The sequence below is a fragment of the Tauraco erythrolophus genome, chromosome 14, assembly GCF_009769465.1.
Source record: "Tauraco erythrolophus isolate bTauEry1 chromosome 14, bTauEry1.pri, whole genome shotgun sequence".
NCBI lineage: Eukaryota > Metazoa > Chordata > Aves > Musophagiformes > Musophagidae > Tauraco > Tauraco erythrolophus.
In genome coordinates, this window is record NC_141478.1 from 13824122 (window position 1) to 13954846 (window position 130725).

Sequence of the window (130725 nt, forward strand, 5' to 3'; positions counted from 1 at the left end):
TACTGACAAAGTTGAGGTTGTGTTTACTACCGATTTTAGCAACCACACTAACAGCATGTCTACCTCTCAAGTAGAACATAACTGAAATGTTTCAGTCTGCTTAACAGTGTGGGTTTTTTTTCTGTGAGTTTGCAGGCAAACAGATTAGTACCAAATAGTCTAATAGTGTACCTCTAGATTATTTCTCGGTATTTTAAAAGAAATCAACGTTAATGCTAAGTTGCTAATTATTATAATACATAAAAAAAATACTGCACAATGCAATTGAGCAATGTGTGTGGCTTTTTTTTTTACGTGTATATTTGAGCCATACACCACAAACTACCTGTTTTAAAGTTCAGAATCAGAACCTTAAGCAAGGCTTCTGCTCTGATGTTGCACATTGTGAAATGTGAATTCTATATAGCAGATGCAAGATGTGCGAGACAAATTTTTTTTCAGTAAGATGTGCAATATCCAAAATAACTCAGTTTCTCATTATGCCCTCTGGATCTCCAACCACTAAATCAGCATGAATCATAGCCAAATGACAGCATCATAGTCAAAACCTAATTAACGTTCTTGTTAGTCAACCCTGCAAAGAATGAGAGCCTTGGACTACTGCAGAAATTTTCTATTAAAGTTTCTCCTCTCAAATTCCAGTATGAAAGACTGCTTTTTTTCTTAAGTGGCAACAAAACAAAAGAGATTATACTCAAAATACACACTGTCATCTCTGGGGTCTACAAACAAAGAACAACCTTAGACAGACTACAAAATCTAAATAAATACTAATATCAGTCTTGACTTCTGATCATTTGCTTCAAGATTCTGTATTTTTAGCTAACTACTTTTAAAAATAACTAAACATGTAATTTCCAGTATGCTACTTGTGCTTAGTTACCATTTTCCTCTACAGGTGTTATTTGACACCATTTGCAAAAATCCAGTTGGAATAACAGACTGCAGCGGACTGTAAATAAGGTTGACAAGAAAAAATGAAATATCTTATTTTTAGTGCCTAGTATGATACTGTCATACATTTAAAAGAACATAATATGCAGCAGCGATTTAGTATGCTTGGTAAACCACAGTACTAACAAATGAACACCTAAATTATAGCATATAGTGAGCTATAAGACTTATCACTAGAATTTATGTCAAGCTGACATAAATAAGGAAGTGGTTTAAGAAATCATTTTATATATTGCCAGTTTGTGTTTCTCCATTCCAGTTTTTACAAGTTAAATGTAACAGGTTCCCAAGTGACTGTGTGTTCTACTACAAAATACCTTACTTTCAAGTCTTCCATGTTCAGGACTGTGACTGTCCCTGTTGGTCCCTGCCTATGAGAAGATTACATATGGAGTTTAATTTACACTATTTAAATATGTTACTACAGATCTAAAAATGTCTATAGACAGCTGAAGACACAAGTTTTGTCCAAGCCCGATTTCCATATTCTGGAAACGTACAAATCAGTGATGTCCTCACAAATGCAATGACTGAACACAAATGCACATCTTGCTATTAGCCTTCAATCTGTGGTGCTGTTATGTAGTTTTCCAGCTACTTTTACTACAGATCTGGGCATATATAGACTGTTTGTTCAGAAAGTGTGTTTTCAGTGGCTCGCTATGTTTCAATGGGTAAAGATAGCAGGCAACTGATTCTCCATCTAACACTCATGGTACATCCTTGGGATCAGACACGTGATATGAAGCCCAGACCCAAGCTGGCTGGGATCTGAATGGTTTCTAATGCCAGAGAGGATGGATTAAATGGAAAAGTAACAGGAAAGATGTGTTTAGCATCCATGAGCAACTGAGGAGAGTCCTTCCTGTCTCGCAGGCGCATCTGCAAAGATAAGAAAGTGATTACATTAGCATTTAGCCACTTCATTGATAATAATGATCTTGCAAAGATGTAGTATTTCATCTGTGCTGTGTCCAGACACGCACTCTATGCTCACTTGACCAGACACATTTGCAACAATTGTGCCATTAAACTGTAGCTCCTTTCATCATTTTGTTTCTGCATATCTTCCCCTTACAGTGCAATCTGAAGATTATTTAGATTCTCTGCAAAAGGAAGAATTTGCCCACTATCTGGTAACTGCATCTTTTCAGTAAGTGGAATTGCAGTTTCATTGCAGTTCTACCTTCCCAATCTCCCTTATCCTGCTAGTAATGTAATTTGATTTCTAACAGACCAGAAAGTCTGGTTTCTTTTGTTTCTTTTATTTTGCTCTACTGGCTGCTTTTCTTTGGAGTTTTCAAAACATTTCATCAATATATATAAAACTAGAAGGGCTAAATGAAGAACTCTGGAATGAACATAGGCCTCAGTTTTCAAAGCAGTTGGAACTTCTCATACAGACACAGGTCTGACAAAAGTAGATTTGCATATATAAACGTTATCACTTGAAAAGTTGGCATACTAGTGTGTTTACATACATAAAGATGCATAAGCACAAAAACCTCTCACCTTCCAAAAATCTCATACATACTGACAGGGAAACTAACATTTTCATGCAAGTCTGGAGGCAGTAAATTGTGATTTCTTAAAATTTTAAGGCTGACATCACCTTTTCAACATAGCTAAAAAAACGATAACTAAAAAGCCTAGTTTACTTCAGATTCCTGAATGTATTTCAAGACACAAGCTATTTTGGCTTATCAGAGGGTTTCTTAGAAATAGTCAAATAATTTTTGATGGAAAGATATAGCCATACCTGTATTGTACGTATAAACGATACCAAGACTCTCTCTTCAAACTCATTAACTGGAGTATACAAATTCAGAACTTTCACAATCTGTGAAGAACAACCACTGTTGTTAGGTTCATTTTACTGATGAATCAACAGATGCATCCATGGTTACTAATAATGTACTTTTAAAAAAGCTATTTTAAAAAGAAAATTCTTTGCAAGTATTTGTTAATTTTTGCTTTATTGACTCATGCAGAATTCAATCACCTGCTTAATGCTATGTTACATGACTGCCTCCTTCAGAACATGTATTCTTTGGAGGTAAAGTCTCTAAATTTCTACATGTGTGTGGAAAATACCAAACTATGGAAAAATCAGATGATAAGTAACTGATTGTGTTCCTACATCCCCTGAAAACATGCTGTGTTTCTCACCCTAATTTTGACCCTATAATTATGACCTTTTGTAGCTTCCATTCAAGAGAGTCTTCTGACTTCACTTTTTTTCAAGACAGTGAGCTACTTCTCTAAACATAGGCCTAAAATCACCAGAGGAAAGAACTTCATCACAAAGATTTTAAATAATAACATGGGTTAAACTTACTTATTAAAAAAACCTCTTTGGTTTTTTACATTATTGTCTTTTAAGGAAATCACAACACTTTTTAACAAAGTTGAAATACTTGAAGCATGTGAAATTCTAACTTCCTACTTTGTACAAAACTAACATATTTTCCAGCAATGTGAATTAGTAAATCAAAACGGCTGTATCAATGCAACTGCTAGTGCTGACACTCCTGTGAAAGAAATGGAGAAATTTCTTCCTTTTCCTGAACGAAATGTTCAGTAATCATCAAAGATCCTCGGATCCATTTATTACTGTACAAGCTTTATGCAAATGTAACACAGTTAAAAAAAAATAGTGCAACTTATCTGTACAAAATCTAAGCTTTCCTAAACAGCAATGTTCAGCTGCTTACAAGATACACTTGGTTCAGCCTTCTAAGGCTAATGGCTTCAGTAACTTAACACTTTTGTTTGCAGACCTTGAGACAACATCTCTGTGTGAATCGTCCATTAACTTTACTGGATACTAACTGATGGCAGAAAGATCATTTCCTAGTATCCTAGGCAGAGCTGACTGGAATAAAGAGACGTCTTTGAGTGAAGTTTTCTCTAAGGATTTTCACAAACTGAGAGACTATGTGTAGTACTACACACTGCACAATCTATTGAGCTTCCTCTCATTTGTTCAAAACTTATCTTGAACATCAGACCTCAAAAAGGTCTAGTCTTTTTTTTAGCCCTCCAACTTAATCTGTTTTAGTTGTATTAATGCAAAACAAATAAAAAATCTTCACTCCATGTGCAAGAGCAGTGCACGCAGGCATAGTAAACACCAACAGAGCAGAGAACTGCTCAAAAGTGACAGAAGAACAGACAATGAGAGTTTGCTTACCTGGGCAGTAGTCAGTGCGTTGCACATTGAACAAATGGCTTCTGCATCTTCATCCGTTTTCTTTTTCACTTGTAACAACTGTGCAGCCTGGATGAGGGGTTCCAGTGTTTCTTTAGCCCCACTATTCATCAAATTTTTATCACGTAGCCATTCTTCCAGTTGACTCACATTGTATCTGTAGAAAGAGGTAAGAGTCTCAAGACATCAGTGCTTGATTATGGCTAAATTGAAAGCACATGCAGTTTCTCTTTCCCAGTGTTTCTTTGTCCTTAACATGTTTTTCCTTCGCACTTGTCATTTCTTGTAATTTTGTCTTCACACTGTTTCCTTCTGATTAAAGCAGGAAATAGAAATGATGGCCAAAGGCTTCCACTAACTAGCTTTTCCCATTTGCTTCTATTCCTATTAATTGCAGGAATGTGACACGTATAAGAAAAGCAAATGAGATTTTTGTCCATGCAAATATACAGTGAGGCTTTTCAAGGTTACTTGAGGGACTGGAATGCCTTGGCTAAATTTCCTAGCATGTGCCAGTAGAATGCATTGGTCAACTGATGCCAAATGCAGGAATAGAGTAAGATGGCTTTACTGCAGAATGCCGCAAACTACAGTGTGGGTGAACACAGCAGGTATCCACTGTGCCACCAGCATACAAAGAACGCAGCAGGAATGTTTGCTATTCTTCTCTAAAAGCTGAGAAAGCAACTACCAACATTTCATCTACAGTTCTGATTCCTCCTTGATGATGAAATACTTTTGTTTTGCTTCTACCCCATTTCCTTGAAAGCCAGGTAGGATTTGGCCTAAGTTAACCAAGCTCTTTTTAACTGAACCTCACAAAATCAGTTTAACAGCATCTGCAACTGCTTGTGTGCGGAAAAGTAAATATTCAAAATGTATCTGCTATTCCATCAAAATGATGTTCAGCAGTGGCAAGAGTTCACTAAGATTTCCAGCAGCACATTCAAGAAAAGTATAAAATGAGCTCTCTCACCTTATTTGCATTCCTTTGCTCCAGGAGCACATGTCCTTGCGCAGGAGAAGATTATTAAGCGTTACAGCCCCAATGATGTAGAACATCTGCTTGACAACCTGTTTGATCAGCTCTGGATCCATTCCATGCTGACACATCACTGAATGGAAAGAGTTCAGCTGCCGAATAATGGAGTCCAAAGTGTATGTTCCTTCATCAGCAATGCTGGATGTTCTCTTCCGCAGCCCTGTTGGTTTCACCCCTGAGACACCTTGGATAGTCTCATGCTCCAGCATTCCTGAAACTGCATTTGAATGACATCATTATTATAATGACTGAAAATTGCCGATATGTAAGCATATTATGGAAGACAGCAAAACAGTATTTACACAGGAAGAGCAGGGCTGAGCTTTCTGCTAGCCATGCTTTACCATGATTTCCAGTCATTCTGTGTCCCACTGTGTTCTGTAAAATCTAAACTTACAGGGTTTTTACCAAGATACCAACATGTGTGTTTGAAAGGCAGGTCTAACTCTAACTCAGCAAAATACTTTTTTCCTCCAGTGGTCATATGAGCAGCAGAGTCAGTGAACCAAGAGCTAGCCCATGCTTCTAAACGTTGTGATTGGAAAGCACAGTAAACCACAGTAAAAACCACCATTTTTCTCCATATTCATTTTAATTATGAGTTCTCATGTAACTAAAGTCTAATTTTTCCATGGGATATTTCCCAACAGACAGGGCAACAAATGTCATACTGTCCTAACAGTTTCTTCCTCTAAATGCACGATTTATGACAAGCATGAATAAGATAAATTGATTTATGCTGTCACTGCCAAAAGAACTAACCATAGTTTAGTTTTCCCTCTAATCCAACCTGTCTAGTGTAGTCCTTGTCATCTATAAACAACACCACAAGAACTACAAGATATAGTATATTGCCACCATCACAATTTTCCTTTCAGTACTATGGTGTGAAAGATAAGGAACTGAACTTTGCCTTACCAATCATTGGTTGCAGAATGTTTTCCAACACCCGGACAAGCTGTTGGTATATCTGAATAGCCAAGTCACTCAGTACTTGTCTGTATTCAGCTAAATCAAAATTAGTGAGGCAGTGTTCATTTTGACGAGGTGTATTATGCTTCATAAATCCCTGAATTCATAAAATAAAATAAATTAATGCTTCAATGGAATACAAAAATCTTACACAAACCCAGTGTTTATATTTTTCATGCAACTGACAAATAATACTTTCAAAATAATAGTCACAGCCCCTCAAAACTTTAATTTGGAAGTTCTTCTCTTTGAGGTCAATGCTAGGATTTGCTTTTCAATTGTGGTTTGTGCAACATCTGTTTCCTTGACTTGAAGCTTCAAGTATCTGACACAGGAACAAACTCTGCCAACTTTCTGGCAGGTAAGACCCTTCCCTCCCACTCCAGCATGAACATTCTCACCTGGCCATATACAACCAAAAGCCCAGTTCAGTTTGAAGAAGAAATTAGGCAGACCACAGCCTCCAAACATAAACTGGTCTGCCGTACAATGGTTAAAGGGCTTAATACAGCCTTTTCATAGAAAGTTCAGTGAATCATTACTAAACAACACAATGGTAGCAGCCAGATTCTTCTACTTAATCTGAGTTGGCACTTTCAGGAGCACAATGTCATCTATCCTCTAAGGCCCCAGCCTGCAATAAAGGGAAGCTGGTTCAAATCTTATCTCCCTGTGTTTTCCACTGCTGTCATCACCATCGTTCCAAAAACTGTAGCCTTTTTAAGATACTTTGACTAGATTTTGAGATTACAGGAATCTGTTAAACAGTAGTACTCACAATAGTATTGTAGGGGAAAAGAAACCAGAGTAGGAGCACTGCTTACCTCTTCTCCGCTATATTGCTTCAAACAGTGCAAAAATCGGCAGGTGTTAGATAGCCAGAAGGACACTGTTTCAAAGTCATCACCTCTTTTCTGAAGATAAAACCAAACATATTTCAACAAAGACAGGTAGGAGGAATAAAATAATAAAATGTTAGATAAACAACTAAAGGCACAATTGCAGCTACTTTCTTGTAGCTACTCAGAATCTGATGTTTTGCAAAACTTTGTGCATTTCAGTAACATATTAGAAAAGCAAGGTTTTTGACAAAATACCATTAAACACCTTCCCTGTTTTCTCTAATATTTTTCAAGAACGTTCAGAATATGATTTCCTCCACAGATATGATTTCTGTGTTTTACAGACCCATCCTAAATGCTCTGTGCAGAAATGACAGGGCAATATGACTGTATTCCGGAAACACTCATTCTGTGACACAATGACTCTTGTGAAGAGCCCAACAAAAAGGATGGGAATGATGCAGAGTCAGCAGGAGGAGCAAAGAATAATTCAGTTTTGGTGAACGCCACTTACATCATAACCATTTTGGCAGCCTGATATGGAAAGCAAAACAAAACAACAAACTTTCCTCACCAAAGAACACAGAATCTCGTATATGCTGAGTAATTAAAATTTCTAGAGCTCTATAGCATGCATTCCATTCACTTTCATGTCTAAAAGTTTCTATGAATATCTAAGCTCCTGCAGGATTGTTTACTAAACATTTTTTCAAAACAAGTCACTTGATTAAACACTTGCTTTTTGAGTACATCTGTCTTATTTAAAAACGAAAAAAAACTCCATGAAGCATAAAGTGTATTTATGTCCTTATGGTGCCTTTAGGATACCCCTGGCCTAAACTCTCGTAGCCAACTAATTGAAAAAGCTTTAGGCAGTAACATATTATCATCAGTGTAATCTGTAGATGAAGCAAACGAGGAAATCTGTGAACCAAAACATTAGGAAGAAGATTTACAGACTCACTATGGAAACTTTGACTACATCCAAAACTTTATAGGCATAGCTTCAGAGGGGGAAGACTATTCAGAGTAAAAAGAAGGTAGTTCTTTTTCCGCTAATTCAAAGCATCTATAGTATTATATGGATAAAATGCTATCACTGTGATTTGTTGCTTGTTAAGGCAACTTTTTGTGACTTCAGTGGGAGGAGGTTACTGATTAGAAATCCAGAGCCAATTAATTGAAAGCCTTTTCTTCACTTGTCGGACATAAAATCAAAAGGAAATATTAAATTAACATTTTTCTAAACCAAACAGACTAACTAACCTTCAACACTTTTTTGATGCCATTGATAGTGGAAGTCAACAATGACCGCACTTTTTGGTCATCATTAAGGTAATCTGCGTGGCGTACACACATGAACAAAATATATGCTGGTAGTCCTGGAATCAGGTTGACAGCTACCCCACGAGGTTTCAGCTCTTGGGAAAAACAAACACACATTGTTTTGTTAAGTGTAAAGTCATTGGAATATGTTATATGAGGTAATCACAATCTCCTCAGTTAATAGCACATACATATCTGTATATGGCCAGTGAAAACTAAGAACAAAACTAAGAACAGCCATTTTTTTGGTAAAATATTAGAACAGAATTAAAAAAACATAACTGCCTCCTAAAAATATGCAGACACATTAATATGTACTGTATTTATCAGGAAGGACGATTAGATTACAGTAGACATTTAGGAATTGTAGATAAACTGAACACTGGCAAAACCAAAATAAGCTATTCATTTCGTAATGCAAATTCTGTGTTCTTACCATTCATTTTTTCAGAGTGTGCGGCGGCAGTAGAGGAGGCCACAAATGAGAAACTTACCTAAAATAAGGTTCTTGACAAGTTTCTGTTCATCCTCCTTCTTATACTCTAACATGCCTTGGAAGTCCTTTTCTTTCCGTGGAATGTTAACTGGACGAATAGGTTCGTCAATGATTTGTCCAGGTGATATGTTCTCCATCTGGCCCACTTCAGAGGGGAAATGAAAAGAAATTATATAATATTTTCCAGTGAAACCAATGCATACCAGAGGAAACTATGACACTTCTAAGGAAGAACCCCAGCATATCGAACTAAGAAATGTTTTCTTTGGTTCAGCATAACACTTGTCAACAAAACTCCCATTAACAAGAAGACAGATTGTTGATAAATGTATCTTGGGGTGGCAATCTTCCTTTGAAGAAGAGTGGAAGTGTGTGAACAGCATCCAGTAATACAGACTTCCTGCTGATTTCCTGGATTTTATCATATAAAAGCACAAAGACGAAGCGATAGCCATTAATCACTTAATCCCAGATTAATACTGCAAGGGTTGCTGTTAATTGTTCTACAAAATGCCAGTATTTTTCAAGCTGGATGTTTGTTGCCCATTGTGGTAGGTTTACTGCGACCAGCAGTCAAGCACCCACACTGGCTCCAGCAGGACAAGGGAGAGAATATTAAGAGCAAAAGTGAGAAAATTTGTGGGTTGAGATAAAGACAGTTTAATAGGTGAAGGATGGGGCAGGACGGGAAGAAAAGTAAAGGCAATCACTCACGACCTCCCACAGCAGAAACAGTGCCCAGCCAGCCCCCAAACAGCAGCCATCTTGCATGCAAAAAGCCCCTCTTCTGGCTCCTGAGGTTAGGTGATATGGGACATGGACTATCACTTTGGCCAGTTTGAGTCAGCTGTCCCAGCTGTGTGCCCCTGTGCCCTCCCACCCCCCAGCTTACTGAGGCAGCAGAGTGCGAAAAAAGAGAAAACCTTGATGCTGTGCAAGTTCTGTTCAGCAGTAGCCAAAACACCAGTGTGTTACCAACACTGTTTTAGCCACAAATCCAAAACACAACATCATGCAGGCTGCTATGAAGAAAGTTAACTCTATCCCAGTCAGACCTACTGCGCCTTTCTAAGTTAACTAGGTAATAAACACAGATAAAACTATGTTTTCAGAAACACTTTCCCGCTCCTTACTGTGTAGGAGTACCACTGAGATCTTGTCCACAGTAGTAACGAAACAATATTGAAAGACTTTTTAAAAACAAACTTTGTTTGAGTAACCTTCCAAAAGGATGTATGAAATATCCACCTACTTGCATACAGTACTTCACGGTATCACATTCAACACCTACACTCCACCTGACTAGGTTGGATGTTTGGTTTTGAAAAGCAGAATTCAGCTTCATCTCATGAAAGCTACATCCGCTTCTCACAACCCTCTAGCTGCACGCAATTACATGCTATTGCACATCCTGTAAGTGTGGTAAATGTGTGCACCTGTCAAATGGGATAGAAAATGCAGAAATCCAAAGCAGAGCTCAAGGAGAGCTGCTGCTAACTAAAGGTTTAACTTGGTATCATTGTTCTTTTCAAACACTGAAACACTGAAGACTACACAGTCACTGATTTCAATCTTAGCACTCAATAAAATGACTCATTAGGCAGTAAGCTTGTTTCTGGAAAAAGCAGATGACTATGAAAAGCTTCTGAAAGGTTAGGACCAGGATTATTTAAAAACAAATTCATACTTCAACTTTATCACATTATTAATTGCTTTTAGCAATTAAAATGACTTTACTTATGCAGAGACATAATAAGGTCTCAGTCTCACCAGTCCTAAGATCCTAAGAGAACTCACTCTGATGCTCATATAAATAAAATTAGCTTAGTCCATATCTCAGCATTCTCTTATTCAACTTTGACCAGCAGCTCTGAAAGGAAACCTCGAGCAGAGAGAGAGTCTCAGCATTCTTGGCTCCAGTAACATAGAAATACACAAAGAAAAACTGGGTAAATTATTTCTACATAGTTCATATTTAGTATTGCTTTTGTCTTGACAAAAACATACTGTCTTTGAGCACACAAAGAGCCCAGGTAGCATTTCTTTATGTTCAAATGGTCTCTGCCTTCAGAGAAACATCAATCTCCTTTACTCATTACTTCAAAATATGACAAATCTTCTAAAGGGTTATAAAGGAACACACAGAGCTCTGAGCGTACCTCCTGTTCTGGAATCAATTAACAGAGGCTGATGCTACTGAAGACCTCATGCCCTCTCAAGCGCTAATACAGATGGATATGATGTCAATGGGATCACAAAAAGTAAACCAAAATCTTTCTCTTTCTCTGTAAATATGAAAGTACCTTCAAGTTCACCGATCTTCTTAGCAAATACTTTCAACTGTTTCTTTAACTTGCGAACAGTTTTGTCTTGCTTTTCAAGCTGCTCCATTAAATCCTGTAAATTAAAATGAGAGAAAGATTAAGATATGAGAAAAATCCCGTAACGCATGACAGAGACAAAACCAGTGCTGTTAGAATCACAAGGCGGTGAGGAAAGCTGAACAGTGGTGCCATCCTCTGGCTGAGGTTTGCAAGCTGGTACGTTGCCTATAACACAAGCCAAATACCACAAATATTATTAAGTTATGTGCAGCATGACAAGGCAAAGCTCTCAGGCAGGTATATTCTCAGAACTAGGTCAGTTCTTACGACAGAAGACATTTTGCTACGAACACATCTCCCTAATGCTTCCTCCCTGCTCTTCCAAATGCCTCATGGAAATAATTTTCTTTATTATTTAACAGCTAGCCTGTATTTCTGCATCATTTATTCATGTCTTCAGGACTGACTCGTTATTCAGACCTATTCATTTTATAGGATAATAAGAGAGACATCTGCAGAAAGACCATAAATTGCACTTAAATTCACCAAAATCAAACATCCAAACATAAGACATTTCTTGTGATGTTCTGCCATTTCCCTGTTGCTTGCTGTCATCAGATCTCCTTAGACTGAAACTGAGGTCTTACATCTTTTTATTCTGTACCTGAACAACATCTAGCACCTAGAAGTCCTACTCTTGCAATAAAACCTGCATTTTTCTTTCAAAGGAGCACTCCCCAGAAATCTTTGAATAATTCTGTGACCTATGGTGCTGCATTCATAAAATAATCATATAATCAAAAAAGGGGAAGTCTTTCTAAAGGAAGCAAAATCTCAACCTCAAAAAACTTGAAAACCATTCCAGGTTAAGGGTTTGAAAGCAGCTTAAAAGAAAAACGCTCTTTTGTAAGTGTGATTCTTCACGGCACTGGTAAGAACACAAGAGACCATGAGCTCCTTGCACCAAACGCATCATCTGGGAAACTACACCTTTCCTAAAGTTCCGAAAAATATCAGTGCAGCATTGGCAACAACTTAGAATTAGGCACAAAATTACTCTTAATCACGTACTAGAGAGTTTACAACCTAATATAATGTACTTGAGCAGTAAGATAATTAGGCCTGTTGAAAGAACAGAACCAAGGCCATGCTTCACATTCAAAGCGGCGTTCAATTTTACAACAGAAATTCTGTTAATAACACAATATACTTAATGCCAGATATAACAATTTCTCCTGAAATTAATAAAAAACCACATGTAACAGACATTTTGAGTGTATCAGTGAAGGGATACGATTTCTGAACAAATATGTGAGGAGGAATAAAGTTCCTTCTATGGTTCCCCTAAACGAACTGAACAGATTTTGCATCTCATTAAGATCCAGAATCTCATAAATTATATTCTTTCGAGGTTACATATGGTGCTATCACAATTTGTTATTTTTAATTATTATAGAAATATTATTTCCAATTTTATCCTTCATATTTTTCATTTTTGAGAAATATTAAAAGGTTATGTATTTTGAGTCTGATAGATTTATTCATTGCAGATGTCAACATTGTAAAGAGATCTATGAATAAACTCAGGCTAGGACTGGACTGCAGGCATTATTCACCTTGATAAGTATCTCTATTATCAGGCCTCTATTTTGCTGAACTGAATTTAAACGTATCGACGTTTTAAAGCAAAGAGTGGTTCTGAAAATTGAGCATCTTTTGCATTAACGTGCCTCTTTTTCAGGGTTTCAGTATTAAATAGTATTCAAAAAGAAAATGCTTTGCTCACAGTGTAAGACTTCTATTAGTAGCAAAACCGCGCATCAAAAAGAGACACAGATTACACAGAGGACACTGAGACTAACAAAAAAAGCAGTGAGGGAAGTAATTGGCATCGTGAAGCTCTCTGCAGGGGATTTCCTTTGAAAGGGAGAAAAGGGAGGCAGCCTGCTTTTCAATTAGTGCTCCAGAAACAGCAAACGAGACAACAGAGAAACAGGATTCACGTGATCTACATACAATCATCCGTTTGTACAGTGAAATCCGGTACGATTGATACTTCTTGGGATCATCTGCATACAACTCCTCATAAAACTGTAAAAATAGGTACAGGATTGTTTTTCCCCCTCACTTTGAGACACTGATGCTTCAGTAAGCACTATATAAATTAAATCAGATTAAACAAGATCAAGAATCTCTAGCTTTTACGTAGTCTAGTCCTTAGCTGTGGTGTTCACGCCAGCCTCTCCCAGAGAGAAGCTGATGTAGATGAGTTGCAGAACCATCAGATCTTTTAAAAACAGACAGTACTGTCCTGGTTTTGCTGGGATAGAATCATAGAATCATTTTGCTGTTCAGAGAAGCTACATTTCTAAAGTAAGCTGCATTTTTAAGAGGACTGCAGCACCGGAGGGTGAGAACAAAGTTGATAAGACACTTTGTTTTAGTCTGTAGCCAGCCATGGTATGCAGGTATCCACAGTGATCAAGGACTTTATAACTTGTTTTTGCTAACAACCCAGATGTCCAAAAACCTGGGGGGAGCGTGGCCAGGGCAACCAACACCTAAACTGGCAAATAGGTATTCCATAGAAAGTAACGTCATGTTCACTATAAATTGGAAAGTTTGTTGGGGATGGTCTCTTTTTCTGAATGGTTGCTGTCCCTGGAGGAGCTCACCTGTAATTCTGCTCTCAAGGCCTGCTCTCTCCCTTCTAGGACTGTGGGTTTGGAATTTTCCTGCTTTGAGATTGCTAGCTGGGAACTGGTTGGACATTGGTCAAGGAGTGGTGAGCAATTGCACCGTACATCACTTGTCTATATAAATTATTATAATTCATTTCATTTCATTTATTAAAAAGCTCTTAACTCACAGGTCTTCCTTCTTTCTCCTGATTCCCCTTCTCGAGTGGGGAGGGATCACTGGGTAATAGAAGAGTAGGCTGTTGTTTATACCCGAATACAGGCTAAACTGTACTGTGAAAGTCTGGAATATAACTTTTGTGAGAACCTGGACAGGACATTTTCTTATGCTAATCAAGATGGGATTGCAGTGAATACTGCAATTCTAATATCCCATCTGGAAAGCCAGTAAGTTATTTCCGTTCTAGGGCTAGGAGTAGAAAAGCATATACTTGTCTTGGAGTGGACTTGCAATACTCAAACATCAGAAGTGAAATACTAAGGAATGAGTCTATATTTAACAAGTAAAATTACACTCACTGTATTTGAAAATAAAAAGAACTCCTCTGGGATGTAATTACATGACTGTGTGTTGTCTTGGGAACACAGAATGTGATGAGTAGGTCTCTTGGGGGGGGAAAAAGCTAAAAATCACAACGTATGACTAAGCAGCAGGAGGGAGCTGTCAGAGACAGAAACATTCACCATTTACCTTTGCCAGTGGGAGAGAGCTGCTGCTGAGGAAAATTTACAATAGACTTTCAATCAGTTTTCCAACATCCATTAGCTGAATTATCTGATGCTTTCCTCAAAACCTTTGGTACTAAGACAAGAGCCCGACAACGATAACTTCTGTAACATGCATAAGCAGGAAAGACTACACCTTGGCTTGATTAGAGGAAGCAATGACACTCAGAGCTAGGATTTTTCTTCCTGAAGTAGCATGGTTCCCTTTACCAATAAACAGTGATAAGCCAACAATATTCCAACATGAGCCTGTTCGGAAAATTTCCCCAGAAATGAACTAGCCTGCACACGATGAACATACTCCTTTGCAGGGAAAGGTAAGGAATTTCAACCCATCTTTCCTTCATACAAAAACACTGTGAAGTAAACAAGGAAAACCAATTATTAGCTAAGTGACTTCTAACCAAGTTTCTTATTCTGGAACTATTTCTTTCTTCAAAACATACTGAATAGCTGGAGCTCATAACACAGTGGATTATCTGTGTAGCTTCAGGCAGGGAGGAGAGAAATAGGAAGAAAAGTGACATTAAATAATTGAAAAGCTTGAAAATCAGATTTTTTTCAACCAATAATTGAAAATCAGAGTTTTTCAAACAAAAAACCCAAACATATTATACAGGAAAACCACTACTTGGCAGTAATATTTTTTATGAGTTCCCTGGATATCAGTCATTCTATTTAGTGATGATTAAACTCATCAGTTGAAAGCTGGGATCCACGAGCTTTCTCCACGCCACAAACTTTGAACAAATTCCCTGAAACGTTAATTACTTCATCAGCAATCGCAAGTCTCTCTCTCTCCCATTAGCTTACCTCCAAAAAAACCATGGCACTCATGCAATTTTTTGCCATCTGAAAACTGGTAAGAACTTAGTGGCACAGCAAGTCTGTAAGTCCCCTAGTCTGCTCCTGCAGCACCATTTCCCTTACCAAGTTCTCATTAGTGAGCCGGGTGATCTCATGCTGTAGGCTGGCTTCAATGCGGGCTTCTGGAGGCAGCTGCAGATTCTGTGCTAGGAGCTGCTGCTGGCGATTGTTTTCTTCCTTCAGACTTTGGATCTCACCTCGCAGCGATTCCAGTTCATTCTCGTGGCTCTTCTTCTGTGACTGAAGCTGAGACTCCAGCAGCCTAAAGAAGTTGAGCAACAGTTGTGTGAACACACTTACAAAGTTACATCCCCAATTCTCAGAGGGAGTGTAAAGCTTTAGCTGCTGCTCAGGAACAATTAGCCATGGCTTGCAAAGGAAAATGAAAAAGGCAGAGTACTCTTTAAACCCTTCAGTATGCCTTCTAATTAAATTAAGCTTGCATGATCAAAAAGTGGAGAGAAACTAATTGTAACGCTGCTTTGCATTTCCTTTGTGATTGAACACACACTGTGTACGGTGCCACTGAGAACATGTGGCAATAAATGTACTGCTACGTCTTTACAGATCGTCGCTGCTTTTAAAGGGGCTTTAAAGAGGTTTTACTTCTAACCAAATCAAACAGTGTAAGATGAAGACGACACTGTGTTCACTTGAGCTAGAACCCTGCAATATTAACAAAGGAAAAAATTTTTTATAGTTAACTCTGTTCAGTCAGAAACCATTTAATTGCAAATGCACATAAATAATCTTTATTTTTATATTAAAACCAACACTTTGCAGAGGGTTGTCATTAGTGCAGGAAAGGTTAACAACAGAACTAAACTCAGGACTGGGATCCGGGAGCAATATTTTATCCTGACCACTGACTCCCTCTTTCCCCTTGGGCACATCATGTCTCAAATTCTTCTCATGTGAAACGGCGATAACACGTACCCGCCTCCTTCGGAGCAGTGCTGTGGGGATCTACTCCTGCTTGCAAGGCACTGTCCAGGTGCCCTGACTCATCATCTCGTACGTACACACCACAGGAAATGACATTACTAGTGACTACTAGTGTTCAATTAGACAATCTTTCAGGGTTTAAATATGCATAAGGCAGGCACATTTATTAGTAACTAGAGTGATCAAGCACGCAAGGACAAATAGTCATTTACCTGCATTGCTTTGCCATTTAATATAAGGCCTCTTGTCTCTACAGCGCTAGGACAAGAAACAAGAGGCATGGAGCAAACACTCTCACATCCTGCTCTGCAGAACGCTTGCTCTAAGTTAGATCTTCACAGGCTTACAAAACAATGTTAGGTGTAGAATTTGTTAGCACAAGAAAAGGAAAGACTTGAGTTAGTAGCATTCATTACAAAATACCTCCTTCTGTAGTTACTGCTACCAAACGCATATATTGAAGATCAGCACTCCTGATCTATTGAATTAGTTGCCAGTGCAGGACTAGGAACCACGTGGAAGTCTGGAACACATGTATGGATATGGGGCCCAGATGTGCACCCATAGCCAGCACTGCATTTCCTAATGAGGTGAATCTTGCCCCATCATGTGACCAGCACAGTCTTTGCAGAGACGGCAGTGACTGCACTGAGGCTTGAACAGCACCACGATGAACTAAAGATTACTTCTGTTTGATGGCTATTTTGTGTCTTATACTTTGAATCTGGTACAGGGAGATGTGGGAGAAGAAAGTTCAGTTGGCTGAATTTGAGTCTCAACAAGGAGAGTAAGATTTATAACCATTTGAAAGATAAGAGTACCCTGAAGCTACACAAACAATAGTTTTATAATTACTAAAATGACTGTAGTTCTTTAGGCTGAAAAAGTGTAAGGGACATTAATTTTGATACCCAACATAAAGGCAGACAAATAATACACAGCTACAAATCTTTCCCAGTTGTGGAGCTTCTGGTATTTTACTGTCTATTTTTGTGCAAGTGTTCTTAGGAATTACATATTAGCTGTTGCCACCGTTTTTAAATGATAAAACTTGAAAAGTAGAAACGTTTGGTCACTAAGCCTGAGGAAACTCTTTAATTTGTATAATTTGTGATTTTTTTTTTTTCCCCTAACTGTTAAAGCAATGGAAATACTGTAGACAAAGCAAACCCATACCAAGGGGCAAAGTTAGCTAGAAAAGAAGATGCAAATGAAGAAAAAAAAACATTCTGAGAAGTCTGGTAACCTGTTGGCTTGTTTTAACCCTTCATAAACCAGCCAAAGTTCTCCATCCTCATTCAGCATATGATAGTCCTGGGGAGATTGCCTTTCAAGAAAAGTGTTTAAAAAAAATACAAGAGAGATATGTGATGGTGATGAGATGACACGTTAAGGACATTACACACTAAATTACAGTTACTATAAAAGAGAAACAAACATGCTCTAAAACAACTTAGTGAATTACTTCTTTATACTTATTTCTTCTTAATGATGAAATTCAGTTCTTGGTGTTAGCTCAACTAGTTACAGCATTTCATGCTGTTACAATACAGGTATTATAACAGACTATTGTGACAACTACTGGACAAAAGGTAAAAAAAACATCATGGGGAACAGCACCTAGTTTGAGCAATGTAGCAATTAAAGGCTAAGAAGATGTAAATCCAGGAAGCTTGATTTTGCAGTTCCCCATTGTTCCTCATCCTTTCAAATATTGCACAGAGCAATTTTACTAATCAAATCAAATTATAACCCTAACTACAAGTGTTCTCTAAGTACATGGATGCAACTTACTGAATATGATACACACAGTGTGTCACAGCAGACCCCAATTGATCGTAGATTAAGGAAAGAGAACTTGTACCTGTTTGTTTCCTTCAGTCCAATATACGCCTGTGCTATTTCTCCTTTGTCTTTCATCTTTTGTACATCCTCCAAGAGGATTGTAGAGTCTGTCATGGTATTCTGGAAAAAGAATGATGATTTTCAGGGTAAATTTAACAATGTAATTGTTTTTTGAAGCTATGTTTTCGTCACTTTAGCCACGTGGAACACTAATCATTGAGTAGCCACGTTAAAATTAGTGTGGGTACCTGAGCAGGAGGTTGGTCCATAACTTCTATGTCTATTTGGTGTATCTTTTAAAATGAGTGTATACAACATGGTCAAATATCAATCTGTCCAATAAGCAGGTACATATGTTAACCTCTTTTCATTTGTTCATCGTGTAAAAGGAACAAAATGAATTTCATAAAATGATGAATTTGCATTTTATTTCAAAATACCAGGAACAGCTGCTAATACTGAAACTGAAGAAGCATAATTTTGCAAGCTTAATTCTATTAATGTTTCTTAAACATAGCATTATATGTAGTCTTTTAAATCTCATAAATAAGGTCCATTCCTCACTCCATATATTTCAAGTACTCTGGCAAAGCAGAAAATAATTTACAGGGGCTTGATATTTTTTAAATTAGATATCATCATAATTCCATTTTGTTTCAGTTTTGAATGTTTACTATGGCACTTTTGCTTTTTCTTCAGTAAAACTTGAATGCTTAACAGATGTTTACAGTCGTCTTGGCTAGTCTGATCTGAGTCACTGCTATGCATAATTACAGTGGAATCACAGGACTCTAATGAACAAAAGAGATTGAATTCTTACTTTTCTTTTTGATTTTCAAAACAATCAAATGAAATTTTCCTGAGTAAAATTTTGAAAAGTATTTACAACAACAACTTTGTGGCCATAAATTTGGAGTATAGGTCTCTACGCCTAGTATGATATGCGCTATCTAATATGAAAACCAATAAAACATATAAGGTCCTCAAAGAATTATTCCCAACATCCTTATGAGATCTTTGTGATTTTTCTACTATTATTTTATTACACAGTAAAACTGCTGTATCTCACCTGCCAATCTGTCAAGCTTTAGCAATCTATTGCTAAATCTTTCCATCAGCACAAATACTATTTTTGTGCTGATGGAAAGAAATGCTAATTACTCTTATATCTTCAAGAATACCCTACCTGCTGTAGTTGTAATATTTGAATTAACAGCCTTCATTTAGAGTCAGTTCAGTTTCTCATACCCCTAAACACTATGTGTTGAACTACATTGTCTAATCAAACATTCAGCAATTCCTACCTACAGATCACAACATAAGTCCTGAATGTTTCATAGAATCATAGAATGGTTTGGGTTGGAAGGGACCTCAAAGATCACCTAGTTCCAACCCCCCTGCCATGGACAGAAACACTATGAAGTAAGGTAGTTCTTCATACCAGACTCTTTTTTGTGAAATTGATGGATTTTGCAAGTTAGCAGCAATCTGATTCCTGAATCACAGTGCTGCTCTTACTCTTCTAACACACTCAACAAGATACATTGATTAAGCTGACTAGACTAATTTCTGAATCTTTCCTTTCATGTTCAGGTTACCATAAACCAACAGTTCAAAATTCTTAAATCTGCTTGTTTTTAAGTAACTTGTTCCCTTGCATGGAGCAGGAAGATGGGGATGCGGGGGAAACAGGATAATGAGAAAGGTTTTTCAATAACAGCAAAGTGCAAGAACAACTTCAAATACATGTAGGTTACTTATGAGAGGCAGGGAAATGACAGCTCAAGTATTGCTGAGGGTTTTTTTAGCATTTAAGAGTTCTGATTTGTAACTGTAGAAGAAAATGTGTACCTTATCCTCCTGGCAATCAAATTGGTAGGCAAGAAAGAAGAAAAACAAATCATTAAAAAAAAAATCCGTCTGTGCTGCAGCTGTCCAAACTAACAAGCAGAAACTATCTGCAAACTGGCTGTTAGCCATCCCACAGGTCACTTTCATATTTCCCTCATACTCATAACTGCAGTAAAAACCCTACTCATACCTCACCATTGCTGAGAATAAGTTATTCAAGGATTTACTATTCAAGTATTTAGTTACAATGTTCTAAATACTGCAGAAAAGCAAGTTCTGTTTTCTTTATAATTAATCATTTAAAACAAGATATGTATCCCTTCATGCATCACAGAATTTCAATTTATTTAGGACAAATATAAACCTAACTTTGCAGTAGCAAAGGAAAGATGACATATCTGTTCATTCCTTGCTGTAGTTACGAAACACTAGATAGCTCAGTCCAATGAAAACGACTAGTTCCTGGATTTACATGATACCTTTTCAGGTTGAATAACTCTTATTTTCAAAGCTATTACTTCCCTAAGTATCTCATCGGAATTACGGCTTTTTAGAAGACATGCATTCAGTGGTTATAACCTACTCAACAAAACCATATAGCACCTATCAAGCAATAATATGGAATTTATGTATCTTCATAGGTCATCTTTAAGAAATGTTATTTGCGATTATCTATGATCCTGCATAGATTTACAAGAAATTGTTCCTTATACCTCCTACTGAACTATTAAAAAGAATTCCTGAAAACTATTGTAAAGTTTCCAGTCAAACTACATTCTCACTAGAGAAATGATACTGCTCCAAATGAGAATTATTTCTGCATTGTTAACGGAGTCTGAGGAGATCCTGGCCAGACCACTGGTATCTGCCAGCCTGGTGTAATCAGTATAGTATCTTTACATGAACGCTGGTAGACAAATTTGAAATTGGTTTATTAATAGAATCTCCCAATTCAGACTGCTGCAATTTGTGCACTCGCAATGGATCAATGGATTATGCTTAGAAAGGCTTTCAAACTTAGACCATTTTATTCTGCCTTTTCAAGCACGCTGTTAAATTAAACACAGCACGTCAGTAATGCGATGCAACTTTACTACACAGTGCATCTGCTGACTATTATTTACCTTGGGTTGAATAGCCTCTTTCTGGCTAACAAGCTGAGACCTCAGGATGAGGACTTCTTCCTTGCGTACTTCAAGCTCTTCACTTACTGAAGTCAGCTGATCCAGGAGGACTCTATATGCAGGGGCACCAGGAGCAGTTACCTCTGGAGAGCGTGTTTCTGTGAGTGCCTTCTGCAGCTCGTTCAACTCATTCTTCAGTTTTTTATTCTCAGATTCAAGTTCTTGACGCTGCAAGAAATCAGGACAATTCTGTCATCCAGCAGCATTCCAATATGTCTATAAACCACAGGTAAAAAACTGGATAGAAATGGTAAAAAACGAGAACTAACTGCAACAAACCAATCCCTGACCTCTTGACTACAGTGAATAGTGCCTGGGAGGACTTCACTAATAGGGTTAACCTTTCGCCTGAAGTGCAAAATCAGAACACATACATGAATCAAACAGATTTGATGGGGAAAAAATTATCAATCTTTTCTTCCTCTTATTATCCCATTAACAAAAAAAAAAAAATAAAGTTCACAATGAATACTGGTCAGCAGGCTAAGAAGATTCTGCATCATTCAGTGATACTAGGAAATAGTTTGGGTTTTAGTGGTCTAAGGTATGCATTAATTTAAATAATGTGTTTGGAAAAGAGGGCTACATTTATCACCGTATTTTTGCTCAAATTAACTTGCAAGCTGTATTAAGTGTTTCAACAGAGTAAACTCTCTTTTTTCAGAGGATCTTTTTGTACTGCAGCCCCAGCCACACATTCTACACCTCAAAAAGGACAATCCTACAATAAAACGATTGCTGGGGAATTTTTGCTCTAGTTTCTCCAGCTAATATTCTGAAACAGGAGGGCTGATGTCATTTTCTATGCCATCACATTCAATTGGTGGCAATATTCTCACAGAAAGTAACAGAAACATCCTTTTTAGAATTACCTTTAGCGACTCATACTCCAACTCTGCCCCTCTTATTGGAGGCCGTTCCTCCTCCTATGAAAGAATATGGACAAGTGTTAAAAATAAAAATGCAATGCTTTCATTTCTTTAATTTAGTTGAGGCAGGAAAAGGAAAGGGAGCCGAAATTATTTTCCTATAAAACTGGAAAACACTCATTCTGGTACTGCTGATGCTTTACTCTAAATATTGTCATTGTCTCCTTTCATTTACTTATGAATTTGTGAGATATAATTGGTTAATATAAATAAAATCATGTGCAAATCACACTACTGTCACTGGTAACAAAACAGAGCAGGACAAATGTCAGGATGCTCAAGACATTCACCAGTGGAAGAGTAATAAGAAACGACTGCCAAAACTGGTTTCATATTTTTATAAGTACTCAAGGAGACCAAATCAGAGAAGAATTTCTTATAAAATCTGCTAAACATGTCTAATTCCAGCACTTTGGCTCTGCATCTTGGTTAAAACACTTCTTACTCTGTCCTTTTTCTCAAAGGAACAATTACTCATTCTCCACATCATTTAAGTAGAATTTCTATATTACTCTTCCTTAGTAAAAACAGTCTTTCTTCTTCTTTTTTAAGTAAGGTCTCAAGCACTTCTTGTTCATGTTAACTTCCATCTGAGGATCTCAAGGACCTTGAAAAACTAAAGAACCAATCTCTAGTACTAAGCACAATATATAAAACTTGTCGTTAAATAAGGCAAGTACTAAGGGAAGGTAAGGATTTAGTGTAAGCCGGTCAGCACTCACACAGCTACGATTTCACAAGGAGGGATACTGTGGTGTCAGCATTTGATCAGCTAGAAGGAGCCCACCTTAGCTTTGGCACGGAGAGCCTGTTCTTCCTTTCTGTCCAGTTCATCCTGCAGGGATTGCTTTTCTTGCTCCAGCTCCGTAACCCGTTTCTGCAGCTTGAGGAACAGAGACATATCCAATGGTGCCTTTTTCTCACTTGGTTCCTGCTTCAGAAAGAATAGAAGGATGTCAAGAAGTGTTCTCCTTCCACATCACAAGGAAGCACTACAGTGAGTAAAGATGGGAAACAGGCTGGGGAAAGAGAGGAACACAGAATTTGTACTTGATTCTGAGAGTTGACTATTGGTATCTAAAATATTTCATCAGCTGTCAAACGCTATTTTAAAAAAGGATCTACTAGAATAAAATGTATCTAAGCCTAAAGCCTAGAAAAAGAAAGCACTAGAGACTACCTAGCAGACAGGAGGTCTATAATTAAGCATACCTTTTATTCTTACTTGTTTGGAGGGGGAAAGGAGAAAAAAAAAAAGTCTGTGGTTAGGCTCACCTGGAAACAACAGTAAATAGAGGTCTTTTTTGTTTAGTTTTAAATTATTTCTACAGTAAGTTCTTTAGCTACAGAGAAATTTCTCTGCTGACTGTAGCTTTACAGGTTAATTTAGTGGAATGTGACATAAATAGGTACCTAAAGATGTATTTTATGCCATTTTCCTTTTATTACTCTAATTATACAGTCTGTTCTGGGCCTAATCCACCAGCTTTCTCACTATTTTCTGGGCAAGGACCAGCATTTGTAATCTGAAGGTACATCAGAAATTGTCCATCAGCCATTTTGTACTTTATGTAGCAAGAAGATCAAAGCATTTAATATGAAGTGCACCATAAAATTTCGAAGCCTAGAAAAGGAACTAGAAAATTAACATTAATGACTGTAGCAGACAAGCCAGCACAGCCATTTCCACTTCATCTCCTTTTACTGTTGAGGGTAAGAGTCATAAACCACACCAACAGCTCAGGAAAAAGAAAACAAACTTTGAGACTTTTGAGTTTTCTGGCTTCACTGGTTTGCATTGAGATGGATCCTATTTCTTAATGTGGTTTTGTACCATTAATCTATATTTTTAGTCTGGAGTCAAACTGAAGTTTGAAATTGTAAGGGATTAAACAAATACAGATTTAATCTTCTCAGTGCTGCATTTATTCGCTCTTGTGAGAGTTAATTTTTTTTCATTTATATTCTAAAAACCAAAACTGGTTCTAGAACAGCAATTCAGTAAGTCTATTAGCCAAAGGAAAAGATGACATTTGGCTTGTATGTGAAATCAAATCACATGTAAGTTGCACTGTTCCTTTTCCTGATTATCCACCAAGGTAGGAGCATCTTTCTGAAACAATTATGCAAGGTGAAAAATGTAAGTGGGAAGGCAAATTATGAAAGAGCCAGCATAGAATATGTGCCAGCATCAATGTGTCAGGGTATTTGCATCCATAGCAGAAAATAATTTTCTGCTGAGGCTTTCAAAACCAGTAATGACAGCCTGTAAAAAGCAACTAACTTGGAGTGGAGATAACTAGCCTAGACAGAGGGCAAATGGAGTGAGCTGTGTGATGGCTCACAGTTAAGATGATCTTTAGAAAGCACAGAAAAACCTTTGCATCTGCAAACTGCCGAGCACAGTCAGACCACCAACGTGATGGCTCTCTGCTGTGTTAGCAGTCCCACTTCTTTGGGAGGGACCGAAGGGGGAGTTATCTTGGAAAATTCTAAGAATGCCTTGGGGTTGCACCACAAATTATTCCTGATTATTATTCATTAGCTGAATCAAGAGAGTCATATTTCTGAAAATTCTGAATTTTTCTGGATTTGTATCACAGCATACGCAAAGGGACAGTACATTCTCGGAGTTTTATTCATCCCTATGAAACAGAGGAAAAATGAATCAACATGAGGTTCTCACCTCGAACAGGGAACTTGTTCCAAGTAGCTACTAATAATGTGGCTGGCCACCTTGCCACTTCTAATCCTTGAATATACAATATACAGACTTCTCAGGAAGTCTCACTGGTTTTCTGAATTCACATTTTGTACTGAAAAAGTGATTGTGCTTACAAACAGTGGCAAATAAATGTTTTTTAGATGCACATCAATCGGCTGGCCAGATACCTAGTCTATGCTTACTGTAATACAGAAGAATTCGAAGCATACTTTCACAAAGTCTTTTTACATAGGACCACAACTAACTATAGAATGAGCTGCTCTCAAAAAGGAAACAGAAAAAGTTGGATTGAAGCATCAGATATCTTTATATAAGGATATGGTGTTCACAGCACATATGAAAAAAAGAGAGAGGAGTAAGTTCAACCATTGACAATGAAAAGTTGTGGGGTTTTTTTAACATTACCTCCATCCTCACTGGTAAGTCTTCTGCTTCTGTGATCTCAGAGCTAAAAGTATATTCAGATTCATTGCTACTGTGAGTTGAATCCGTTCTTTTGTGTCCAGGCTTGGGGATGTTCTGGAGTGCAAATAAAAACAAATCAATACCACTATACGGTTTTCCCTGAGACTGTCTCTTCACAACCTATAATTTAGCTTGTACTATTTGGTGTTATTTCACAGCTATCAAAATTTACAGTAAAAGATTTTTGATTCTGATCTTTCATGCCATCTAAAGCCTATGAGATGTTCACTATCAAATCTATGGAGACAGGTCAGATCCTACACGATCAAGTATTGCTGCAGGAAGCAGAATCAAGCAACAACGCAGCATTTTGTGGGAAAGAAAAGCTCGGTTTACAGGAAGCACAGGCAGTAATTCTCTAATTTCCCAGACATTGTATTGAGGAGTATTTTTTTCTTCGTGCCACATCAAATATTCCTAGAACTACTTAAAATTTAACACTGGATGAATGTGCTACAAACAACCCTAGCATATTTGAATAACTTCAGGGCAAAATCAGGGCGGATGGCACGTGCAATACCACTAGCAAAGTCACAGTAGAAATTTAGCTTTCTTCACAAATGTGAAAATAAAACCAAAATTTTAAAAATTAACAACAAATTTTAAATTTATTTGTTTTGGCTGAGCTAATCTACTTAATCAATATTTAAAAGGACAAATTCTATTTTCAGGTACAGGTCACCACCACACAGCCGACAGCAGAATCAGTTACTAACTTATACCACTAGATTTGGCCTAAACACATTTGTGAGCAGCTTCTGATTTCTCAGATACTTAGCTACTTACCACCATTAAGTTCATTTCATCCTTGAGATCATCATACCGCTCCTCTAAACGGCTGAACTCATTCAGCAGGTTCTGGTATCGTAAGCGTTCATCATTCAGATCTAGCTCTAGCTGTTTCGTTTCCTCCACTAGCTTCTTTTCCATTGTCTCTGCCATGGAGAACAGGAATCCAAAGTGAGAACTCCAGTTCTACCTACCATGCAGCACATCCATCCTGGAGGTACAGGCATATGTCTGCACCAGGAACACAGATAGTGAAACAGTCTGCTGTCTGAAGCTGGTGTGTGCTCTTTGTGCTTCCGTAGGCAAACATTAAGCCAAATATGTGAAGGACCAAAGCATTATTGTGGTAACCACAGAAGGGTTCACTCAGTCAAGTTAGTTATTCTGCTAATACCTTGTATTAGTCATTCCAGGAGGAAGTAAGAAGGGGCACCAGCCCAAAAGCCGTGTTATGTAGAAAGCAAAATGTGAGATGCTTTATGCCTCAAGCACACTGACCCTCCTCATCGCAGCTGCCTCCATCACAGCCTTCGCATCTAGAGTTACACTCTTCTGGCTTCTGTCTACATAGTCACAGCAGCCAGAAGAGCTGCAGTAGGTTAATTGTATTAAATACAAGAGCCTTCTTTTTAAAAGTAAAATGCTTTGTAACAGTTATCCTCACCCAAAAGATCCCAAACCCTTAGGACTTCATGGTAACTCAAATAGTAAATAATTCTGATGCATTTCAGTTCTTAAAACAAAGAAATGAAACCATTAAACTAAAAAGAAATGTAAACTAAGGCAAATTAGCCCAACCTATGCAGCGGAGTGTTGCTTTACAAGGTCACATGAGGTAGAAAATCTGAGCGAAGGGAACAGACCCAACCTGTTATTTCCCTCGCCTGGTCATGGATGCGGCGGTTCAGCTCCTCTTTTTCTGTTTTCAGTAATGTGTTCTGCTCTTTCAGCTCCGATACCAGCTACAGAGACAATAAAATATTTGACTCACAATGCAGTTGATCTTTTACCAGTAGCTCTAACAGCAACTATATCCTTGTTTCTAAAGTTCAAATACTTGAACTTTTCCTCAGAGGATGAAATCAGTCAATTAAGTTACGACATCTTCATTTCCCAAATTACATGTCTTAACTATGTCCCACTGCAGATTCCCCTGTATATTCTGCACTTCATTTCTGAGTGGATGCCAAAATTGCCTTGAACCACTCCATTGTGCCATAATGTTTTTCAGTAAAGTCCCAAAGATATAATTTATTCCCTGAAACAGAAACATTCCTGCAATAGGAACAAATTTGGTTCTATTGCCTATTCCATTGCATTGGGTAACACCATAATCTAACATCTCGCCTCTGCCCAAAAGTTGTGCTGCTTTAACCGTGCCCAGGTTTACCAGTTACTCGTTTGTCTCTGACTATGGTTACTATGCATTCCTTTTACTTAATCAATTAATATTTTTCCTTATGTTTATCTGATCTTGAAATTTATCACTGCGGCATCACATAATGATGGAATGGCTCTTCCAATATTCAAAACTTGCACCGCTATCAGCAAGTAATCTTGGCAGGAAACAACTTGTTTGATATGCTCATGGTTAAAGCAAAGATAAGGGATTAGTCGAAACCTGTTCAACTAGACTATGCACACATACATGTGTTCAGTAGGCTAATTGATTAAATTCGGAAGGATATAAACAGGTACCTTTGAATACTGCGTACGGGACAGATTTCTGGTATCTATGTGATTACGGTCTCGAGGTAGGTAAAACGATTTCTTTTTATCAATGCGCTATCTCTGACTAATTGAGGAAGCTTAAGTATTTGGATTTGCAAATACTTTGAATATCAAAATCTGATTAGATTGAATGCATATGTTTACACACAATATATAGATTTAGTATATTCTTTTACCAGAGGTATAGTTATTTAGGTATCAAGCCTATTTAGGATTGTACAGGTGTAACACTGCTTGAAAATACTGTAAAAATATCAGCCACACAACTGAAGAAGTTAAGCCTGGCAAAACCTGAGTGGACACCAGGCTCCTACAAACCTTCTCATGTATCTGAGACTGCATACTTGCCTGCTCAGTTTCATGTTTGTATTTGTCTGCCCATTCCTCAATGGTCTTCTTCTCAGACTGAGTTTGGTGCAGCTCCTTCCGGAGCTTGGCAATCTCCTCCTGAAGGCTGAGGACACGGTTGGTTGCGTTCTTAGCCTCCTCCTCACTCATCCGAAGCCTTTCCACATCACTCCGCAGCTTCTCTGTCTCTGTACTGTACGTAATCTCCAGGTTGCTCAGCTTCTCCAGCAGAGATTTGTACTCTTTGTTCTTTGCAAAACACAACACATAGCAGCTGTTGGAGAAGTTCTGCTTTAAGGGAGCCTTCTAGTCCCCTACAGAATATACTCAGACAAGGGAGCAAAAGAGCAGCTTCCCCATTTCCAAAAAGTTTCAGTCTGTTTTTGCAGAATTACTTAACGAGGTGAGACAGAACAGCCCAGCCCTTAAGCCTGTGGATTAACTTCTCAAACTAAAATCAGACAGGGAGCCCACACACATCAAACGGGATCACCTCACCTTCCCCTTAAACAGAGCAACTGACATGCTTCAAGTGAAATACCAACATTAAGGGAGCAGATGTTTTCTCTCAGTGCTGCCGAGAGCCACCAATGGATGCTTTACTGTTCCAGTTCTCCTGTGGCCTCCCTTTCTCCTCTACCAATGTTCTTCACCAGAAAAAAGAACTGACACCTTACAATGAAAATTCAGTGCATTTTTCTGTGAATGCTCACAGTGCTACTGAGAAAGGTAATACAAGATTGCTAAATGTTTTCCCTGAGGCCAGGGAGCTTTTACCTGCTCATCAATTTTTCGCTGCAGCTGCATGATCTTGTTCTCCAAGCCAATGTGAAGCTTCTTGTAGCGCTCTACAGACCGGGCCTCTATCTTCAGTTTCTTCAGCTCCCTCTTGGCCATCATGCGCCGGTAACAGCATTGCAAGTAAACAATTGCCTTCAGGGTCCTACGGTAGTGCACTCGAGCCAGCCAGCCTCTTACATGCTTCTGAATAATAATAGACTTGTGCTCCCGAAGCATCTACAGTTAAGAAAAAACACCACAAGGTGTATTAGAGTTGCAAACTACACCTGCTCAGTTAAACAGACTCCATAATGAGAGGTGTAATGATGATGTGCACATAGAGACACCTTAGCCTGAAAAGAGAAACTGCTGGTGAAGAGCAACAAGAAATTAATACAGAATTAATTTAAACAAAAAAGAAGAGGAAAGGAAGACACGAATAAGGAAGATGACAGGGAATACAATGAAATGGAACCAGAAGGAAAAACATGGAAAGAGGAACTGGAGGCACACCGAAGAACCGGGCATTCCTTTGTGTTGATGTCAGATCCAAGCTAATTACAAAAATATATGGTACTTGTTGGCAAGATTACAAATACAATCCCTTTTTTTTTTACTGCATCTTCTATCTCAAAACATCTTAGCATCATTGATGTATGTTGCATAGAATTCATCAATACAATATCACACTTGATATTCAATGCAGCTAGTATACACTAGAACCCAAAGTAAATTGTAGCAGCTGTTAAAAATAGCAGCCATAATCTAGCTGACCAAGCTACAAGTTCCAGCCAGTTTAGTTTTCCCTTTTTTTTTTGGCCTTTTTTGACATATCTTAGACTTGCCAGCACGGAAAAAAAAATCTCCATTTATTCTAATCAGAAATTTTATACTGTAATAATTCCAATTCATTTCATAGCAGAAATTTCAACCATAGCTTTGAGGTGTTTAAAAAAAAAAATAAAATAAAAAAATTTAACGAAAAACAGCCAAGAATGCCAGCAACCTTCATCAGTGTATTAGCCAGAGACTTCCACTAGGAAGAGTCTACTACTTGTTTTTGGATACTTCACTCACTGATTCAATCAGAGATCCCCCAGGTCTGGAGCACCTGAATTGCAGCAGACCACAGCTATGTTTGGAGAGCCTGCCTAAACCCACAAGGCTTCCAGGACTCTGAGAACTTTAGAGTTCACTCAATAAAGCTTCTGCAAATTAAAAAGATTTTTCTAAAGAATAAAACTGTTCAAGATTTTATGTTACTTCTTGGATTTGATAGTTTAAAAATCATATGCAGTTCATATTCTTACACCACAAAGCCAATAAGACAAATTAGTAGGGTAACAACAATTTTATTTTCTTTTATACTTCTTAGCAAATGAACTGAAATGTGTTAGAAGTGTTGCATTTCCAGATCAACGAATTTAAAAGGTTCACTGGCAAAGCGGTAAGATTATAAGATACACAAACTTTCTCCCTTAGTAGCATTTATTTCTGAAGGAAAAATGAGACTTGAAATACCAGCACTTGGTTAAGTAGCACACTGAGGTAAGGAAATAGCTCTCTCAAAAGTACAGCAAGGTCAAAAGCCAAAGTCCTCCTGTCTGCATGCCATGCAGTTAGTATTCCTGCCTCCTTCTCACACGTTTCCTGGAACAGTCCTTCAGGTTGCTGTGAGTGCTTCAACAGCTCAGACACAACTAGCTTTCAACATTTTTGCCTCAAGTTTGAAAGCAACAAGTCCCATAAAATACCTCCATTGTGCAGGGATGGTCCTCATCTGCCAGTGAATTCTCACACCCATGCAATCCAGTGAGGAAACAGGCCACTCCAATGGAAGGTGAGAGTACCAGAAAAGTTACTTAATTTACCAGGTATTTCCCAGGAAAGCTTATATAAAAGCTGTAGAGGAACTAAACTCCTTCTTAAGCCGAGAAACACATCGCAACATCTTGGGCAGAAGCCTTCCCCAGGATGTGTGGAATAGATGACTCAACCATTATAAATTCCTTGTTTTAGTCATGTGACTGCAACACATACCCTTTATTCTAACAACAACAACAGGTACTTTTCACAATCCTAACGAACAACACGTGTACCATATATTACTTAGAGAGCCACAGCTCAGCTCAAGTGCGCTGTCATACGACAACCTTTTGGTTTCACTCACTTGCAAACATCACGAACTTCAGAACAACCCTGTTTACCTTCCCATGGCATGCACAGCCTGTGCTTCTCTCCCTGGCCATCCTTGTGTCTCAGCTTTAATACAATTCCACCTTAGGAGGACAACGTGTACACCCAGCACATCGCAGGTGCTCTTGCCAGAACCTCATGTTTGACTGCAGTGAACAACTCACTGCTCGATGGGGACAGTCCCTGACAGGCAAGGCTGACCACCCCTTATGGGGACCCCTCCAGAAATCTGCCATCTCTGTTAAGAGGGAATATAACGGGTTTATAAAGCTCTGTGCTACAGGACAGATGCAGTGTGTATCATTCATGCCACTAACTTCAGGCATACAGAATCATCTCTCATTTTCCTAAAGATGGCTTTTAGTCCTCATATTGCTGTGATCCCATCTGTCAGATCACTGTTAAAAGCTTATCTTATATAGTCTCAGGACATAAAATATGGTCTGTAATAATGAAAATGCTAAGAATTCCAATAAAGAGACAAGTAGATACTCACACAAAAGACCAGCTGAGTCAAGCATGGGGATCTCATTATTTAGAAATTCTTATCAGGGATTACTTGTTTTCAAACTTTCTGGTTAGTATATGTTAGAAAGCCGTAATTTAGACACATTCACATGTGACTGTGTAGGCAACTTTAGTACAAATGAAAAATACCCAGAAATTTCAAATATAAAAGAGAAACTCATGGAACATAAGCACTAGTTGGCTTTTGGTTATATGCCTTCAATATCTACCCACTTGGGAAAAAAAATAGAAGTCTTTTGGCTAACTTTTCACTGAAATATAGGCTGACTTTTGGGCCTAGTGAAAACAATTCATGTAGACAAAGTGCCATAAAACATGCTGGCATTTTGTAGTCTAATCATTTTGATCATAATTCTGTTTCCAGCCCTGTAACCACTGAAAAGCAAATTCTAATTTCTAAAATCTTCCAGTACCTCAAGGGGGCCTACAAGAAAGATGGGGAGAGGCTGTTCAGGAGGGCCAGTTGTGATAGGACAAGGGGTAATGGTTTTAAAATAGAGGGAGGTAGATTCAGATTGGATATTAGGAAAAAATTTTTTACCATGAGAGTTGTAGAACACTGGAACAGGTTGTCCAGAGAGGTGGTGGATGCTCCATCCCTGGAGACGTTCAAGGCCAGGTTAGATGAGGCCCTGAGCAACCTGATCTAGTTGGAGATATCCCTGCTTCTTGCAGGGGGGTTGGACTAGATGACCTTTGAAGGTCCCTTCCAGCCCTAACCATTCTATGATTCTATGATCAAGCGTAATCAGGAAAATATTGTCAGTACCACTAGGACAGGGTTATACCAATTTCTCTCCAAAACCAAACCAACATCAATACATTTAAAAAAAAAAAAAAACACCCTCACGCTTAAGTTTTAACCTCCTATATTTGTGGGTATCACTTTGCTAACATTTATCTCCTTCAGTATATTCCATCAGCTATTCCAGAATCACTGAAATTAGGGATGGAATAGGAATAGTAGTGCATCACGTATGTCTACTGATGTGAGCAATCCTGATTTGAACTCATGGAGACACATTCATTCACACAGGGCCATTTTCAGTAGTTATTTTAAGTGCCTTGACATTCTGTATAACAAATGAAAAAGTCTTCTCGAGAAATGCTGTAAATCCCTGTTAGATTCTCCATTGACTGCACTGAAAGTCTGGGTGCATCTATATCAGACGACAATGTGAATATCCTGAAAATATGTTACAAGTTCATTGATTGCAGTATCAGATCATTCTAATTTCCAGGTGCTGTCCTTTAATCTATGCTGTGTTACTTTGTTTGTGCATTATGTGTAGCAGTATGCACACAAACATTTCAGGTTCCCAAGGGAACACCACGGAGCGGCTTTGTCCTGAAGGTAGGTGGAAATAAAGCTAGAGTGAAGAAGTAAAATATTATGATTTCTTACCATTTGGTACTTGTTCCTGGCCATGTAACCTCTTAAGAGAGCCTGAAGAGCAATAGTAGCAGCTCGCATGCATTGGTATCTTTTGCGGACCACATACATGCGCTGAAATTTCTGAATAGTGATGGCAGCCCGTGTTCTCCGCAGGAACTTGGCATAGCTAAGCAAGAAAAAGATGACAGAAAATTCCTGTAATTATTTTCCAGTGCTTGAATACTTTTTTTTTTTTACATCCTTTAATTTTATCCTCTTCCTCAAGAGTTGCTACTTCAGTTTCTTCCTCACGTTGCCAGTGATATAGCATTTTTACTTGCTATTCTACCGTATGGCAGTACAACAGAATGATAAATTAATAGAAACCTTGCAAGGTTTTACAGGGAAATGTTTTCACTTCCTCTGACAACTGTGCTATAGAACTGACAAGATACACTCAGCTTAATTTCCCATCACCTTTTCTCCAGCTTTAAAGCTATTTCCACTATGCCACCTTCCAGATCTGCTCTCCTAACCTCAACCTGTAGAAAACGTTTGCTCATTCGTGGCCCTCTCAGCAAGACAATTACAAAGCATCTTGACATAAGCCTTTTTCCAAAGGCTGATTTTTACAGTCTTCATAACCACCTTGTCTTTGAACGATACCACCTGTACTCCTGCCCTCTTCTCTGGCCAATCCATGGCCATCCCTCACAATTCAATTCAAACAAAGGACTCTGACTGGTGTATCTCCTTTCACACCTGGATGAGGAACGGCTTCTCCAGCAGGACAGACAGACCCAGCTAGGAGGGCACATGGAAACTGGGCAATAAGGACTCAGCCAAGAGTCCTGCTTTACCTCACCTGCAACATATCTCCTAGTACTACCTGTACTCTGCTCCCGCTAACAACACACTGTTCTAAGCATCACACAGCCAGGGTGCTGCTGTCCTCTCAGGAAGGTCAAAAACAGGCAGGACAGACACGCTCATTATATTCAATTTCCTTCATTTCCCTGGAAAATCGCTTCCTCTCAGGCAGTACAGGAAGAAGAGAACAAATGTATCACATTTAAATGTCCTACTTAAAGGGATGTGAATTGAGGCTAGTGTGGGTTTTCCCACAAGCATTGCTTACCATCGTGCTTGGTACCCTCTGACATATCTCTGTATGGTGATGGCAGCCTTCCTCATACGCACGTACTTCTTTCGCATCAGCCAGCCTCGGATCGTCTTTTGGATGCGGATACAGGCAGCCCTCAACTTATCTGCCCTTATTTTTTCCAGATAGGCTACTTGACCAGCCCGGAAAAATATTTTTGTCTTACCAAACTGGTACTTATCCTTGTCCTATTTTCAGAGGTAAAAAGAGGATCAGTTACAGCATTAAACATTAATGGATAAAAACAAGGAATGAAGGACTAAATGAAAGTACAGTTAGTAAAGAGGCAAAATTATCTGTGTAATATTTCAGGTAAATCTACACTTACATTAAGTAGTGGAGGAGAGTATTTTCCCTGTATGATTATGTTAACAAGCTAATACAATAAGGCCACAAGCATGGCCTAAAGGAGTAACATGAGAATTTTGCTTAGACAAGAATGGCACAAAGATTATAAGAGACATGGAAGGCTACAGGAGGTAACGAAGGGGCCCACGGGAGGAAAGCAATACAGGCAATGCACACGTACAACTTCCTGTTAAAATTGTAGATGAACCCTCTGAATGGCCCATCTTCAACCATATTACACAGTACAAACAAAACAGCTGGGGCTTCAAACATATACACATCGTTTACTGCCATCATGACTAAGCCAGAACAAAGCACCTCATTGCTGCTCAAACACATCTGAAATTTCAGAAATAAACCAGAAAGAGAATAATATTTTATCTCTGTAGGCTGCAGTACTCCTTGGAGGGAAAAACTGAGAATATACAAAGGTACATTTAAAAAAATTAATTTTGTTCATTGTTTGATGTCAAGTTAAAAGGAACAACAAAGAGCTACAGCTTACAATACATTGAACACTATACATTAACACTATAGACGCATATAAACCAAAAGATTTGTCAAGTCCACCCAATGACACAATTTAAAAAGCCAAGCCCCAACCTGCCTGTACAGTATTTATTTTTTTGTTTCTATAAATATCCTAACACTGGCATCGCACTTGAGCAAGGTAAGCTTTCTTGCTTTTGTATCTTCAGTAAACTTGGTCTCTTTCTCTTCCTAACTGACATTTCTGAGTAAGTCTTAATTAACCACCTTCTACTGAGAACTGGTCGGAATTGTCTCTTTGGAGCATGCCTACCCTCCACTCGCTGTTCATCGGTCAACTCATCAGTTCAAGGGCAATGCCAGTGGTGTGGATAGCATAGCCTGGGAATGCAGGGCTGCAACTGGAGGCAGGAGGCAAAGCAAGAGGCTGCCGAGGTACGAGGACAGCCACAGTGCTAAGCAGGGAGACAACGCCACAAGGACGAAAGGAGTGAAAAGGGTTGACTTCAGCACAGGAGCTGAGAGGAGCAGGGTGAAAGACACAAACACACACACAGACAGAAACACCTCCACATTAGAAAACCTCCAGGTAACTACACCTTATTTCAGGTGTGGTTAATACATCTTGCCATTAAGCAAGGTAAGGCTCACCCCCAACCCACTCACACTTAAAATCACTGTCTTCCTTTCCTGTGATACACTGGGAAATTCTACAGTTCCTGTGCTAATATTGGTGGGTTAGTACTTTGCAGAAGTGCTAAAATAGTGTGGCCATGAGGGAGTAAGGGATGCCATCTTTACTCCTTCAGATTCCAAATGCTCTCAGGACTAAGTCTAGTACCAGAATCAGCTTCTCCAGGACATTTTTACATGTCTGCTTTCGGTCACTAAGGACATCTCTCTGCTTCATCAGAACACGGTAACGGCTGAAGAACTCTTGGTATGTCCACCTGTCCCAAAAACAGAGATGGTGTCAGTCCCAACAAAGAATAATTCTCTTAAAGAGAAGAACTGCAGCTGAAAGAAGTATAAAAAGCGGCAAACACACCTGGAGGGGAAGCCAGCTGCACTGATTCGGATGGTCTCCAGGACACCACAAGCTCTCAGCTGCTGCACTGCCCGCTTTTCATCAAATCTACACAGGAATAAAAAAAGCCCATGGATGTGGGGCTAGTTTAGCATTACATGGGACCTCTGGTCCTGCGCACACCAAGGACAGGAGCAGCACAGAGAGGGAGCCGAGGTGGGATGTGATGGGTGGTTAACACATCCAGCTAGTGCTTCTGCAACTCAGTGATGACAGAGGACAGCCTAACCGGGTAATTGCCTGAGCCCGTTGGCTGCTGCAAAGCTGCTCGTCATTGTCCTGCTTCCTGCTGGCCTGCCCAACAGTCATGGGAGTCTTTATGTGCCCGGATTTTAAGCAGACTTTTGAGAAAAACTCTAAGCAAGTTCATATATGAAAAAAAGATAAGGAATAATACATTGACATTTACATTGAGGGTGGTGAGGTACTGGAACGGGCTGCCCAGAGAAGTTGTGGCTGCCCCATCCCTGGAAGTGTTCAAGGCCAGGTTGGATGAAGCTTTGGGCAACCTGGTGTAGTGGAAGGTTTCCCTGCCCATGGCAGTGGGGTTGGAACTAGATGATCTTTAAGGTCCCTTCCAACCCAAACCATTCTATGATTCTATGATTGGAATCTGCAAAAGCGAATTCCAGCAAACGTCAAATGAGCTCAAGGAGTGCAAACTGCGGGTCACATTTAAAACAGCTAGCAATGAAAATGCTGGTATTTCTTCTCACATATCACCATGAACAAAAAAAAGTATGAGGAAGTATTTATTCCTCTATTCATCCCAAAACGTCTTCATTTGTAAATACACATACACACAGACAGCGAGTCCATAGCAAGAGAAAGGAGACACACAACTTCAGTACTGAGAGAGCAAGCCTCAGCAGGACCTCCATCTTACGAGGCCTTGGGCAATTCCCACGCACGGGCTACACGAACCACGCAGGAACCAGCTTACGTGAACGGAAACTTGAAATCGTTCGGCTTAATACAGCGCACGTAGTGTGGAGTTGTAGCGTTCAGGGTTTCCATCAGCAGATGAAGCGAGTTTCGAAACTTTTTGAAAAATAAAAAGGGAAAAATATCAGGGAATAACCTCAGTCGTGTTTGAGATAACCTCAGAAAGCAGACCTAGGGATATTTGCTTATTTGTAATAATGCTTTCAGTAATAAACACCAGCTTGTTTTTGTTATGGCAATAGATTTCAGTTTCAGATTCCATCTTTGGGTTAATTATGTTACAGTGAGACTTCTAAATGTTATGCTTTGTAAGAGTAAAGCTCCCATGTCAGCATGTGATAAATTCCAAAAACATGGGATAGACAGAGTTATTTTCAGCTTTTGACTGTCTCGTCTACCCTAATCTTTGTCTAATCCATCTCTTCATGACTAAACCTCATGACATACTACTAAATAGCCATTTAATTTTAAATAAATGTAAATTTAAAAATCAACAGAGCGGTAAAAAAAAAAGTATCAATTTCTCCAGTTCCACTGATCCCAGTGTCAGATCTACTGAAGAGAACCTTGAAAGTTGAATATTCGAGCGTTTAAGGAGCTTTACTTTTAAAGGAGTATCAGGACCACACATACCTAACATACTGCAATATATGCCTCTAACCACAGAATACCCTAATAGATAAAGAAAACTATGAAAACACATCTTAGATGTTTTAAATGTATTGGTATGGATTTCCCTCTTTCTGTTGAACCCATGATTCTAAGCCAACCTCCGTTTCTACACAGAATATGATAAAATAATTTTTGTATTAGTTTTCTTTAAAATTTATGGATTAATATACACAGTTGATTGATAATAGTAGTATGAGAGTATTCCTAACACTTCAACTCATAGTTTCAGTCTGACAACAAAACTGTTTGGTCTCTACCAGCCTCAGGATACTGTCTGTTTGCAAAATCAGAAATGAAGTTCAAATTAAAAAGATAACTGGGCAGGGGTTCTCTTGCATGAATTGCAGAAGATTGGAATTTGCAGCCTGTACCACGAACACACGCCAGGCAGCTTTGCATTCTGTACAGCAGCATGAATAACCACTCCTATTCCCACCCAAAAGTTGACACTTCTTGTGGTTGGGGAAGGTTATAGAGAAATTACGAATATCCAAATCAAACATTTTCTGAATTCCCTTAGCAGTGTGACTAGCTCGTGACACTGCCCAGACACTGTCTAACATCTTGGTTATAGTATCGGCAACCTTCCAAGGCAGTGGACAAAGCCCAGGCATTTTTTGTGATTTTATCAGAACTGTGCACCTGAGACATGTGGCTGGTTCATCTTTACGATTGTCCAAGGACACTGATACAAAGAACTTACGTTCCCTGAGAGCTAATTTATATTCCAGGCTGTCTTACAGTAACATAAAAGAGTTATCCACACAGATCTCCTGGAAGCCCCAGGCAAAAGAAGAATGCCGCTACTCACTAGCAAAGTGGTACAGGGAGGAAAGTAGATAAAAACTGAGTACTAAGCTGTCAAAAAAGTTCCCTTTGGCTCCTATGTATAGTTCAAGGGACACTCTGTCATATATAAAGCACTGACTGGAGACATAACCATCTTGAGAAAACATCTGTTAAATCTGTTGAGTGGAAAGTAACAAAGTAGTGAGTTCTCTGGCCATACTAATCTGCATACTTTGAATTTGATTCTGGCACACATATGACGGGTATTTTATGTTTAGCCCATTGACAACTGGAAGCAAGTTTTCTGCAGACTGAACTCCCACTTTTGATTTGAGTCAGACAACGTGGCAAATGATCAAAAAGACCCAGTATAAGATTTTCAAAGCTCCTCAGCATCCAGCATGTTAAATCCATATTGAAAAACATGAGTTTTGGTTTTGGCACCACAATAAGAACCGAGCTCCCCCAAATTGTGGCCCAAAATGTATTAGTAATTAGGGTGCATTTGCTCCAAACTGTAAGTCATAATCAGCTGCACCTGTCTCAAAACTGTAAGGGATCTCAAGAAGCACCAGCACACCTTGAGACCTGTGAGACAGAGGGAGGTAGAGGGAGAGAGTATTTATTAGAGCTGCATCTTCAAACTCACCTGATGTCCAACAGTTTTCTTATGCTCCTTGCTAGCTTGACCTGGCCTGGCCTTGGCTGGTTTTACAGCCGTGCGAGACAAAGGCACACGCCCTGAAGGGGTTGCTGATGTGGGACTGAGGACCTTCTCTTCATCCTGGAATAACTCTGGTAGCAGCTTAAACTGGTATAACAGCAGGAAAAAATACAGAGGGTAAGAATCCAGCAAGTCATTGCACCCATTTGTGCTTAAGGTAGTTAGAATCCAGGATCAGTTTTTGTAAGCACTGGGTTTTTGTTGAACTTCACATGGGGACAAATGCAAAACCACATTCCAGCTAGTCGTATCATGAGTGGGTCATGATTTACTACTAAAAATTTTGTGGGTTTGATCAGTGAGTCTCCTGAAGATAAAATTCTGATTTGAGTTCTTTTTTTTTTTTTCCATAGAGCCAGCAATAGCTTCCATGTGAAACTGTTAGATACTGACAGCAGTTTCATAAGTACCAATTGCAATTATATACAGCTGCTTTGATCTAAGAAGTAAACAACAGGGTCTTCTTATATTTCAGTGGTGCTTCAGACTCCTTTATGGTTCAAAAATATCTAGGACATTAAATAACTCAGCAGACAACAAAGAATATCCCTGCTTTATCACTCTAAATTGAAATAATCAACTTAAAAGAGGAACTATCAACTAAAAAAAAAAAAAACATTAGCCAAATTTACCTGACTGAAGATCTACTCTCAGGCCAGTGGGAGCGGAGGAAAAACCTGAAACATCTTTCCAAATATCACTCAGGGCTTCCGGATCCCTTTCTCTAATGGCTACAAAATACACCCGTATATAATAGCTGCTTTGAAATAACTTAGAACTAAAAATAACATCACCAGATCTTTCTACTGACAATTATAGCACTTCAGAAGCATTATAAGAGTAAGAAAATCTGAACTTCTCTACCTGTCAATGAATAATCTTTTATCTATCATCTGTGCATTTTCTCCCAAGAGATAGGAGCATTCAATTTTCAGTACTAGAAAGTGCTTGGGCTAAGTACAACCTAAAAAATAAAAAAATTGGTTTTGCCTTATAAAACTTGGTGAGCATGCACGATATCCAATGAAACATGCTGCACAACAAAATGGTACTTGTGCTCTGTGATTGTGCCAGATGGGCTAGCAAAAGGCATCAAACGTTCCTCAGTAGCATCCAGCACAGCACTCCAGCATAACAGAATGACTACGAATGCTACAAAGGTAGCCTAAATTCCTGAACTAAAAAGGAGTATCACACCTTAGCTTTATCTCACCTGAGCCTGCCAGATTAGGAGTGCGGTCACCTTAGGTTACCTCTGTAGCTGGTGGAAGAGTGACATTTCCAGAGGGTGATTTAGCTCATCTCCTTCCACTGACTCAAAGGGCTCAGGATGACTGGGCCACCACCACCTCATTCAGCTGCACGCAGTCAGATGGAGTGAGTCGGTATGCTCAGGCATCGGAGCTACACAGCCAAGTCTTTTCATCCCATATAGAAACTTTTCCCAATGCAGTATGCTTTGTCTGAAACTCCTGATGCTCTCACACACCAGGAGTGGGGGTGGGAAGGGGGTACTCAGTGTCTGGATTGCAGATGCATGAGCTCTTCTAAGCTATCAGTACCTAAGCCTCATTCCCTTTTTCCAGCCCTGGGAAAATAGGCCTGTAAGGACAGGCAAGTGCACTTCAAAGGCGCCACTTTCATCGTCGCTGCCTCAGTCACTGCTGCCGAAGAAAGGAGCAGCGTACGGCCGTCTGGTCAACAACAGCGGAGCGCTGCGGAGGGGATCCACGCTGAGGGCATTCGTGTTTTCCTTTGGTTTTGGTTTTTAGTATCTTATCAATTTTCTTTGTTTCACAGAACACTAGGAGTGTTCCAAGAGAGGGAAAACACTGATCAAAGTGCAGACAATTCACGTAGAAAACAAGCAAGCAAGCATTTTTTCCCCTGTAATTTTTTCAGGCGACTCAACAGACATGCTGCTAACAATCTTACCGGTAATTTCTTTCAATACAGAGCCACAACAGCAGACTTTAACAACATGCCAGTAGCAAGCATAAAAGCTGAGGACTATTGCATTGCTTTCATGATACATGCATGGAAACCGAACTAGTTCAAAGAGGTTCTGTGGGTGGATTTATAGAGAAGGCCAAAACAAACAGCTAAACACTAGAGTGCCTGCCAAGAGCAGTGTGTGTCATGCACTCTGGAGAGCAAAGAAGCATTCGAGCTGTCTGTGAGAGTGGGCATGGGCAGGATGACAGATGCTGCATTCAGTTTAGAATTACCTTCTGTTAAATGTGCACAGCAAACCCAGAAAACAGCAACAACAAATAAAAATAAAAATCAGAAATCAGAAATGCAATCCCACTGCAGTTACTAATAAAGAGGGCCTGCTGAAAAATAAAAATGAAACACTCTTATTTTGAAAATTTATTTTCTTCACAGTTGATTTTATTTTTTTAAAAAACACTGGTTTTGGTAAAATTTACCATTGGGGAAACCCATCTTGTTTCCTAGTGTTTATACTGAATTGACTCAACCTACTGAGCCTACCAAAGCAGTTGTCATGCTCTTATGGCAGCTGTGTCCCCATCATCCCTTACTCACTGGTCTACATCCCTCTGAGCACTCCTGCACCTCTGCCCTGCACAGTGCACTGCCACGTCGTGGCAGAGCCGGAGCCACATAGGCTGCTGGTCCCTGCCGGCTCCCTGGGGATGCCACCCACCTCCCACTCCCATGGCAATCGGCTTCACTCAAACCACTTCAACACTTCTCTCAGTAGAAAGTCTGCTGTGGTTTTTCATTATACTACATGTTTTAATCATTTAGCTTCATAGATCTGCTCAGAATAGAAACAGAAGAGAAAAATGCTGCTTTTCCTGATAGAATAGCATAATTTTAAATAGCCTGTCCTTGATATCCAGCTTCCTGGGCCATTAGAGCTAGGAAATTTCCAACAGCCATCACAGCTCAATGTCACGTTAATTGCCTTTACATTCCGGAAGAGCACAGATAGTATTTTTGCCATTAAAAAATGCAGATGATGCTACTGAAGGCCTGTTCTATAGTATTCCTTCATGCAGTATTTTTCAGTTCAGATGTTATCTTCCTTTCACAGGTATCAAGAAAGTAAATTCTAGTTTGTGTCCTCAGGGCCTTTACATTTCATTCCTCTTTCATTTTGCTTCTGGAACAGAACTTGTCTCTCCTCCAGAAATTTTCTGCTCAATTGTCAGACCATAAACAAGGAGCTTCTGGTTTCAGATGGCAAAATTAAGGGCTTAACTGTTCAGCCTTCTTATATCACTATAGTATATTATAAGTCCTTGATGCCTTTACAGAAAATAGAGCAAAGTTTTGTGAAAAGAAAAAAACCCCAACCATACAAAAAAACAAACAGTGAAATCAGTGGCTAAATATAGACTGATCTTACATGGTGCAAAATTAGGCTACAGAACTTTCTAAATTCATACAGAGAGCCAAGTAAAACACAAACCATGTTAAATTTCAGTTGATATGATACTAAGGGAGAAATATTTCCTAGCTTCGTAAGAAATTTTATAGGACCCTTAATTCAAGGATTCTTAACTGCAAAAGAAGAAAAAAAAAATCCTTATACTAACCTTACTTGATTTTAGGACCTTAATTTGTTCTTCATAAACTGTGTCTTTATTCTTTTCCAAAAAGCCTTCACATTGATATTCCACCTGAAAACCATCATTTTACAAAAATGTAAGTATTAAAAGTATTTAATAAGAATATTTTGCATAGAATTCACCAGCTGTAACATCCACATGCAAAACAGATAACTCTTGTGGACGTTGAAAATCTCAGCTCTCAAGTGCATCTTTGTTAAATAGATTTTCCTCAGAGAGTTCTTTCCAGTACAATGTTAAAACATATAGAGATGAATACTGTTACTGCAATATAGCAGGTACATTTCACTGCGGAGAGACACTTATGGTAAGACGGCATGATTGAATGGTTACAATAAAGGTGAAGAATCAAAATATGTGTTGAGCGTCTCCTTCACTGAAGTTATCAGGGCTGCAAAACTGCGTGAAATCCAGATGCAACTGAGAACAAAGTATCTCATCTCACTAGCTGAGAGGCAGGAAGTAGACCTGCCTGCAGCTTATTATGAAAATGCCTCATTTGTACTCAGAAAGACTATTTTTACCACAAGCAATAAAAAGTCTGAACATTGTGACAATACATAACAATAGTCTCCTGGACCAAAGAACTGCCAGAGCGTCAGATAAAAACCTAGTATTTATTTCACTGTTCTAATTTGAAGCTGAACAAAACCCAAAAGCTGTTGTCCAAAGTCTGTACCTTAGAATACAATATTAATTAGCATAAGTATGCTAACTATCATGAAGTATCTCGGGCTAACTCTGCAATGTGTATGAGCAGAAGTGCAGATTATAAAATACAAGAGCAGACCCTTCTACCATTTTATTATTTCAGAGCAGACCTTGATAGCCATCAGCAGCCCCCCTTTCGGTACAGCCATTCGTCAGTGCTTACACAACATTATATTTCAAGCTGCAAATAATTTCAAAAAATTCCTAGAGGGGAAGAAGGCAGAGGATGTGTCTAAGGTCTACCCACAGCTGAAAGCCCACTCTGAACACAAAGTCAGGCACCGTTAATGTTCTTACTGTGGGAGACAATGCCAGGAGAGGGCAGCAGAATCTCTGCCTTCTCCCACAGAAGACAACATCAAGGCACAGAGGTTACTAACCTGTCAGCTGTAGCTTTAATTTTTCCTTCCAGATGTGTGTATGCATTCACGTAAGCACATAGGAAAGCATAAAATGCTCAGCACACACCGCGCATCAGAGCTCAGAGCTCTGCTTGGAGCTTTTAGCTTTCCTTGGCCCTCACTGCTCAGACTAGGCATAGGAAAGCCTTGTTTCCAAATATCAAAGTTTAGCCTAATGAACAGTATATGAAATATTAATTAAATCCTTCCTGTTCTCTTATCCACCAAATGAAACAGAACTCATGAATCTAAACAGTTACAGAGATGTTCTTGCTGCTTTCATTGAGGTAACACTAGACCCAAGAGGAACAGGACCCCCTGTTCTACAAAAAATTCAAGAACCTGGGAGAAATCAAGTGGAGGCAAATAAAGGTCTTCAACTCCCCATGTCAGGACATACAGATCTACTGATAAGAATCCCAGAGCTTCTCCAAACTTTTTTCCACAGAGCTAACAATATTCTGAGGCAGCTTCTTTGTTTAACAGGACAATTATCTTATCCAGGATTTTTATTGTTTTTCATTTATTTCAACCTGAGGAGTTGCTCAGTTTGCTGACGCACTGTGGGAGCTGAGCAAAGCATGCACTTCTCCGAGATACTCCTCATCCAGCATCCTAGAAATAGCTGCTCACTGACAGCAGAGGCGAGGGTGGGAGCGGTACACAGTGCTCCAGCAACACGAAGAAGGGTGTGTTAAACTCTTTCCTGTCTGCACACTAAGATTTTAGGCTGCCCAGGGAGGTGGTTGAGTCCCCATCCCTGGATGTGTTTAAGAATAGGGTGGATGATCTACTTGAGGATATGCTTTAATGGGGATTAGGGATGGTTGGACTCGATGATCTATAAGGTCTTTTCCAACCTAGAAATCTATGAATCTATGAATAAGATGGCAGCAAAACCAACATTGTTTTGTTGTTGCTCTTTAGCTAAAACTACAGTGAAATACATGATTTTCTGTTTCGTGTATTTCTATAGTATAACTTGGATTGAGACAATTATGCTATGAATTCCAAATACGCTGAGCTATCGTGTTTTGAAAAAGGATGGTTAGTAGTTACAGCATGTGACAGGAGTCAGGAGCTCTTGTTTGTGTTCCTGGCTCTGCACAGCTGCCAAGTCAACTTTCTCCTCCCGATGGGGTGTACAGGCAGGCACGCATTTTGCAAGACGCCGAGAAAAGCCAGGGATGTCTCTGCCCAGGCACTGCCTGCAACAGCCTCCCACCCAGGGATCCCTCCCACGCACACATGAGGCAATTTGGAGAAATCTAACAGGACCAGAGACTGCACTTGCTACACTCAAAACAGCCACAGAAAGAGGTACTGGAGGAAGGGCCCTTACCTTGTCAGCAAAGTGCTTTATGATAAAGCCTTATTTGACAAACGTGGTTTTTCAAAGAGGGCACATTTATTCAAATGAGTATTGTAGAGTTTTGGGCCCAAGTGTCATCTGAGCCTTTTGGCATCTACAGAAGAGAACACACAGTCATTTAAAATGTCTTGAAGACTTTTCAGTAGCAAAAGAAACTAAGAAGACGGGGAAAAAACTTTGTGGTTCGCTTTCAAACTCCAACTCCTCAGATTGCCAGCACTGCCATAAGCGAGGATGACAGCAACCAGCGAGGTACTTGCCTTTCTCATACTCTGGACTGGGAGCAGCCCAGCAGCAGGTGTAGCTGCTATGTGATGCTAATAACGCTTCCAGTATCACACACCTGAAGGTGGGGATCCAAGAGGTACATTATCTGACTGAGCAGCATCTCAGCAGGTCAGAACTCATCCACCACCATTACAGTGTGATACACAAGAACCCCAAGCTGGGTTTCCTCTGAAGGAGGCACCACATGCCACCTCCTGTACATGGCTTGGCATAAGTTAAACTATGACAAAAGACAAAAGGTGAGACATGAAGCAAGAGGCTATTTGGAGAAATCTGACAGGACCAGAGACTGCACTTGCTACACTGAAAACAAAGGTTGATCAGAGATCCAGAAACAGATACAGACTCATGATGAAGAGGAGAGAAAAAAAAGCATGACTAGAATAATTTTTTCTCCTCCTGTAATTGCCAATTCTGTTTGTACATTCCCCAAATCAAAATGAGTGTCAAAATGATGGCCGTTCGCAGATGACTTTTCCCTGGGAGGCCCCAGAAGCAGGACAGCTGATGACCTTTCTTCACGAAAGCCCTTGAACACGCACCTTACACTCCTCATCCAATAGGTCCAGAATTCCCATTTTGGCCTCTATGAGGTTGATACAAGGCTGATTGTCGTAGAAATCAATCAAGGTCCATGGTATTTGTTCCTTCATATACTCTTCTTGTTCCAGCTTAAAGACATGCTACACAGCAAAAACAAAACAGTCTTCTGTGAAATAAAGTGCAGAATAAATACATCGAACTCTCACTTGAATTCATCTTGGAACATTAATCCAGGCTGTCAAGTGACACACTAGTTCAACTGAACAAACCCCTTAACAAGTTAAGTGAATGAAAAAAAATAAACTTTTTTCCTGGCCTAAAAACAACAGACAAATTAAAACACTCATTCATATTGTCTGCAAATAAAGGCTATTTTTCCCTATCTTTTTACTATATTGTCCCACAATTACTGTAAGCTCTTTTCTCTTATTAAAAAAAACCAACATAAAACCCAGAAAAAGCCTCAAGTGAAGGAACAGTAACTCAAAGTGGGACGTGCCTTGCATTTATGATTTTTGAAGTTATGAATACTGCTCTATTTCAAGTAAAATTTCACTATAAATACTTTTGCATTTCCTTGTAAAAGAACAGAGCTCTGTCTTCTCTTAGATGGCTGCTGATTTTTTTCTAAGATGATGCATTGCATTAGAATACGCTCTTCAGCGAAAACCTGCAAGACTGACTCTGGGAGTATTAGCACAGTAAATCCTTTAAGCAAAATTTTGTAGAAGATTTATCTGGTACGAAGATCTGTAATAATGTAGTTGTATATTTGTTCAACAATATTATCACAAAAAACCTGCAGAGCTTTAACAAAACGTGCATAGGAGATTAATTAAAACTGCAGGAAAACAAATAATAAGACATTAAACAGGCAAACTGTGGTCTTTATAGCACAAGCACTCTCTTTAAGAACAAGAAGACTGCTGACTCCAGTTATTTTCAATGACGTTTTATTTCCCATTTAAATTTTAACGCACACTAACAGCTCTGGCAGGCAGAAGGGAACTCGGAGCACACCCTCCGGAGCAGCAAAGAGCAGGGCTGTGGGCAGGCGTCAGGGGGCCGCCATGCACATCTGTACTGCTGCCCCTCTGCTCAGTGCACGAGCCCACGAACACCTCACAGCTCTCTGGCACGCACCTGCCAGGCAGCAGCAAACTGCCCTGACAAAGCGGTTTTTCCCTTTGATTTCATTAGCTTAACACCATCCTTTCCAAAGCTGTGCTCCTTAATGGCACCCGCGGGAGCCATTCCCACCCCGCCGCTTAATGGCTGCGTTACACGCCGAGTTAATTCAAGACAGGAAAACCAATGGCAGTGTTTTACTGGCAAGTCATATCCAACCCAAGTCCTGAAAGAAAACATAAAACCATTTCTCCACTGTAAAGGAATTAGCAATTACGTGATGAAAAATGTTCTCAGACCTGATTTTCCTTATGGGCTGCGGGTGGCCAGGCAGGGGAGGGGTGGCCAGGCGGGCTGCAGAGGCACGAGCAGTGCCAAACAGCTGCCGGGCAGCCTACCTTCAGGCTTGCTCACTGCCACCACAGAGCTCTAATTTAAAACAACTTCCACCCCATGTGCCTGCACGGCAGTCCAATGGGTCCATCTCCACCGGCGCTGGGTTTGGTAGCTTGGCGGGGCATCCTGTTGCCCCATCCTTTGCGAGACGAGTGCTTACAGCAACAGCAGGAGAGGGAAGGGAATACGAGGATGCTGATCTTTGCTAAAGCAGCAAACCCTTACAATTCTAACAGTGACTAGATTTTTGCTGTAGAGCTGAGAAACCTCTGAGATACTTCGCGCTTAGCGGTTACAACACGCCACTTATGGAGCTGAACTTATGGCACTAACAGCATGGAAAGGGCATGCCGGGGCTGGAAAGCCCAGCCTCTGCTCCAGCACCTGGCTTGCTCCCCGACAGGCATTCCTGCCGCTGGGATGAACAACAGCATGGGGGGATGCGGTCCTGCGAGCATGCACCACCATGGAGGTACGCTCATAAAGAGAGTTCAAAGCTATTCCCGTACTGCGGCACAGTCTAACTCAGCATAAATAACTTGCCTCATCGTTATGCAGGTGAGATATATAATTACAAATGTCACTAAAGTTGAGGAGAGAGAGAATCGTGATCTCTCTGGAGGAGGGAGAAGAGGTGCTTCTTGCCACACGTCAGTTATAACTCCAAGATGCGGCTGAAAACCCTCAAAAAATAACGTCAGGAAGAGACACGCGGATGACAGATTTCCAGGGGCAAAGCACTGCTCTCTACTGCCCGCGCACGGGCTCTCGTTGGAGGTTATGGAGACACAGCTAACTCCAACTTCATCCACACAGTGCTCTCATTGACAGGCAATCTCAGGGTCTTAATTGCCAAGCCCTGCTTCTGTCTTATAATTGTTACTGTGATCGGAATTTCAAATAGTCCCAGAGCAGCAGTTAGTCATAAAATCTATTTCTAGGAGATAGTCGATCTTTCCCCATCCCCTAAAGCCCACGGCCAGGACAGCTGGTTAATAGACTGAAGGAATTCATTGTAACCACTGGGGACCCAATTAGCAAAATGGACTTGCATGAGGGGAAAAGGAAGAGGAAATGACTGGCATTTCCTACTTACCATATTGAACTGCTGCTGCAGTTTTTCATTGGCATAGTTGATACAGAACTGTTCAAAGCTGTTGATTTCGAATGTCTCAAATCTAAAATATGCAGATACTCAAAATTACTAGTGCAGTGAAAAAAACAGATTAAATGACCCCGTAATTTTAGATTCCCTCCCTCCAGTCAAATTCATTGCATTATTCCAGGCATAAACAACCACAGTCAAGCAACAAAGCCCACGGGGAAATGGCAAACTGCAGTACATGGGCAATTAAGTGATGCTCCCTCTTTAGGCAGGGATGAGGAACACAGGGAAGGAACTGAAGTTCCTGGAGAGTATGTTAGTTATCTTTGTCCTCTCTAGAAGCATCACCCAGGAGGAACCACGCGATGACGACTCCCTTGTAACTTTTCCCAATGTAATACATAAAAGAACTACCAACAGCAAAAATCTAAAATCCCACTACAAAGGTCAAATCTGAAAGTCAAGACAAAGATCTTAGATAGTATGTCAAAACTATACACCTACTTCCTTCAGCTGCAATAAGCAGCTTCTAAGGGTTTGGGGATTTTTGTGTAATCCTTACAGTGCTACATGATAAAGACAAAGATGCTTTACAGTAAGATAATTATGTAAGAGGTGTCATATCTCTGACAAGAAGACTCACCCATAAATGTCCAACACTCCAATGAAAGAATGCTGTTTTACAGTAGCGTGAAGGGCTTTGTTCACATGATCTACAATCCAGTTGAAGAGATTAGCATAGATATGTTTGGCAAGTGCATCTCTGGCATTGATGGCATGAAGTTTAGAAATTGGCTTGATGTAGGTTTCGGTGGCAGTTGCAAGCTTCCTATGGCAGAGCCAGTGGGCCATCTCTTCATACTCGACACCCATGAGGTCACAGAAGATGGTGAGGGGTTCATGCTTGGGCTAATAAGAACAATCTCATTAGGTCTTGAAGCAGTATTACAAACAGCACACATGCAATCATGCAATCAGAAGAACCGCCTGCCTGCAGTGATCCAACAACAAGCAGCAACAGCAGCTTCCTCAGCTCTTCCTCCTTCAAAACATAACAAGCTCCTTACCTGCTTATCACATTCACGTCGCTGAATTAACGAATCACAGTTTCCCCAAAGGCATTTTACTATACTTGTACTCATCAAAAAGCTCCACACAGGGAATCTGCAACCTTCACAAAAACTAATTGCCTAGCTTCGCAGGGATGGACTTGGTATTTTCAATTCTTATAACTAACTGTCTCAGTTTTGAGTGAAGAAGCTAGAGAAACGCAGAGGACAGGACATCAGCTGTATGCTGGGGACAGAACGGACTACAGCTCCTGAGCAGGGTTCTTGACTGTTGGTGTACATCCACAGCAGGGAGTGACGGGCAATGGAACATCAAAGCCCAGGTCAAGAAGAGGAAGAAGCGTGGAAGGGCTTTAGTGCTCTGGTCTCAGTATTTAACACTATTTTCTCAGTGAATTCTGGAGACAAACGTTAAGAGATTGGAACACATAAACTATGTTCTCAAATTGGACTGTACAAGTGAAAAAATTGACCTTTGTTTAACCAGGTAAAATCATCTAGCAAGGCCTGCACACTGAGATAGGTATATGATTTCTGCACAAAAATCAGTGGAGTGCATTTACCACTCAATGAGTTAAGATACTACACCTCGTGACTAACAAGCAAACTGATAGCTAGAAATCAAGGAGGACAGACAGGTCTTTCCTTCTAAGGAACTCCCCCAACACTACTTCCTCATCATCTTCACTTTGCACCCGGTGGCTCATCAGCACGCTGACAAGCAGCATCTTGACAAGGACAGATTACAGGGGACTGTTACTACATGCCCAGTAGCTTCAGGGTACATCAGTTTTATCTTTCCATGTCCTTCTGACTTCTCTGGGCCTTCCTGCAGCCTTTACAGCATACAGGTCCCATGGCAGTGTTGCTACACCTCCAAAATCCAGTTAACTGAGCATGTCTTCTTTCAGTTTAGCTGTACTACTTTAACTGGTTCAGAAGACAATAATAAAGTAATAATAATAACAACGAACACTGCACAAAAGAGTGTTACATTAGGGCTACTCAAGCTGACACTAAACAAACTGATTCTTTCACAGCACCATGTGGAGCCCTTCACTGAGCTCCCTAAAGCACCACCATTGCATCACCAGCACTTCCCAGGCAGACCAGTGTGCACAGCAACAGAGCTCTGCCATGACATGGCTGTTGTCAGAGAACAGCATGGCTCAGGTAGCCAATGTCATTGAGCAGACACTCACTATCTCTGCTAGACGTTTACCCGTCAGGATGGGGTTGCACAGGAATTTGCAGCTTTGTACTATGTCATTCAGTGGGATTCCTGCATTGCAGACACCCATTACAACACAGGCCAGTTCATCATGTCCTGGGGCTCATCAGCTCTACCTGTGATCATTAAATGACAATTCCTTTGTAGTGAAAGTCTTTTTAAGGCACACCAAAGTGCCAGACTATTGCTGTGGTTTCACAGCAGCTATCCATTCGATTCTATGGACAGATGGTGTCAGACCAGGCACACTGATCATCTGCGGCCAGATGAAGGACCTGTTGTCCCAGCTCCAGAAACTGCTACTGCTGATTCTTGAGAAAGCGGCTGATAGCAAAATGAGAAAAAACTCTTCAACTGTTGTCACTATTTGAAGAAAGAGAAAGATGAAGGCTGGGTAGTACAGCAGCAGACATTCAAGGAAAGGCAAAAGGAGAAATCGATCACTTGTGAATCCAAGGAAGATACGAGTGACAACACAGATCTTTTTTGTTTCTCATCTCCAGATTATGGACTTCAGTAAGGAGCCTTGGTCTTTCACTGAATGAGGAGGTCTTTTTCAGATCAGACTATGCAATCCTCACTGCTGACCTCCACAAAGGTGAAAAAAGACTGATAAAACCACAACACTTAGATGAGTCACATGAATCCTATCTGTATATCCTATGCTCCTGTCTAGACATCCCAGAGAACTTTGCAAAGCCTTTGTTTAGGCCAGTTTGACATTTAACATTAAGAAAAACATCCTGCAAAGCATTTACTGTGGGCAAGGAATGTATTCATGTACGAATATAAAGATCTAGATACCTGCCCAGGACTTCAAAGATAGCCTGTCTAGTAGTCTTTTCTAGGACAGATCAATCACAGTTTTGAAATGAAATTAAGGCAGCCACTGTTACAATACAGAAAGTACCATCTGAAGGCTCTAAACTGAGAAGAGTTGAATCCATCTGCAAAACGAACTGTGAAAATGTTAACAAATTAGAAACAAACACATTGCTTGTGTTTTTATATCGTTACTCTTTCTCAGAAGAGGTCCCTGCAAACAAGCAGAAGGCAGAAACTGGCAGAGTAGAAACCATGCCCTTCAGCTCATCTACTACTCACAGGAATAGTGCAGCTGTCAGAATCCCGAGATGCAAACTCCACGTTGCCCAAGTGAAGTATGCCAGCAAGGATTCGAAAAATTCCCATCTGGTAGGAATCACTAATCCCTGAAAAACGATGAATAAAATGTTTTGAATAGCGAGAGAAGTGAAGAACCATAAGCTGAAGTTGACGAAAAAAATTTTACTCAGAAGAGAAAAACTGCCAGCGTGCGTTCTTTTTCCAGAGAATTCGGTATTTGAAAGCACTGCTTGGCTCCACTTCTATTAAAAACATTTTACAACCAGAGACAAAAACGATCCATTAAAATGAACTATTAAATTTGTTGTTTCAAAGTGCTTTCTCAGTGATTGCCAACACTGTATGTGCTATACCAAAGGAATCCATCGTTTATTTATGTTCATATAATGTCTCCTACTCCTACACTAGATATGTGTAATTTAAATATCTTCTTTATTTAATTTAAATATCTCCTTTAAATACTGCAGTTTAAATTCCTTCTTAATGCAATAAAAAGTATCTCAGTCCCAAAGTTTATGCAACTGCTGTTTTTAAACACAAGGGAGTATGAAGAAAATACACACCAACAATACAGAAAAGACTTGCGAGCATATCGGATTTGGGATATGATTGCGTTTTACAAATTACCTAGCAAAGTGCAGGCCTGCCTGGTGTTTACCATTTCTTTGGCATCATCGACACCATCAATTACAGGGCTTCCACCTTGCTTTGTGTAGTGAAAGTAATTTGCATTCCCTGTAAGAGAAAAAAACACGTTTTGCACACACTGAGGCAGAAATTCACAGCACATCTGCAAAGCTGTGTCATGATTAAGTTGCTCTTGGCAGAATCCATGATTTGAAATATGTCAGTATATTTTTTCCTTCTGGCTCATAAGACCCAATGTAGAAGAATTTTTTCAAGATTTAACAATGCAAATGAGTATTCTTAAGCTACCTGGCTCCTGCAATAAGCCCTCAAGCATATTCTCTACCTAACCTTGGTTCAGACTTCCACACCTGTGCAATAATCACTTTGGAAGCAACTATTCTCCAAGTCTGAGCCAACCACCCAAGGGGTAGGTGCAGAGTTGACAGCAGCAGCACTTTGGGATTATGTGGCAGGTATTATTATGCTATTACTGCATCAGGATGTTCAAAAAATCCTATTTTGCCTGTTTTCTTCTCATTTCTAATTTATGATCTGGTTTAATCTGATGAGTATCTGTGATCTGTTCTGGCTGAGACGTCATAGCTGGAGAACTGACAGCTTCATACCACTCTGGGGACTGCCCTGGCCTTCAGGAGAGCAGTAGCTCTCCAGGGTACCGTGTAAATTTCTGCCATTTCAGTGGCCACGCTTCCAGCTGCAGTAACACACTCCTTTTCTTCCCATCTGCTAAAGTTCCAAGAATGCTGAAAGAGGAGTTTGCTAAGGGGCTTCTTTAGTTATAATCACATCAGTTCCTCTCCTTCCTGTGTCAGCAGAAGCGAATCCTAAATGTGCCAGGATGGTGCAGAAGAGCAGAGAAACACTTTAAAAACAGAATGGTATTTCAGAAATCATCACTGACAGGCTGTGCAGTTTTCCCCACTATGAAGCCAACTTTTAAAAATATACGAGCAGCACTGAAATTTATATAGAATTTTAGAAACGATGAGGCGATTGCCTGTCCCAAGGTCATCATAATGGCCTTCTTTTACAAAGTACCAGTTCCTGTTAAATGAGAAACCCTTACTTTATCAAAATTTTAATTTGAAAAATGAAAAATTTCACTTATCAGTTTTGTGATCACCAAATTAGCAGGGACAATAAAGCAATTGCTGGTAACAGCCCAAGTGAAAGCATGCAGATGCAAAATAAGCTTTTCAGGTGTTTATACCAGAAATGGTAAAATTCTATAGTAGCTGGAGCCATGGAAAAATGGTTTTAAAGGACCAAGAGAAGAGAATTTCACCCTCACCACTGGAAAGCTACTCTTGAATCCAGGACATAGTTAAGTCCTGGTATTACAGCTGCAGTGTATTAGAGTGTGCTGAATAAACCAATCTGTTACTTTCATTTTATTTAAAAAACTCGAGTCTGAGATCTGCGATTTTAGTTATTTTTAATATATTTCAGTATTTGAAGGTTTAAAAATTTAGAATTTAGAAGCCAGCAATTCTTGTGGTTCCATGGCTCAAAAAGCTCAGAGATGCTGCATTGTACCTACAGTTGCACAACAGAATGAACGTGAATTTCATACCTAATCGTAGAGTTTTAAACTCAGGTAATGCTGCAGAGGCACATAGTTGGTAAAAGATGTGGTAATTTCTCTCCTCTTCTGCCTTTAAACAGAAAGGAATTGATTATTCTTCACAACTTAACAAGTACCAGAAACATCTATGAGTAGAAATGAACTACTATGCTTAATGATTTCGCTAGCATTACATTAAGAACACAGATGCTGCATGGAAAAAGGAAAGATAAATCAGCATGTATCATTTCCTTCTTGATTAATTTGATCTATTTTCAACAGCAAGAAGCACACAGACATCTTCATTGCAAAAAAAAAAAGTATGATTTCACTTTTCAGAACTGTGGATTACTATTAAATATAGATCAGGATTCTATGGGTGGGTGAAATGATCATACTTAAAAGCTTTTCATTTTCCAAAAATAACTAATACCATTTGCCTCAGCATTTATAGTAAGCTGGTGAAGGGAGTATCTTTCTTGCCAAGGCAAAGCTGGAATTTTAAAATGAACAACAGACACAGCTTAGAAGGTTATGACCAACACCACAATTCTGAATTTACATCCTCTAAATTTCATAACTTCAAAACAACAAAAAACCCAGAAAAGTACTCTCAGTTAAATCATGTGCAAGAAGAATCTCTGATTTGTAAAATATAAACCAGTACTTTATGTAACACTCCTACACAATGCAAACTGTAATTATTTGTTTTATACCTTTAGGCAGCCAGTCAAGGATAAGTCTGTTTTTACCGCGCTCTAGACTATAAGGTAGGTAAAGATGGAGAGGAAGTGTGGGAGGCAAAAAGGCTGTGGATGGGTTCAAGTATGAAATACCAAAATGAAGAGAATTCAAGAAGGATGAAATTACATATTCTCATTTGCCTAAATAATGGCAATTAAGACTCATTCATAGTTATTGTGATAGCCGTGGGTTTTAACAAGAGATTGGAAGTGAGCTAAGATGGCAGCTTTGCAAACCACAACAGAGCTCTTCTTGAGCACGCGTGGTTTTTCTGCTAGGTTTTGAAGCTCTATCCTGTAATACTATGGTAAGCACAAACTCATTATCTAGCAGCGCACTGAAGGTATTTCATGTTTGAATACACAGTGTTTTTAATACACATTTTGCAACTATGAATAATTCATATAATGAAGGGCTGACTTGGTTTTCCTTCTCTTTCTCCTCCCCACAGGTGTTATATTACAAAACCATCATTACAGTCATCTCTTGGGAGAGATACCTAACATCAGCAAGCAATAGCTTTTTTTTTTTTTCATAGTCACACAAATATACAATAAGAAGACTCCATCAATGTTACCTGAAACACCACTCTTGATTTTTCCAAGAGGTAAGTTCTCATGTTAGCACCAATGATTCGGTACCTCTTATCAAAACCAATTTCAATGTATTTCCCAAAGCGACTGCTGTTGTCATTCCTTGTAGTTTTGGCATTTCCAATAGACTGAAAAAAGGGAATATTGTAGAGGTTAAACAACTTTTAGAAATTACCAAATCTATTTAATCATCTACATGGCTCATAAACACTTAACAACATTAATTTTGTCCTGGTTTCAAAATAATCAAGAATTTATAATAAAGAAAGATCTCTGTCTGGTCAGCAAGTTACATCAAAATACCGTTATTCCATTGATGCAAGATATGGAGCTGATCTTCCCAGTAATGATTTCACTTCCACGTAGTCCAATTTTCCAGCTAAAAATCCCTTATTGCTCTCTGAAGCCTTTTAAAATGAACTAAAGAATCTAACAGAATGCTCGCATGCACCCAGATTTCTTCTATGGACTTCATGAAACTGTAACAAATATTTCACACTGTATATATTCATATATGTATTTGTACAGATACATGTATAGTACTCGCAACCTCTGTAAGTCTACCTAACATAAGCCCATAGTCTTTATATAAAATAGCCCCTAAGTTCTGTCTGGCTAACAGTTTATTATTATTATTACTCTATAATCAATCACATTTCCAAATTACTTCTGCAAACATTATTATAAAATATTTACTGTGTGCCTAAATATAATCTAAAAATTAACACATACCATTTCACATCATTTGCCTGAAACTGAATCCCTTCCATGGCGTTCTGGTTACTGACTCAGAGACAGTCTCCAGTGCTGCCCTATGTGCCTAACTTTCTTTGATTAATTCAATACAGTTTACATCAAATATTGTTTATTGTGTATGATTTCCTCTATAGTACGTGGTCCTGGGATGCCCAGAGCAAATGATGACTGTGGTTCCTAAACGGACATGGTGCACCTCTGCCTTACATCACCAGCGTTAAGATTCACCTCGCGACAGGTACCAGCTGGAATATCAGAACTTTGAGGCATGCAAATCACAACATGCTGAACTTCAAAAGGAAAACATTTTTTCTTCTCAATTAGACCATGTTTTAGTTATTCACCTTCCAATTTACGTTCCAAAAAAGTCCTGACGATGTCTTTGTATCAGAAGGAATGGCATTCAGAGTAATGTGGATACAGCACACTACCTTTTATCATATGCCACTGCGTGTATGTTATCAAGTACCTAACTCTGAAGTGCACCATAACTAAAGAATGCAGAGTTGTATCTATGTCCTAGTTTCCGAGCTCACATAACCATCCATAGGAACTCTGTACTGAAATAAAGCTTGGGAAAAACAAACGAGACCAAACAGCCATGCTGAGTATCGGTATTGTAAAGCCGTAACTAGGCGGCCAGTCGATCGGTAAGGGCTGGCAGGATACAGCTCAGGAGTGGGGATGAGACTTTCAGAAACCCCCTGACAGCAGGAGCAGCAGCACGGCTGACTGAGGTGTCAAGGTGGACATCAGATGAACAGTTGTTATAAATGATGTAAGAACAAACTGCATCTCTGCAGCTCAAACAAACACCGAACTCATTCAAACTGAACGTACTCAAACTGCATTTCTTGTGTGTTAAAATTATTGCTACTGTGATAAGTTTTGTGTTGTTGGTAGTAATATAATATTGCAATATTTTCAGAAACCAATTATTACTTTGAAAGGTATTACTTATAAAAATCAGTTAAGAAAGTCATTGGTGCTATAAGATTGCTGACAGAGTACATACTAAGCTCTACAATTTGCATAGCTATACAAGGTAACGAGGAATGAGAGGTAGGAAATTACATATAAAGATGTGTTTTAAGACTTGACAATTTTCCATATTTGCAATAGGAAAACAGTATATAGTTATTGACTACAAAACTAATTACTCAAATAGTTACTAGAAATGTATAGTGGTCACTTGATATTACAGAGTATTTAGTAGGCAAAGATGATACAAAATTCTGATACTAATCATGGTAGCACATAAAATCCTGACGTTTAGATTGTCCAAACAGAAATTAAAAAAATATTTTTAATTAAATCATTAAACCTTAATTTTATAAAAATCTTCTGCTCCTAAGACTTTATAATCAACTTCACAAATGAGGAGTTTCCTGTTTCTAAAATGAATTTCTCATTTTCCTCCTAATCTACATGGGTTAATTTGTCTTTCTGCTGATTTAGCAGCTGAACAGTACGAAACATTAATTTTGCTATGCTAAAGTCTGTCTCAACACTAGATTTCACAACACTCACTCTAAAGTTTATTTATAGTTCAAGTGTTTGAAGTTAAAAGGATAAATTTCATCTAATTATAGCAATATTTAAAGTAACAGAAATTTTAAGTATATCCAGGTTCATGCAATTGTTGCTATCCCTAGAAAATAAAAATAAAGTGTCACCATTGTTTTTTTAGTGGATAAAAAAGGTATGGATGGAAAATTCAATTCTAGTCCGCAATTTAAATTTCCTGGCCTTGCAAATTAAATCAGGCAATTAGTGGTGAGCTGACGGCCACTGATTGGGAGGTGGGGTCCAAGGAGTGAGAAGGAAGTTTGGTTTAGGCTTTGAGAACAAACAGAAGAGGTGGCCCGGGGAAATCTGTAGACAGTCTGCGTTTCAGCCCTCAAACGAAGAGCAAAGTGCAGACCTGTCCTGCAGTCTCTTCCCGTAGCTGTCAGCAGACAGGCGGTGAGGGCACGGCCGCCCGCCTGGCCCCGGGCACCACCTCTGCGGCACGCGGGGCAGCGCAGAAGGGGCTTTCGGCACCCCCGGTCCTGTGCTGCAGTTTAACCTGCCCGGCATCCAAACACTTCGGAGCCGCTCGCTCACCCTCCCCTACCCCCTGGGAATGGGGAAGAGAATTAAAGGGGAAAAGGGAAGGAGACTCATGGGTTGAGATAAGAACAATTTAATAATAATATAAAAGTAAAGGTAATAACAATAAAATAATAATATCTTTTTATATATATGTAAAGATAATAATATAAAAAAAACAAGTGATGCACAGTATAATCGTTCACCGCTTGATGACCAAGGCCTGTCCTGACCCGGCAAACGATCTTGAAAGAGGTAGGTCCTGACACTGCAATTCCGGATGAGAGAGAAGCCCGAAAAGACAGCGAGAGAGAGACAGAACTCCAAGAGTCCAAGAAGAGTCCAAGAGAGCCTCCCAGAAGACAGGGCAATTCCAACTTCCCGGTCAACCCTCATCTATATACTGCACATGACATTGCATGATATCGAATACTCCATTGGTCAGTCTCACTCTCAATCCTAAATCTAAGTTCTAATCATAACGGCAATTGTGGACCCTTTGTCCCAGCCGTGCTCCCCCCCAGCCTGTTGTGCTCCTGCACACTGGCAAAAACTGGAAGCTGAAAGGTCCTCTATGTCTCAGTACCAACTGTAAACATCGGAGCGCTATCAACATTCTTCTCATAACAAATCCCAAACTAAATCCAAAACACAGAGCTATTCTAGCTGCTAAAAAGAAAAACTAACTCTGTCTCAGCTGAGACCAGGACATCTTGTTAGCCACACACTGAGTATCAATGTGGCCAAGGATGGTACAACGCTTACTGCAAACGTTGGAGCCGTGAAAGGAGCACTCTGCACCATTGCCATTGCTCCCCGCGGCCCAGGCTGCTCCCACTGGGGTAGGTGCAGCTGCAGACAAGGCTCGGCTCCTCTGGCTTCCTCCCACAGCTGAACATTTGGATCCCACAACAGCAGAGCCCATTGCTCATCATGGCACAGCTTGTTTTATCCCACGAAACAGTTTCAGAACACCACACAGCACCACAAACCAGGCACAATTACCTTGTGACAGAACACATACAACTGTGATGCAGCAGCTATAGCGTGAGCATCATGAACTCCTCACGCCAGGAAGAAAGAAGAAATAAAACAGTTCATTTTTAAAATACTTGAGAAAGAAAACAATGGCAGCATTTTGCATTTCACTGTGTGCACTCCATTTACTCATGTCTATCCACTAATACTTCACACTGTTGCACAGAGATGCTAAACATATACCAAGGCATCAGTTGTCCGAAGCATTTTCTTAGGTTGCCCACAGGCATGTGCATGCCTATGGACAGCATTATTTCTCTCAAGGAATTCCCCCAAGACTGCTTCCCTTTTCTGAATCTTTTCTGAACACAGTTCCTTAACTTCAGGCTACAACTTGAATCTACACAAAGGCAAAGACACAAAAAACAATTCAGATGAGCCTAAGAAATGTTTTCTGCTTTGCCACGATATCAGAATTACAGTGTCTCCTGAGCTTCCTGGAGAACAGGGATCCTGACGCAGGAGGGAACTGTACATGTTCTCTCACAGTCTATGGCTAGCACCTACGCTCCCAAGCCCATGGCTTTGGGACTTGACTACTGTTAGTTAAACAAATTTCCAAAATTGAAATATTAGTCTGAACTAATTATAGCAAAATTATGTCTTCTGTCATGTTTTCACCTCTGAAAGAAACTGTGTGTACTTTGCTTTCTCAGTCAATCTTCCCAAAACGTGTTTCTTAAAATTGAATATTTGCTTTACCCAACAACTCTCTTCACCTCAAAATATAATCTACCTGCCCCCACTGTATGATGTACATTTTCAGTGGGAAAGAGCAGAAGTTTTAATCCTCTTTGGAATTTTACACAAAAAACAGTCTTCTCCACTAGCATTTGGCCAGTGGTCTGGGAACTATCAGTGTTACAAAGCCCAACAGATTTAAAGCAGTATCCATACAAAAATTACTGTGGTATGTGAAATACATTAACGATACTGAAACATTACCTCCCGTCTTCTCTCGATCTTTCATAAATACTATACAAAATGATGCCTAAAGCACATCCTGGTAAATGGACTAAAACAAAAAATTTAAAATATATTTATTCTACATTCTTTGATCCTTAAAAAGCATTCTCTTTTGAATGTTTATGTTAGCCTCAGAATAGTAACTGCAGCTGGAGGGTGTGGGTTAGTGCAGTAGCTCTCTTACCTCCATGATGGGGTTGGAGGCCAAGACCTTTTCCTCGACATTGGCTTCACTGGCAGAGCCACTGACTGTGGCAAAGTACCTCATGGCATACTTAGCAGAGACGGTCTTTCCGGCTCCAGATTCCCCACTGACAATGATTGACTGATTTCGCTCATCTCTGAAACACAAAGACATGTTAAGGACATGAAGGACACTTATTTTTTGTGTCCCCAACTTGGCAACAACCCTTCCACCAGAAATGCTAGCAATACAGCAGTAATGTGAATGCATGTGGCAGAAACAAGGCTGTTAGTGGCCAAGCTGCCCACCTGGCTGACTGGACTGCCTGTGGCCAGGATGCTCAGTCAGGACGGATGCCGCCGCCACAGTCCAGCCAGCCAGCAGAGAGAACCTGGCTACAGTAAAGTACCTGTGACCACTATTCACTACGTGCCTCTGCAGCTACTTCTATCCAGAGTGTCTGGTAAAGTGCTCCACTGAAGTATCGATGCTCATTAGTAAAGATCATTAATGTCATCTTACAGATAGAGAAATCAACAGCAGAGTCAGCAACAGAAACCTTTCGTCCTTCTGATCTAATCACCAGCTTTTCCCAGAATTGTTCTGAATCTAAAAAATTCAAGCAGGGCTGTTCAGGACACAAATAACAGTTCTGAAGCGAAGACAATCCCTTTGTCGTGAAGCCATTTCTTCTCATTTAAAAAAAAATAATCTCCATCTGCTACTAAAACATTTTGCTGTCATCTCAAAGATAGCTCTATTTATAAACCCCAACTGTATGACTAATAAACACATTACAAAATAACAAGGACATAAATCAGCATTTATATAGCCTGAATCTTTTAAAATAAAGACCATACATGTTTTATACAGTATTTTGTATTTCCAAAGCAAAGGAAGTTAAAATGTACGATATTTCAAAATACTCCTATGAGCTGGGTGAGCTTAACTCTATCCTACATACTGTAAAGCAGACAACGAAGGAATAAAATTTTACCCCCAAGAATTTCAGAGCTGGGGCTGGAAGACAGAAAGCATGGCCGAGGCCCCGACCAGGCTGCCCTTACAGCACAGTAACTGTGAATGGGATTTGGGGCACACACACGTTCAGGCAGCACATACACAGTCTGCACAGCCTCCAAACGCCTGCTGAGGCCACCAGTAAACGCTATGCCGGGGAAGAGAAGAAATATGCATGGAAAAAACAATCTGTGGTTTCTGTAGCCTAAAGGTCATCCAGGAGATCTAGGGTTCTATTTCTGAGATGGTAAAAAAAAGAAAGCTGCTGATGATATAAGGAAGCTAAATTAAATTACAGATCACGTTGCTACTCTCAAGCTGTTACCTATCTTCAAAAACATTGCCAAGCCCCCACATAAGAGCCCAACTCCAGCATCTACTTCATGATGCACAAAGATGTAGGCTACAGGAGCCACCAGTAACGTCACGCATCTCCAGGAGAGCCAAGGTGGGACTCCTTTAACTGAATGAAGGCACTGGCTGAAGGAGATTTTCCATGTTTTGGTGAAAGGAAATTACTTGAAATGGCTGGGTGCTTTTTAAGTTTAATAGGAAAGTGTTAAGGAGATCAAAGCAACCTAATTCTGCATTCTCAACTTCCATTTAACTGATGTGGCAGGTGCGAATGATTGCAGCAGAGTTCACACACACCAAGCTGGCAGTCTCAGTGGGAAAGCTGCGGGAAAGTGGAACTACTCAGCTTGATACCGGGCTGTGTATAGCCCAGGTCACACAGTCTGAACTGCCAGAAACACCAGCCACGGCCACAGAGAAACGAGAACAGCCGCCAATGAGACCTCTCATTACAGCGGCCGTCACACCTGCCGCGCACGCCTCAGAGCGAGGTTTGTCCTAACGATGAAGATTTCCAGCTGAAAAAAAGGAAGAAGAAACACTCATGCTTCTTCCCCATCCCTCCTCCCAGCATCCACCAGCACCAGACAGACACATATGAGGGACAGTCTGAAGCTCTGCGTGTCAGGAGGTGGCGTAACTTATACAGATGCTCAAGTTCAAAAAGAGCAGCAGAAGGACAGGGGACAAGTCCAACCAAAGGCATAACATTTAGGCTTAAATTGGACAACTAGTAACAAACAATTTTCCTCTCACACAGACAATTCCTGCAGTAAGTCAAAAAGAGAGAACAATTTCTTCACAGGACTGGCAGTGCGCTCTCTTTTATTCCTCCTGTGCTCTTTCACATTGAAAGAAAACCAAACCATACCATCATAAAATATGAAACTTCCGGTCTGGTTTCAGGAGCTGCCTAAACCAGGAGATGGGCAATGACATAACGAGCTTTTCATTTGTAGATCACCAGCTCTCTTTCATGTATTAAATATCATTAAATACATGCAGACTCGTGAAGCTCAAGTCCTATGAAATGTATCCTCTGGTGATTAGGCTTATTTTCAGCCTAGTTCCCAAAGTACAGAAGGCTTTCAGAAAACAAAGTAAGGCAACCTCAGTACTGTAGACTCCTGACAAAACTGTCAACAAAAAACTAACTCTGCTGCCATGAGAGGAACATCGAAACAAAAGCATCTCATTCCAATTGTCACACCCCTGAAGGACACGTGTGTGAGCGTGGAAAGCGTGCACTGGTTTTGCAGTCCCTCGTCCCTCCTTGGGAGCTCAGGAGCGGTGGGAAACACTTGTCTCTTCAGAGCACTGCCCAGGAGAGAGCTCCATGTTTTCAAAGAGCATAATGAAAAAATGAGGTTGAAATAACTTCTCCTTAAGAATACTGTTGCGAACTAGCCTAGAGTTTCCTTCCCCCACATCATAAGATACGACGACGTACTACTCTTCTTAGCACTGATGCATGTGCTCAGGAATAAGGGATTCATTATTATATTACTGTGTAAGTACATATACACGCGCACTTCTCATAAATTCGCCTAGAGATGGAACGGCTGGCTCTGTGCAAGCTAAAAACGTGGCTGCCATCTCTTCTGCAATGAGGATCTGTGTTCGCAGCAGCTATGGCAATCGCGATGAACAAAGGGCTCGCTCATTGTCTGCAGCGGAGTCCTCTCGCGTCGCCCTGCCCGCGCTCCATCCACGCTCAGAGCCACTCTTGTCTTCAGAAGCACATTAGTCCATTGTTTTGCTTTAACACACTGGAGTGACCACCCTCTAGCACATTATTTATCTGCTTTTTGGCAGAGAGAAAGGAAAACACATCGAAACAGCCAAGATCACACTCGACGTTTGAAGAAGGAGAAAGGACAGCGTAACACAACACCCCAAACGCAACAGTGGCAGGGGATGAGCTGTCACTGCCACAACCTCGGGGAAGACTTGGCGTATGGTCCCACCACAGGCAGCAAGATTAACTTAGTCTTCCAAGAAGGAAGGTGGGGTAGCCCTGGCCAGGCAGCTGTGACAGCTCGGCAGAGGGCTCTTTTACATCATTAAACTTTAAAGAAACAAAATGCCACACTGAAAAGAAAATAACAAGTAAAACAGAATCAAAATACCTTGGATAGTGCATGAAATGTGGTGAGAGTTATTTTTAATGGTTAAGTATAAGCAATGGTCAATCTAAAATATAACCTCTGCTTATGCCAAATGAATTTTCATTATCAGGTTGCATTAAAAACAAAACAACAACAACAAAAAAGAAAAAATTCTCCAGAAAACACAAGTAACAACACCCTAAGTTCTTTCACAAGTATAAATAACACTTTTGGAGTTATTTTTAGCTAAATCATTAGTCCTCAACCTTTGACCTGACATTTTGAGCACTTAACATGTCACCAGTCAGAAAAAAAGCTATAATTAAAACTTGCAGACAATGAAACAAGTAAGTAGGGCAACAGTGTTATGTGTGACACCACTTTGCAGCCTGATGCTACAATCCATTATCTACGCAATACTTCATCTTCTTGGAGCTTTTTCTCTGAATAACACACACAATTAGAAGATTTTTAAATTAAGATTACTTCTGAATGGAGAGAACATTTTAATTATGCTTTTACAAAGAGAAATGAGGGAAAGCAAGCTGCAAGACAAGAAGGTGGAGGAGTCCTCTTTCACCCAAAGGTGGATAACAATCGCATCCTAGGATACAGAACTACATCATAGTGTTATGATACTGAGTCAAATTATCTTGAAAAGAAGTGTTTAACCCCAGCAGACAAAAAAACAGATTGACTGGGAGCAGTTTATCATTCATGGAAACATAAAGTAGTATGTTCAGGCATCGGTCAGGATCACATCCAGCTTTTGCTATGTCTGAACAGTGCAGAAGAATAAAGGAATGACAAAACCAAAATAAAACTTCCATTTTAAGATGATAGGTCCAAACATCTCATAAGTTGAAATGTGAAATGATAGGCTGAGATTCCTTGCTGTAGCAGGGGACTTCATTCAGGAATCTTCCATATTCATTCTCTCAGGCCTATACTTTTAACAGTCATGCAAGGGTAGCAGCTATTTCTTGTCAAATAAAAGAACCAAAACACACTATGGAATGAATAACTGATAACTTAAAATAGTGTTATCTATCACTAAAGTAACACTGATGTCTCATTTTGAAAGGTAATATTCAGATGCTGAATAACTCCACTCCTTATGACAAGTAATGGCCATGGAATGAGCAATAAATGTCACTAATTTTTCACATCATAATTCTGGTAAAGGACAGAAACAGGTTTGTGCATAGGCCGGTAAATTTTAAAGACGATTTTGCTTTTTTACCTACAAAATTCTGCTGACAGGTAACATGTTTATGAGGAAATTTACGGTCAGAGTGCCAAAACAGAATAGATGTAGACTTACCTAACTCCTAGAAGCTTAAGATTACAACCTACACTCCAGCAGGTTTTTTTTTACGCTTGAAAAACCATTGCAAAATTCAACACTGAAGATACTCTCTGCTCAAAGGAGGTTCAGCACTGGGCTAAAAAAAAAAAGTGTACCACAAACTGACTTGAGACATCTTCCATGCAGAAAAGGGTTTGCAGAATATGAATAAAATGACAATGCACAAGAAATCAGAAAGTGGTTTTAAAAAAAAAAAATCTTGTTTTCAAGACATGAAAAAACCTCTTTGTTGAGGATGTGCATATATCTTAACGCAGTACTTTTAACAGCATTGACTACTACTAACTTTAAATTCTGAATTTCATAGAAATCTAAGGGAGATGCTTTCAGAAGGGCTCAGAATGGAGGAAACGCTACTCCTGTGGGGTCACAGCTGTCAGCTGCAGTGCAAACAAGAGCAAGATTATCACCGGGCATCTTCAATGTGTACAGAGTGCTGCAACAACACTGACTAATCATTCATAGCTGTCATTATCTAAGGCAGCTTTTAACGATTTCAGTTGACCAATGGAAAAATTGAGGCAAAAAAGAAAACACAGTGCAAGAACTGAAACATTAAAGTTACTAACAGTAAAGGGAGAGTTGCCCATTTTCCAACAATTTTCCTTCCTTGAGATCACTACACCCACTGGAGCTTGTTCCCTCAAAAACCAAAACAGCTTAATGCATCACAGCCGCTATTTCCATAGCAAAATGTCCAAACAGATCAGGATAATCAAGACATTTAGACTGAAAAATCTCTACAGATATCTTTGTTTACCTTCTTCCTCTATACCAATATAAAATCCCTCTCTGAAGCAGGAACACTAAAACAGTTAAAAACCTATCCAACAATAAGCATTTCAGAGGGGATTAAAGAAGCCCACAGCTATTCAATTTAATCATCAAAGCACAACATTGTTTTTGTTGTTTTTTGCTTCCTATGACTGATGCATAGGATGTATCACTTGATCTTATCTTTCAGACTCATGACTCCACAGCAAATAATCTCAAATAGATGTATATAAGCACACACATCACAAAAACATCAGCCTGGGAAAACAAACAAAAGGAATACAGAATTATTGATATCAACTTCAATACCTGTATCAATCCACTCATATCCAAGTCCACCAGCATCTCTACCTGCCAAAAGTGTACCACTAACAGCTGATTTTAAAAGATTCTAATAGGGACTTTGAAATGCTTGCCTGTGATGAACTACTTCAAAGTTTAGTTGTCTCAATGCTATGTAACATAGATGAGATTGGCAGAGAAGATGAGAGTGAGATATCCTCAATATAAAATGAAGAGACCAAATAAGAGGGCAATTTGATGAAAAGAACTTAATTACTTTGCCTTTGATCCTAAATCATCTACGCTTGTTAACCTTGAGGACACTGCCAAAGTGCTGATGTTTTTCACGAAGCTTCTTGTCAGGGTGGTTTGAAGGCCATCACCTCCAGGACAACTACTCCCCTCACTGCTCCAGTGCTAAGAGGTTTAATTACACCTATTGCCTTTTTTTTTTGTCGAGTTGCTACTCGTTTCTTCTTTTCTTTTGGAATAACAGGATTAGGTTATGGCTAACCAACCCCATGGCATATGATGTTTTCGTTTGTTATTTAAAAGAGAACAGCACAAATTGCTGCTAAAGGCCTGATCCTGTGATCTTCAAACACTGAAATCTCCTACTGCTTCAATGCAAGAACAAAACCACAATAAATAGCTTTTATTTAACCTAGCAGTGACAGTCTGGTCTGCTTTATCTCACTACTGCTCCTCTAGTGCAGTTCTGTGGTAATAAGGTAGACATGTAAGCCTGAAATTGCTTTACATTTTTAAAACAGTGAATTTTGAATGATCAAAGAACCTGACACAAATTCCCTGGGAAGGAACCTGTGACTCAGGGAACATTTGGAATAGATCCTGTTCTCAGCGTACACACGTAATTACCACTAACATCAATGTGCATCATGCCCATCAAAGACAGAAAAGTAACTTAGTGATATGCCATCCTACAGATGAATTATGGCAGCAGGAAAATCAGCCCAAGAAAATAACTTAAAAACTAATGACACTGCTGAAAGGTCAGATAGGATTCATTCTGAAATGTGGGTATGTTTGAAATCTTGCTGTACTGCCATTTCCTGCAGCTACTCTGAGAGTCATAGGATTAATTGGAGACCAACAGAAACCTAGTTTAAGCTAAGTGACATGTTTTACGCTCTACACTATAAAGCAGATTTCCAAATTGTGCAAGGACACACGTACATACATGCAGCTGACGTGAGTATGCGTCTCCAGCAATGCAAACATAACTCTGACCTAAGTATCCTATTTTTTGCAATCAATCTCTCAGCATCCCCATTGCATATCTGTGACAGCATATGACCAAAATAACCTGCAGTATCTACAGTCAGAACATTCACACGTCTTTGTACCTGAGAGCATGATTAAACAAATCTATTTAATGAAGATCAGTTTCCCCCAAAACGAGAGCACAGAAAATTTTACCAAATAACTTCCTCATTAATAAGATGAAATAAAAGAAATTTATACAATGCACTGAAAATGAAAGCATTGTGGAAGTGCTAAATATCATTGCAACTGCTCTATCCATGTTTCCAAATAACTTGGAAGACTGATGTCACAGGAACAGAGAAATATATCTAGTACTCCACCTGTTCCAAACAGTCTATTCAGTCTTGGAGTAAGTACCTACAGAAAAGATTTTTAAACTCTTCTCTTGTGAAATCCATCGTCTTTCATCAGGTATCCATATAAAGTTAAGAGTTCTCTGTAGTATGTAATGTTTTGTGAGCTTCACAGAAAGCAGCTTGATTAACTTACTAAGAAATGCAGGAAGGAACTTCCCAGCACTGGCAGCCAGCCCCAGCAGGCTAAGGGGAGCACTGTCTTCAAGGGACTGGGCACCTCCCAACATCAGGAAGAAGATGCATAGCAGATGAACGCAGGCAAAAGAAGAAAGCCACAGAAAGACAACTCTGTGGTATAAGATGAAACGACAGGGTTTTGCACACCTCATCTGAAGGCTCACTAAATAGGTCTGAGTTCAATAAACGTTGAAATGGAGTGCTTCCTAAAAATACCAGTGATTGTAAACTTGAAAGCAAAATACATCCCTATTTTTTTCCTAAAACAGTCGTCCTTTTTCAGCATGAAACACGGTTTGGGAGAGATACAAGGATTTTTTTTGCAGAGCTCACCAGCCTGTGCTCTCCCCAGCACCTGCCCTGTCGGGGTGGGTCCCAGGTTCACTCTTTGGGCAACTGTACTCCACTCTCGTGTGATGCTCCCATTGTTACAGTTATTTGCTCTTCTAAAAGACCAGAATTGCTTTTCACACTCACACTAAAACGAAAGGCAGCTGTAAAGCCCAGCAGCCCTGGCAGGTTGAACACGCGCCAGGGCAATGCACCCAGCGTCGCTTTGCCCACGCACGGTGCTGCGTGGCAGCAAACAGGGCTGTACTCGTTCAGCAGCACTCGCTCAGCGCAAAGGCCTTCGGAATTCAGCCCAGAGTGTGCAGCATCTGTCAGGAACCATTATCGACGTTGGCAACTCTACAAACCGGCGATCGGCTTTTCAAATAGAAGTAATTTAACTGCTCAATAAATAAATAAATAAGAATTCATTCAGCAGTTTTCTAACGCTCTAGGACCCATGGAGAACAGCAGCAGCCAGGTCCAGGCAGCCTTCCAGCACTTCGCACATCGCGGGCGGGAGGCAATATCTTGCCCTTCGTCAGCCTTCTCAACAAACTATTTTAATCACAAAGTCCTTTGCAGCCCTAAATCAGTTCTGTTATCCCCCATTTCTCGATTTGGCTCTTGGCTTCCATAACATAAGGAAAGCACCCCCATTTTGTCCTCTTACTTTCCAGCTGCTTCCTATAGCCCACATGAGGCAAGCACGTCTTTCCATCCTCTTTAGGTAGCTGCTGAGCCTCTCTCCTTGGGAGGTCACCTTCCCCTGGAGAAGCCTCCGTTGCAACCAGGCAGCTACCCCAGTGCTCTGCCTTCACCTGTACGGCAGGAAACACTTTTCCCTCGTTTTTAAGTTTTCTCCTTGCTGTGCTCCTTCACACAGTAGGCACAGCGCCTCTTTCCCCACAGAGCCACGTCATCCCAGCGTTCCCAGTGCCAAAGCCTCCAAATTCACTTGTATTGGCACATCCCAAAAGGTGCGGCCTGACACAGATAATTATTTTTTCCACCTTCAAAGGGCTGTTGTGTGGATTAACGAGGTGACTTTTGTAAAACACCTGGAATGTGCAAAGTGCTATGTAAGCACTAAGAACCATTATCAGAGACTCAAGTGCTTTGCACTATTCCACAGCGATGTGATGGGGGAGCGAGGGGAGAAGTGAGTTCCTAGTGCTATGTCTCAGTAGGAAGCGTCACTTCTTGCGCAGAACAGCAGCCCCATTTCTTGGCCGGTTCCACCTGCACATCCTGTACCCATCGCTTTCTTCTGACTATCTGGATCCAACATGCTCTGACCTGACACATCCCCATCTTCGCAGCCGCCACACATTAGCAACTCAGAGACATGTTCAGCTGCACCTTGCATCACAACAATTGCTCCCGACTGAGCAGTAAATTAATTATTTGTAAAATTATTCATTTTTAATAGGCATGAAGCATTAGTTCAACAAACCATGTTCTCTAAACACATTTCTAAATATATTTCCTGTTTTAACCGCTTTTTTAAGCCTAACAGCACTTCTCACTGACATCTTCTTTAGCTGCTGGAGAAAAGAGGATGTGCCGAGCACAGGACCAGGGGCTGGAAGCTCAGTGCCTGGGCCCAACTCTGGGCTGCTCCAGGCATGGCCACAGCACACTATCTCTGCCTTACTTGTCTTCTGCACAAGGAGAAATTGATATACCTGTATATTGATTGATATACAGGCTTGGGTGAATGCTTGTAAAGTGCCTGGAACACATGAAGCCTTTTGTGAAAGCAAACGTTACTATGCAATATATGTTACCTGGCACAGAGATCTCTTAATGATGCAGGAAATAAAGGCATGCAAAATAGAGCATGTTGATTTTAGTATATTGAAAACAAATTAGCTTTGGGAGAATGTAACCAAGGGAACCTGTTTTAACTGCTGCACTATCCATTACATACTCTATTCTCACATATTTTTGTTGTCAAGCTGTTGTCACCAAGTCATCAGACACTGGATCAGGATTTTTGATTTGGGGGCCCTATGCCCTGCTTTTGCCACCTTGGTGAACTCATCAAAGTTGCTCTCCCACACCCCATGCCTGTTTCACCTTATAAAATGGAAATAATGATACTGATCTCTTCTGCAAAGGACTTTGAGATGTGCTCACGGAAAGTGCCAAACAAAGGGGAAATGTTACTATTATTCATAACCTGAGTTCTCTTGAGTCTGTTCCAGCTGCAAACTCAGCCACTATGAAACACCTCAAGTTCTTAAGCATCTTTCGGTAAAAACATTCTGCAATACTCACAAGACCAGTACATGTACTTTTTTTTTTTTAATTAACAAATCGCACCATTTGCCATTTTAATTGTATCCAGGAAACACAGCTCTTGACTGCAGAACTGGCAAAAGGTGAAAAGATAATGAATTGACGGTAACATCTCTCGACACATACAAACGAAGAAAACTGAGGTCAGCACATGCTGCAAAATCATGACAGATTGCACTCCAGAGGAGCACAAAGATGAGCCAGCACTATGCAACTGATTTATCTAGGGATTAGTCAGAGGTCACTCCGCAATAGTTTGGGAAAGCTCATTGCTTAGCTACCAGCAGGACACCTCACATGAACTCTAGCTTCCAGCTTCGACCACACTTAACCCCTTTGTTGCCTAAAAATAATCACTGCTCAGACAAGTAGGTCCCTGATGTTACATCAAGTTGAGTACCCCAGCTCCTCTCTTGTACCTGTAACATCATAAAATACCAGACTCAAAGTATAAGACACTACTCCAAAATCATCTGTTTTCACCAGAAAGGACGGTTTCCCTTTTCATTCTAATGGTAACTACAAAGCCTCAAAGGTATCATCACTTTTCAAGGTAAGTATTTCATTTAAAAAGCCATATGTCGAAGCCATAAGTCAACGAAGGCCGTTGTGTGTTTGTACAGCACCCACCACAGCAGGCTCTTCATTTCATAACCAGATGCAGATCTGTGACGGGTTGTTAATCATCCCCCTCTTGACTTCTGCCAGGAGAGAATAGAATACCCATTTATCAGACACTTGGAAGCAAAGCAGGAGCTGATCAAACATGTATTTTTATAAGAGGACATCGTCTTGGGATGCCTGGGATAACTGGAGACTGTCAGTCAAGAAGCTTTCAAAACACCTACTCAACATCTCGCCAAGCTCCTTTTGAACAAAAAGTGACACAAAAAAAAAGAACTTCTCGTAGCTGAGAGCCATCAGATAACATGCCAAAAATCTGACAAAACAGAGAGGCAGCCTGCTTATTAAGGGTAATTTAATGAAAAAGATACTCACTTTAACATTGAATAAAGCATTATATTTTGTCCAGACACAAAAAGTAAAACTTTGGAGACTGACGCTTTAAACAGTGTTGCCTTCCGCCCTGGTATTTATTGAGTTTTATAGGGACCTCATCAGTATGTAATTCTGTTTGCAAATGTTACTTTCAACTTGCACTTTGCTAGGCAACTTCACTAATTAATCAGAAGGAAATCTCCAAGTTAATTTATTAAATTGAAAAGCACTGAACTCTGCTGTATCTGTCACCAAACACAAGTAGAATGGAACACACCAGACCAACAAAGTGCTGATAAAAAATGCATTATCTTAATTACTGTGATATAACCTTACTAGGCAGGGGAAAGGATCCTGTGTAAGAGTGACTTAGAACTTCTTTCCCTAATCGTGTTAGGAAACTGACAACAGTAAGTCTCATACATTAATGCAATTCTTAACAGTTTTAAGAGTATAATCATCAACATCTCCCCTTATTGCAAACCATACAATTAAAAATGGAGGCTTCTACTGAATATTATAAAGAAAACGAGCTGCACCTGCTGATGGTTATGATTCCAACTGAAGTTGCAATGCTTTCAAAAAAAATAAATCAAATACTTGCCAACTGATGCTTTGCCTCAATTTTCATAGTTATCACAGAGGGGTAACTGTGAAGACCGAACTTCTTTTTTGTTAATAATTTGGAAATGCCGACTTAAAAAAGTGGTATGCCTCGCATTTCAAAGGGTTCAATACAAGCAAACACCTACATGGTGACATTGTGGTTTATATTTCTGAGACAAAAACAAGTTCTTCAGTAACAATTTCCTTCTTTTTAAATCACTCATCTGCCTTAAACATTGTCCTGAACCTGTACACGTTTGCTCAAACGAAGCAAGCTATCCATGAACAACACGTTGCCTCTCTGTGAGACAGGAGAGACCTCTGAGTGCAGGTCTCCCCTCTTCCCAAAAGCACAACTCGTTACAGCTGTTCCTACAGAACCACAGCAGCCCCCAAACCGCTCTGCACAAAGCCACTGAGGCAAAGGGGAGCCACTTCAACAGATCTTCATCCAACCGATCCTGCCCCCTCCCGCTGGGACACACTCACAGGTGGATCTCCTCCTGCTTGGACAGAGGAAGACATCTGCACTGGAAGTCTCACACCTGAGGTCTGAGGATCATACAACCAAACCAATAAAGTTATTGGTAAGTATGAGGCGTATGTAACTCTAAGTCTAACATAATTTAAACGCAGTTGTAAAACTAGTTCATTGCTTATTTTAGGCATAGCACAGGAAAAGTGTTGGAAATGAATCTGTCAGTCTGTGCAGAGGAGCTGCAGGAGATGGAGAGAGAAAAAGAAAAAGGCAAAAAGATACAGATGAGAAGCAGAGAATAGAAGAGGAGAGCAGAGAGGGAGGAAAAAAAAGAAAAATAGAGGAAAAGAAATAACAATCCAAATGAGATTAGTCTTAAAAGAGCTGTGCACATTTTCCCATGCTGGAAAAGACAAGAAGCTACTTAGCAAACAGTAATCACTTATTTCACTGCCAGTTACAGGTAAAGACGAGCCATGTTCCTTTTCACTAACCCTCCACTGGAATCTGGTGACAGATCTCCTGTCACAAGAGGAAATAACGGATGCCGAAATGGACACACCCCTTCACAGCCCATGCGTACCACACCGCTGGCTCTGTGCGGAAAATTTCACATGCAAAGGTATCTCTATGCACTGCTTTACACTGCACTTAACCCCAAGCAACTGCTGAATATCACTTTTCCTGCACAAGCCAGACATAAGCTCCATCCCTGTCAATCCAGCACTGTATTTTTCCTGAAGATGCAATGCAAATATTTAGTGTACAATCACTAGCTTTCCTGATTGCCTTCATGGGGCTTTTTCTCTGGCTAGAGAAGACCACAGAGATCATTTAGCTACAATCATGCACATGGAAAAGTTTCTCAGTCACAGCAGATAAAGTAATGAAGCTGGCAAGAACAAATTCTAAATCACTGAATTATAAATTAACAAGATGACCCAAGGAGTAAATATTTAGAAAAGCTCACTGAAGCCTTATGGAAAGGAGCATCATGACTAACTACTTTAGTGATCATTTAAACATGGAGTTAGGAAAGATTAGAAACAACAGAAAAATAATCTCACCAATTACATGCATAAATGCAGATTAATGCCATATGAATAGGTACCATATGAATATTCAGTACAATTATTAAAGTGTTAATGAAATAGTCACAGACAATTTGATTTTCCTTTTTTAAATAACCAGCTGCAGAAATGTAAATCTGCACATTTTTTTCTTTAACTTCATCATTCAGGAGTAAGAGGTGACTTTTTTTCAGAGTGTAAAAAGTATCACTGAAGTTCAGGGCAGAACAATTGATTAAGGAATTGGAAACAACATTAGAATATGAAATTCAATGAGCAAACCCAGGTGTTCAAATGACAGAGAAAGTTCTTAAAAACAAACAAGCCAAAAAAAATATATAGAAAAAAGGAAATAAACATTGGGAAACTAAATAAACAATGAAATTGTTACTTCAGTGTATCGCAATTTTTTTCATTTTCATTGTGTGCTCAGATTTCGTTCTGCACCTATGAAAGCACAGTCAGTTGTTCACATAAGAACAACAAACTGTTTATAACATGTTGTAGACACACAAAGGAATTAATTCATTAACGCAAAAGGATTATTTAAGATAATTTCCATGCTTATATAATTTCTCATGATTTGTTTCAAAAAGGAACTTCTACCCCATCTTATTTGTTGTTATTCAGGACAGCAGAATTGCTGGAGGGAGCAGCGAGAGCTGAAGAGCAGGTAATTAACACAAAAAGGAAAAACCACAGCAGAAATGCTAGCCAAAATCTCAGCCCTCTGAGTCTTCCTCTGACGGCAGAGAATGCAGATGGTGGCAGACAGAAATCTCTGCTGCACAGGCTTTGGCTAACAAGCACTCAGAACACAAGCGATCCAGCAATTTGAAATTTTAGCTCAGGTAAGAGGTAAGCCCGCTCCGGACAGTGCGTAGAGGCAGCCAGTGGACACAGATTCCCCCTCCAATCTCTTACTTCCACTGGTTAATATTAAGAACAAAAATTGTGGGAATTTGGATTACATTCATCACTGATGTATAATTGCAAGTCATTGTACTGTGCCTCAGATGAAAATTGAAGCTAATAAATTCTTATTTTGTAGAGCTTTTAGAGGGACTCGAGAAGCAAGTCTGTTTAAAACAACAGTGATCTAGACTGGAAAGAGTCACAATGCAGATGTGATTGTCATAACTCATGGTTTTGCCTTCATATTCCCATACCAGATTATATGTCTGTTTTCTCAGCAGAAAGGAAGTAAAGTGAATACCTCTGCCATTCAGCAGTGCAGATGTCGGGTACTTCTGAAACATTGGCTATTTCGAAATTACCCTAAGTCATGAAATGTTGCACTGTACCATACCATTTTCTTTTGACATTATCTATTACGTGGGTCACCATATTCACATACGCAGCTGACTAACTTCACAGGGTAGGGAGCATCTTATTTATTCCAGCTCTCATATGGATTCTTAAACGAACAGATAGCCGATTTCAAAAATGAACATTTTATCATTTTCAACTCATTCTCCCCTTCCCTCCCCCTCCTGTAGTACAGCTTGAGGGTCATCACAATTAACCCAGAGATCTGTCGCTGTTTTACTTGATTTATTTGATCATGGGCTGCATTGTCAACAAGGAAAACTGTATCAATAGCCTGCAGCTAACCAAGTGAGAATACCAGGGACAATCATGTTAACCAAAGACCACAGAGTAGCCCAAAAGATCTTTATCCTAGAAATGAAATATTTCAAAAGCTCTTCAAATTGTCAGGCTCTTGGGGTGAAGAGGAATAAGTTTCTAATAATCACTCTCCTTGGTGAGATGAAAATGACAAGTTCATTTTCATGCAACGTTTAAAGAAATGAGGATTTCCTGCACAGCTGTTACAGTGTCCTTAGAGACACCGTTTTCAGGCACTCTGTGCAATCGTCTCTCCGCTCCCTCTTAATTCTAGTCAACAACAGCCACAGGCAGATTACATAGCTGGGACTTTACCGACATGACTAGGAGCCTATAATAGCACTCATAAGCCGAGTGATTTTTTTTCTGTTGTCAGTATCACATATAAACACGAAACAGTTAAGAATCTGGCACTTTTCTCTTTAAAAATCCATTGATGACTAAAAAGTGTCTCCACATTTTGCTAATCAAATTAAAACAACATAATCTTTACAGCACTGGCAAGATCTGAGGTTACTCCTGTTACCTGTTGGTGGCCATGACCTCCGTGGCATTCATTACACTTTGCTCTTCATTAACTTAGGCAACAACCTCTTGTGAAATGTACTAAACACTGGATAAAAGACAGATCTTACAAAATATTTCATGAGCTATAAATTAAAGAGAAGGCCATTGGCCAGAAATTTTAAGTCTTACTCCTTTTAGAAAAACAATTAATTCAAGACTCATGGTCTACAAACCTGGCCATCTGCTTATATGCTTCTTCAGCCACCGCAAAGATATGTGGATCCATATCCCCCATGTTTTGGCCACTGTACGCATTGATGATATCTTCGCCATAGATAGGGAGTTGTTCATAAGGATTTATGGCCACTAAAACGATACCTAGAAAGGAAATGAAAAAAAAAAAAACAGGAATTATTAATAGTTGTTTCAAAATAAAACAACCCAAAACATGACTTCAACACCAACTATTGTTCTAACCTTTCTAAAAACATTAGCTAGAGAAGAATAAGGAGCTGATATTACTGACTTCAACAGATATTTATTCTGACCACAGTTTTGTATACAAAAAGTATCAGAAGAGTTTACCTCTACCCTGCCTTAGGAAACACATCAGGGACAATTTTTTACTTTTTCTCTCTATCTATCAGAGCGTGTCAACCTGAAATAAAGTTTGCTCAGTGCAGTAAACCAATGAATTTGCACTATACTTCCCTGTGTTTTACTGTGAATCACAAATGATAATGTGATTTGTGAATTATAACTATTACACGGCCTTGCTAACTGTCAGTTTGGATATGTGAAGTGTGTTAACCCTTCAGCCACTATGCTGTGCCCAGGAATAGCACCTTCAGTTTTTTTAACAAGCAACAAACTAGAGTCATGGTATAAGCTGGATTCCAGGGCATCTCTACCAGTCAGGCAGGACAACCTCCTGCTCAAAGAGATCAGAAAACCCCCCACATATAGACATATTACACAGGGTTGACACACAGTGGTACACACTAATGTCAGGAAATTAAGTAATTACAACTCTAGAAGGCACCATAAACCCCTCATCTCATACATCTGTGTGTATAACTACTTACACTCTCAATTTTCTAGTTTTTTCATCCCAATTAAACACGTATCAGCCTGTTTTAATACCACTCATTAATACAGCATTTCTAACTTATGCCATCTTTTTACTCTCCCCACACAGGAAAACTTAAGTCTTACTCTGTACATCCTCCCTAGTCACAAGGTGAGATCTCAAATGCTTTCGGTATGAGTTTCTTTTTCAAGAGAAACAGGGATGATTTGATAAAGATTACTTATACCTTTCTCTCCTGCAGCATTTACACTGTGTAGGGAACACTTATTTGCTCTATGCAGGGGTGTAAACACTGATCACTGCCACGTGAGACCCAGCTGTGTCAGGCAAACTGTGCTCTCTTAACATGGCAATTCCTCCTCACCTTGACAATGCGATAACGGGAAAAAAAAAAAAAACAAACTCTAATTTTAACTGCGGTCATTTTAAAAATAGAATTTCTTCTTACATATATATTTTGGTGTCTAAAAGCGACAACGCAGGAGCAGATGGCTGCATAGTGACTATAGCACGTGTGCTACACACACTTCTTGGACAAACCATCCCTGAAGAACCTGCACCAGAACCAGCTCGCTTCTAAATTTACTCAGAAATTCGCACACACACATACAGTTCCTCAGTGTAGATCCCAGCCCTCTGCTCCGTGCAGATTACAGTGTTGTGATGTCTATCTAAGAAATGTTCCATGGAAAAGCTGGGAGAAGTGAAAGCATCTGTAGTCTGGCACTGCTGCTGAGAGCCTCATCCCATTTTTAACTCCTGTCATGCGTTTACGGATCAAGCACAAATCATAGCAAAAACATTAAACAACAATATGGAATATCTTTCACTAAGAGATCTGAGAGACCTTGATCTATTTCCTCAAATATACAGTAAGCTTTATGGCTAGACACGCCCAGGTGAGTAGAGAGAGTGTTTTTCCATCAGCCATGACTTTCACTGAAATGACTCAGGGGCTCGGGCAAAAAGTTTCTATAAAAACTTATGCCAAGTTCTAACGTTGTAGTGAGGAGCCAAAAAAACAAGAGGGGCATTAGGGAGGGGAAGAGACCTCAGTACTAGCAGACTAGAGGAATATTTTTGGTGCTGGTTTTTAACATTTGCCCTTTGAAACTGTGAAAAAGTAGTAAAAAGTTAAGTGAGGCCGCGCCGCCGAGCTGAGCCTCCCAGGCTGGCAAGTCTAATCAAAGAGACACAAAAAAAACCCCACTGTGTGAGGCTTCAGACAATTCCCTCCTGCTTTTGGCTATGCTGGTAAAAATAAAACCTTCAGTTCAAAACAAGCAGCCCCATGACAAGTCTCCAGCTTATTAAATCGCTTAACTTCAGTAGCGATCTGTAAAATCAACAAGCAACTACCATCTGGAAATATCCAAAACAAGTGAGTTCGGAATTAGATGCTTTCTGTGGAACTTTTAAATCAGTCTGTCTCATGGAACTATAATCCAGTTTAATTTATATATAACTTCTCTTTATCTCCACTAAAACATATTGCTGTTTTAAGAAATACCACGGGCCTTCCCAAATCAGATTTGTGTGGTTTCATTCCTACAATTACACTACACTGAACTCTGGCTACTCTTTTTACCATTCTTTTTAGCTAATTATTTTATCTTGAACATATTCACCTATCTGTAGAGAAACTGGGTATTAATATAAATATTTTATTAATTTAAAGTTTGCTCTCCTGTGTAGCATCTGAACTAACCAGAAGTATTAACTCCATTTTCATCACAGCCTTAGCAGTTTTTCCATGTAAGTATTCAAATTTTCCTTTGCAACTTTTCAACTTCCTTCATTTCATATTCCCAACAGTAAAGTAAAGTTATAAATCACCTCTGGATTGCTGGTGAACGGCTGACTTGAAGTTAAGAAATCAGAAGGTTTCCTATTTAAAAGTTTCAATACTTCAAACCAAAATTTGAAAGAATTTAATATCCATTTGACATATTACACTAAGGACAGCATGGCAGAATTAATTTCTAGTACCGTGGACATCCATCCATCCCAGTTCTAGTTCTGCTGGTTGAGAATAATGTCACCATCATCCTCTTGGTGGATTAAAGGGTTTTTAATCTCCCTCAGGCTAAATCAGCCAGGTTAGCTCAAACCACCTTCAGCAGGTATTCAAACTACCCTGGCTACCGCATGAATCAGATTCAGGAGGCAAATAGCACTCTGCCTGTGGAAGGAGTTGTAAGGCAGAGGGAAAGTAACTTGTACTCAGTTCGGGAACTGAAAGAGCAATTTGAATGGTGAACGTCCGTGGCCAAAGGACTGGGTTTTTAGAGGTCAACACGCCAACTTTATTTTCCTAAACTTGTAATGTAACATATGTATGCCTACATCCAAGCTAATAAATCCACAGCATACTGCACTCCTCAGATCACCAGTTAGCCTTAAGCCTCTTTCACCTGTGCTTTGACACCACCCCCCCACCGGGAACTCCCACGCTACTGGATCCACATGTTTCTAATCAACCCACACACAGTTCCCAGAATCATCACTTGAGACTTGTTCGGAAGTAAAAGAGCCGACCAAGCTCCACCATCCCAGGCCCTTTGGCAGACCCATCCCACAAAGAGCTAAAGGCCTTCCAGTCCTATGAGAAACTATAAAACCAGCCAAACCCACAATTAAAGCCGCACTAGGGAAAACATGAAAACAACACAATTTCCCAAACTCTGCAAAACAAAACTGGCATACAGCACATTCCTTCGGAAAGCCTCTGAAATGATGTGAAACACAGAGCGTGTTTGCAAGCAGCTGAAACGTGTGGGGCAGGCTGTCTTACGGGAGGGGTACGGGGGTATCCATAGGCACAGGACCACAAAACTCAGACGGAAAACGTCTTGCAAGCTCAGGCCACCAGACTCCGAAAGTGAAAAGCCCTTTCACAAAGCATTCCCCCACCGAGAGATTTGCCATGGGGGCACCAGGGACAGAAACACAGACGATGTCTAAAGTGGGGGAACTGAGGTGGTTTCCCAGTGCCGGGACCAGACCATGAACCCTCAAGCAGGGCTTGCCCAAAGACCCTGCGGTATCTCCATTGCTGGAGACACTCAAACACTCAGATATACTTTTACTGGTCCAAGCCCTGAACAACCTGATCTAGTCAGACCTGGTTTAAGTAGGAAGCTCCACTGAAGACTTCCAGAGGTCCCTTCCTACGTAAACTACTCTGTGCATCTAGTCATGCTCTGACTGCATGATGGGATGAGACGTGGGTATGAATCATCTCCCACTCCTACAGGAATGAAGGCTGGCTGCAAGCAAAGGCAGGCGAAGCCTGATGCAGTCCCCCGTGGTCTGGACGCTGCTGAGTGCAGTGCTGGGAGCAGATACACTCTGCTGAGCATCCGCAGGTTAGGAATAGCCAGAGTGAGCAAAAGGTGGTAGGGCATTTAATGCCTGCAGCCTGCCATCACGACACATTAAATGTGCTGGTGGCATTAGCTCTCCATACCCATCACCACGAGTGGAGGTGTCACAGTGACCAGAAGGGGGAAAATCTGACCCCTGGCATATTCCATGTGCAGACCGGGACAGGACAAGGTCTTCAGCTGCAAAACACAAACTCCTGCTTCAGACACCTGTGGTCATGATTAGCTGATACCTGTCGTGGGCCACCTTGCAACATGACTCCTCTACTCTATAGTTTGCAAAGTAGCGCAAAGTACAATGAAATCATAAACAGCAAGGCTAATACATGATGACATCGAGAAGCCTCAATACACATGCGATACCCAGAACCAGGACTGCCCTACAGAAGTCTGATTAGAGACAAAGTTAAACTGCATATTTAAAAAGAAATCATGGATTATGTTTTCCGCTGGCATAAAATGAGCTACAATGAATATGCAAACGATTATTTGACTACACCTACTAGAAGAATGTGTCTTTGCCTTAATCAGACAGTTACGAGAAGGAAATTTTCAATATCTGGTTTCTAGCAATCACATCATCATATTATGTTTTGTTTTACTCAGCTTAAAATGTAAAAATTCCACCATTGATTTAAACTGTTTCTTATGCACTAACAAAATATCCAAAGTGCATATTTGAAAAACAAAGTTTTTTATTGAAAGGTTATATTAAAATTTAGAAATGTTTTCTGACTAAACACTGAGATTTAAAAAGAAACACATTCACATAGCAAAAAAAGCTACAAGCACGAAATCTAAATTTTAAGCCTAAACTATCTCGCAATGTTTCTTTAAAAGAGACCACTCAGCTGCAATTTTGAACCTATGATGAAGTGATCATTAAAGTAACTTCCCCCGTTCTGGTCATCTGAAATTATCACAGGCAATTACAACTTTGGGTAACCTCTGCTGTGAGTTCAACGGTATTTTTAAAACCAAGATCATTCATAATTGCAACCAGACAAGCACTGGCTCATGTACTGTTATAAATTTATAAATTCACTCCTGTAGTGGCACTGATTGGAAAACATGAAGAAGAAAATAAACTGGTATCTTCCAGTAGGAGATACAGGAGCTCAATGCAGAGGCAGGCAGTAAATCCACCAAATAACCCAGGCAACCTCCTGCATCTGCACTGTGTGAAGCTCTCCTCCCGCCTTAAAATCATTAAGTTAAAAGGACGCATATTAATAATCAATTTTCTTTTTCTTGTCTACAGCATTCTCTCTGAAGATTATGGTATGAAAAGACAGTACTTGCCACAATAGGTATAGATTAGTTTAGAGTCTATAAATCGAACTTTGAGGTTGTGTAAAACAGCAGGTTCATGGAGATAACTGAGCGCTGTGAGGTCATTTTCACCAACAAGTATGTCAGGGTTTCGCAAGGGTGGGAGTTCCTTGGTCTTTGGATCTAGGCAATATTCCAGGTCCTGAAAATCAAATGGAAACACATGCTGAAAGAGTTGGTGCTTAGGTTTCCTCATTCAGTCCCTCCAACTGTTCTTCCCAGCAAAATACGCCCAAGTTACAAAAACACAATGCAAGAGTTAAACTACCTGGTGATTTGAGGGAGCAGTTCTTTCTCCAAAAGCATCATTTAAAATTTCCCAGAAGAGTTTTCTAAATGCAACAGGCAACCATAAAGAGACATCATCTTTTTAAAGTATTACTTCAGCAAATGCCTTTATTTTGCTGCCAAATCTTTTTATTAAATAAAACAAAATATGTCATATCATAAATCTAACTAGTTTTTCATAGTATGTTCCCCTTGAGCAGAACAGAGGAAGCAGGTTCCCATCAGTCTATAGCCAGCTTCACACATAGCAATACGACACAAGAATGTTGGCAGAACACCATGAAGAACATATAAACTGAAAAAAAAAGCTACTTACAATTTTTGCAAATATAAATTAAACTCTAATGTAGATGTTTTAATTGCATCTGTCTCTAGATCTAAAATTACTTTATTTACCTGCTATTTTCTTGTCCCCACACAATTTGACTTAATTGGCAAACACCCCCATTCTGCTACATGCAATACTGAAGTGTGCAGCATCACCGCACAGCCTGGAATACAGAGGGGTGATTAATCTTGTCACATTAGAAAGGTTGTACTCAATTTGCCATATAAGAAATGTGAATGAGTCAAAGACTGAAATGCATGCAAGTAAAATTTAGAAGCTATTCTATATATATAACATGTTCCTTTTACTTCATGGCTATGTAAGTCTCTACATGAAAGTAGGATCTAAGCTGGCTACTGGTAAGAAGAAAATAAATTAGAAATAAGTATTTGACCAACTGCAGTAGATCTTCATATTCCATGAGAAGATCTGAGGGATCATCATCACTGCATGTTAAAACTAAATAACCATTTCAGTGGCATGAAAAGAAATGAGCAGGCCTTCACTTGAAGGATGTGAGCTTTTTGTAGACATGTCATCATTTCTCTGCACCGTATACAGCATCATTTTCGTAATACTCTTAACCCTTGCCCCTTTTTATCTTTATTAATCTTCTGATGGTTATGCTCAACTTAAAAGTCACAATTCTTTCTCCGCAACACTGTTCTCCTAGCAACACTGTTCTCATTGGAATATCAAACCAGGGTTACAGCTTTAACAGCACAAATAGAAAAAGATCATGCAACCGAACATAACAGGCAGTTGGATAAAAGTAACACACATTTTGTTTTATTTTTAAAAATCAGGCAAAGTGAATTTTTGTAAATAAACAGTATAATTTGTCCCAACAAAAAATACTACTCGAACTCAGTGAATAAGAATAATTGCACAGACATAAAAACAGATATATTTTGACAACACAGCTTCCTGTGTTGGATACATCAGTCTCCAGTCAAAAGCGCAAACAATCAGCTTATGAACAATATGCAGACCTACCTTGCCATCTTCAAGTCGAAGCTGGAGGACTTTATCCCCAGGTTTATAATCTTTGAGAAGTTCTGCTGACTTCCAGACCTCCTCTGGATCAGGGATCCAAACCCTGGCATACTGCAATACAACAGCAGCAAAAGATCAGTGACTTTTTGTTGCAATATAGTTAAATCATCAATATACATGACACCAAAACCCTTTCTTGTTGTTTTTTAAAATACATGTTCAAGAGCCAAACCCTTAAGCAAGAGAAAAGTTAATTAGTACATCTGAGGTAAAGAAGTTTTTCCATCTATTGATAAAAGGCTAAACAAGCTTAATCTTATCGCCTACGCAGAAAGAAAAGGGCATTTTCCATGCAAAATAATGTTCCACAAAGAAAAAAAAATGTGTTTTCAGAGAGATGAAAAATCTGGCTATCAAAAAATTACTCAGAGAAACTCTTCTGAGTAGATTCTAAAGGCATTTGCAAAATAACATGGCATAGCTTTTTTTTTTTTCCCCTAAGAGAACACTTTGGCACATTTGTGTTAATTCAGGCAAAGCTACCTGATCTCAAGTATTAAAAGCTCTTTCCTTTGTAGTTGCAAATGGGGCAAGTTTAAAATGGATTATCTCCAGAATGCCAAGAGAAAAAAAAAACAAAAAGATTTGGTTGAAAAGGCCTCCAAATAAAAGAAAACAAAAATCTAGTATTCCTATTATTGACCATTTTCACCCAAACTTTATCCATAGAAGTAACCCAGAACAAAGATATGACTTGTTTTTAAAAACAGAAAGAATATTCAAGTTTTCAAATGAGTGAAGCCAGATTTAATGGTTATCTCATGCTCATGTGTCAATTAAAAGTATATGGAAATTATCTAGTTACTTGTACAGTTGCATGTACATGCAAATATGTGCACATGAAAACAGCTCTTGAGCAACACCAGGAAAAGGCTGTGACATTTTTAAGATATTAAAGCTTCAGAACTGGTGCTCTTGCAATGCCTAGAGAGCACTGAGATCATCCCACACCCGTCACCTTTGCAAACAAAACAGCTGCTTGACTTTAGAGGCGCAGCCATGTTGCAAAATATTCTCAATTCACTAAATTATTTCAAAATAACCGTAATGTATTTGTCAAAGCACGGCATTTGATGACACAGAAAACTGTGCATTTGGTCACACAGCTTCATCACCTATTCTTACACAACTTATTTTTGTATTGCATCTTCTGCCCTGAAGAATGCTGAAGATTTTTTTTCCCCCTCTTACTAAGCCAGTTTTCTCACTACTTAGAATTATGAACTTATTATTTCTATCAGGTATTTTTTTAAAGATCAAAGTTCATATCGCCTTCTTGTTGCAAGACAAGAAACAATAAAACATGTTCCGCACAGAGAAGGGGTTGAGGAGCCCCAGCCCCCAGCCCAGCAGCGGGATGCCCACCCTGCCTAGCAGGAGGCTGCTAGGGAGGCTCAGCCCCTGCAATTATTTCCAACTTCACAAAGCAATTTGCTTCCTCGCCCAGGACGCTTCTCAAGAACAGGGCACTGAGTAATTTACAACAGGCTAAATCAACGGCTTTTACCTTTAACACACTGCAGCCTTTAAAGCGCTGCCACTGCCTACATCCAAAAAGCTCCCAAATTCCTGAAAGTTTATGCCAGACATGTAAACCAATTGTCTCCACCAAGTGAAAGGAGAAAAATAATTACATAAATAATTAAAAATTCACTTTCATTGTTCTCACTACAGAATACGTGACGCTCCCACACCTGGTTTTTCTTCAGCTTCACTGGATGTTTATGGCAGTCCTAAGAACCTACCTTATATAAAGACAAGAAACTTTGTTCTTTGTAGTAAATATGGTTGTTGGAGTTTTTTTTCCTTTGAGCTTTGTTAGTTTCATATATATTTGCTATTGTTTTCAGTACAGAAGTGCAGTATTTCTCCTGGAGTACATGTATACCTTCTTCCCCACTCACCCCAAAACCAAGAAAGTTGATGAATTATTTGGAAAATGAAAGATCTCAAAAACAGTTCTTCAGCACAGGCTGTCGCCATTCACAGAGCACTCTATCCAACAGCAATGGAGGCCAACAACAAGGCAGCATCTGGATTATTTATTTATTCTCAGCACTGCGGTATTCACAACTTGCAGGCTAAGAAACCATGTTTGAGTTAAAATTAAGGTGTGTGCTAATAAATGTATGTGCCGATGCAAGTATCAACCTACAGAAACTACACAATTACAGAATAATTCCAAAATAATTAGCCAGGAAGTGACAACAGAGATGCAGTATTAGAATAAAGCAGTGCACTCAGGAGCAATGTCTTCTTTCCACTTGGTTTTTAAACAAAGGATTCCCTGAGAAGTTTCAGAAACACATATTTATCCAAACTCAACCCAACACTCCTATTCACAAAACTCTCTTTTAAAAATAAAAATTTAAAACCCTACCAGAAAGCAGGGAAATTTCTTAGTTTAACACAAAGATGCTACACAGCTGAAGACAAAATGCCTACCACACTTTGCCCAGTTTCTATGACCCTTTTTTTCCCCCCCCCTCGGCTAAAGCAGCAGTTCCCCATTCTCAGTATTTCTGATGGAATACTGCTTCCCTCTCATCACAGGAATCAACAGAAAGAAAAGTAAACATAATACGAAAGAGGAAAGCACTTAAATACTGTCTAGTAAAACAGGTTAGCAGACTGCTTTTCTTTAGGCTACACAAAGAAAGGTTTCCTGATGTAGAAACACAGCAGCCTCGTAAGACACAAATGCTGTTAACTGCAGGCAGCAAATGCTGCGTAGCAGTTTCTAACTATGTGATTTATGCCAGCATGAAATAGGCACCTTTAATTTATTCAGCTGAAACTGTATCTTTTCTACTGTCTAGAGAAGGAAAGAGAAAGCAGAGAACAGATCACCATAGAAACTGGGTTACTACAGAGAGCTGAACCTTCCACATGACATAACTCTACAGATATTAAAGTCATCCTATGAGCACTAAGCTGTAGCTTCTCATCTCTAGCATCATTGCCTGGCCTTAAAATCCCTGCCAAAGAAAACACCTGGTAAAAAGAGCAGGTGGGAGGAAAGAGAAAGTTGTTCCTAATTATAAGCGCTGAATCATTTCACAGCATTCTCACCTCACTAATCTAGCAGAATGATTTGCAAAATCAGATTTTCATTCTATCTTTTATATAATCAGTTGATGTTAAAATCCCATTGCTGCCCAGCCTTCAGTGGGATCCAACCCTACAGCAGAAAACAAAGCACCATCACTGGTGGAAACAGGACCAAGGGCCTCTCTTGGGAAATACCAGACTCTAGTATCTCTACTGTTCAGCTATCTTTATTTACTAGCTTACAAAATCAAGTTCATGACTACATTAAAATAAGACTAAGGTACAACAAACTTCTAGATACAATGATTTACAAATCAGCCTTCTAAAAAGGGAGGGAAATTCTAAATGCCTAAAAATGCATTGAAATGACAATAAAAATTACGGCAAGAATCAAATTCACTTTAGTGAAATTGTGTCTGATTAAGATCAGGAATACATTACTTTTTGTAATAGTTCAATGCAAATTTTGAAATACCAGAATAAAACTGCTGATGGGGAGACAGCAGTATGATTTACTCAAGGAAAGGCAGTGAATGAAATTTTAGGTAAATATCGTTACCTTTCATGTCACCCCAAGCTTGCCAATAGCGTCACCTCCACTTTACATTTCAGTATTGACGTGGCTCTAACAAACCTAGCTTTGCTGTCCAGGTAATAATGCTGTACTTTCTCTGTGGGTACATTCCTGCCTCACCACCGATGACCTCTTCCTTTCTGCACCAGAGACGTAGGACTGGAAGAGGCATGACATGGAGGACATACAGCCCATCCTCCCGCCCTACGACAAAGCCACACCATAGTGTGGCACTCCAGGCTGGAGACAGCAGCCAGCCTTCTCCAGCCCAGCATCCACAGGACCGTCACTTACTCTAAACTAGTTTAAAAAAATCAGAATGAAAACATAAGGCATACAAATGAGATACTCTTGAATTCAGAAGGAAAACAAATAACTAAACACATCTTGACATGACTATTCCAAAACTCAGTTTTTTGCCTTGACTCTCTTCCAGCCTCAGCAGACTAACGTAAAAATCCCCGCTCCCTCCAAAACCACATGGCAGTATGGAATCGCTGTACTTTGTTCAAGGAAGGACAAGTTGGGCTGCTGAAAGGCAATGCTTTGATATCTATATAGTGACTCTAAAAGAGTTCGTAGCAGAAAAGAATACTTGGAGAAGTTTTCATTTTTTACTAGTGACTCAGAAAGCTAGCTGTATGACCACAACTTTACATAATAAGAAATATAATAGGAAATCGCAGTATTCTGTCATACCTCATGATTTCATCTTAGATCACATGAAGAAATCAGCAGACTATAACAATTATCAAATGAGAACACATGACTCACAAAGCCTCTCTTCTGAGATATTAACCTCTTGAAGTACTAATGGACATCGCTGACAGGACGGAATTAGCAAGGCAAGCCCCTTCAGCAGTCAAATAGTTTTCTACTTCCATCGCACAACCACAGATACTACAGAAGTTACCAGTATCTTCCCAGCTTAACAGCTCTTTTGATAAGAGCTGAGAGTTCATGAAACAATCTATATCCTAAAAAAATAAAAAATTTCAACCCATAAAAAGCTATCCCTAGTTTCTCAGCAAGATCTACCCATACAAGTGAACTTGTGTGACTTTCACTTCACCAGAGATCATCTATTTATTTACAGACAGCCTCAAAAAAAACACAGTCTTTCAGGTGTTAATGATGAAAAACTTATGAGAGACACTGCCCCTCCCTCTTTCAAGAATGACTTCATTTTGGGTAGGAATAAGGTAGCTCTTTAATGTCTGGATGAAAGAGATACCATCAATTCAGGCAGCACTAGCTAAAGGAGCCCACAGAACAGCAACAGCTGGTTAAAGTCAAAGCCAAATTTGATCAAAATCATTCAATGTGACCTGTTGCTAACAGAACACGGCCACCTGGAGAGAGCAGGCTGCATTATTAGACCAGAAGAAGAAAAGTGTCTACGTTAGCAAGGCATAACAACAAAACAGAGCACAAAGTCGTAAAAGTTCACACTGCAGAAGTGTTGAACTTACCTAAGCAAAATGCAAACTTATTAGAAAAGGATTTCTGAGCCGTGTGATTTTCTTCGATAAGGTTGCTCTGAAAACATAATTTGATGCTATTAGAATAATTTCTTTCAGCTTTATACTTTCCCCTATCCTTGGTTCACCATGCCACTGCCATGGATGGTAATACTAAGCCTGGGAACATTTGAAACAGACAAGTTTAGCTTTTATATTAACAACATAAGCAGAGGCACAGGCAGGCGAGTAACAAGTTAAGCACAAGTCTTAACTCGACCAACCTGGGACCCTCCAAAGAGACCCTGATCACTCACACACGAGGTGGGAGGAGGTCCCATTTCTTTCACTGCTGAAACCACCATTGTTTCTGCCACCTGTCCTGCGACATGCAGGCAGTCCCAAGGAAGCATTGCATTCCTATTAACAACGTGCTGCTGCCAGTTGCAGTTTGAAAAGAAAGACAAGACTTCACTCTCCTTTCATAAAAATGCCAAGTAACCAGGGAGGATCGGAAAGTAGAGTGTTTCCATGACAAGCAGGCTGCTGCAAAACCTCTGACCAACTCAGCTGAATTTTTCTTACAGCCTGAGGGAAACGGCATCATTAACTCCGCAAAAGAATCAAAACAAAAATTATCGATTTTCTTAAAGGCAGTAGCATTCTTTGGGCATGGAGTGTATTCTCTGTCTAGCTACTCTGCAACAGCCATTTATATACCTCTTGTACAATTTAAGGCCTGATATTCAGAAAGCATTAATTTAAAAAGACAATTGTATCATGATATATGATGAGGAAAATATATATATGTGACAATTTGTATTAATGTTTTATATGAAACATGATCTCACATAGTTAGTTTCCCTAAGAGGCAGATCAAAAGCCCCGTGTTATCACATAAATCTGACATGTGGGAATTCTTGTGCATGGAGCTCCCAAACGGGGGACAGCGGCGAGCCAGACTCCGAGCTACACCCTCGGGCAGCACCACCACGAGCTTGCACGCTGCTGGCACTGGGTTTGCAAAGTCAGGTCAAAGTGTCTGCAACACTCCAGGTCAGGCACGTAAGGCACTGTACCCTTCACCACGCACAAGGAAACTACTTGAATCGCAGCTCAATGGAAGAAGAATCTGTTGTACTTGAGTGTGTCATCTACTGTATAAATATCCACCACACTTGAATCCTAAGGATATAAAAGTTTGAGGTTGGTGGGGTTTTTTCTTTCTTTTAAGCGTTTTTATAAGGCATTTTTTGTATTTAGGGCCCGGTGACTTTAAACACCAAACCCAACTTGTACGTTGTTTGCCAAACACAATTGCACAAGGAATGATCAAAAACTATCAGCACCTCACAAAGAATCACTGCACCATGATTTACAGCCATCTTCAGCCACAGGAAAAATGTCTGTTGACTTACACTTACCAGGAACTTCACCTTACTTCAAAGTGATGCAAAAAAAGCTAAATCCCAAACACAGGATATATATACATGCTACTATAGGCAAATTTGATCAGCAAACAGAAATGTAAATTTCTTTATTTCTTTAAATATTACAATCAGTAGCAACCTTTCCACTGAAATTCAGAGAAAATGATCAACCTGCAAATCCACACACTGGGCCTGACATGAAGGCCAGAAAACTCAGTGGTTTACTTTAAACTACCAAATCTATCAAAGAACAGCTACATTCCCAGGTTGTAGTGGATACGATTTTTATAAGAAACATTTTTAAGCAGTTAAAACACATGAAATGTTTAAAAGCTGTGAATTTTCTTCACCTTAAAAAACATAGCTTTCTACATTTTCTGTTGATTGTACTCGACCATCTCTTTGAAATGTTGTACAGAGGGAGACAGATCAGGTCTCTACTCAGTTGTTATTGACCCAAACAATACTTCAGCTATCAAAACACTGCCCATTCACCCTTCCTGGCATTTGTCAGCTTCTGCTGTATTCCACAGACCCCCTCTCACACAGGCTCTTCTCCATCCTCAGCCAGCAGCCACGGTTACAATCCTGTGCTCCATGACTTACTCAGCTTGTGATGCCAGGAGCATCCACCACTGAAAACCACTGGACAGCGATGGGAAGTGACACGCAACACTGCTCAGGTACATCACATATTTGCCCACCTGACACTTCTGACACGGCTCAATTAAAGCTTAATGATTCACTACAGAAAAATAAAACGTGTTTCACCAAGTGCCACGCAAAGACTGGGACAGACACTGGTCTGGCCAGTGTGTTAAAAGGAAAGTGCAGCTACATCCTTCCCTGTGTCCCCGCCGCTCCCACAAGCGTGCGTGGGACAAGGAGCGATGCCCCTGTGCCGCTGCGCCTGCCGCTCCCCACCTGCCCCGTCTGCCACGGGACTCCCCAACGCCACCGGCCACCAGCCAGCCTACAGCATAATAACCCACAGTAACAACCCGGTCACACAGCAGCACTCCTGTCTTACTTGCTGCAGTATGCTGTTCTCATTTAACTCGGCACCCTGCTCAAGAAATGGCCATTTACAGTAAATCAGGCTTAAAAATATATATTCAAAGAAAAATCAATGTTAAAGAAAATTCTGAGTTTGAAACAGTTTTGATTCTGAGATCTGTCAAAGGAATGAATGTGGCTCTGAAAGATCTTCGAAAAAGATGGCAATTACAGCTAGATCAAAACCACCAATGTTTTGGTCACGACTTGAGACACAAACCAGCTGAATGACCACAATGAAACCAGCGAAAACCTCGCGCAGAAGCGTGACGCCTACCCCAGACTGAGCGACAGGAAAATATTCTGACTCACGTAAAACTTCAGCTGGGGTCATACCCACACAGAGAGGCACACGATCCGTACCACCAATACGAAGGGCAACGCTGGATTATATGCTAGTGATTTCAAGAAGAAGTTAATTACAAGTCTGCCTTAAAACACCTAATTCATCCAACCTGAAAAACATGTTACAACAGTTGTAGAAAAGTGGCCACAAGAAATTTAAGGGCAAATGAAACAACTACAGCCATCCTCTGAACATTAAGCTAGCGAGACATGTTGCATCGAAGAATGAATATTAGGACGAGGATGCATGATTGCAGGCTTGTGTGCTTACAGTGCATGTTGCAGGTATATTACAAAAATATTCCAATTTAAAAATTTTTTAAAAGTGTCAATACTTAAGGAATACACCAAAAAAACATTCAATATGTCACGATTAACTTTATGGGTGCCTGAATTTAAGATCCAAGAAAATAAATACTATGAGGCCAAATAAAAGAAGTGGTTGTAGAATTTTGTTTTAACACTAAGATGAAGCAAGTCATAATATAGACTTCATAGCATGATTAACTAAATGCTAAAGTGTTGTTTCCAGACCCCTGGTACAAATTCAATCAAGATCCTCATGTTTTTCACATATTTTTACATGCTGACGTCACAGAATGAAACATTTACTTCATTTTCACAAGTTCTTAAATGGATTTAAGATCTTACAGAAGCTTTTAAAAATTATTTTCCCCAAAGAAACCTGACCTACAACAGGCAGGATAACTGAATGGTTTCTGGCACCACGCAGGGCAGCCCAAGCTTTGCTCCAGGACAGAAGGGGCTCATAGCACGGGCTGCAGCTGGTTCTTCATCTCAGGTTCATACACGCAGAAAGAGGAAGCGTTGTCTTTTGTCTCAGTGTCTCTGCTTCAGCAGAGAGCCATCTGCATCACTGCCCTGAGACTACTTGGTGTATCTAGCACTCGCCTAGGCAGGAAGGGAAAATAAAGGGCAGTATTGATCAGGCAGATGCACTGCGCCGTGCCGTGCTACAGCGCTGGAGTTTAAAACAAGAAGCTATTGAGAAAAAAGTAGTGGAGCCATAATAGATCACCTAGCTCACCGAGGTGAAATGACACTAAATTTTCTGATATCTGTAAAACATCTGGAGTATGGACAATTGAGGACTAAACTGTGAAAGCTTAATTTAAAAGCTAAAAATGAAAGCAAAGATATCTGGTGTAAAATTTGATAGTAGATAAGGCTGTACTTTTCTGAGTATCTTTCTGTAAAGTTAAGATCAAACCCAAATAGCATTCTTTTGGTTTTACTTAATCCTAGCCCCCAAAAAAAGTCACACTGAAAGTAAAATATCTGCTTGAGGTTCTAAAAATCCAAAATTAACTGGTTGGTTTTTGTTAGAATGACAGAGAAGCCCCAGGCTGAGATGCAGTTAAGTTACATCATTAAAACAGAGCTTTTACTGATTTAGCTTGATTTATTCAGGGAAAACTAGTTTTACTGAGCTGAACCAGAACACAACTCTGTCATTATGGTCAACTCCACACCGCAGACACCTTTCTGCCATATATAACTGCACATCTAATGCAGCTATATTTAGTCCCACAATTTTTTCAGGGGAAATGAACAGCAAGTCCCCATGAAAGAAAAACAGAAACCATATGAACAACTCGGCAAGCTCTAACTTAAAACCCGCGAGCGGAGTTTAACCTCCCAAAGAGCCTCCTCAAGCGTCGGGGGAAGCTGTGAAAGCAGAACTAGGGTTAACGGCCACCACGCTGCTGCCAGAAACTCTCCGGCGAGGGAGGCTGTGTTTCTTCCCCCGCGACCCTCAGCCCTGCTCTGGTGAACCCCCCAAGTGAAAGGTGCCTGCGGCAGCCACGGGGAGCAGCTGGGCTGCGCTGGCTGCCAGCGCCGCCAGGACCCCAGGGCTGCCTGCTCCAGCCCATTTCATTAGGGCAATTCTAACCCTGATTAGCATGAGAAATTATGGAAAACACCGCTGTGTCGGAGAGGGGAGTGACGCTCAAGCCCTTCACAGTAGCTGGAAATTGTATACCATATTTAGCCTTAGAGAAACCGTTCCACTCCTTTTCTCTACAAGCGTTATCTACTTGATTGTTTGCAAAAAGTTTGTATTGCTTTTGTATTTCCAAAACATAGATTGTCACAAGGAAGAAGTGCACTGACACCAAATTCTAACAACTTCTGCAAATGCTTCTCCTCATGTAAGATTTTTCTAAGAGAGACGATGTCCTAAATGATGAAATTATTGTCTGGCATCTTTAAAAAAGCCTTCTTTATGTATCTCCAGACTATCAGTCAAAACTCTACTTACTTTAAACCTTTACTAATAAACTATTATACTAATAAGCTATTATATGCTTGGCTATACAGCCTTCACCTATGTTAAAATCAAGAAAATAACCAAACATATTCTACTTACTTTAACATACATAGAGTCTAAACCATCTATTTCCAGCCCACACCTCTCGTAACGCAGATTTTCAGCACTTTCAGAGGCAGTTGACATTTTCTTTCCAGGCAAGATAGGCTCAATCTCCATGGAAATATTTCCATATTCCTTGTATTGGTGTGCACTAACTCATAAGGCAACTTGGGAATCTCTCTCTCTGGTTTCCTCAGCAAAACAACTGAGGTCATCTGCTTTAAAGATACTTATGAATAACCCATGGAGTCTGCAGAGAGTAACGTGTGACAAGCCATGCTGGGGCAATGAATTCACGCGTTGTTCGACCAACTCATAGTATTTTTAGTTTATTTCTCTGGCTCCACAAAGAGCAAGAGTGTCCTCCTGTAAATCACAAAGGAACTGCAAAATTCTCTTGTCTTGTGATAATCAAACGTAAGAACCGAAAGACACGACTTCACGATTTTTCGTATCCATTTAAAAAAAAAGAGGCCATAAGGGTGTGAAAGTCACTCAGATGAGAAGTCTCTGTTCTTCTGTATTTAGGACTGTCAGGCTAGAAACATGCAGTTTACATCTAACCACGCGGCAACCTTAGGGAACTTGACATGACCACCCACACGTTTTATTTCCCCCCGTGTTAACTACTACAAAGACAGAAAGAGAGCTCTTCAAAGCAACACTGATTTAGACCTTACATTTCATTTTAAAGCGAGAGCTCTCATCAGACCACAGTGTAAGTAGCCTGGAAGAGTCTGCTCTCAACCATTTCCACTGTCTCCTAAAAGCTAAATAAACTCAACAAGTCACTTCTGCTAATTACCAGCGGCAGCTTTTATTCTTTGTGAATTACCCCGACAGCCTTACCTACAGCCACACCTGAAAAGGGGTTAAAAGGTAAAAAATGAAGATTTGATGAGCAAGGAGAGAAATGCAACAGCTTTCAAGATGTTTGGAAAATAACCGCGACTTTCACCAAACAGCATGGCGGTAACAAACTCCAAGACGACCCTGTAGGCACAGCTGCATTCTGCATTCTTGACTGTGTCTCCTCCAGTTTAATCTTCGCACTGCTCCCTCAGACCGTGCATCAGCATGGTCACTTCTCATTCATACTTGCTTATTTGATGTTAGGTTTGTACCTTCTTCTCCCTTAACACTTTAAGAAGGTTTACCCCAGCCTTGAGTACCTCCATGCCATTATTATTCAGGGAAAGATCTGTGACAATTCTTGCTATTGTCCCAGATTAACAGGCCAAAGAAATTAAATCCATGCCATTAAGGAAAACAGATGGTGTAAAGACACAAGATCACCACTTTTTGTAAGTAATCCAGTTTCACCTTCTTCAGAATTTGCATTCAAATTTGCAGATACATTAAAAGTTGGGTCGACATCTGCAATCCATAGACATGCAGTAGGAGTCAAGTCTTCAAACTTTATTGGTAGTGCTTAATATTTCCTGTGCTTACCTTCCAGCTGCTTAATGCCCAGAATTCAGCAAGGAGGGCACTCCTCTCATATAATCGCACCAAGTACTACTATCCTCTTCTTAAAACAAACAAACAAACAAAAAAACAACAAACAAAACAAGCCCCACAAATCTTTTAGCAAGCACTGATCTCTTCTTTACATTTTATTTGTATATAAATAGACTAAGATATATTGAAATAAAACTACTAAATACTGTCATCAACAGAGAGCAGGCAGCAAAGCAGCTATATTGTGACAGAAAAAACACAGGTTATGACCCAGATAGCCAGGAACAGGAAGACCCCACAATCAAGATCAAGATCAAGATCATCAGCTCGATAACTCTGGTGCTTTTCACATTTGCGCAGTGCTGGGCAGTTCAGGTTATCCATCTCACACAGCATCGCACGTTAGTGCTGCCTGTAGCAAAGTGAGAAAGTGGGCTATTGTAAAAGATGATGAGTGGAACCATTATCTCCCTGAGATGGTGGGGGTCCTGAAAGCGGAAGCTACTCCTGAATGTCCACTTTTGCTATTAAATATTAAAATTGGGTTTTAAGTAGACAGGTCCTAACTTACTGCAACACTGCATACATAGAGTTTAACACAAAGAACTCGACAAGACGGCATCCCTAGGGTATGTCTTCATTTGTTTTCCTGCACAGATTATTCTAAGCAGGTATACAACAGCAAAGCTGTTTCCCTGCAATAAGAGGAAATAGATAATCGAAGGCCCAATCTTTCAGATTTACACGCTCAATTTCAAAGCATAAAGTTAAGCAATGTGATTACTCACATGGAATAAAGATAGATCTTCGCATGATGCTTAAGCAAAGCCAGGGTTAGGCAAAGCCAAGCAACGCTGAGATCGAGGAGGAAATGATGCAGTCCTAAGCAAAGGGTGGCACAGAGCGCGGCACTGGCACAAGCATGAAAGTGCTGTTCTCTGCCAGGAAAGTCACTAAAAGCTTTGCTATTAGCGTTGGTAAATGAGGCCTTAGCAACCCAACCCTACAACTCTCCATCCTGGATGCAGCTCAAAAGTAAAGCCAACAAAAAGTTACCATACAAAGAGCCTTTGAATTCAACACAGTTTGAATTTTCTCTATCTCCCATGACCTTTAGATAAGAAGTTTAATTTTGTGCCTAATGCATTTCTACTTATTTAGAAGTTTTGATACCAATTTAAACCAATCAATCTCTTAGCAGCACCTTCCCCAAAACAAAAACACACATTTGTTGTGGCGTATCAAGACTAGAGTTATGGTCTATGACAATAACTTAAGCAAAAAGTTACAGTCTGAGGAAAAAGTTGAAGTCACAGACATGACGAAAACTTCCAAAAACTATGGGTTTATTCTGACCCTAATACCATATTTTCTGCAACAAGAAACACCTATTACAAAGGGAAAATAGAAAGCTCTTCCTTGCTACTTCAGCAGCAGAGAAGACAAGCAGAAGGTGCACACTGCTGCTTCAACTCGTCCGAGCAGCTTGCTAACAAAGCAGCAGGAACAATAGCCTTGCCCAAACGCAGCTTCTTGGCCCTCGGCCCAACTGTACAAATACTCACTATCAGAGTCGAGCGTAATACAGCAGTAAACACTGCTCCACTACAGCGAGCACAAAATTAGACCAGAGAACAACCTCTGCACCTTCAAGCATACGAAAGAAAACCCAGCCAAGTGTTCAGGCTCTGCTTGTCCCTAACTTCACACACGTAAACCAAGCAAGCTGACTTTAATCGAGAGGCATAAAACAAATCACTGGCTCTCATCAGAGGAGCTCTTGCAGCAAAGAGAAACCGGGCCCACCATCCTGCCCCAAGCCAAGACGCCTTTCAAACCAGCAATGTCTGTACCTGTGCTCACATACACATGCAGGTGTCAAAGATTCCAGCAATATAAACAAGGCTTCAAACAGCTAAATATTTGGTTTGTGTATGCTTCGTGTTTTCGAGTAAAGAAATCCAAACAGAATGAATGTCCCTGTAGGACAGCCCAAGTGGCTGGCTCCTCTGGGCTCTGCGGCCGTGGCTGTTCTGACCCGCCAGAAATCCAGGCACCATCCCACTGGTACCCACAGGACAGCAGACTTGCCAGCTGCACGCTGCTTTTCCCTTACAGCAGAAACACCATCTACAACTAACCTTAGCATCTCTTCTTGCTTTTTTTAAATCCTATTAAAATAGACCATCCAGAAACAGTGAAACCTTGTGATACTGGATGTTTCTGTGACTTCCACCAATTCAACTGGTTCAATGAGCAAATTTCAGTAACAAAAATGCTTTCTTTAGTCCTGCAGAGATTAAATAATGAGTCTCATGAAAGACAGAGACAAATCACTTTGTTATTAGAACACATGGAGAGGATTAAACTCCCAAAGGCCCCACGAGGAGGACCCTGAGTCAGGTACATCTGCCTGACCAGCCGCCTATCCCTTCCAACTCAACCTGGAGCTCTACGGCTCACTGAAAGTGCTCAGTGCTCATTGCACACATTTCCTGACATGGCAGGAGCTTGACAGCACTTTATCTAATCATGTATTTATCTAAAAAATAATAGTAATCCATTACCTAAGCCATCTGGCACATGCTATAAAATCACTGCAGTAGAAACAGACTGCAAATAACCAGTGGCAGCTCGATGTACAGATGTTATTATTCTGCAAGGATTGCTGATGACAGTTTGTGGGGGATCTCACATAATATTATTAGGTAAATGTTTTAACATGATACTTAAAGAGTTAAACAAAGAAGACCAATTATTATAAATGGGGCCTCCACAGTTATTCTTCACATGTAACAAAGAATTCACACAACATTCAAGATTAGGTCTACAGAAAAAAAAAAAGCTTTTTTAAATATAAAGCTATGATGTCCTCTCCCCCAAAACCAGCTCCCAACAATCTACACTTTCAGTGTTTCACTAGGCCTACAGGATATGTCCTCCCAAAAACTATTTGTGGGCTGCAAGAAGCTCTCACAATCAGCTTGCAACCTCTCTGGCCCCACTGCCCTGCCCAGGGTGGTACCACTTCCTCCTCCGGACACAGTCGGCACCCAGGGGAGACGCTCTGGCACAGGCTGGGCTCTGACTCAAACCATCACTCGTCTTGCTTCCCAAGGCTCACAGTTTCTTTTAACAAGAATAATAGATTGCGGACATGTTGCAAAACTGCCGTTAGAAAGCTAAGTTTTTTCAGTTTCTTAGGCTGCTGTGGTTGGCATCCAACTACAGGAAACACTTTTTTTTTTTTAAAAAAACGTAATAAAATGTCAAGGTTAGGTCAAAACAAGTATTGTTAGATTGTCGGGTAATTACATCCCCAGCACCTTCAATTTAAAAGCAATAGGAATAAAGCTGGTGCACACAGTTGTGAGTTGTCACTGGCAGAGTTGCCATCGTATTTATTCCAGCAACATGGTAGGTCCATGAAGCAGAAAAGCAACTAAAATATCCCCTCTTTCGCTGCTGCATTAGATTTTTAGAAAAGGCAGAGATACAGTTGTAAAATACACTGTGAAGGCTCACTGTCATTTGCAGATGTAATTGCTTGACAGTACCCATTTGACCTCTGCAACAGCCTCTCTGCTCTGAACTGCACGGGTCCAACTCAGAGGCAGAGCGAGACACCCAAGTTGTGCGTGGGGATGAACAACTCCCATCACTGCATTACTGGGCAGCACGGCTCTGGAAGAACAAAGCAGCAATCTACTGAGACAACTGGTTATTGTTTCATGTTTAGAAAACACTTATGTCACTTGCAATAGTTTGAACAGTAATATACAAGACTGTATAATTAAGGCAGCTTTTTTTTACACCACCACCACCACCCACCCCCCCAAAAAAAAAGCCTACTAATAAGCACAGAAATTTGGAAATACAGTTATATTTCCTCTCTTATGCTTAGGTGGGTTTTTACTGTATTTCCTTCCTCATGTACCATTAACGTACCCAAGAAGAGCCATAACCTGGTCAGAATCTGCCTTTCGCCATTTTCGCTTGCAAGGACCCAGCACAACTGACAGGGAAGACCAAGTCTTGTAACGACCTTGGCTTCACACCCGAGGCAGCTGCCTGCAGACAGCCCCAGGAAAGCAAGAAAGGGCTCTTTGCTACACTGGGGACTGCACAAGTGGGTTTTTGTTCTATGCAGTTCCCTCTGATACTTCCCTAACCCAATTTACTGCTTATAAACCCTCAAACTGAACGATTAAAAGGAGAGAGCAGCAGGACTGAAGGTCAGCTACAGAGTTCAGCTTGTCCAGACCGTGCTTTCCAGCAAAAACTGTTTACTGATTCCTCTGTGTTCAAAGGAATGTTTCCACTCACTTTAACTGAAATTGGATTAGGCCCTAAATTACGAGCAAGCTAGCTGGAGCTAGCTGCCCCTAATCTCAAAGACACTGCAAAAGGAGGAACATATCAGTTGCAGCAAGAATAAAAATAAATGTATGTCTGACTGAATGGATAAATAAATAAATAAATAAGTGCACAGCACGCAGCCATCCGAAACTGAAACAGAAATCCCAAGAGGGTGAAGCAGCATGCTCAAGGAAAGCACACCATGAAACAGAAACAACTCAAACCCAGGGAAAAAAGGATGGAAATGGAGACGAAAAAATGACTGAATGATGTCAACTCTTCACTCTGACTGTAAAAGAGGCGGCATAAACACAGTGTCTGAGCTGCTTTGCTTATTTTCATGTACAGGCAGTGACAGCACATGCTGGGGCTTGGTTTTACACACCTGAAACTCACAAAGGTGATGTCTAACATGCAACATGGCACTTCAGCCAGTGCAGAGGAGTCAGATGAGTTCCAGGTCTAGGCAAAGCGTTCTCATTTGTTGTTAATTTCCAAGGAAAGCACATCACACTTTAACAAAGTCGATGCATGGCCTAGATTGTCCCTATCAGTTTTTATGGGTCAGCAGAAGTAAGTATGTATCTGTTGTTGGTCAACAGTTACTGCAATGCTGATCAGCTACATCCAAGCACCGCCCAGCAGGGCTATGGTGACTCAGGAATTACATGGAAATTCTCCTAAGTTTGTTTCCAAAGCCAAAGAACCAAAACTTTCAGAAACAATCTTACAGCAGGACCACCAACCTGCCAGTGGCAGGACAAGTTAAACAGAGCTCATAGGCATAATATTTCAAATAGGAATACCTGGGATATAACCAATGGACCAGCTTTAAACTGCTGCACTCCAAAACTGAAGCTAATATCTTCAAGCACAGTCTGTAGTTACAGTGTCATGGGGCACAGGAATACAAAGTCCGGCACGGTTTGGGCCCATTGTTCACAACTAGCTTGTGAGTGCGCTAGAGCCAGTCCTTCAGTCTAAATCCAAATTTCCACATTAACTACAACCACGCGCAACAATGAGGCTGTCTACGCTGTCATCAAGTTTAGATACACACCTAGGTGAATCAAAGGAATAGGATTTTCATAGGAGTAGCACGACTCCTTCAAAAATGACTATTGCTAGTTTTTAACAAAAAAATAATTTAGCCTGGGAAAATGAGAGTTTCTTTATGCTATTTTAAGATGGCACATGTGGTTGGGACAGTGGGCGCTATTTTTACAGTGGCATGCAAAGAAAACAAATGTGAAGGCTTAACAGTGCATGTTGGCAAAACTGGACACACTGAAGCGTACAGCAGAGAGCCCAAAGAATAGCTGCAAATAAAAAGTCTGCTTTTGCTGTTCTCAGACAACTTCTTTGCAACACTGGTCATCCAGTCATTAACACAACTTTACCAACTGTTGTTCTAAGTAACTCACGTGAACACAGCGACCTGAACAACTCAGGCAAGCTGGGACGAGGGTTTCCAGTGGGAGAGGGTAAGACAGCTGCCAGGTATGTTGCTTCAGGTCACACATGTGCACACGCAGAGTTAGCAACAATGTGCTGCAAATTCATACCCTGCCCTGCTTACCAGCAAAATATCCATGCCAATATCATACGTTAAGTGTCGATGCTGTATTGGAAGCTCTGGTACTTTAAGCAGCTGTCCTGAATGACAATCCTGACTCTGCCTGCCAGTATAAAAAAGATGTGAAAGTCGCTCTTTCTGTGCCTACATATGGCTCTAAAGAGGACAAGAACAGCCTGTGGTGTCAGAGTAAAGCACAGAAGCCATCTCGTTGGCCCTCATCGCCCAGCAAGGCCCTACCGGAGCACCACTGCTGCACTTGTTTGACTTTGTGTTTGCTCTTTGTACCTCTGCGTGCTATGACCTTAAATCCATTATTCATGTCACTTAATCAAAGATGAGATATTGAATGTGAATTAAACAGCAAGGTGGCTTTACTTGGGAAGTTAGCAGAGAGGGAAGCCAGCAGAGACACTTTCTCTTGAATGCCCAGCAGCTTTCCTATCCTGGTGCCCGATTCAGAGCCATGCCTTCCACAAGGGGCCCTGAGCTTTCCCCACTGAAACACCGTCCCAAGACAACAGGACACCCACATTTTTGGGGCAGTGCCTGACCAAAGGATTTAACCACTCAAGGAAGTGAATTCAAGGTCAGATAGAGTTGGAAATTAGGGAAAAAAAATATTTCTGATCAACTCTTTACGAGACATTTTAATTCTGTAATAAGAACATCCACAGAGAGACGTAAATCAAGAATACCTTTCCAAAATAACTCCTTAGATAGAGGAGGTCTACTGGGTGCCTGGGAACAACTCTGCAGTACCACTGCTCTCTTGACCAGAATGCTGATTTTCATCCCTTTTTGCAACGACAGTTAAGAGAGAGACTCTTCTATGAGACACAAGACACCTCATATCAGCTGATGTATTGATCATTCTTTAGGGGGGCAGGCATGCACCTCACTTCCTCACATCGAATCTCTCCTACATAAACATACTATTCAGATATGGTCAAGTCTATTGAAAGGACTGTCCAGTTTGATTGACTGTGTATCAGTACGAATGTGCTGTCCACTGCATCCGAGTGGGCGGACTCTACAAATAAGGTGAACTATTCATGCTAGAACAAAAAAACTTGTTTCCTTTCCTTTCTCTCCTCACACAAAGAGCTCGAATGGGGATGATTTCAGAGTATTTCATGAAGTGGCTCAGGGATCTTGACAGCATGTCTTTCAATAAAACACACTTTGACTGTGCAAGCTTTTCGAAAGAAGTACTTGGACTTTGCTATATTACCCCGCAGTGCTCAGTTCTGGTGACCCCAATGATGCCTTCTGCCCTTAAAACCCAGTGGACTGTCAATTTTTTTCAGATTTTTGCACTAGATCCAGGCAGAGCAACGAAAACAATGCATTACTAGTGGATAAAACATCACTTCCACAGCTCTTGATTTGTAGGCTTTGCCATCATCAAGAGGCATAGGGCAGTAACTGTTTCCGGGTAGAAGTTGATGAGATACTCACACCCATGACTAAAAAGATTAGAAAAACGTCTGTTTAAAAAGCATATGAGAGTCACGCACTACATCACTGCTGACTGTAGGGCTTCTGAACGACGGCCAAAAGAATAAATATAATCTAAAGGTGCAGTGTCATCAAAAAGGTTAGTTTAATATCAAAGCGCCGATGTTGGAAAAGGTGGTGTTCTGCAAGGCACAGGGCGGTATTTCTGGAGGAGATAACCGAACAGCAGGGCAGGGCACGGCATGGCCATCCTAAGCCAAAGCGCTCCTCCAAGGAGCGGCGCATCACCGCCGAGCTGGCCGAGCCGCCCCGGCCGCTTGCCGCCGGCAAGTCCCCTGCGCCCGCGGCGGGAAGGGCGGCGCGGCCAGTTCCCCCGCGGTGCGGTGCGGTGCGCTGCGGGCGGACGCCGCCGCAGCGGCGCTGCCCGCCCCCCGCCCGGCCCGGCCCGGCGGGCAGAGCCTCTCTGGGGAGCGGCGGCGCAGCAGGGCCGTGACTCACCGGCGGCGGGGAGCTGCCCCCGCGCCCCGCCGGGATGCGGGTCCATCTTGGGAAGAGGCGCCGGCGAGAGCCGCCGGGGCCGCGGACGGCCGCGCCGGCCCCTGCCTGCGCCCTCCCTCGCCCCGCTCGGCGCGGGAATGCCCGCCCGGGCCGCGCTCCCCCCTCAGCCGCCCCCGCGCAGCCCCCCGGCCCCGCCGCCGCCCTACCTTCGTGTAGAGCTCGGAGGCTGCCATGGCGCAGGGCGCGGGCGGGCGGCCCCTCTGCGGCACCCCGGCGGCGCGGGGCGGAGGCGGCGGAGGAAGGGAGGGCGGGTGGGAGGATGCTCAGGCGGCGGCCTGGGCGCGACGCGCCATGTTGCTACCTGGCGAGCGGCGGGACTGCCGCCGCTCTGTGCATTGTGGGAGCGGCGGGCAGGCGGCGCGATGCCTCCCACGGGCGGGCAGGCGGGAGACCGCTGCCCGCGGAGCGCCGTGCCCGGGGGCCGCGGGCAGCCAGGCGCTGGCCACTCCCCCTCCGCGCCGCCGGACCCGCGAGGGCGCGCAGGACCGACGGGCAGGGGCTGGGGGAGGCTGTCCGCCTCCCGCCTCCCGCCGCGCCCCGGCTCAGGCCGCTCCTCCGCCCCCCGCGGCGCGGCCCAACAGCGGCCTCCCGCTTGGCGGAAGAACCGGTATCCCTCCCTTCTCTCCCGATCCCGCTTTTCTTTTTCTTCTCCTAGACTGAACAAATGACTCATTTCTTCGTCAGGGACGTTTAGAATTTTTGTTGCTTTCCGGCCCGTGTACTGCCGAGGTGCGGTTCCCGGACCCGCAGGCACGGCAGCCGGGGCATCGCCAGCGCCGGGTGCAGGGGAACGATCCCTCCCTTTCACAGGCAACTCTCCAGTTAACGAAAACGATCAGCCTCCTGTGCAGCAGCCTCATCTTACTGGATTTGCACCTGGGTTACAGCCTGCTGCAGCCTCTACGCGCCTGGCTGCCATCCCACCACCTATCCAGTTATTCCCGTTGTGTATTTCTGCCTGTATTTCTCAGGTGCCACATTTTCCATTTTTTTATTTTCTCTCTCTGATTCTATCCTTCAAATTGTTTACAACCTTTTTATCATTCAAACCGCTACTCAAAACACCAAAAAGAATGGGCCCAAGAACAGTTCCTTCGATAAGCAAGTCCACCTCTCACCAGGAAATGAAGGTACGCATCTTTCAAAAGTTAGACTTCTATGTCAAAAGGGAATGAAAAGTATAATCCATGTTCTGGATAGGTCTTGAGCTGGCAGTTCATTTGCTTTATGAATCATTAAGAGGTGTTTTTTTTACACCTCAACATTATGGCAATTCACTTGACAGCAGAACTGAAGCTATCACTATCTGTATTTTCCTTTTCCACATTGGGAATGCATTCTACCAGTCCAAGTGGTCCAAAATACAAAACAAGTTTGAAACAGTTATCTTTGCCATACTCTCCACCAAACTGCTTTGACTTTTTAAGTGGTATCATCTCTGCAAAATTCAACAGTTTAGATAATGGCTCTGTATTCAGTGGGTGACATCTGGACTCCCCCTGAAAACTCGCTGTGACTATCAAAGACAGACAAACTTGTTCCACAGAGAAAAGGAGCCATGAAAGAGACCTGCTCAAAATCACTCAACTGAGTAACAGCCAGAAATAAAAATCAAGCCATCTTGACTCCCAAAATAATCACTCCAAATAAATGCTATAATCTAGCTGTACTTTACCCCTGCTATCTGAAGGAAAGGAGACAGAGGAGTAGCAAGCACAAATGAAAAATAGTAAAGATGAAAATACGGAGCCTTTCCTGGAGTTGTTTGTATTAGGCACAGATATATGGTCTTCGCAGCTAGTAACCTAAGGTTAGAAAATTCAGAAAAGAGGTTAAAAAAAGTCTTGCTAGGAGAGTTCACAGTTGAAACTCTAATGAGAATTGACTTAAAAAAAACCCACCTTCCTTCATATGTTCTGCTAGTACGTCCAGGATTATCAGCCACAATTACCGTTACTGTCCTGTGCCTAGGAGGCTCCTGTCAGCAGAACTGGACATTTGCTCTCAGTCCTACAAGAAGCCCAGAACTGGTTCCTGCGAATTGCTGTCTAAGTCAGGGTGAGGGTTTTGCCTAAGAAGTGTGCACAGCTGCTTTTCATGTGTACACTATGGCAAAATAAGAGAGATCTATACTAAAGCAACCAGTCATCTTTCATGTGTAACACAAAAGTGATTTAGAGTTCATTTATGAGTGGGATCATCTGCCTTTAACAAGCTTAACCTAAGAATCTGGATGTATGAACCACAGAAATCTGTGTTGTTTACAGAAGGAACCTGAACCTCCCCTCTGACTGCGTGCTGTTCATATCCAGTATTTAATACCCTTTCTTCAGGATGATATCTATTCTAAATTCAAAGTGACTCGTTTCAGGAGTTCGCTTGGACTGTGGATTACTGTATCAGCCATTCACAGCTGGAGCTCAGGAGCCAAATGTAATTATAAGCCCTGGCAAAAAATAGATATCTGAGTCCAAAATATGCTATGATTTGACACAATTTGCATAAACCAGGATTTCAAATCTGTCATTAAGGACAAGAATTGGGGGCACTGCAAGCTGCCAAGAAACAACCTGTTTGTAAAGCATCTAGATTGACTACATAGTAATTACTTTAAGATGTGTCTCCTTCATCAATCATTTGCTGGCAAGATTTTAAATGTCCTCATCTCATGTCTTGCACAGCATCTTTTTGAAAAGATCATTTATAGAATTTCATTTCAGAGCATATATTCCCCGGTACTCCAGCTGACAATGTATGGCTGATGTAGCTGACACAGTCCACATGCAGAATCTTACAGTGAAGTTGAACCCAATGAAAAACGAGAGAAAATAATCCTTCTACGAATTGAGATTAGTTTATGTAATTTTTTTCAGAACTGAAACTGACTGCAAAGCATCTGTCCTTTTTTCTTACATCTCTGTTCTGTTTACATCCATGATCTGTTCAACAGCGGTAGAAAAATTCCCTTCTCAATTAGGACTTCCTATTCTGTTGCTGTCACGCTGTACTGCAAGTCAGCAGTGGATTCTCTGTTGGCCAAACGAAAAAGGGAAATCATTAAAGGCACAGAAATAGCATATACCAGGAACATAAGGAACATGAGATGGTTTATGTGGCACAGTGGATGGGCCTATCCTCTCCTTCAGAAAAGCATTTGTATATTCAACATTCAACACCAGTTTAACTCCAAGTGGCTTTCACTGGAAAGACAGGCAAAGCTAAAACATGGGCTAAAATGCTCCTCCTACCTTCCCTATATTCTCACACTACAAGGATTAAGCCTGTAACTTTCAGCTATGGAAAACACACAGGGCTGGTTTCAGCCAGTACTGACTGAACAGTTGCTAGTCAAGAACTCTGAGATGTAATGCAAGAGATATGTAGGAAGAGATAAAATTAGTACCATGCACGTATTCTCCCGGCAACACTCTGGATTTACTTCCAGGTTTTTCGGGCTTACAGAGAAGACAAAACCTACATGATGAAATTCCTGTGCAGAAAGCTTGCCTCGATCCACCTACGCCTGTGTTAGGAAGACTTCTCTTGTCTCTAAAACATCACATACATATTTTCTTTGCAATGTAGTAGCTAAATTTTTTTCAACAGTATAAAAACCATCACCTGAGAACAGACCTCAAGTTCAGAAGAATCCACAGCTTCCATTCTTGCATCTAAGCATCCTTGTAATTTCAGCTGTGTAATTCAACTCCTAGAAGATGCCATGCATTTAAAAAAATCCAAATCCTGTTTCTCAAGGAAGTCTTACAGTTGTTTTTTCCCCTCAAATCCAGTAAGGAAAAAACCCTATCATACTAACGCAGACAGAAGTACCAGCAGAGGTTGAATCCAGTCTCTGTGGAGACTGTACTAGGAACGTTAACGGCAGTTATTTGATTATTCTGCAATATCATCAACAGAAGTTGACAGATTATCCAACCACATTCCTCTTTTAATAAGAGCTACAACACTGTTCCGTAGAACGGTAAAAAAAACTAAACCCAACTGAAACCTGTTATTAAATTTAGACAAAGTCAGAAACAAAAGTACTTCATCTTCTCATTTTAAACCAAAGGCAAATAAACACCCATCTCACATCAGTGGAGGCTTTGTCAATATTTTCCAAAGCAGTAAGTAAACAGAATTCTGTGCCTGCTGTAAATATGCCAGAATATTTGTCATGAACATATAACCAGCAGCATCCTTGTTGTAACAAAGATGTACTGCCTGAGAAAGACAGGGACAATTCAGCCACCTGCCCCTAAACTGAAGTTTTTTCAAGCACATCAGTTGAGCTCAAGGCTCTCTGCCTCTCTGGTAGTACGCCAGATCATTTTCAAGATAAATATTTAACAGAAATAAATGCTTTGAATATGCATAGAACTTTTCAGATTTCAACTTACTCTGGATCTATAGATGTGAGAATTTGGGATGAAAAAGCCAAAGACGTGAATTTGAAAGATGGTGGCTCGCTTGTACTAAGGCAGGAATAAATATTCCAATGACACGTCAGCCCAACTCCAGTTTAAGTTAAAAAAAAACAAGTGAAAAATTCATCCTGCTTGTGTGTCCCCCCAGTCTGTTCTTCCCAAGTTCGCAGAAAGCCCCTCCAGCCATCAAATAAAGAAGTCACTGCAATCTTGCCTCTCTCCTGAATAACGTGGTCATGCTCTGCGAGCACAGCTGCTAAACGCAAAACTTGTCTGAGTGCAGGTCTGTGCGACCGTACCTGCCTCAGCTCGCATCAGAAAGAGATTTGGGCAGTAGGCCTCTATTGAAATGGTTTGTCTTCGCCTGAGCATTGATGCCACTCCCCACAGAGATTCAAGGAAGTTACTTTAGGTTACTAACGCCAGTGTTAATGCAGCCTTTGCACTGCCTCAGCACAGTACTCCAACAATGCTACTTCAAGCTGACGTTTTTCTCCTCGGTTTGTCAGAGATGCGGGGTGTAGACGGTGTTACCATGACAATTAGCTCAGACTTGGTGACAGAGCTAATTGCGGTAAATATACCACACAGATCTTGAAGCTGCACACAGACCAGCACCTGAGTCACAGTCTGAATATGAAATCAGTTGGACTTTTTCCAGCATCTTGATTTCTTGGAAACGTTGCCACATTCAGGCCAATAATCTATAGCAATACAACTTCTATACGCCAAGCCAATTCCAGAAATCCCCTTCGCTCAGTGCAAGGGACCAAAACAATCATCTGTTACGGAGTTTTCAAACAGTAAGTTTAATTGCCTTATTAGAAAAATAAGCACTGAAATATATATAAATGTGATTACATTAAAGTAATTCTGTAGTCTAACATACTAGAAACCAAAGCCCAGTCATATTTTTAATGATACAGAGCAGCAAGGTTTTGGCTTTAGAAATTTTCCATCGAAAATACCGAAGTATGCAGTATCTTTTAGGAAACCACAGTAAAGACAAGACAAGTCTCCATGTTGCAATAAAAACTAAGTAGATCAATTTATTCTGTATACTATACAATGTGTAGGTTTGTAAAGAACAATCGACATTTTTATCACCTTAACATCCTGACTGGGTGTAAATATGTCCAACAAAAAGTACTCCTGTGGCCTTTACACAAACACTGTCCTACTACATCAAGAACAATGAGAGGGAAGCCTTCGGTGCTACAGATTTGGGGACATACCTGTGAAGTTGTAATTAATCCACTTAACTATCTCGAATAAAATGTTGGTGCTATCTGCTATTATAAGCCTACATGAGTACTACTCTAATAACGAAACACTGTCTATCTTTAAAGGCAAGATATGAAAGGGACTGCCAGTCTACAGTGTGGACAGGTTTTCTTTGAAAAAGGTAATTATCAAATGGTAAAACTCATATAATACATTATGTACATAATTTGGATAGCTGAGTTATCTTGCTGGAGTAAGCTGAAAGTAAGCATCGATTTGCAGTCACGTTTGATTCACTATTAAGTGACTATTGGACTTCAGTTTTATACAGTGTATAGAATCAAAATAGCTGTGCCTGCTGCTGAGGTCTGTCAGATGTGAAGGCTCATAATCAGTCATTGACCTAGTTATTGTTACAGTACTTCAAATATACACATGGATATTATTATATTCATAGCTGAATTAGCAGTAATCTTAAGAACTGCAAGTCACTAAGTGAACATCGGAAGAGCTTGTGTTGTCCAACCAGCAGGACAAGCTGAGTTGTAGCTGAGTGGAATGTTTAAATTTAAATGGCTATTTTTCTTAAACTTTCCCAAATGCAAGAGAGCTCACCTTATGTGAGCTACAGAACAGTGGCACAGACAACACACAGCAAATCATCTTAAATTGTTCCAAAATTTGTTTCAGGCCCAGTCCTATCGTTAAGTTTCAATTTCATTTATACATACAAAATAAAGAGGGGTTTTCGCATTGGGACAAACATCTATAAAAGCAGTTTGCTTCAATATATCCAGTTTCTTTGCTATTCTCCCAGCCTAATTTCTTACTTAAACAAGTCAATTAGGTCTGTTTTTTCAACCTGTTCTGCAGAAATCACAAATTCTTTGTACTAGTGGAGGATAAGGAATAAGGAAAGGCTTGACAAAGCCCATTTAATTACTTAGAAAAGGGCTATACAGATTTGAAAAGAATCAGGTTAGCAATTTCAAAATTCTCTGGAAAGACTTCTCTGAACCAAAGACATTATACAGACACTGATATACTTTGCTCATGTTCTGATCAAAACAGGACCAAATTAAGATTATTGATTTTCTCTTGATCATTTTCTTATGTTTACCTTTAGAAGAGAGCATTGCAGAAAATATGGGCCAGTGTTCTTTTCGACTAGCAGTCCTTTATCCTGTAAGACCTTTCTGAATGTCAACACAAAGCACATCCTTCTAAAAACTTGCATCTTTAGGAGTGTTTTCTCTTATAATACCCACATTGGTGCTTTGTTTTAATAGGGTTTCAGAACTGTTTCTGTAAAGAAAAATGTACTCAGTAAACTGATCTGTGTTTCTTCTACTCCCAAAGAACATCAAAGTTGTGATTACCTATATGAAAATCAATTACACTATGGATCATACCGCACTTCTAATATTCTGATTTCATTGGACAAACATGCTTTTAAATGCATCAAGTTACCTGTCCAATATCGACTATGAATTTTGGCAATCTAGTACTTACGACCTGCATCATAACGGTGAACTGCAGTTCATTCCTATTTTCTGACATGAAAAGTTACCTATTTCTGACAAGAAAAGTCACCTATTTCTCCACAGTTCTTTGTTTCCCCAAAGCCAAAGAGGGCTTGCTGTGTAACAAAGAGAAAAGGAGTTAGTTTACTACCATTTCAGGAGTCCAAGAAAAAAAAAAAGAAACCCAAAAACCTCCACTTCCAGAAGTCTAAAATAGCCCAAAGACAATTGCGTATCAAACCTTAGCAAGCCTAGATTTGGAGTTTGCCACACGGGAAACTCTCCAGTACATTTAGCCATCTCCCATGTCATCAGACAGAGCATTTCAGCTTTACAAGAGCTGCTGAACAGAAAGGGCACTTGCCTCCCAATATAGGTACAAATTCCAGATTTGTATTTGAGTGCTGGACATTGTTGCGAAACAAATATACAACTGCAAAAGCATAAGGCTGAGTCAAGTGTATATATAAGTGTTTCACAAATTTCAGGTATACAATTTTTACTTTCAGTAGCAAGATTGCGGGCTCTTAGCTTCAGGACAAGACTTTGAAAGATACAGAATCACTTGTGCTTTGATTGGCACATTATCTGCTTTTTAAAATGTAAAACTAATAGACGTCTGCAAAAGGTTGTGCAAAACTACTGTATTTACAAAAATGGCACAAGAGTGAATTCAACAGTCTATGCACATGCACACTTCATTCACATCTTCAACAAAAGTGTGTCCTAAGCTACGGAACTGAAAAGAATACCAGCTTCAACAGGCAGTTGTCAATAAGCACTAGATTCACAAGAGTTACACAAGAATGGGCAAATATTGCCCAAGTAAAAACTCTATTGTTAAAGCTGAAACAGGTTTAAGGCCGTTCAAGTTCAAAAGCAGAAACAAAATTCAATCAGAGCCCTGTCTTTGTTTTTATACATGCTTTACCATCTAGCAACTTGTGGTCTAAACCTCTATTTTAGACAACAAACCCAAACACAGAAGAAAAACCCAACACAACTGGAGGTTATATTAAATACAAATATGCTGTAATTAAGATGAAATAACAAAAGCAGAAACATTAGAAGTTGTAAAACTTGCAATGCCACTTGCTGGAACCAGTCCTACACTAGGAAATGGGCAATATGTACATTTTCAAGTAGATTACATTGCTCTAACCAAACTTGTCCTTTTTAATCAGTGCATTGTTCTCAACTAGTTCAAATACTACACGTTTTACTCTTAACAGTACTCCCTTACAATAGCAGCACATGCTATCGCTACCTGCAAAGCTGTCAGTCTCATGACTTAGTGTAAGAAAGAAAAAGGGGGATGTGAGGGTGAGAAAAAACTATTAAGGAGAATAACAGGAATGAGAATAATCATGCAGTTCAGCTGTTCTCGTCAGCCAGCAAGCTTGCTAGCAACAAGAGATGGTTTCCGCTGTGGCAGATCCTGTGGAGTAGGAATATGGTCACCAGTGACTTCTGTCTTGTCAGGAGCTGCAGTCGGCAGTTGCTTATTCTTCATCTTTGCTTTAGCCATGTTGTAATCACCAGAATCAAAGTATTTTTGCTAGAAGACAAAACACATATATTTAAAAGTCTGAATCTTATCAGATGCATATGCTGAATTACATGGTTAAATAGATTCTTTGCATTTTAAAACCAGTTACAAAATCTTTCTGATTTGGCAAGATAGCTCTATGTCGATTCAAAACCAAAATCTTACCAAGACTATTAAGCACATATATGTAAACTGTGTACTTGCCCGTTGTTGAGAGTTAAGGTTCTACATATACCATTAAACTCACACCATATGTGAACATTATTTTTGCCCTGGTTTTCCCAAGAGCTCTGATCTCCAACAAGTGAAAACTTGGGGATACAAGTGAAAACTTGGAGTTTGTAAATTTTGTTGCAGTGAACAAGTTCTGCTACACAGAATAGCTAAACAATGTATGAAATAAAGCTGGATAACAGATCCTGCTCTATCATACTAGAAGATCAAAGCAGCATGAAGCAGCATGCTAACAAGAAAATCTGTTATCTGCATACATTAAAACAGTGAAACTAAAATACCTGAAGTTCCCAAACAATTATTTAGTGAAGTCAAATCTACCATGCAGTCTTTCTGAAAAGCACTGTGTGAAGGAAATTCTTATTCCACACTCCAGGTTTCTTCTGAATACAAAGTGATTACAGCATGTTTGAATTTCCAAGACAGCGTTCCTTAATATTTCTTTAAATTTTCACTAGCATTACCTTTAACAGTCTTTTTGGTTGTCAGACTTCTCAAAATATTAAGTTATCTGTGGATGTTAAAGCCAAATGACTGTCATAATTTATCTGCATTATAGTAAGATGAAGCATGGAATTTCATCCAAGGTCTGCATCAAGTCTTCCACCACTCATTGACATATTTTGCAGGAAAAGTTGTATTTTGTTTACATCTTACTATGCAGTCTACTGTTCAGGTGCTTATAACCCATGATTTTGAACACATTGTCCTATCAGTCAAAAAAATTAGATTCAGTAAAAAGATTCACACTAGCAGCTGCTACTTACAATCATAATTATCTCTGAAGAGAACACTCCCTTGTTAGCTTTATATAGGCTTATTCCTCAGTCAGTTGAACAACAGCCATCCCTACCTGCTATGCTGAAGTGCTTCCAGGAGCATATTACTGCCATACTCTTTATTTTGCAGTAGTACTAACCAGCTGCAAGGCGTTCAGAAGCAGCACTTGCTAGAGAGAAGTAATCTGAACATTTGATTTAACAGGCCTTTACCTAAGGGCAGGGGTGAAGTTGTTTATGCAAGGCCTCCTGAAGAAGGCTTTAAACGTTCCCTGCCAGAACCTTGAAGTTACCAAATCCGTTTTCCCCATGCAGTTAGTAGAACATCTGAACCACACGCTTTCATTTGTAAACCTTCCCAATTCAGTCCTTTTGGCAGCGTAATCCCTGTTTACACCACAATGTTCTAGCACTGCATCTGCAGACTAGACCTCTGATGATCTGATTTGGAAAAAGGCTTTCATATTTTGCCCTTCAAGACTAAAGCAACCAAAATAAACTTTTAAATAGCATCTAGGTAATAACAGAATTGCTCGATCTTTCAGTGTGCTACTGCTGTTAACAGGTATCTGTTTCTGTCCACGTAAGAGCTCCAAACAGAATCCCTCTACAGCAGCATGCTGCAGCATTGTTCTCATCAACCCTTATTGTGGAGAAAGTGTGCTAATAACAACATGTGCGCCCAATGCAGAACATTTCCGGAGCACAAATATCAATGGGCAGAGCACGTCCTAATTGCCAAATCGAAGAAAATCTGGGCTACAGTTGACTACGTACATTCAGAAGAACATCTGAGAAAACCTACCATCTTTCATGTATTAAGAATATCTGTCCATTTCTTCCTTTAACTTATTCCTGTATTTTCCTCCGATTTACTCTAGCTTCTCATAGATGGTCTGTATTTGATCACCTCTTTCAAACTGACTATGTCTGTCCAGGAATCTTCATGTCACGAACACTATCTGAAAGCATACTCACTATCCTCACTCTATTTTAAACTTCAGCAATCCTCTAAAGTAAAATAATAAAAAATAAAATGGAAGAAAGTTATTACCACCACATCAGGAGTGGAGAGCTGAAGAAGACAGATCATGAATTGGAATCCACAACTTTATGCCATCTTTCAAAGTAACAAAATCCCAAACACTTAGTCAATCAAGATGCCCCCACTGGTCTCTCTCTGCTCAAATTTGGAAATATAGGCTGCAACAATTTTTGCATTAATTAGTGCTATAATGAAGATGAAAGTACTGTACAGATTGTTATTGTTGGTGGAGAACTTTCCTCACATTTGCGCTGAGTGCAAGCAGTCATAATTCCTTTATGGCCATCAATCCTTAGGGAGTGGATGCTGGTCTGTTTTCCTGAATTATCATCACAACACGTACGTATCTTCTCCCTTCTGTGTCTACACTGAACCCACTGAAATGTCATTTAGGCTGCCTTTGACCACATAACAGCGTAACTCACAAAGGGAGTCACCTTTCTACCACTTGCCCGTTCCCAGTAGCCATTAACTATGCTGCATATGCTCCAACTCATCAGAGAAAGCTCATCCAAAAAACCTGCCAACAGTAACAATTCCCAGGAGATGTTACCAGATAGCACAGAAATAAATCAGCACTGAACTCCAACAGTTGGTTTGCAAAGGATTTATACTTGGAATCACTGCGTGCATTCAAAGGGCCTAGACAATAGTACAAAAAAAAAAAACCACCAACCAAAAACAAACAGCAAAAGCCACAAAACTAACAGTGTGACAGCAATGAAAGCACCTTCAGAAGTAGTGCTATACTAGGATTATTCCGAGAACAGAGTTCTAGCATGCCTGAAAGGCATTACATAATCACTTTTATGAATAATTAAACTAAAAAAGAAATAAACAGTTGAATAACTAAGAAAATAAGAGACACTAGCTAAATGTGAAACAATACTGAAATACTAATTCTTCATTATTCTATCATTATTTTTTGGTTAGGGTGTATATTGAGAACTACACTGCCATTCTCAAGCCACTGATGTCAGATGTGCCTGGTGTAATGCAGCAGACACTAAGCTTTCATGTGCTAAAAACATGGATAGTAAAAGCAGACATGCATTTTGGGGACATAAGAATGGGCAAGAAAAGATCAGTACGAAACAGAGATGAGGTTCTGGCCCTTCATGTTTACTTATAATGTTTTTTTATGAAGTGTATCACCGCGGCACTGAGCCAGCTTCTACGTTTATTTTTTTCTAAAAAGTGCAGTTCAGCTGTAAACAGCTATTCTGTCAATTGGGCATTTGCTTTGTGGAAACAAATTTCTCTTCCTTATGCTTTCACAAAGTTTAAATTTCTTGGCACTCTTTTAATCATGCAAAGGCCTCTGGAGTGGAAAAAAATCAGATACAGGAATTTTGGAGTTACTTATCCATACAATATTCTTTAACAAAGAACTCACTCCTTTTTGAAGCCTCTTCCTCAAGAAGTCTGAGCCTCCTGGCTTCTGGCCCAGATGAGGGTATCTTGCTTTCAATTTTGCTTCTTCAACTTTTTCTGGGCTGATCACCTTATCCTCCATTTCCTGAAAGACAATCAGTAATACTGTAAATTAAATACACAATAATGAAATATTTATGCAGAATACCTTTGCAGGTAATTCACCAACATGCCGATTGCTGCTAGAAGTGAACACATCAATTATTTGAATAGACATTTTCACACATTCTCTCTCGAATACTGACAGCAACTGTAGGAGTTCAGCCTGGCTCCCCATCTTAGATACCCTTCCTGGAGATGTTTGAATCTAATCAATGCATTTCTTTTTCACATAAAAGTAGTCTATACTGAAAATAATTTATTCAATTAAAAAAAAAAATTGCCCGAACAAAAAACACTTTTGGTCAAAACAAGGGTTCCACCAAGAACAAATGTTGAAAGCTGGGCAAGAGCCACAGGACTTTTTTTTCAACTGCCCCTGTTTGATCATGAAGTTGAACAGACAGACTAGCACCTGCATTGCTACAATCTAGTCTGTAGGACTGCTCTATCTGTAATGTGTGATATTCACTGTGAAACTGTCTTAAAGTAGCTCAATCTCAAAAACATGCCTACTATCACAATGACAGCAACAATACTGTATTTCTCTAAACATGTCTATAATTATCCTAAAATCACAAAGATGAAGACAGTTGAATAGTGTATTTGTGAAAATAAAATGCCTATTTATGAGTATACGGTAAAATACGGGTGCTCAAAATAATCGTTTGAAAACACTGCTACTGAAATCAGGAGCGTCTCACCATTTCTCTGTGACTAAGGTTTCATATCCACTTAGAGCTGCTTAGGTAGCCCCTTCACACTCTTTTCCATCCATGTCATCATCTTTTGCATTGCATCAGTCAGCATGAATGCGTATACTCCACATGAATGGGTTACAGAAATCCATTCAACAGAAAAATAACTGTTTGGGTTTTTTTTCCCCTCTCCTTGGCCTGTGCTTCATTTGGATCAGTTTCCACAGTCTGGATCACCAAGCAGCTGCACAAACAGGTATGTTAGCACAGCAACATCCCTGGGGAGGACAGAGGAACACAAGCAGCTGGGAGCTACTCAAGCCAGAGCTGTCAAAGAACCAGAGCCGCCACACCAGCCTACCCAGTGCTTTCCTGTATCTCTTATAAAAGCTCGAAGTTCTATAATATTCAACATCTTTCCGGTAAGAAACCTCAGAAACAAAGGTTGTAACAACAGATTTAGAATACAATATTGTCTAGTTGCCCCATTAGGACGAGACATTGCAAAGACAGCCGCAGCTGTGTTTGAAGTGTCGATGATCAATGTGACCTGCAATTCACATTCATTCTCGCAGCTAGCTGCGTTCTTCGTCAACGCGCGAGCCGAGCGATCCACCGTTAAGAGTGGGAATCTGAATTAACAGTTCTACCAAGGAAAGACAGAAATTCTCCTAACAGTTTAAGAGAAACTTCTATGAGGAGAGAAACCAACACTTTTATTAGATGAAAGCACAGCTGGGCAATACAATGCAAAATACAAATAAATATAAAGGGCAAAGTTTCCCGCACACATACTGAACACAGAACTGTACTATTTCTCACTATATAATCATATTAGCCAAGACCACAGTTTTCACATGTTATAAAGATCATTCTTCAGCTGCTGTTCTTCCTATTGTGCTTTATTATCATGCTGACACTGACCGGGTTTTCTCAAAAGCAATCCTTTCAGCTAAACACTTTCAACGTCTAATGCTGAATCACTGGGTACTCACTGTTGAGCCAACAGACAAAGCATTTTAGGGGGCATGTTTTGCCAAGACTAACTAAAAGAAGGAATTTTTTAAGAACAGAGGGCCAACAATAAATAGCTTACATAAGTAGGTATTCATGGTGCATCAGAGGAGACATTTATGCAAACTCACAGGGCTGACAAATCATCACACAGTAGGCAATCAAAACACAAAATACTGTGCTATGCATCAATCCAGCTGAAAAGGATTCAGACTATGGTTACTCTTGATGATGAAGAACAACTAAGACTCAAAAAACTATGTATAACAAATCAAAGAATTTCGAGACAAAGACCTGGGCTGTCAAACAAAATCAGCTGATAGCAGGTTCGAAAAATACTTAAGACAACAGTTCTTCACACAAAATATAGTTAAGCTGCAGAACTCCTTGCCAAAGGACGCAGGCGCTGCCAAGAATTAGATGGCTTCAGAAAGCAATTCTATGTTTTCATTTGCAGCTCAGAAGGCTTTTAAACCACGGACCGCTCAGACTTGGATAGTTTTCCAGGGAAGATTACTCCATGCATGTCTTGACTTTATAGTCTTCTGTGGACTAGATGGTATCAAGCACTCTTGGAGATGCATTTTGAGCCACAAAGGCTTTAAGCCAGCCAGCAAGGCCACTCATACATTACAACGTTCTCCCTTGAGTTACAGAAGCAACAACCAAGTGACTAATAAATGATTGGAGGGGGCAGAAATCAAGATATACCACGCTCTTCTTCATAGTGACAACCACGCAGAAGTTATAATTTTAGTTCTCTACAGGAATTTGACACAGCTAATGAAGTCTGCTTACTTCATTAAAAGGATCTATCAGGAAGGCAGTAGTTACCTAACTCGTTTAAAGATAGCTTTTGCTTTAATCTTTACCAAGGTACTAGCAGCGTAAAGTTCCAAATCTGTTGGACAACTCAACTGCATGGCTAAAAAGAGTCATCAGCCTTTTCGAACTCTGGTATGAAGAGCTCATCTGCTTTAGAAAAAGACATCACACAAAATGTGAAAAACATGACAACAGCACAACTCTACAGCAAACTGATGTGGCAAAAGCCAGTCTAGAAACAGACTACACCGCCTCGAACAGCTTCCTGAAAACATAGGCTTTTAAGGCAAAAAGAGTCAGTCAAACAAGCATGTGTTCTCCAATGTCTACAGTTTCTTGTTGCTGAACTTCCCCCTGCCACTGTCCTGAGTTTTCACACTGAGAACAGGAAACACTGGTCTTTGGCAAGTTTTCAATTTACATCACTCTCTTGCTTCTTCTCACCTAACACATGCACGAGCTTCTTGCAGCATGTTAAAAAGCTTAGAAAAGAGGTCTGATCATGAAAACACTGCCTCAAAGTTCATTTAGGGGCTTTTGTCTTTTTTCAAGTATACCTATGAGTAAGCACTGCAAAATGGGTTTATGCAAGTATTTCAGAGTTAAGCATTAACCGAGTCACTGTTCAATTTTGCCTACTCAGACAAACAATTTTAGTGCAGGTTAATATTGCAATGCCATAATAGCACTGATATCACAGCATCCTAACAGGACACAAGCACACAGAAAACCAAGGTTTATTTTATTGATGTTATTAATTTGTCTTGAGGCACCTTATCAGACTAAAACTAAATAGCAGACCAGTAAAGGGACTCCTGTCTCTCAAATAAAGAGTAATTTTTCAAGACTCAAGTCTAAAACTCGGCAAAATCAGCCCCAGTTGCCTGACTTCTCAGAAACACACTAGAAGGCATCACAATAAACTTGCTACCCACATGTTCTACTACGCTCTTATTACAGAGCTCTTCTAGGAGCGCTGCATAGGCCAGGGATTTTTTTATAGGCTTTGAAACAGGAACAGTTACCTTTCGTTAGTCTACCTAACACGAACATTCTGCAGTCGAGCTGCAGAACACCACGCATTCAGAGCAGATTGCAGACCTGCCATAAAAGCTGGTTCTGATTACTGCACCTATTGAGAAGGTATCATTCTATATAAACCCCAAAGCCGCCTACTTGGTATGACTAACTCATATGACAAACTGTAAATTATTAAACAAAAACTTGACAGCTGAGGCAGATTAAGCTTTTTCTTTTAGCAATCCTTCAAAGCATACTTGTGTTTCGTAACTGTTCCCTATCAGAAATAGCTGTGCAGATTGCACTGAGTCCACACAGCAATGACAAGACGTAAAAAACAAACGGCTTCTTAAAGTCACAGCCAACACAGGAAACTGCTAACAGTATATAGTCACCTATGAAGCCAAATCCCACCTAGGAAACTATAAAATTATTAGTTACCGGAGACGACATAATAGGCCATCACAAGACAACCCACAGTTATTCTTTCTAAATGCCTTAAGCAGAACGGGCCACAGTCATTGTGGTTTTGGATATTTCTCCTCGTAAACAGCTTACATTAAAAGCTGGATTTTTTTCTAGAAGCAAAACCAAAAGCTTAGCCACCAGATCATCGCTGTTCTCCAGCCGCTGCGACTGTGACCTGAAATTTCTTTCACCCAGGACGCCCTGGCGGGCAGAGCCCCTGGCGGAGCGCGGGGAAGCGCCATTATTCCGCCCAGGCCGGAGCACGCCACCGATCTACCAGAGAGCACAAATTCCCAGGCGCAGAAGCCAACATGGTGGTGCCGCTCCTCCGCCTCCTGCCTCCGCCGGCCGCGGGGCCCGCGCCCTCCCCGCCGCTCCGGCTGCAGCGCGGCGCCGCTCCCGCCGCGGGCCCCGTCCCGTCCGAGCCGGCGGCGCGGGGCGGCTGAAGAGCTGCCCAGCTCCTCCTGCGCGGCGGCGGAAGGCCGGGCCCAGCCCCCGCCGGGGCTGCTGCTCTGAGGGGGCTCCGGGCGCGGCGAGGAGAGCGCCCGGGCGCAGCAGACGCTGCCTCAAAGGCCGCGGCGGCCCGCGAGGACCCCTCAGCTGAAGGCGGGAGAGGCCCGGCCGCGGCAACCCCCGCTCCGCCTCGGAGCGCAGGTGAAGGCGGGAGAAGCCCCTCGGGCTCCTTCTGCTCCCCGGCGGGACTGCGCGGGGGCTTCCCGGGCACCCACCTTCTGCTCCTCGGGCCGAGGCGGGCTCGGGACTCTCGGCAGACATTGGCGGCGCGGCAGCAGGCGAGGGAGCGCGAACCGCCGCTCCTCCGCACAGCGCAGCGCAGCGCTGCCAACCGCTCCCGCACAAGATGGCCGGCCGCTCGCACGACGGCGGCGCCGGCGGGACCAGACTTGCTCCGCGCTCAGCCTCCCGGCGGCGCGGCCACGCTCCGGGCGCCGCTCAGGAGCGGCTTCCGCCTCCGCCCCCTGACGTCAGCGTCCACTGCCAGGCGCGCGGGGAGTTGTAGTCCGGCGGGCGGCCACCTCCCCGGCCGACATCGGGACACGGAGGGAAAAAGGTCCCTCGCTGCCTGGCTGAAAGTAGTTCTTTCGGCTTCTGCAGGCCAAAGCACAAGGAGCCGAAACCTCAGCAGCTTTCCCTGAGGATCCGATGTGAATCCCAGACACCAGCTGACAGGACAGGAGGTCGCAGTCCACTGACACTTCTTAACAGCGTGGCGTCAATTTATCAAAAGTTTTTTTTCCCCGCCTCATCTACTTTCACAGCTCTGGTTTTTGGCAGAACAATAACCTCCGTTGGACTCTCTTAAAACGCAAAGGAGGGGGTTTAATAGCTCACTGTTAATAGATCTGTAGGGGTTCCTAAATACGGCGTGTGGAACAGCGAGGTATAGATTTTACTTAATACTCAGTTGAATGAGCGCATGCTCCAGCTTTCTCCTACGACAAAAATGTATTTTCCTAGCATCTTACACCGCTTTCTCCCGTGATTTTGACCTCCAGCCGCCCACCACACTGCACGCCTGCTTTCGGCGTGCCCTCTGGCCGAGAACCGGCACGGCGCGCACACCTCCGCCCTGCGGCAGATGTGGCAAACCAGCTGGAGCGGTTTAGGAAGGATGGGCAAGGACGGGCTTTGGGTGTTTAAGGTGCAGAAGACAGACTGAGACAGGTCAGAAGAGTCTCTCAACCAAAACAGGAGATGTAAAGTCAATGATTTTGCCACAGCTGAATTTTACTAAAACCCTCCAAACCCATAGTTGGAAGCTTTTTTTATTTTTTTGAGCAACGGAGAGATTTATCTGGAGACCAGGATTGTGTAGTAGCAGGGAACTCAAGGAATGTGCGTGTATCTTGTTCAGAAAGGGATACAGCAGGGTATATTTCACAGGAAAATCGTAGAAGGCATTAGTGAGTATTTTTTTCCTAATGATAGAAAAAGCAATAATAACAGTGGGTGTGCCACATTTGCTTCTAGCAAAACCAGGGAGAAATGATCTGAAAGTGTAAAAAACAGAGCAAGATATAGAAGAATGATCATAAAAAGGATGAAGTTCATAGATTTTGAAAGGAATCAGAACAACAAAGCAGTGACAGCAGACAAGAATGCAAGCTTCAGGAATTTCTTTGAAATCTCTTAGGAAATTAATGTGAGGGAAAACAGTTTTGAGGTTTCAGCAGTTCCTTAATGAAATTACTTCTTTAAAGGGAAAAAGTGTGAACTACACAGTGCAGAGGAAGGATGGGAAATAAATTAAGAACCTCAGGAAAAGCACAAGTTCTTCAATGGCCTCAAATACAAAAAAGTAGCATATAGAAACTAGGTCATTTTTTTGAAGCATGTGCATCAAAAGCAGATCATGAAGACAAGGACACAGAATTGTTACTGAAAATTACTGAACAGACTATGTAAAGACCAAAGGAGTTAATGTTTCTTTTGTTCAATCTGGCGTGATCAACATAGCTATCGTAACAAACTTGCAGCAGAATATTAACCTCAAGATGGAATAAAAGAAGACCAATTTAGAAAACTCTTGCATCGTTGTTTTTTTTTTTTTTCCTTATCTGGTACATATTTTCAACTTGGATAAGAAATCATCCTTGAGGGTTTAGTGAACTGACTGAAGCAATCTTCAGTTAGTAAGTGGCCATCTGTGCAGGAACCTGTAGAAAATTAATGAGTTTCCAGGAGGCTGATTAAATAGTAGAGAGGACAGAATACAAGCTATATAATTGAGTGATCTAATCAATAATTACCTAAGAAATCATCTAAAATAAGCACTCAAAAGAAACGGAGTAGCTAGACATGAATTCACAATTAAAAACAAGGGTTTCACGCAATTGTATTTCCTTTAACAAAAGGGAAGCAGACCATGTGGAGAAGTGGGTGAAGGTGGCTGAAGTTCTAGACACCTTCTGGCATTAATAAGGCCTATGGCACTTCCCCATGCAAATTCGGGAAACTTCACTAGATGAAACTTTAATGTGGTGGATGCAAGTTTTGTTGGAAATGGCTCTCAATTGTTCAAACAGCAATGCTGTGTTTAGCAGGGTTTCCCAAAGGGCCAATATTGCTCATCAGTTTCATTGGTGACCCAGATAAGGTACTATAAACTTTATTAATATTAGCAGATTACATTGAGTAAGAGAAGCTATAAGAACACTAGAAAATAATTTCAATTCAGATTCAAACTGAAGATCAGGTACAAAATCTTCAGTACTGGAAGAATGCAGTTCAATAATGACACATGCAGGAAAGCTACCATACTGGGAACAAGCGGGTAGGACACCTCTGTTGTTCTGGATAACAAGATGAATATGTAAGCTGATGTCTCCTGATACTGAAAAATCAAGTATATAATGGGATGAATGAAGAGGACTTTAATCCATAAGACTTATCAACCTGTCCTTCCAGTCTAATTGGCACAGAGGGGCACTGCTTAGGATGCTGTGTCCTACTTGAGGCACTTCAAGACAGATTCAGACCAAAAGAAGAAAGCAAAGAGCCTGAATGATGAGAAGTGCAGAAAATAAAATCTATGAGGTAAGGCTGACTGAGCAGTCTGGGGTTGTCTTAGATATAGAAAACAAGACTGAGAAGGAAGATCGAAGAACTAAATTGTTTTCTTTGTTTACAGTGAAAAGGTCAAGTAATATTTGACTTCAACTGCAGCAAGATTTAGTTAGATGTTATAAATAGCTTTCTCATGGTAAGTATAGTTTAACATTGGAAGAGATTAGGTGGAGCCTCCATCACTGGATGCCCTAATAAACCACTCAAACATTTGTCACAATTTTATATGGTTGAGCCTATTGAGGAATAAAGAGAAGAAGCAAATGACCTCTCGACAATTAGTCTAGTCTCATTTCTTAACCTATGCTTAGAAGGTCATGGGGAATTCAGTTCGTATTTTATGAACATTCAGCATTTCTCCAGGTGTGTCCCTAATGGAAAGTGTTAACTTGGATCAAGCTGTAAATGGAGAATGTCTTAGTTAAATCAAAGTTGTGCATGGATAATCTAAGGTCACTTTCATTCTGAATCCATACAGGAACAAAGCATAGTTTGACTATTTAAGTCAATACAAATTTATTTCCTAGACATGACTTGTAGTGACCACATATCCAAAATCCACACTTCTTTGCTGTTCAAAACAAATTAATATATTACTCTGAAAGGAGAAAAGGATGGCTTGAAGAAGTCATTTAAAATTATCAAGATACATATATACAAACATTGCATATTGTCAGTGCAAAATAAAAGGTTAATCTACTACAGGTGAATTGTGACTTTTCATTAAAAGTATGTCTTTTTGTCATCCATTTTCATCAATTATGTGAGCAGATGTGCACCATGACACACATAAGTACTTTGAGGATACATGCTGTTTGCTTATGACTCAAAAGTAGCTACCAGGAAACTAGGGGACGTCCTCATTATACTAGTCTAGATCCTAGTCTGTACACAGTACAACTGCAGTTGTATTTGACTCCTGCTACCACAAGAAACCTTTTCTCAGTTTTACAGGGCACACAAACGACTAGAAACTGCAAACAATCCTCCTGTACAGTTTTTCCCAAGTCTCTGTAAAATAAACGCTAGTTAACCTTTGAAAACCTAGTGTAAGGAAAATACTGCTGAATTGGGGAACGGACTCGGTAATATCTGAGCTTTGCCCTTCTGTAGCAACAGACATTTTAATGTACAAGATAGCTGATAAGTATCCTCTGGAAAGTCTGATCTCCCTTACTTTCCCTGGCAGACTTCCTGGAGATTTCACGATATACTGACTTCTCCTCTCATCTAAGGGCAGCGCTGAATATACAAGATGCACGTTCATTCTTTCTCCAGAGTTTTCTTCAGATAAGTGTGTTATACTCCCAGATATGAAGGTCACCTTTCATATTACTGACACTCTGAAAACCTACAGTGATGTAAAGAAAAACATACAAACCAAGGTAAAACAGCTGAAAAACTCCGAGATCTTCGCAAATATTGTAAAGTTTCACTTTCCTTATTAAATATATACCTCAAATACAATCAATTGCTTCTAACTTCATTTGTCTCAGTTACACAGTTTAACAGTTAGCATAAACTGTTTATCTGACTGTGTTTTGTTTTAGGAATACACATACATACTGGAAAATATTTGCCCAATGTAGCATTTCTAGTAAAACTTCCTATGGCCACCTAGTGGCCTAAATGGAAGTGACCTATTAAAAATATTTAGGACTACATGAAGATCCTCCTTATCTAAAAACAAAACAGAAAGAACAAGTTTCATAGCTTTTGCATATATTTAAGATATAAATACTAATTTGTTTGCACAGTACATCCTTTAACACAATCTGAGAAATCAAACGGGGGAGGGCGGGAATTCTATGTGAGAAAAACTAATAACAGAAAGGAAAATTGAAGTGGCCTTTAAGGAAAGAAAGAAATTTAGGGAGTAAAATATGAATCGAACCAATGATGTGAATGCATGAGTAAGTAAACAAACAATCTGCATTATGGTCGCAAGTGTTATTAAATCTGTATGTGAGGAACAAAGAAGATACCATTAAAGAGAGAGGAAAAAAAAGAAGAAAGCTAAATGCTTGCATAGTATGAAATGTTACGGAAATTCACCTGTTGTCCCCATGTTCAATAACTTAAATGAATATCACTTAAAACATCACACAGATTAAAGACATCTGTATATATTTCAGATTTCAATATTAATGCCAAAAATACATAGTATGATTTTACATAGGATTTATGCTACATTAGAACACTAAAGACAAACATCACTTAAGTATTAAATGAAACATTAAATATTAATAACTGACAAATAAAATAAAAAGTGTAAACACTAAACTAACTTCGGAATTTGCTATTGCAACACATCCAATGAAGTGTTTTAAACAGTACAAAAAGATTAGATTTAAGTATGTTTCCAGTCTACGGGAATACACAAAGCTCATTCCAGAAACCTTTTAAAAACTGGTCCAGGATCACATAAGAACCGTCTCTCTTGAGCGCTATTTTCATCCCTTTACAGACTTAACTTTATACTGTCATCTCTACAGATCGGTGCTTGTAAGGAGTAATCAACAGTAAACGATTACTTCAGTTTCGCCATTGTTTGCTAGCATCTTGGTGAAACTGAGGATTTGTTGGAGATTCAGTGTAAGATGTGAGTTCATTGCAGCGCCGCTGTCAACTTCCATGGATTTCCGGAGAACAGAGCCTTACATCTCCTGTGGAGGTAGATCTTTCCAGATTTAAACTCTGGAACCTGAAAAGATACAAATATCTGTATTATCTAAACTGAAGACTCACCTTTAAGTATTACTGATTCAAGTGTGTTCCTTTACGAGATTAAGGCCGGACATAACATTTGAACATACAAAATTAGTCAATTTAAATGAAAGAAGAAAGAATAACATAGTCATTTCAATCTACTTTTGTTTTCTTCAGTATTTAAAGGCTCTATTCCAAATCACCAGTGTAGTGCACAGCTTTGAAAAGTGGCATGGATATTTGAATTAGGTACACATCAAAGATTAAAGTGCTCATCAATCTAGAATGGCAAAAGTGCTTGTTAGTGAGCATTTCCTGAAAATGCCCAAGGGGTAACCTAAGCACACACGAAGAGGAAGGTTCAAATATCAACAAAGGCATATATACATATCAAATACATATTTCAGTGCTAGCTATCATACAGACAGATTTCATTGCTGTCTTCAAGAATGTACCACAAGAAGTTTACTAATGCCATATACCACATGCCAAATTTAAGTCCAAGTTGAGAGGCAGGCATACAGAAAAAAGTTTTTCCGCGCAGAATATGGAGCTATTTTAAATAGACTATAGTTCACTGGCCCAATCACCAAAGTAATCAGCGGCCAATTCCTGGGCCCATTTATCTTTTAGGCTGCAGCGGAACAGCCTCCAACGTGCCAGGAAGGTGCCAGTTCCATTTTCCCTGAGATTTAGCAACTATACATAGAGAGACAAGATTTGCATTTCAGAGAACTGTATTCTGTAGTCTTCATCTGGCAGAACTCCTTAATTTCCTTCCCTCGACCAGGAAAGGCAGGAGAGCCTAAGGAGCATTTCTCATGGCAACTGAACTTAACGTCACTATCACTATGCCACAGTAGAGGAGAAAAGCTTCTGTAATAGAAACAGAAAAGCTATTGTAATGACAAAATTATACCATTATGAATGCTGAGAGAGCAGTGCACACTGATATTACCACAGGTATTGCAATTTGCACAGATTTTTAATAAGCGTTTACTCATTGACCCCATTGAAGCCAAAACAGTATCTCTAGAATAAACCCAGCCATAATCAGACTGAAATTCTGAAAGGCAGCAGACAGACAGAAAACAACGGAAGATCCATCAAGTTTTAAACATCTGGGGCAGGCAGGCTGTAGAAATGGATTCCATGCCACCATTTCATTCTGACGAGCGATGCAGAATAGCCTGTAGTCATCCCCACAGCCAGACAAAGGAAAATTCTGCTCTCCTAGATACAGCTGTCAAGGGCATTAAATGTGGCAGGGTCCAGCAGAATGCTCCTACTGACTCCCACAGAGCTCCCATCCATCACTATTTATTTGCTCGTCAGTGTGAAAGCCCTTTACCTAATAGGCAAAGGGGAGGAGATTCTGTCTTAACAGAAGACTCTGGAGGAGAACACAAGAAGGACGAGTGAAAGAGGCAAGGGACAAATTGAACACCACAAACAGTTAATTCAGTATGCAGTACAAGGAATTTTTAAATTAAAAATGTTATTGAAAGCTCTTTTGCAGCAAAAGTATGATTGAAGTTAATTCACATAGAATAGAAAGATCTAGTCATCAAAGCACCATCATAAAGTAGAGCTCAATTCCCATTTTATACATGGATCTATCAGAAAATAATTAGCAAGGTCTACTTTTTAAACTTCTCAAGCTTACTATTTTCTATTAGTGAGACTCCTGCAAGACTCCCTTTGTCCAGTAAATAACACTTCCCTGTAACGTGACATTTCACAAAGACTGAAGGAGGATGAGTGGGCAACAGCAACAGAGTTCAGGGGATTCTTCTCATCTCTGCTTCCATCACCTATTTTTTTCTTTGAGAAACATCATAGTAATTGGGATTTAGAAACGTTGCTTTTCATACATACAAATGCATTGAGAACAATCAAGAGACAACAACTACATACACCCTTGCAGGGTGGTGATGGAGTGGCCAGCACAGGACTGGTCCCAGAGCTGTGGCAGCTCCAAGTAGTTTTGTGTAAAGGCATCAAGAAAAACACAACAGAGGTCTCTGACAGATGGTGTCCTAGGAACAGCATCAATAGACAAATACAGAAAGGCTTAAACACACAAATATCAGATGAGCTAGAAAGTCTGGAAGAGGAAAGAAAGCAAAGGTGGGAGCAGGGCTGGACTCACAGCTCTTATGCTCATGTACACTTATTGACTACGCGAAAATCATTGCTTCACATGCAACAAAAAAAATTATCCCCAAAGCATCTTCAATACATGACTTAAACTGCAGGTGCAACTTGTGGATTTTCTTATAGTGAATAAAGCTCTGCTGTCCATGCCAGCTACATTTTGTATCCGTAGCTGTGGATACAAATACTGTCAAATGGCATACTGAGTGGTATCTCAAACATACGAAACTGCATGCACAATAGTTCTGACACTTTTAAAGAGTGTTGTAGAAAATCTGGCCGCCAATGTGAAGCTCCAGACCTATGCAAGCATTTTTGCTGAATTACCACTTGAAAAGAAGCTTTCATAATATGAGTGCTGACAACTGTGATTAAGGCCTTGCAAGCAGATGTAACCACAATGCAGCTTACTGGTGGTGACTTCATTTGGCTTTTTGAGCAAAATTTCAACATGTAAGCTTAAGATGCTTGTTTTCAACAACTACTGCAACTAAAACTGAAAGGCTAATCTAAGTCAACTTGAGTAACGACGACAAAATCATAATAGTTCAAATTTTTTAGGTTTGTATGTAAGTTTTCAGTAAAATAGGTTTGAGGAATGAAGTTTTAAAACCAACTTACATATGAATCAATATACTACTAAGACTTTTTAAGCTCTCCTAATTAAAATCCATCTTTAGTAAAGAAGGCTACTAGATTGACAACTGTGTCTTTAGTAAAATCTGAAGTATTCTGTATAATAAACCACAAGACATCAACATAAACTATTAATATTTCAAGGAGTTTTGCAGTTCTTCCATTATGAGAAAGGACTCACTATTTGCATTCATCTCTGAAGCAAAAAACCACCTTCTGGTGTACTCTGCATGTATTCACTTGCCAAAGTAAGCAGCTAAGCATCGTAATTATCAGACAGTTTGTTTTTCCAGTCAGAAATGGATGCGTTTCCAATTCACATTATAAATCCATGAGTTGATCCCTACCAGAGGTCTGAAAGCTGACCTAAATTGTGAAGGTATTTCAAAACTAGAAGCATCAGAACTGCTACATTTCTGTCTCTCAGCAGGTATCAGAAATAGGAAGCTCATGAAATAGGACTTCTAGTTATAAAAGACAACAGAGAAGAAAGCAGGTTTGCCTTCGAATAGTAGTAATTATTGAGTCTGTCTGCAACAAATGTACAAATATGAAAGCAGAAACTGAGAGGGGACACAAGTCTACTGCTCTTCATGCCTGTACGCCAGACTCAATTGGCCACAGATTTTCACCCACCTCTGCAGCGGATGCTTGTCCTAGTTCCTCTGCATCAGTTAGACCAACATTACAAATGAATAGAGCCTTTTACTTGGGCTACACGCTCTTTTTCAGAATTTACTCCAGAAGAAAATTTTTAGAAGGTGGTTAAGACATGGCAAGTTAGTGTGGCCTGAAAGGATAAATTTCAATCCAGGCTAAAATTCAGAATGAAAACACAGTTCAACACTCTCATTGTGATGCTATTTTCACACTCCAGTAAACTAACACACATTTTTTATGACTGTCAACTTGCATTTAACAGGAAAGCTTGGCCTGGAATCACTGCCCTAGACAAAGTTGTGTTTAAAAAATCTACTGGTTAGAAATCAATGCCACTAAATAGGAAAACTAATATGCACCAGAAGGAATTTTACAACAAGTTAAAGAGAAAAGCTTAAGAGATTTGATTCTGTTCTGCTTTCTTGCTTCAGAACATCAGCCATCGTTGGGTTTCCAAGCGCTGCAACGACAGCACTGGGTCTGCACATATGTCGTTTGTTTACTACAACGCAGGCAAAAGTCTGTAAGCTGCAGAAGGACAGACTATATCCATCATTCCTCCTTTGTTTCGAACTGCAGTCTCCAGAACAACCCATGAGCAGCAGCACGGTATCTGGTTTCAGGCAGTGCTTTGTAAATCATTCAAGGAAGATTGTGTGAACATTTTATAAAGTGAAAGGCATTATCAGCGGTATTGCATCATGAAACAAGTATTTACATTTTTATCACTAAACACTGTATTTTTAGGAGTAACTCGGAATGCTTTTCACATTACAAGCTATTCTGATGAAGATGCATTCGTGTAGGACACTGGGCACCTTCTCTACATTGATCCTTAGGTTTAGCTTTTTCCTGTGT

The 130725-nt window shown here is 40.4% G+C and overlaps 2 protein-coding genes and 1 pseudogene across 3 annotated transcripts; all 3 read right to left on the reverse strand.

Annotated features, from left to right (window-relative positions):
• Positions 1–1683: 1683 nt before the first annotated feature.
• Positions 1684–103954, reverse strand: MYO5A (myosin VA). Its single transcript, XM_086620568.1, is given in 44 exon segments — positions 1684–1836; positions 2714–2794; positions 4148–4322; positions 5142–5424; positions 6126–6276; positions 7004–7093; positions 8288–8442; positions 8842–8988; positions 11147–11240; positions 13184–13258; positions 15523–15721; positions 17651–17731; positions 18269–18369; positions 20101–20109; positions 21225–21452; positions 22157–22210; positions 23001–23144; positions 25344–25457; positions 26190–26338; positions 27061–27154; positions 28272–28520; positions 29049–29288; positions 33181–33337; positions 34289–34500; positions 35991–36099; positions 36198–36284; positions 37180–37277; positions 39292–39453; positions 42936–43019; positions 45423–45451; positions 45454–45516; positions 45519–45546; positions 46283–46423; positions 48904–48985; positions 49556–49821; positions 52318–52424; positions 52966–53073; positions 54563–54644; positions 55875–56018; positions 60926–61082; positions 76809–76953; positions 82354–82525; positions 83996–84106; positions 103928–103954. Coding segments are annotated over 44 exon segments (5637 nt in total).
• A 6824-nt stretch (positions 103955–110778) lies between these two features.
• ARPP19 (cAMP regulated phosphoprotein 19) lies at positions 110779–120944 on the reverse strand. 2 transcript variants are annotated; one of them, XM_086620308.1, is made up of 3 exons: positions 120849–120944; positions 115959–116081; positions 110779–112513 (listed from the first exon to the last, which is right to left on the reverse strand). In XM_086620308.1, the coding sequence occupies exons 2-3, from the start codon at positions 116076–116078 to the stop codon at positions 112343–112345; spliced, it is 291 nt and encodes a 96-aa protein (XP_086476434.1). In that variant the 5' UTR covers positions 116079–116081; positions 120849–120944; the 3' UTR covers positions 110779–112342. The 2 variants fall into 2 exon arrangements, with proteins under 2 accessions (XP_086476434.1, XP_086476435.1); XM_086620309.1 differs by lacking the exon at positions 120849–120944 and adding an exon at positions 120131–120146.
• On the reverse strand, positions 117272–117420 carry LOC147527850 (5.8S ribosomal RNA; annotated as a pseudogene).
• Positions 120945–130725: the final 9781 nt, after the last annotated feature.

What these genes read in the sequence shown, in the direction of transcription:
- ARPP19 (XM_086620308.1), bottom strand. Translation starts at nt 116,078, where the DNA reads ATGGAGGATAAGGTGATCAGCCCAGAAAAAGTTGAAGAAGCAAAATTG. An exon ending in GGAAGAGGCTTCAAAAAGGA is followed by an intron (nt 112,514 to 115,958) that starts GTGAGTTCTTTG and finishes TTTGTCTTCTAG; the next exon opens with CAAAAATACTTTGATTCTGG.